The sequence below is a fragment of the Brassica napus genome, chromosome A8, assembly GCF_020379485.1.
Source record: "Brassica napus cultivar Da-Ae chromosome A8, Da-Ae, whole genome shotgun sequence".
Taxonomy (NCBI): Eukaryota; Viridiplantae; Streptophyta; class Magnoliopsida; order Brassicales; family Brassicaceae; genus Brassica; species Brassica napus.
The window spans coordinates 9,308,995-9,453,173 of NC_063441.1; the positions used below are offsets into that span (position 1 = coordinate 9,308,995).

At 32.1% G+C, this 144,179-nt stretch overlaps 10 protein-coding genes, 2 long non-coding RNA genes and 2 pseudogenes across 21 annotated transcripts; 5 read left to right on the forward strand and 9 right to left on the reverse strand.

Annotated features, from left to right (window-relative positions):
* Positions 1-3,071: 3,071 nt before the first annotated feature.
* On the reverse strand, positions 3,072-10,091 carry LOC125577291 (annotated as a pseudogene).
* Positions 10,092-12,363: 2,272 nt separating this feature from the next.
* On the forward strand, positions 12,364-13,503 carry LOC106400214 (ubiquitin-NEDD8-like protein RUB2). The gene is made up of 3 exons (XM_013840597.3): positions 12,364-12,595; positions 12,751-13,010; positions 13,206-13,503. The coding sequence occupies exons 1-3, from the start codon at positions 12,503-12,505 to the stop codon at positions 13,315-13,317; spliced, it is 465 nt and encodes a 154-aa protein (XP_013696051.1). The 5' UTR covers positions 12,364-12,502; the 3' UTR covers positions 13,318-13,503.
* A 352-nt stretch (positions 13,504-13,855) lies between these two features.
* LOC106400211 (photosystem I reaction center subunit III, chloroplastic-like) lies at positions 13,856-14,886 on the reverse strand. The gene is made up of 2 exons (XM_013840595.3): positions 14,435-14,886; positions 13,856-14,350 (listed from the first exon to the last, which is right to left on the reverse strand). Exons 1-2 carry the CDS (start codon positions 14,764-14,766, stop codon positions 14,041-14,043), a joined length of 642 nt encoding a protein of 213 aa, XP_013696049.2. The 5' UTR covers positions 14,767-14,886; the 3' UTR covers positions 13,856-14,040.
* A 6,915-nt stretch (positions 14,887-21,801) lies between these two features.
* Positions 21,802-27,046, forward strand: LOC106400209 (probable zinc transporter 10). 2 transcript variants are annotated; one of them, XM_013840593.3, is made up of 3 exons: positions 21,822-22,489; positions 26,103-26,252; positions 26,592-27,046. In XM_013840593.3, the coding sequence occupies exons 1-3, from the start codon at positions 21,872-21,874 to the stop codon at positions 26,895-26,897; spliced, it is 1,074 nt and encodes a 357-aa protein (XP_013696047.2). In that variant the 5' UTR covers positions 21,822-21,871; the 3' UTR covers positions 26,898-27,046. The 2 variants fall into 2 exon arrangements, with proteins under 2 accessions (XP_048594558.1, XP_013696047.2); XM_048738601.1 differs by lacking the exon at positions 26,103-26,252 and having other exon boundaries at positions 21,802-22,489.
* A 4,683-nt stretch (positions 27,047-31,729) lies between these two features.
* On the reverse strand, positions 31,730-34,713 carry LOC106396772 (putative RING-type E3 ubiquitin transferase C3H69). 2 transcript variants are annotated; one of them, XR_002653549.2, is made up of 7 exons: positions 34,349-34,713; positions 34,113-34,200; positions 33,324-34,024; positions 33,148-33,217; positions 32,396-32,652; positions 32,122-32,210; positions 31,730-32,027 (listed from the first exon to the last, which is right to left on the reverse strand). XR_002653549.2 is itself a non-coding variant. In XM_013837252.3 (6 exons), the coding sequence occupies exons 1-6, from the start codon at positions 34,600-34,602 to the stop codon at positions 31,994-31,996; spliced, it is 1,236 nt and encodes a 411-aa protein (XP_013692706.3). In that variant the 5' UTR covers positions 34,603-34,633; the 3' UTR covers positions 31,730-31,993. The 2 variants fall into 2 exon arrangements, 1 of the variants encoding a protein (XP_013692706.3); XM_013837252.3 differs by lacking the exon at positions 32,396-32,652 and having other exon boundaries at positions 34,349-34,633.
* Positions 34,714-36,708: 1,995 nt separating this feature from the next.
* LOC106443832 lies at positions 36,709-53,197 on the forward strand. Of its 4 annotated transcripts, none has more exons than XR_007315673.1 (7): positions 36,710-37,002; positions 37,290-37,796; positions 48,176-48,226; positions 50,577-50,639; positions 50,802-50,885; positions 52,152-52,319; positions 53,029-53,197. It is a non-coding gene; the product is annotated as an uncharacterized LOC106443832 (long non-coding RNA). The 4 variants fall into 4 exon arrangements; XR_007315674.1 differs by lacking the exon at positions 53,029-53,197 and adding an exon at positions 52,992-53,007; XR_007315672.1 differs by lacking the exon at positions 53,029-53,197 and having other exon boundaries at positions 36,709-37,002; positions 50,789-50,885; positions 52,152-52,670.
* A 1,885-nt stretch (positions 53,198-55,082) lies between these two features.
* On the reverse strand, positions 55,083-75,762 carry LOC106393106 (spermidine sinapoyl-CoA acyltransferase-like). The gene is made up of 3 exons (XM_048738602.1): positions 72,316-75,762; positions 65,812-66,057; positions 55,083-62,191 (listed from the first exon to the last, which is right to left on the reverse strand). Exons 1-3 carry the CDS (start codon positions 72,769-72,771, stop codon positions 61,547-61,549), a joined length of 1,347 nt encoding a protein of 448 aa, XP_048594559.1. The 5' UTR covers positions 72,772-75,762; the 3' UTR covers positions 55,083-61,546.
* Positions 75,763-83,591: 7,829 nt separating this feature from the next.
* LOC106390587 (alkane hydroxylase MAH1) lies at positions 83,592-86,623 on the forward strand. The gene has a single exon (XM_013831084.3). The coding sequence runs from the start codon at positions 85,036-85,038 to the stop codon at positions 86,575-86,577; it is 1,542 nt and encodes a 513-aa protein (XP_013686538.1). The 5' UTR covers positions 83,592-85,035; the 3' UTR covers positions 86,578-86,623.
* A 631-nt stretch (positions 86,624-87,254) lies between these two features.
* LOC106390588 lies at positions 87,255-97,833 on the reverse strand. 4 transcript variants are annotated; one of them, XR_007315678.1, is made up of 5 exons: positions 97,626-97,833; positions 97,107-97,222; positions 91,612-91,873; positions 89,187-90,672; positions 87,255-89,094 (listed from the first exon to the last, which is right to left on the reverse strand). It is a non-coding gene; the product is annotated as an uncharacterized LOC106390588 (long non-coding RNA). The 4 variants fall into 4 exon arrangements; XR_007315675.1 differs by having other exon boundaries at positions 89,187-90,725; XR_007315677.1 differs by having other exon boundaries at positions 89,187-90,725; positions 97,107-97,228.
* A 12,966-nt stretch (positions 97,834-110,799) lies between these two features.
* On the reverse strand, positions 110,800-111,429 carry LOC125575498. Its single transcript, XM_048737446.1, has one exon. It carries the CDS (start codon positions 111,427-111,429, stop codon positions 110,800-110,802), a length of 630 nt encoding a protein of 209 aa, XP_048593403.1.
* A 293-nt stretch (positions 111,430-111,722) lies between these two features.
* On the reverse strand, positions 111,723-115,491 carry LOC111200050 (uncharacterized protein At4g04775-like). The gene is made up of 2 exons (XM_022690729.2): positions 114,523-115,491; positions 111,723-112,420 (listed from the first exon to the last, which is right to left on the reverse strand). Exon 2 carries the CDS (start codon positions 112,415-112,417, stop codon positions 111,842-111,844), a length of 576 nt encoding a protein of 191 aa, XP_022546450.2. The 5' UTR covers positions 112,418-112,420; positions 114,523-115,491; the 3' UTR covers positions 111,723-111,841.
* Positions 112,691-113,569, reverse strand: LOC106393109 (glutathione S-transferase T3-like). The gene has a single exon (XM_013833853.2). It carries the CDS (start codon positions 113,567-113,569, stop codon positions 112,691-112,693), a length of 879 nt encoding a protein of 292 aa, XP_013689307.2.
* A 242-nt stretch (positions 115,492-115,733) lies between the features above and the next one.
* On the reverse strand, positions 115,734-116,587 carry LOC106390584 (sulfiredoxin, chloroplastic/mitochondrial). Of its 2 annotated transcripts, none has more exons than XM_013831083.3 (5): positions 116,490-116,587; positions 116,257-116,420; positions 116,149-116,182; positions 115,957-116,050; positions 115,734-115,892 (listed from the first exon to the last, which is right to left on the reverse strand). In XM_013831083.3, exons 1-5 carry the CDS (start codon positions 116,560-116,562, stop codon positions 115,877-115,879), a joined length of 381 nt encoding a protein of 126 aa, XP_013686537.1. In that variant the 5' UTR covers positions 116,563-116,587; the 3' UTR covers positions 115,734-115,876. The 2 variants fall into 2 exon arrangements, with proteins under 2 accessions (XP_013686537.1, XP_022552646.1); XM_022696925.2 differs by having other exon boundaries at positions 115,734-115,909.
* A 1,402-nt stretch (positions 116,588-117,989) lies between these two features.
* LOC106391367 lies at positions 117,990-119,379 on the forward strand (annotated as a pseudogene).
* The last annotated feature ends 24,800 nt before the right edge of the window (positions 119,380-144,179 follow it).

Here is a 144,179-nt window from a genome sequence, read left to right on the forward strand (position 1 = left end):
TGAAAATGTCTTCATCACATTTGAACTTGTTGGATAGAAAAAAACATTCATTCCCATAAAGCAAGCCTTAAGAAAAAGACTATATATAACCTTATTTTACACTTACAGGGTAACTATGAGGCATTTTGCGTCAACTAAAGACTAATTAGATTTATGATTTCCTCAGGTTTTGTATGTGCTTCAGAAGACAGAGACGATTTCAAGTGTATCATATTTTTTTGACAGGGATGTGCTTTTCAAAACTTGTTTGTTACTTAGTTGATACATTCAATTATGAAGTGAATACTAGTTACATTTGTTTAGGTATTGTTCATATCCTCATTGACGCTTGTTCAGGTATATGCTTTTCTTCACTTTTCTCTTACAATTTGATATTATTACATATGAATACAAACTAAGTAAGTGACAACGTTTCTCATTGATTTAGCATCCACTAGATTCTAAAAACTGACTGCTAACATATCCATTGATGAGCAAGTAGATTCTTTTTAAATATTGGAACATTACATTGTGTTTACAATGTTTAATCTAAGTAAGTGACAACGTTTCTCATTGATTTAGCATCCATGAGATTCTAAAAACTGACTGCTGAACTGAAAAACCCATTGATGAACAAGTAGATTCTTTTTTTTTTAATATTGGAACATTACATTGTGTTTACAATGTTTAATCTCTGTTATCTTTAATTTCGTGCTTGGACGTATGAAGTATCTAGGAGTCTCTTGTAGATCAACGTAGGTGAGAGACTCCTGTAAACTGTGGTAGTAGTTTTTCTTTGAATCTTCAATGTTTTTGATTTGTGTCACGCGTTTAACCATCAGTGGTCATTCTAAACGTGTTAGAATCTCTTTATTTTGTTGCTTGTATATGTATTATAAGGTGTCTGATTTTATGAAATCAATGTATTTTGGATTCTCTGGTAAATCAACATAGGTTAGAGATTCCATCATGTTTTTAGTATCTATTTAGTTTGATGCTTTTATGAATAAGGTCTCTCTTTAGATAAACAAATGTAACTAGTATATTTTAGAGTCTCTTGTAGATCAACAGGCGAATCATATACATTGTGTGAGTATTTAGTCCTTGAATTTTGAATGTATCCGTTTTGTGTGTATGCTCCTCTTACTCTCAGTGATCATTCTAAATTGTGTTAGTAATATGTATGTTGATTAGAACAAAAAGTTACTATTTTAAATTAGTTTGGTGTTTTTATGTATTATAATGTATCTTATTTTTAAGAGGTCACTTCTAGATCAACGTAGGTGAGAGTCTTCTGCATAATGTGGTTGTAGTGTCTTTATATTGAACGTTTCTGCTTTGTGTTATATTCTTAAGTCTTAATCCTCAGTGATCATTGTAAACATGTGAAATGACTTATTCACAACTCTGCATAGTAAGCTAACGAATATTGTGTTAGATTCTATAAATTGTATTCATTGACTTGAGTTTTTACAGTAACTGTGATTTTTATCTGTTACCAAGTCTATGAGTCTTGGCAATATTTTTGGCATCGGTCTAGTATTCGTGAGATTGTAAAAACTTATTGCTTGTTAATCCTTATAAGAAAATATTATTTAAGCATCAGAAATGTTTCTTTATAAGTCTTTTCACATAATTACTAACTATTTGTGATTAAGTATCCGTAGAATTCTAAACTGATTGGTAATATCCTTTCATGAAAAGTTATATTTTATATTGTTACTTTGTTTGGTGCTTGTATGTATGATGTATCATGCCGCTTGTGGTAATAGTTTTCTTGAATCTTGAGTGGTTAGGCTTTGTTTTATTACTCTAAACCCTTTGTGATCATTTCTAAACATGTGAAATGACAAGTTCACAATTCTCATATGCTGATGTTAATTACTTCGTTACACTCTATAATTGTTACAGCCTATCCCTTGGTCTCCTAGTCTTACTCAGTTGATGAAGCTTGAAAATCTTTTGAAATCATTGTGTGTAGTTAGAATGTGCAATTCACCTTTCTTGATTTTCTAGGATTAATGTCAAATTCAAGAAATTAGAAGTATCTAAAAACCTGTTGTAGCCATGTGGAATAGGTGCTCTGGTATTCTCTTCTATCTAAGGTTTTGTTTCGGTTAATACTTAATAGGGTGTGTTCTTTAATAGGTGGTAGATTTTGGAAGTTCTTGACTTTAGTTTATTACAAAATCCTTAAGTTTTTAGTTTGTTTCTAAGGCAAAGTAACACACTGAGTTACTATCACAGAAATGAGTGTTTCTAAGAAACGGGCATACGTAATTGCTAAACTAATAAAGAGTCATGTTATAGATTATGACTACGGTAGATAGATTCAACTGTAATGTTTAGTGCACAAAATATATTACTTCTTATAAAGGTCAAGCTCCTCAAATCACTTTCTCTTCAATGGAAAAGAATATCTTAGGACTTACTATCTCACCGATAGTATTTATCTAAAATGGACAACCTTTATCCAATCTATTCCAATACTACAAGGATCGAAAACAGTTTTATTTGCTCAACATCAAGAAGATGTCCGAAAAGATGTTGAGCATGCTTTTGGAGTCTTGCAAGCTCGCTTTGCCATTATTAAAAATCCAACATTTTTTAGGTAAAGTCAAAGTTGGAAAGATTATGAGAGCATGTATCATACTCCATAATATGATAGTAGAAGACGAACGAGATGGATACACTCAATTTGATGTTTCAGAGTTCCAACAAGGAGAAGACCACAAAAGTTCACATGTCGATCTCACGTATTATACAAATATCCCTACAAATATCGCCAATATAAGATGGATGTTCGAACAAAAATTCGTGATAGGCAAATGCATCAACAACTGAAAGATTATTTGGTTGAACATATATGGTGTAAATTTGGACGTGATGCACACAACAACTGAGTTCAGATGCTTCTTTTTAAATTATTTTCGTTTATTTTACTAATCTTTGTGTGTATGTTTTTAGTTAAAAAACTATATTTAAAATGTTATCTTTTACTATTTTTTTTTTTGACATCATTTTAAACAGACTATAAAGATTTTGCAAACCAAACTGATAACTCTACATCCATATGAACAACGAAAGATGTTTGTTTCCTGGCACTATGTGCCAAACTGTCCGCCTTTGTATTCAGCGTCCGAGTGATATGAATGATCTCTGAGTGAAAACTTTTTTGAAGGATCTTGATGCCGTCCAAATAATTCGCATATGCTGGCCAATCCTTTGGTGATGAAACCATCTTCACCAATTGGATACAATCCGTCGCAAAAGTAACATGATATTGACATAAGTCTCTCATGCTTTCCATTGTCCATATGAGGGCCTCCATCTCCGATTGTAGAGGCGAGAGACTTGCTCTTGTGTTCCTAGCACCCATCAGTCCCTCGAAACCCGGTAGAGTGCTATACCAGCCCTGTTCTGAAAACAAATCTTGCGCTTTCCATGATCCATCCGTGAAACACCAACGACCCGAGATTAAAGGTAAATTTATTGCTTCCATTTGTTGCACATTGGGTGCTACATCCTTGACGAAAGCTTGAGCCTCTGCCCATAGTAGAGAGTCAGTCTCTGCTAGTTTCAAAGTGTCGCGAGGATCAACATCAATATTACTAAAAACTTTATTATTCTGTCCCTTCCAATATACCATAAAATCCAAGCAAACTGATGATCATCCATGTACGGGGACGCCCTCCAATATAGATAATCTAGATTTGTGAACAGTGCCGGAGAAGGGAAGGTAAGTGGATTCGATGGAAATTTAGAGAGAGCCCACACTTGAACCGCCGGAGGACATTCAAAAAACACATGATTAATCGATTTCTCGCTAGATCCACATCTTGCACATTGAATATCGCCGTGCATACCCTTACTCTGCAAATTTTTCTTTACTGATATACAACCCGATACTAACTGCCAAAGAAAATGTTCATTTTTGGTGGGCAGCGTATTTTTCAAGAGTATGCTTTTAAAGAGTTAACCGTTGGTCCAATGAACGACAACGACTTCTCTCTATCTGGGTATATTCATTCTACCTGATATCCTGATTTTGCTGTATATTTTCCATTAATGGTAAAATGCCATCCATCTTGATCAACCAAACGAGACTTACTTAAAGGAATAATTTCTATGATCTTTGCATCTTCTGGTTCCACCAATGACCGAATAACCTGGGAATTCCACGTGTGTGATGTTGAATTAATGAGATAATCCACCGTGAGATGTGGGTAGAGATTTTGTTGATTACTGTTTGCTGGTCTCGGGCGAGTGGTTAGGAACCAAAGATCATTCCATGCTGAAATGGATGATCCAGTTCCCACCTTTTTGATTAGTCATTTGCTAACCAGAGATCTAACAGATACACTACTGTGCCATCCGTAGGACGGAGAGTATGAACGAATCGATTCCAGGGGTAAAGGATTCCAGAAATACCGTCATTTGAAAACTACGAGAAAATAATGATTTAGGTTTCTCAATCAAGCGCCAAAATTGTTTCCCCAACATAGCTGTATTGAAATCCGATTGATCTTTAAATCCCAAACGTCCTTCATCTTTATCAATACAAAGTTTGTCCCAAGATTTCCAATGCATGTCTCGTACACTTCCCCTTGGACTCCACCAAAATTGTGCCACTGCACTTGTCAATTTTGAAATAACTGCTTTTGGAATTCAATAGCAAGACATGACATGATTTGGGAGAGCAGTAACCACCGATTTTATTACCACCTCTCTTCCTCCTTTAGAGAAAAAAAAAATAAAAGTCCACCCATTTACTCTTTTGTGAAGACATTCCTGCACAAAACCGAACAATTGAATCTTTGATCCACCCAAATTTTCAGGCAGACCTAGATATGAGCCCATACCTCCTAGATTCTGAATACCTTATATGTCCTGAAGCTTCTGTCGAAGTGTTTCCTCAATCTTAAAACCAAATTGAATTGAAGACTTTTGAAAATTTATCATTTGACCCGATGCTGCCTCATATTCTTTCAGTATTCGGAGGATTGTTTCGCACTCCTCCTTCTTTACCTTACAAAAAAATAAACTATCATCTGCAAATAGAAAATGTGATACCGATGGACAAGCCCGTGCAACCTTCATTCTTGTTAACTGTTTCAGCCTCTCTGTCTTATTTATATTCGCAATTAGCGTCTCCGTACACATAATAAATAAATATGGAGAAAGAAGATCCCCTTGTCGTAAACCTCTCTCCGGAAAAATATTCCCTCGTGGATGTCTTTTTATCAGAATTTTGTATTGCACCGAGGAAATACATTCCATCATCAGCTGAATCCACTGGGGATCAAATCCCATTTTATGAAGTAAAGCTTGAATAAAAGCCCACTTCACCCTATCATACGCTTTGCTCATGTCCGTATTAATAGCCATAAACTTGTTCAGGCAAGATTTATTAGCCCTCAACCCGTGGAACATTTCCTGAGCAATAATAATATTATTCGATATTAGTCTCCCTGGGACAAAAGCCGATTGTGTTTCCCAAATAGGCTTCGGAAGACATCCCTTTAACCGTTGACATAAAACCTTTGAGATGATCTTATAGCCCACATTACAAAGACTAATCGGCCTCATCTCCGTCATTCTTTAAGGCCTCTCAGTTTTCAGGATCAAACAAATATTTGTAATAATTAACCTTGTGTCTAGCTTTCGAGTGAGTAAAAAATTATTAACCATATCCAGGAGATCCTTCTTGATAATGTGCCAAGAGTGTTGGTAAAAAGTGTTGTCATTCCATCTAGACCCGAGGCTTTTTCCGGATGCATCATGAAAAGAGCATGACACGCTTCCTCTTCTGTCGCCGGTTTTATCAGTCGTTGATTCATCTGTTCATCGATAGAAGTAGGGATCTCTTCTAAAAAACTATCAAAATCTGCAGGGAAAGTAGTACCAAATAGATCGTCAAAATAATCAACTGCTACCTTTTCTACTCCATTATCCTCTGTTATCCACTGCCCATTTTCGTCATATAATCCAACAATCCTATTTCTCATTCGACGCTGCTTCGTCAGTGCATGATAAAACTTCGTATTAAGGTCTCCGGCTGTATTCCACATATTCCTACTCTTTTGTTGTCAATAATCTTCCTCATCTTTATAAGCTTCCTGTAATTTCCGAGAAACCTCAACTATTTCTTCTTGAGTCCTATTATTGTCTGATTGTACCTCTTCCAAGGCCTGTTGGAGTTCACCAATCTTCTCTTTACCGTATGGTGGGTTGTCTTTTCTTCATTTAGCGATTTCGTGACGACAATTACTGATTTTTGTAACAAAATCATCTGAATTCTCACCACTCTGTTTCTCCCAGCTTCTACCAATAGATTCCATAAACCCATCTCGACCAATCCATCTTTTATCAAACCGAAATTGTCCTCTTTGTCTGAGAACTTTATCCTCCAGGAAAGCTACTACTGGTCCGTGATCCAAACTCACCATTCCCAAATATTCTGTATAAAAACATGGGAATAACGAATGTCACTCTTCGTTTGCCAGTACGCGATCCAGACGGCAACAAACCATTCATGTCTTTCTTTTTCCTTGCCAGGACATTTTGTTCCTCCGGGCCGAAAATTTCACTCCTATGTTTTATTTAATCAATAAATTTTATTTTCTAATAAAAAAATGTATAATATTTTTTTAAGAACCCTTAATTAAGATACATGCGATATAAATGTTCCGGTCTCTTAACTAAGTCACTAAACTCATAATTACTACTTAAAAGTATTAAAAAACAAATAAGAAACTCTAAGAGCACTTCTAATGGGTAGAACCCCCATTGGATATGCTCTAAAGGGGTCTTTAGGATAATGATGTCCTAAGTACTAGAAATTAACTAATAACAGAAAACAAGTGATATTCTCAATTGTGATTGTCAGTTTGTCACAGAATACTTTTATCAACCAAATTAACAAAAACAAACTCCCACAGAATTTTTTAAAACACAATTAAATTCAGAACTCTTTCCTCTCTTTCTCACTACACTACAAATAATAATTCATACCTACTTTAATCAAGCAAATATGAGGAATATTCAACAGCACGGCAGGGCTACGACAGTTCTTCCTCAAGGAGTAAGCCACATCTATCACCAACTGTTTTGCATACGTTGAGTTCCGTTTCGCCTTCACGTGACCATGCCCGACTATATAAGCCATTAGCCACCTCAACATCTTTCGTCTCAACCAAATCAAACAACTCTTCCTTCACTTGCGGCTGTGTGAACGTTGTATCCATCGGTCTGAACTGAAATCTCCTCTTCATGCTCAGCTTCGGAAGCTCTTGCTCGTACTCCGCTTTCAGTCTCTTCAGCACCGGCGACTTGCTATTCCTCACAGTCGTCTGAGACCTCGAGCTGCTGCTTCCCGCTATGTTAGCGTCTGATATGGACCGGGACAGCCTTGTTCCGAACTTGTTTGAGGTTTTCACAACCGCGAGCCGACCGTCATGTGCAGAACGGTCCCTGTTTGATCCTGAGCCTTCGGATTCCAGCTGGATAAACTCGTCTTCAAAGTCGTCTCCGTCTTTGTTCACGTCTTTGTATCCCGTTCGGATTATGCAACGGTACATCCTGTATCGTTCCTTCTGCGGTATGTAAGGGATAGGGACGGTTTTGGAGCAGATAAAGACAACCACTTGGTAGAACGCTGGTAAGTTGGTGAGGAAGTGAGTGAATGTGGCTGGGACACCGCTTGCTAGCTCGGTGTAGATTAGACCTATCCCAGGGACTTTGACGATCCCTAGGCTCGGGCCACGGGTGAGGATTGTATTCATGGGGACTTTGTTGTGTTGGTCGTATAGGTACTTTCTTGGTTTCCGTAGTGCCAGACATATGTGGTGAAAGTGAAGAGTAGAGAAAGGAGGATAGTGATCCATCCCCCGTGTGGAATCTTGGTCCAAGAAGATGCTACAAAGACGAGTTCGATGGTCCCAAATAGGATGGTGAAGAGAATAGAGAAGACGAGATGACGATTCCAAACAAAGTTTATGATTAGAGGCATCAGCCAGATCGTCACAAACGCCAGACTCATGCAAGCAAGTCCTGATGAAAACCAGTAAGACAAAATATCAGAAACTCTAGTTGTGTTCTTGTTGATGGAATATATATTTTTTTTGAGTATGGAGGAAGTTTGCGTACCAAAAGCGAAAGCTATGTGTCTAGTGTCTCGGAAACCGATGGTGACGGTGAGTGTAAGGACCATGAGGAGCCAGTTGATCTCGGGAATATAGATTTGGCCTAGGACCCATCTTGGTTTGTGAACGATCTTCACACGAGGGAAGCATCCCAGTGCATAGCATTGTTTGACAATTGAGAACGTTGCAAATATGACGGCTTGGCTAGCAACCATTGCAGCCAGCATTGCCATCATTAGAACCGGCCAGAAAAATGGATCTGGATATCAAGAGGAAGAATCATGACAAGATCATATAACATGTTACACAAGGTCAAAATGAGGCATGTATAAAATGTCGCATTATGCGCAAAGAACCTAACGCGAAAAACTTTGTCTACAAACGTAACAAGTAACACCAAAAGATACATATACTAAGTAAATGCTTAGTTGGGATGGAGGAATAGAAGCTAGTCAGTAGAGCAGAAAAGTTCTTTGATAAGAACGCAGCTTGACCCATGTACTGAAGCACCAGACATGGGTAAACAACACAGCAGAATGCAAACTGCATTAAGCCATGAGATTGCAAACATGTTACTGTTTCTTTTATTTTGTCACCAACCACACCAAAAAATCTACTAAGTGAACTGGAACAAATAAATGCATTAAGACCCGTACGTCCGTTTCATTATTATAGAATCCAAATCTTGATACTTTCTAAAATATTGGAAACGTATTTGACAGCTTATGACCATGATTACTTTTATTGTCCAAAATGTTCCGTAATTGAAATTACTACTATATAGGAACATTATTTCAAAGGTGATAGATATGACATGACAAAATTATGAACGAAGTTTTCACCGTACACATTACTAATAACCTTATGACTACAATTCGAGTAGAGTTAGGAAAAAAAATATTCATATGGGATAAAAAGGATCAAGGATTAATGAAAACAAAAAAAAAATTGTAGAGAAAAATTAATGTGTATATATACAAAAAATGTAAAAATAATAACAAAGAACTGCTATAGAAACATAAATAATAAAATCTAACAAAAATATATACACTTTGGAACAACCAAGCATCTCTGTTCAGGGAGCTGAAAAGCATAAGTAACTGGAAATATAAAATTGTTATGGTGCTAAACATTATTCCCAAAATATACAAGGATAGAAACAAATACAAATTTAAATGTTAATACATATTGATTAATAGCTCCAATTTACAAGAAATATATTTATCTCATCGTCATAGGCTACATGTTTTTACTTTGACAAGACAATAAAAATCATCAACGACTTCAAAAGAAAGATAAAAGTCAGATTAAATACATGAGTTAGAGTTACAACTCCCATCTATAGCTCAGCACAGAAGAAGTCAGAACAATGAAACACTAACGGACAACTCCCGACATCATCCAAAAAAATATATGAATCCCTCAAACAACAAAAAAAAAAATCATGTCTCCCCTCATATACTATATTTTACATAGTACATAGTTTATGTGCATATGGAAATTCTACAATATTCTATAATTAAATACAAAAATTAATTGTAACATTTTAAAAGCAATAATCCGTGCGAAGCGCGGAAGACGACCTAGTATTAATATATCAACATGTATTATCTCTGTTTCATAAAATGTTTTACTTGGTTATTTAATAGGTAAGAAATATATTTAATGTGAAAATTTATATTGAAAATATAGAATGACACTTTTTTAAAAACAAAATAAAAAGGTAGAATGACATTCTTTATGAAACAAAGGGAGTACTTTAAAAAAGAAGTTATAGATTAATATGAATTATTCCATAAATATTATATTAACTAAATATTAGTTAATATTTTATAATAGTATATTAACTACATATTATTTAACTAGATATCATAAAATAACTAGAAATAAAATATAATATTTTATTAAATCAAAGTAATATTTATATAGTTTAGTTTTACAATTAACTAAAAATAATATTTAAAATAAATTTTATTTCAGATTTAGAATTTAAATATGTTATGTAGGCATACCACCTAGTAAATAGTATATCATTTTTATTTGAATTTAAGGATCTAATCTATTAATTTAGGGTTCTATTTTTATCTACCATTATCAAATCATAGTATGACCACCTAAAGAAATACTAGTTAATATGACATATTTGATTATTTACATTAATAATAAGCCAACTATAAATTTGAATTTTATTTTTTAATTATAACAAAATCTGTTGAGAAAGAAACTAACAAAATCTTACTTAAAATTTAAATATTTTTTATAAAATAACATATTAATTAATTTCGTAATTAATAATATAATATTGTTATAAATCAATGTTAACTAAAATTTTAATATAAAAAAATAAAATAAAATTATATACTATTTTTAATAAATTATATAATTAGATTCTGTATTATCTAAAAATTGAAGTTCTATAAGAATTAAATATGATAAAATTATATTAAATAGGTAAAGTAACAAAAAAATTTTTTTAATTGTTTCATTTAAATAAATTATCACTCTTCATTAAAATGAGTTGAAATTCTTAAACTATATAATATTTTTATACGAAAATAAATTTATTAAGATATGTTAAACTTTTATATCTACAACTATATATTATATTTTATTTATTTTGAAACTCTCGACAATATATTTTTTAAAATTTTTATATACAAATATATAATATTATATAATAACCTTTAATTCATATACTATTTAAAAATATGTTATTAGAATGTTATTAGAAAACTATGAAATTTTAGTAGTTCAAATCAAATTTTAATTATATTTTTTTCTTAATTATAACAAAATCTGTTTAGAAAATTTAGAAAATATCACCAAAAATTTAAATATTTTTTATTATAAAATAATGTATTAATGTAGTAACCAAAATAAATTGAAAATGTAATCTTCCAAACTCAAATATAGTACTGTAATTTTTCAAGTTTACTTGACAAAATATAAATTTTGAAAATAAATATTCAAACTCAAAATGATAATATTTCAAATTTTACAAAATATTAAATCACAGATAATAAAGAATAATTTTTTGAAATGCACCACGGAAAAAACAAACTATATATGTTGTAAAAATTAAAGCAATCGAATATTTTGAAAATATAATAAAAAAACTTAATATCATAGCATCCAAAAAATATCTTATACCAATAAAATTTAGTAAAATAATATGATAGATGCTACTATGGGTGTGATTGGTAACTATCATAGGAACAATAGAAACGGATAGGAAATAAATGAGTAGGAATAAAATTTTAGGAATGATGGTTCCTTGTCAAAATTAGTGAGGAATTCTATAAATCTCTACGAACAAAAGAATGAAAGGGAATGAAAAGAAAAATTAAGGAATATTAAGGAATATAGTGTTCCTCCTCGTTCACTTGTCACCAGTCACACCCTATGTATAAAATTTAATAAAATAATAGGGCTATAATATTTAAACAATTTTTTTTACTTAAATTCTGTAAAATACTAAAATAGTAAATGTTAAAGTATATTTTTTTAAACAGAGCATGCAAATATAAATTATCTTGAACATATTTATTTTCTATAATATAAATTTTAAATTTTTAAAAATGTATTATAACAAAATGTATAAATTAAAGAAAACATATTTTGAAGGAGGTTTTCTACTTGATTATTTCATATTGTTATTTTATTGTATCTAACTCAAAAATATATTAGTAAGAAATAAACATTAATAACAAAGTAAAATATATTAAAAATCACTATATATGAATAATGCAGAGTAAAAAATATAAACAATAATATTATAGAGTTACATAATATATAATTCTAAAATGAAAATTTTATATTTAAAACATTTGTAATAATATCTAATGCATTTATAAAATGAAAAAATATCCGCACGAACGTGCGGGTTAAAATCTAGTTAAGTTTTAAAGTTTAGTATTTTGAAAAGTAGTTAGTGTAAAAATTTAATATTTGGAGTAATTAGTTTATTTTATCATTTAATTAGATCTATTTTTTTGTGTGCTATTTTATTTATAAATTTTTTTGCCATCTAATTCATTTTTTCCTGTATGAAAATAGTATCACACGCAATAAAAAAATTGTCCTCTTTTAGCGTAAAATCTATAACTATATAATTTTGGCTATTAAAAAAAAACTAGATTTCCAAAAGATTAAAACCTAAATCTACAAAATCTCCATCAACAAAACAATATTAATTTGTAAAAGAAGTAGCGTAGACCAAACGCTTAAAAGTCGCAAGTGGATTTATTCCAAATATTGGCGAAGTATTCCATTTTCTTATTTCCCCGAAGACTTTAGCGTATATATAAAGGCGAAAGCAGCCAGAAATATATAAAAATTCATTGATCGAAAAAAGAAAAAAAAAAGAAAGAAAAGAAAAGATGCAGATCTTCGTGAAAACCTTGACCGGCAAAACCATAACCCTAGAGGTTGAAAGCAGCGACACCATCGACAATGTCAAATCCAAAATCCAGGTCCCATAATTCGAACTCTGCTCTCCTTTGTAGATTTCTAGGGTTTCCGATTCTCGATTGATTTCGATTTGAATTGGTTGAGAATAATAATAGCTAATTGCTCGCGAGATTGAACGAAACATGATTCGAGTTAATCATAATCTTGATGTGAGCAGGACAAAGAGGGGATACCACCTGATCAACAGAGGCTCATCTTTGCTGGGAAACAACTTGAGGATGGTCGAACGCTAGCTGACTACAACATTCAGAAAGAGTCCACTCTTCACTTGGTTCTGAGGCTTAGGGGTGGGACCATGATCAAGGTCAAGACTCTCACTGGTAAAGAAATCGAAATTGATATCGAACCAACCGATACTATTGATCGGATCAAGGAACGTGTTGAGGAGAAAGAAGGCATCCCTCCTGTTCAACAAAGGTACTTTGTGTTTTGGACAAGCCTTATTATCTTTGTTGTTCTTGTCTCATTGTGATATCTGAGTCAAGAACTTGTTTTATTGTATTTGTGTGTATTGCTTATGTTTTTGTCACCAGTCGCTATGCTATACGCTGAGTGTGATCTATTGTGTTTTACGTTATAACTTGTAACACCAATTCTCATGTATATTTGCAGGCTCATCTATGCTGGGAAACAGCTAGCTGATGACAAAACGGCGAAGGACTACAACATAGAGGGAGGCTCTGTTCTTCATCTTGTCCTTGCTCTCAGGGGTGGTTCTGACTAAATAACTATTTGCTCCAGAGTTTCCTTTCAATGGCTTTGGTTGGTTGAATCCATGAGACAAAGTGAATACAATTTGGATTTCGTGCTTTGGTTACTATGATGCTATTTCAGCTGGTTTGGATCAATTTACCAATAATCTGCTCAATATTAGGATCATGCATAAAATATATTACTTGGATTTGGTTTATTTTTTGATGAATATCCTTCATTTTCAAGAGAAAGTCCGTAGAAATGGGACAAAAGCTATGGGTTGAATTGGATCAGGTCGTTTCCAATGGATTTGAGATGATCCAGACCATTATCCAATCGCATCAGCTTAGAGTCAGTCAAATCACATAAACTGAAACGTAGCGAGATAAACGTAGAGCACATTGCCGATCAAGCGCACACCCTTTTTCCACCACTTACCAGTTACCACCGTTTCTAGCATCGTAGCAAACACTGATGTCCTCTGTTAAACACCTTAACGTATAAACCTTCTTGCTCCCACAAACTAGGTAAGTTCGTTGTTAACATGTTGACAAAATGAAGCAATCATGTAAGCAGTAATTTCACTAGAATATGTGAAAAAAACTATAACTTTTGGCTTGTAGGATTCTCAACATTTAACCCAAATAACAAGTTCCCAATATAGCAGAGATATATTCTTAACTAGGGAAGAGTTAACCAGAGTTTGAATACTACATACGAAGCAAACAAAGGATCAAATATAGATTTTTGTTTCTTAGACATCCTTGGCAATGAGATCGCCATTGAGCAAGGCTCTGTAAGCAGCAACAGGCCAAATGAAGCCACGGAAGATGAGACGACTAGCCAATGGAACATCAATTATGATCTCTTTCATCGCAGGTTTCTTCTCATCACTAATCGCAATCAAGTAGCTTCTCCCCACCCACCCGATCCATCCCGCAATGTAGAGGAACAAAAGTCCAGGTGTTATGAACTCTCCCCAATGCCTCTGGTCTCCGTTCACTATCAGGTGTGGTAGCCCGTCTGCCCCGCACAGAAGCCCGTACTTTCCGTAGTTGTCGAACCTAAACAACAAACATAATCAAAAAGAGTTCAATTTCAATAGCAGATCAAAAACGGAACACAATCATTATCATCACGAGGCGTACCTTCTTTTGGTCTTCTCGATCTGAGCGTTAAGAGCAAGAGCAGGAGCACTCTCGGGAGCGTAGAGCTTGAGAGATGATTGGAGCTTCTTGATCTGCTGCTTCTCCCTCTTGGCGAACTGTTTAGACTCCTTGCAAGGGGTTAGGCCCGAGATATCAGCGGCGGCTGGCATCGGAGATGAGAGGAGGATGGAAGAGAGAGCCACCGCCGCGGAGAATGCCTTCAGGGACTTGTTGTCATCGGTGGAGCAGACGAATCTCGCGGTGGATTTAGGTAAGGATTGAGTGAGAGTCTTCTTGTTGAGGACGAGGTTCGTCGGGATCGTGAGAGACATCGCTTTCCTCTGGAGTTGGAGGAGATTGAGCTTAAGATTTCTTTAGAGTGGCAAATAAGATTAGTGGAGGAAGAGGAAGAGGAAGATAAGAAAAGACGTCTCGTTCTGATGATGTGGCGTGTTGTGAGTGGTTAGTAACTCAAACCTCGTGGATAAGAGATTTTCCCGCGTTTTTATTTTTGTAGTTTTCACTCGTGTGTTTTGATGATATGTGGAATTAACTGTACACACGACATGACTTGTCTTTATTTATTGTTTCTTTTTTTTAAACATCAAACAAACTATTATTCTATTACTAAGCTTTATGTGATCTATGAAACCAGACCAGAACATAACAACTAATGTAGTACATATCCAATTTTAGTATCTTAGCTAATGAATCAGACGATACATTTTTAGACCAAAGAATAAAAACTATCGAGAACTCAGTAAATTTACTCTTCCGCTCCATTAGCTCCTTTAATTCGGTGGAAAATTAGATCATGCTCATGGGTCTTGAATCATCGAGACTAGATCCTTGCAATCGATGGTAAAAGTCTGACATGTTGATATCTAAACATGCACTTCATCGCCATGAGGAAATTTTTCGCCGCTGGTTTCGTGCTCCCAATAGCTGAGTTACTCCTCTAGAATTTGTATTATATTATATATATATATATGAACAACAAAAATTAACAAAACATACATAAGACAAACATGTGGTGAGATTCGTATTATATACTACTAGGAAACAAATCCGCGCATTCGGACGGGCATATGGATTCTTTAATAAAAAAACTTAAATTATTTTAATAATTTTAATAATATGTCTATGCCAATATTAACTTTTTTACTTATTTTATTTATCCCGTACATTTATTAACTTTTTTAATACACAAAATTTCAGAAATATGTGTTGAAAATAAAATGCCAAATAAGTTAAAAATTTCTCAAAATAATTTTTTTAAAGAAATGTTGTTGAAAAATAAGCAAAAGAATAAGATAAAATCCCCATCTCTCTCGCTCCTTCTCTCTCAAGCGTGTCTCGTTTTTGGGTTTCTGAAACACTTTTTCTCAAGTAGGGGAGGGGGGGGGGGGGGACGGTTAGAATCTACAAAAATGTGCATCCTTCAGAAATTAAAAAATAATTGCAAAAGAGTGTGTCATTCATAAACTAAAAGAAATATGTGAAATGATGGTTCATTCAAAAAATTAAAGAGGTGTCTGAAAAGTGAATCAGAATAGGACACGACCTTTGCTAAAACAGTTTGATGATCTATCTCTCAAGCGCATCTTCATTTTTTTCCGAAACACTCTTTCTCAAGCGGGGAATTATAATTTACAAAAGAATGCCTTGTTTAGAAATTAAAAGAGACATGTGAAATTCAAAAATTAAAATAGGCGTGTAAAGGGTGTGTTAGAGAAGGACACGTCCTTTGCCAAACAATTGATGATCTCTCTCTCACCTCTCTTTAGCGCTTTTCCATTTTCTTTTTCGTTTCTGAAACACTCTTTCTCAAGCAGAAGATTAATAATCTACTAAAAGGGAGTGCTGTTAAGAAAATTAAAGAGGAGTGAGAAAGGGTGTGTTGTTCTGAAATGAAAAGAGACATGTGAGAGGGTGTATCGTCTAGAAATTAAAAGAGACGGGTGAATGGGTGCATTGTTCAGAAATTTAAAAGAGCGTGTAAAAGGGTACGTCAGAGAATGAAATGTTCTCTGCTAAAACAATTCGATGATGTCAGATCTTATAAAAAGAAGAAGATCTTGTATGTTCAATGACAAACTGTTATAAATTTAACTGTTAGATAAAACTTCTTTTTCTATAAAAATATTGATGTTAGCGGAAAACTAAAACAAGTTTGCTATTATAGTACATAGACGAAATAGCCTTTTGAGATTATGTAAATTACTTCAACAGAGAACATTTATATCCGTTAGATAATAAGCAGCCAACAAATACGGTTAATAAACGCTTCATACAATAATCAAGAAGTTAAGTGTCACAAGACAGTTAAAAAACTATCTACAATATATGCAATCAATTAAATGCAATCTCTATCTAACATGGATAACCAATCCCTTCAAAGATTTATATTAACAGAACATACAAATTATTTACTATTAACTTTTTTTAAAATGAAATTATCATAGAAATTATAAATATTCCTTCTATTCCTTGCCATTTTATCAGCGACTTAGTGAAGACATGTACCTTTTTATTTTGAGAAGTTTGATCCAGGGATCCAGTAGACCTGGAGATAATAGCCGAATCATTGAGTTTCTGAAAAAGACTATATTTTCTGATTGTAAATAACTCTATACAAAAAGTAAATTGAAAAGGAAAAATGGTAAGGGAATGCATGAAGAAACCATATATGAATTTGTTAAATATTATGAAAAGATTCAATGGTTAATCTTCTGAGAAGATACAACTTTTCTATAAAGGGTTCAGTGGTCAAGTTTTTTAAAAGATGCAACTCTTACAGTATGTAGACTTTTGCCCAAGTGAATCTACGATGTCATACTCTAAATCCTAAATGAAATAGTAGTCAGATTAGAGATTAGGAACAAATACCACCATTATTTTTTTTTATTAAAATGATGACATACTCTAATAAACAATTAATTTTAAAATAACAAATGCTGAAGGAAAGGATGAAGGGACCATATATAAATTTCTTAAGAGTTTTTAATTTCAAAGAGTCCAATGGTTAAGATTTTTGAAAAATGTAAAACTTTCTAATATTAAATGGTTCAATCAAATGCTTGTTAATGTTCGCGCGGGCCGTTAAATTATTTACTAAAAATAAATTATTTAGTATTAATAGAATGTATATATTTTTATTTAGTACTCTTTTTTTTCATTAAGTACTGAATATATTAGTCTAAAGTTACAAATATAATAACTTAAGAATGTAAGATGTATATATCAAAATTAACCAGAAATTGGCTGTTGAAATTAGAGAAAAAGAAATAATGTTTTTAATAGGAATATCGGGTTGAGACAATGGCAAAGACTGACCGAGACAAGAAGCTTAGAGCATTTTTAATGGGGTAGTTTAGGAAGGGAGTGCTTAAGAAAAATTAGTTTAATAGTCGGTGGTACCCACCCAAAAAGTAACAACCGATGCTTGATGTTTCCAGATAAGCGTCGCATTATGTGGGTTGTTTGTACTGTTCGCGGGCTCCACTGATACGTGGCGGCCCGTGATTGATGGGTTTTTTAATTTTTTTTGTTTTTTTAAATTAGAGAAAAAAAAAATAAGCACCTCAAATGGAGTGCTGGGATAAAGATGCTTTTATGTTCAATATTATTAAGCAACCTATTTTATTAGCCTTTGCGGATTCCTTAATCCGCATGACAGCTATTTCCTCATGGTGTATATTTTTTTATTCTTTTACCCATAATCAATATTTTAACACGTGCAACAATCAGACCAAAAAACTAAAATAAAGCTTGACAAAACAGAATTTCCTTAACTAATGGATGGTAGTCGGGAACTTATCCTTGACTTACTGCACAATTTCAAAATATTCCTCGCCAAATATTCAATTCGGAGTATGCTTTCATCTTTGATAAATATACATCTCTTGATTTAGGCTTCGATCCCCACTTTTCAGGCATATGCTTGAATGAGATGGAGTAGGCGTTCTTTTATATAGTTTAATAAATTATATTTTCATCCTCTGCTTTAGAGTATCTATAACCTAATTCAATATTTTACTATAAAATAGAGTTTAGAGTAAAAAAATTTCTAATCGTACTATATTTTTCATACAATAATAGAAAAAAAATATAGTTACTTCATAAATAGAGTAATTCATTGTTTTTTGTTCTTCACTATATTTTCACTATAAAATAGAGTACCATTAGAAGATAACCTAATTTTTGGAAATGGTCTTATACTATCAAATACATGTTCTTAACATAATTTTACACTTAAATAATATATCCACTGAAATATATAATGTTTCGAAAGTACATAAAATAAAGTAATAGTTCTTCAAGAATTTGAACATTTATCAAAATGATATGACAATTGGTCTAACATTGTATGTGATTCTCCAAAACAATTGTATGTAATCCTCTGAGAATTTTTTGTGATAATTGTTTCTCAATATTCACAACTTTTTATATACAAAAACAAATGTTGTATCAGTTAACCATACAAAATTGTAACCGTTGGACACCAAAAAATACAATGAACACCAAATGTTGTAATGGTTAATCTTTAAAGATTGTAATGGTTTTTATAAATAGTTGTAAATGTTTATCTAAACAATTGCAATGATTCGTTTAAATAGTTGTAACCATTAAATCTCCAATAGAAGACTATATTTTCTCACAGTTAAATTATCAACCTTTTGTTTTGTCTAAATATGAATTTGTTTTCCTTATTCCTACATATTAGCAACATTTGTTTGAAAGTAATATTTATATTTTCAATATTTAAATTATTTTGAAAATTTTATATTTTCAAATTATTAAGATATATTATAATGAATTTATATCAAAAATTTATCTGGGAGCATTTTGAAATTTGAATTTAGGAAAAATGTTGTACAATGTAATATACATAGAGTTGAATAATATTTAAAATTGCAAATTTTCAAGGGATAATTCTACTTTTACCTCAATTTTGGAACATTATTCCTGTTTACTTTCTATAGAGGGACATTTTCACAAATCCGTAAAGGATGAGGTTTTATTGAAGAAGCAAAAGACCATTAATTTATTGATATATAAATATAAATAAATAATTAAAAATTTAAAAAATATACTTTTCGAATTATTCGTTTTCAAATTTGAAATTATTTATATAATTTTTAATTTACAAATATCTAAAGTCTATCAAAGGTCTAAAAAGAACTTTTGTTAAGACTTTAGTTAGCTCCCAACAAACACACTTTTAGGACACTGTAACCAGAAAGAACAAAGTATGTAAAGCGAACAGAGTAAAGAGAAGTCACACACACTAACAGCTATACTGGCAAGGAGTTCATATACCGAATCATGCGCCAGGAAACTATTGAGAGGCACCGTAGATGTAAAATTTAAAATGATGTACGGTTGATATCGAAACCCTAAAAGCCGGCACTCTGACCTAAGCCTCCCTCTCCTAGCCTTGCTGGAACACCAAGACACAGGCGAACCCTTAGCTGACGAACCCTCATGAGCAGGCAGCCGGTGGAAAGAAACCCGCAAGGACCCAGGGCGCCGAGCATATCGGCCAGAGAGGAGGAGGAGGACCAGAGAGGAAAGGTTAAACCGAGAATAGAGGGAGGGAGGTGCCTCCGGCGTCGTCCAACCGGATGCCGGAGCTAAAGCATGTGAAGCGGGTGGTTTTTTTTGTCGTAGAGAGAGAGGAAGAAGAGGTTTCTGTTCAATACTGATGAGGCTAGAACGGAAAAGGGGGATTATTTGTGCTTTTGTTACCGCCTCAGAAGTCTTGATGATACCGCCACAAAATAAGATCCAATTCACGAGTAAAAGCGTCAACTATAAACTATGGAATTTGTTGGTTCCTCAAATTCCACTATTGATATTTGAATTGATCCAAAAACTGCTTAAGCAACTCGAAGAGAGGTTCATCGACAGACTCCACCTCTCTTTAGAAGTTAGTTTGAGCACTTTCAAAGGTCCGAGATATGCCAGATTTATAAATAAAAAAACTGCTTAAATTGCTTTGGACTCAACCATGTGTTTTTTTTTCTTAAGAATTGGCTTAGTGATGTGGTTGTTGTAACCAACTTGTATGTTGGTAGCTACTCTTAATCAATCTAATGATTTGTCTTGGCTGATAATTGATTCAAATTAGCCCATATTGCAGCATCATACAAACTCTGAAAAGCAACAACCTTTCCATATACAAAATGAGTTGACTTTTCCTTATATTATTAATTAAAATCTTCAAAGCAGCAAACTTTCCATAAAAATGTAAATTGTGATGTGCATCTAAAGGTTCCGAAACACAGATCTTTTTTGGAATATCCATCCATTTTTGTTGATTGCCTTATTTCACTTAATCACTTTATGTTGATTTCATTAAGAGAGCTAGTTAATACAATCTTAGAAAGTCTGTTTTTTATTTTTTTACTTAGATGGATGCCTGCATTTATAACTCTACCTCCTTAGCTTCATCTTCAAGATAACATATCTGAATCGGAAGATCTCTTCACCAACCCAAGGCGATAAATATCATGAATATTCAGAAAATTCTTAAACCGTGAGTAATTGCAAAAGACCAAATTTGTTTTCTCAAAAATATTAGAGCAGAGTTGGGAAAGACAGAGGTGAAGATTAACAAGATAGTGAAATAACCAGGACACTGGGAAACCATTATTCAGATTTTTTGCAGAACTTGGGAGGATGAGTTCGATGCTTTTGGTCTATTGTTGATATTAATGTTGAGACTTGACTCGCAAGCCTCAGGTTGTTTAACATATCAATAGTGTTTAAAAATCTGCAAAAACATCGATAAACAAAAATTCACTACTCAACGAAAACTAATGTAAAAGCGTTTTATAAACATATCAAACACAAATTTTATGTATGTTTAACTTTTTGAATTCAAATTGTTTAAGATGGTTGATATATTATTTGATGTTATGACAATATGTTAATTATAGATATGTGATTTGAGTTCTAAAACAAGCTTAATAATTTTCATTTTCAGTTCTTATTTACGATTCTGAACTTGTCCTAACTATACATATATAGTGTTTTCTCTTTCTGATCTTTACATTGCTTACATTTGCTATTTAGTTATTTTCGTTTCATAAAAACAAAAATAAAACCATCTTTTATGTTTTAGTTTTCTTTCATAATCTTGATTTATGTGGATCCGACTTTTAAATATTACAAGTTGTTATGTACTTCCGGTAGTTAGATAGACTTTTAAAAATCGAAAAATCATTAATCCAATCCTAAATTCTTCTTATTTACAAATATCGACAGTTGATCATTTCAACATCAACAATAATTCATTAACCAAACATGTCGACGTTAATTAGTACGAAATACCGACACTTATTTTGATTGAGATTATCTTCTTCTCTTTTATAAAACAAAACACAATCTAGTATTCTAAACTCAATAACCTCCACACAAACAACGAGAAAGATGATGCCTAAAGCTAATGTAATCTTCTCTTCCACCATTACCATCTTCCTCCTCCTCTCCATCTCCCATTTCCCTGGAGCTTTTTCTCAATCCGATAAAGAGTGCACACCCGAGTATGACAACACATGTACCGACAAAAACAAAGCATTTAATCTCAAACTCGTAGCAGTCTTTACAATTCTCATCACAAGTCTTATAGGCGTTTGCCTCCCGTTGTTCGCTCGTTCAGTTTCTGCTTTCCAACCAGAGAGATCTCTCTTTCTCATCGTCAAATCGTTCGCCTCGGGCATCATACTCGCCACTGGTTTCATACATGTTCTACCTGATTCCTTCGAAATGCTCTCTTCTCATTGTCTTAACGATAACCCCTGGCACAAGTTTCCATTCACCGGTTTTGTCGCCTTGATCTCGGCAGTGTTCACACTCATGGTTGACTCTATTACCACGAGCCTCTTCAGTAAGTCCGGTAGGAGGGACCCATGTGCTGATGTGGCATCCGCCGGGAGTCCTGACGAGGAGATGGGGCATGTGTCTCATTATGGTCATGGTCTTCATCATAGCAACGGGAAAGAACTTGGTTCTAATTTACAGCTTCTGCGATATCGTGTTATTGCCATCGTTAAGTATACTTTTACCCTCGTTTTTTAATTTACAAAAATATAACACTCTTAATTTGAATCCATCAGATACTTTTATGAAACTAAAAGTGTCTAAACGGCTATAACTATACAATCGTCCATGTCACAAAAATATCGTTCGACAAATAGAAGATAACTAGTTAATGTTTTATACAAAACGAATAACCATTTCAAAATTTTCAAGACAATTTCTTGATTTTCTTTCCATTTCTTTGTATGTGTAATTTTCATTCTATTTCGTAATGATTTCCATATTGATTAAGTCACTAAATAAAAATATATTAATTATTACATCAATAAATAAAGCAGTATACTGCATAAAATTAAGAATATTAACTACCCAAGTCATACTATTGTACTTGAGATAGATAATTAGGTTTATTTTTTATGTTATAAGTTCTACATAAACTATAAAATGAGATAATATATAAAAAAAAGTATTACCTGATTTTCTGTGCCTTTAAATCACAACAAATGGAACTTTTACATCAACATTAATAGAATAAAAAGAGAAATTGCTTGAAATACCATAAATTGGATACCACTTTCAAAAATGCATTCAATCAAAAATATCTTAACATTTGAGTTTAGGATTTAGTATTTATGGGATGAGTTTGGATTTATAAACTTTTATAAATAATTTTTAAACATTTATAAATAATTTAGGAGGGTTGGTTTAGTTTTTTCATCAAAAATTTAGAATATTTATGAAAATAGTCATCATTTTAAGAAATACTTAGAAAGTGGTATCAAAATTATTGTAAAATTAAAAATTTCCCCAAATAAAAATGGCATATGAATAAAGATATAAAAGTGTATTATAGCAAATATCATCATCATTCTTTTCAAGTTCGATTAATAATTTAAAAAAAAAACATATATATATATATATAGCTTTGTGATCAATTCACACAAAATTGAACAGAAATTGCTTAAAATACTATAAGTTGGCTACTAGTTCTCAAAAATTTCTTCGATCAATAATATTATAACATTTAGATTTAGGGCAGGAAAATTTTCACTTTTACCTTCCTTTTGGTACCATTATTTATGTTTACGTTTTTTACGGGGGCATTTTCAAAAATACCTAAGTATGAGGATTTTCATTAAGAAGGAAAAATACACTCATATCTTTGCTTTATAGATATGTAAATATAAATAATTATTAAAATATTTTTTTATATTTTTAAACTATACGTTCTTAAATTCAATTTTTTCATAATTTGTTTTTCGAATTTTCTATTTCCGAGTTTTTCTTTTCAGATTTTCTTTTTGAAATTAAAAATTTCATTTCAAAAATTTATTGATTTATTTAAATTTTCTTTCTAAACACTAAAGCTTTGATTGGTGACCACTAGATGAATGAAAAAAAAAATAAACAAAATGAAAAATAAATTTTCATTTGAGGAATTGAAAAAATAAAAAATAAAAATTTTATTCATTTTGTTCCTCATCAGAATTGCAGAGGAAAATTTTTCTTTATTAATTCATTCATTCATGAGGAATTTAGTGGAAAAGAGCGGGACATAAGTCTAGATTAATTAATCGTAGGATTATAAGTATTTATTTACCTCTTTTAAAGATAATGTGGTTAAAGTAAACATGAAAATCTGATACTAAGAATGTGGTAGTTTGTTAAAAAATTTTTTAAGACATAGTGATTATTGTTTAACGTTTAATACGCTGGTATAGTGGTATATTGATGTTTGAAGGATTCCTATATATTCCGGTTTATCAGCAAAATATGTATTTGCATTACCCAGAAAATACCGATGAACCTGTCGAATATATAACTATTATTTAATTCACTTAAATATCTTAAATCTATCTACGAAATTGTGTATTCGAATAACGAGTGTATAATTTGGTTTTCAGTTGTTTTATTTATTCGTACAATATAGAAACCAAAATATATTTGGTCCTTTTTCATAAGGTTTTGGTTTCGGTACTTCGATTTGTATGTAATCTTTTATTTAAAAATATTTTATTACTAGGTGATTTTTCCTTGCTCTTGCACGGATATAAATATATACAAATAAATATATTATCATTATTAATATTCTAATTTTAGTTTCTATATATGATTTCTTTTATATAACATTATATTATTTTAATTAAACATATAATTTGAATATATAATATCTATAATCGATGATGTGATTATTACTTTGGTATATTGAATTGTATTTAATTCTCCAAATTTAACCGTAGTATTTTTTTATGCTAATAAAGATTAATTTTTAATTTTTATATTTATATTTTGTTCTTGGACTTAAAATTATAGATTGTTTAAATTACTCATTTGTGGATAATATTAAATTACACATATTGTTTTCAATTCAAAGCACAATTACTTTTGATTCTAGTCAAACTTAATTTGATTTTACTTATTTCATTAGTTCAGATTTTTATCTTAAATATATATATATATATATATATATATATATAATTCTGTGAATTCTTTTGTATAATTTGATATTTGTAGATTTGTAAAATTTTGAAAACTCATAGTTAAAGTTTAACAAAAAGAAATTATGTAAAATTGAATAAACATCTCAATCGTATCAATTATAAAATATTTTTAGTTCATCAATGATATTTTAGTATATGTTATTTAAATTGCATTTTTTAAAATCTAAGTAAATGACTGACATAAATAAAATATTTTTATTAATTAATATATATTATGTTGTTTAATATTATGTTTTAAAGAGAGGTTATCTTTTTTAACATCAAAACGGTTTTTGTGTGAACTTTATTTTTTTATGAAATCACATTATATAAATATATCTTTTCATAAAATAACTTGTCTTTACTTTTTGCAAATAGTATTTACGTTTTTTTAATATATGAGCATTTCCTTTTTATTATATATGCTAAAAATAAAAAAGGAAACTAAAATTTAAAATGTAAATTGGAATTAACTATTTTCGTCTTTGTAAATATTATTTTTGTTTTTATTATATGAATATTTCGTTTTTATTATATATGTTATTTAACAAAATATAAAAAATGAAACTAAATTTAAATGAAATAAATTATTAAATATTTTTAATAATGGCAATTTGAAATAATAATTTAATTCATTAAGGGTACCTCTGTAAATAGCCGTTGTAAGAATTAACGTGAACGCGACACATAGGAAACTGAATTCTCAAATAATATTATAGAGATTTTATTTTGAATAGCTTATACCGGTAGTCCTGTTTACATAAATTTAGCTACATAAGATATTAATAGGCTCGATTAAAAATATATTAATAAGGTTACTTTTGGAAGAATTCTAATTTACCACAAATTTGATAAAGTTTATAAACTCAACTCCATCCCTAAATACCAAATCTTAAACAATAATAATTAAACCTTAAATCTAACTGTTAAAATATTTTTGATTGAATCTATTTTTGGAAAGTTATATCCAATTGTGGTATTCCAATTTCTCCTTACTTTTCTCGTGCTTGCGTTTCAAATCCCTTTCATTTTTCCTCTTTCTAGTTCAAAACAAATAAGTTTAATTTTACCACAAAAAAAAAAGAAGTTTAACCGAATAGGAGACCTTGATTTGAAGGCGGAAAAATGAATAAATGGAACAGGTACTGGAGCTAGGGATAGTGGTGCACTCGATAGTGATAGGACTATCAGTAGGAGCCACTAACAATACTTGCACCATCAAAGGCCTCATAGCTGCTCTTTGCTTCCACCAAATGTTTGAAGGCATGGGTCTCGGCGGCTGCATCCTCCAGGTTAATCCTTCCCTTTCAATTAATTAGCTGGGTCTGATGTAGTCGATTCCCCCTCCGGTCATCTCTACACTTTGGCTACTCCACATTTTTTGCTTCTTGAATAAATTTACTCATGCAATCATGTGATGTAATGTAATCGCGGGAATAAGTTAGTAATCCACTGATTTTATGAGTATTGGAGATAAAAGTGAGTATAGAATACGCCAATAACAAGAGAAAGAGAAAAAAGTTATAAGAACTTTTATTGTTGAAATCAACTGTCCAATAATAAATAAAATACATAACTATATTAATGAATTATGTGATGCATCATGATGAAAAACTTTAGAACACGCGCAGGCCGAGTACGGGTGGGCCAAAAAGGCGGTGATGGCCTTCTTTTTTTCAGTCACAACACCTTTCGGGGTGGTTCTAGGAATGGCCTTATCTAAAACATACAAAGAGAATGGCCCTGACTCGCTCATAACAGTTGGTCTGCTCAACGCGTCTTCTAGTGGACTACTCATCTACATGGCTTTAGTTGATCTCCTGGCCGCAGATTTTATGGGTCAGAAGATGCAACGGAGCATCAAGCTTCAGTTGAAGTCATACGCCGCAGTTTTGCTTGGGGCGGGTGGCATGGCCGTTCTAGCTAAGTGGACTTGATGATGTGCCTGTGGTACATTATCTAGTGCTGTCCTGTAAATGTGAGGAGGGTTATAGAAGCCCAAAAATGTGGACCATTAATAAATATGTTTGTAAAATTTAAAATGATTTGGAAATTTAAAGGACTCCGATTCGTTATCTTTAAACAATTTTTTTGAGCAGGATAATTGTGAATAAAAAGTTGATAAATAGATATATTATTTTGGGTTGGAAGCTCAAACTTCTGATGTTTGGTGTTAGAGCCGGCTCTGACCTTGGTTTTAATCTCTTGAAGATATATAGCTTGTGAGATAAATCTAGAAAAAAAAATCTAATCCAGTTCAATTCTGGAATGTGTTTCTTCAATTATTTGTTAACTCTATACTTAGATTATGCAAAAAGAAATAAATATGAAATCTCTCCAGTGAGGAAATCAGAAAAGATTGACAAACTAAGCTAAAAACACTCGATCATCATATATATTCCCATTTAGTGGATATTTTAATTGTACATCCTTTCCTAGGTTGACAGCATGGTCTTTTAGCTAGTATGTAGTAGTACTGTATTATGACTATGGAAGATGCTTTCTAATCTGACTAAAGTTTTTAATGATTTTTGAAGATTAATTAAATGAAATAATGCAAAGGATGCGTAACAGCGTAAGTGGTAAAAATGCTAAGGTGACAAGATCTCCAGGCGACGACTTACGAACGAGGGAAACCACCAATGATTGTTTTCCCGAGAATGGGTGCCACTGGATTCATAGTCAATACACTGCAGAACATTCCAACAACTCTCAAGAAGTGCCTTCTCCGCAGCTATAATGGGTCTGTTTAATTGTGGACAGATGTTGATGCTGTGTATAAGGCAGATCCAATAAAAGGTAGGATTTGTTCCTCAGTTTCTTTTTTTTTTTTTATTGTTATACTGACAAATATGGTTATATGCAGTTAGTTTTTGCCGTTATACCGAAGACTCTTTTTTATCAAGATGTATTTTAAATATTTTTGGTGTTTTAAGTATTGTTAAATTATTTTAAATAATTATTTTTGACTATCTGTATATATTTTCAAGTATTTTGGACAATATAAAAATATCTTATCTATTTTAGTTATTTTAGATATTAAATCGAAAGATAATTAATACATTTAACTATATAAATCTGATACGGATATATTCGGGTATCCGAAATATTTTTGCTTGGATCGGATTCGGTTCCGGTTCCGGTTTTCTAGATATCTAAATTTTAAACCCGTTCAGATATTTAATCAATTTCGGTTCAGGCTCGGTACTATTTTTTTGGATCGGATTCGGTTCGGTTCTTTGTGTTCAGATTTTTTGCCTAGTCCCAGTGATTATGATCTCACAGTCACAGGTGTAAGTCTAATTTTAACAAAAGACATTTTCAGAAAACACTGTGCCGTCAAAGTCTAATTCAACCTTATTACCTGCCCTTTTAGCATACAGAAGAACACTGCTCAGTGTGAGGAGTAATGGCACAGGCACTATAAGACGTTCGCCAGATAACCGCTAGAGAGGTGGGTCTAAGATGGACTGTGACTAAGCTGATGGTGCCAGATAAAGAAAATACCGTGTTAAAAGTCCCAAATCTGCCTCCACTTGTGCAAGAGATACAAGAGAATTTAATGTCAAGTTTTATTGAGTGTATAATCAATCTGTTATGACATGGTTAGGCGGTCAGTTAATATATAGTCTTACTCCAGGTGTTACTTCATTTTTCATCTGGAAATGGGCTCTGACCACCAAATGGTCAATCCCAGCGCCAACAATTTTCATTGTGCTTTTTTCTATCTCAATTTTGATAGAGCCAATTTCATATAAACTATCATTAATTCAAATAAACTACATGGACTATTAAATCCAAGTCAAAATAAACTTTAATAAAAATGATGTTGGTCAACTATGCTGAGTCAGACGCCATGTGTGTAGTTTCTGCTGAATCAGTTGCCACATAATTATATAGTTATTTTTTCAAACATTACCCAAAAAACTAAAAATATTACTCAAATCCGAGATATTTAAAAATTCGAGAAAACTTAAAATTATAATCCAAAAATAAAACCAAAAACCCAAAATATATTTGCAACTCTGAGAAACTATAAATACCTAAAAGTTCAAAATATATTTGAAAATCCAAAAAATCAATATACCAAAATATTTTTGAATACTCGAAAACAATAAAAATATTTAGTACCAAAAATATACCGAAACACACAAAATATACCTAAAGATTCTTGACAAACTATAAAAACCCAACATCCCAAAATATATACAAAACTCAAAATATATCTACAAATCCAAGAAACAAAAACAATTATGATACACAAAAATATAAAATAATATCTAAAAATTCTTAGGGTGCATGATTCGACCTCACATATGGCTATTTTACCGAATCAAATACCTGAATAATCTGAAAATATATGTACTGTTATTTTTAGATATCACAATATATTTTAAAATTTCTTGTTTTTTATTTTCTTGGGCTTTCTTGTATATTTTGGGGTTTGGGTAGAGGTGTCAAAATGGGTAAACCAATCCAAACCAAGTCATATCCAAATGGTTTTAAGCTTACATGAGTAATGGATTAAACGAACTCATTTGACTAATGATTTGGTTCAGTCCATAACTCATTTAAGTTAATGAGGGGTTACAAATAAAAATACTGCATAGGCTTCGGAAAAACACAGTTTTATGATTATGGTGGAAAATATAATTTTGCTATTTGGCGAGAAAAAATAATTTACGATTTTGGCGGAAAACAAAACTTTGCAGTTATTGCGAAAAAACTCAATTTTACAGTTTTGGCAAAAACCAAAATTTTACGATTTTGGTAAGAAAACACAATTTTGTTGTTTTGTCAAGAAAACTCGATTTTACGGTTATGGCGGAAAACATGATTTTACGGTTTTGGAAGGAATACACAGTTTTGGTTTTGGTGGGAAAATATGATTTTACGATTTCTTAGGACAAATTCAATTTTACGGTTAAGGCGAAAAATAGATTTTACAGTTTTCGCAGAAAATTTATTTTACAGTTATGATGGGGGAACCACAATATTGTGGTTTTTACGTAAAAAAATTGATTTTATAGTTATGGTGGGAGAACATGATTTTATGGTTTTGGCCGAAAAACATGATTTTCTGGTTTACCGGGAAAAATCGATCTTATGATTTTGGTGGAAAACTTGATTTTGCGGTTTTGGCTAGAAACACACATTTTTTTTTTGAAAAGAGAACATGATTTTGGCGGTTTTGGCGGGAAACTCGTTTTTACGGTGATAGAGGAAAAAACTCGATTTTACGATTTTGGCAAAAAAACTCGATTTTACGGCTTGGGCACAATTTTTTGGTTATAGCGAGAAACTCGATTTTGATGTCGAAAAACTCGATTCTATAGTTTTGGCGAAAAAACACAATTTTGTGTGTTTTAGCAGAAAATATGATTTTTTTTTTTGTTTTGGTGGGAAAACATGATATTGCGGTTTTGATGGAAAAAACTTTATTTTACTCTTTTGGCAGAAAACATGATTTTGCGGATTAGGCAAGAAAACATAATTTTGTGGTTTTCGCTGAAAACACGATTTTACCGTTTGGCGAGAAAATGAGATTTTGCGGTTTTATGAAAAAAATCAATTTTCAATTTTAGTAGAAAAACTTGATTTTATGATTTTGGAGAAAAATATGATTAAATTTGGCTTATTTAAAAACGACATATAATATCAATATATATGAGAAATATAATGTTGACAAAAATAATTTGAGAAATTGTGGTAGATTTAGTTTATTAAAATTGATTTAGATATATGAGAAAATAAATAAAACTTGGTGTGGTAAAACTAATTAAAATTTTGATTAGGTTATTTCTGTCTATATTTGATTTAAGTTTATGTTTGTTATAATTTTTATTGGTTTACTAATGGATAATTCATTATCCCTTAAGATTCATGGTTTGAGTTGGGTTGGATTGACCTATTAATTTTTTATCCATTTTGACAATTTTAGGTTTGGGTATATTTTGGGTATTTATAGATTTTTCGGATGAGTATATTTTTGAGTTTTTAGGTATTTATAATTTTCCTGGATATTCTGATATATTTTTTAAGTTTTTGATTCTTTTGGATTTAATTATTTTAGGGGTTTTTGGCCTTTTAGAATAACTATTAAATTTTCGGGTATACTTTTAGACTTCCAGATAATTTTGAAAAACTTTAACATGTTGCAATTGATTAGTAGAAATTAGGCATGTGGTGTTTGACTAGCAGAAACTACACATCTGGTGACTAACTGACATAGTTGACCAACATCATTTTAGTCAAACTTAAATTCGCCTTGAATTTTATAGTTCATAGAGTTTATTGGAGATAAATGTTGGGAAAGTAGCAAAGTTTGAATAAGAGAAGACACTATGAAAATTGTTGAGATTCGAATTGACAATTTTCCCCCTCAATTGTTTTGTTGGCAGATAAAAGCCAAGGTGCTAACTGGAGTTGTCCAGGTTATAAATCTGTTTTGCTCTGACATAGTCCAAGTAGATTTTATATCGATGCTTTTGTGGAAAGAGGAAAGACAAACCAATTGATCCAAATATTGACTCCTTACTCTTGTGGGTAGCCTGTGTAGGGGGGTGAAAATGCGAGATGCCTAATGAGTAATGAAGACGGTTGTCATCATGTAAGACATCAGTTTAGTTAGAAGAAACGAAGAAGCAAGGCACATCACGTAGGAATCAGAACATACAAGACTGAAAATGCAGGATTTATGGGTAAAATAGTCATATATGCATGTTTTTATCCATAAATCCTGCATTTTCAGTCAGTCATAAACTCATAATAGTACAAATGATCCAGACCAGTTTTTTTTTTCGCCCAGGGGTAAACTTGAAGTTGTAACAATTGTTAAAAATACAAAAAAATGAGTACAAATAATTCAAGTCTTATCCCAGGTCACAAAGCATTGGTATCCAAGACAAAATCTTCCAACTTAAATCAGTCAATTGTAATGAATGACCAATTGGGGGGGAGAGAGAGAGAGAGAGAGAGGTGTTCATTATAACATGTTTGCATTGTCTTTTATTGTGCTTAAGAGAGTCCTCATTCATATACGCATACCCTCAAGAAAGTCAGACAACCTATATCAGACAGAATAACACACACGCAGCGGAATTAAGAGTTAAAAGTGACTAAAACAAGAGATTTACTTGAGTGGTGGAATGCTACCAATACCTTATATCTTTTGCTATCACAGTCTGCCCATCTTCTGCATCCAGATGCCGCAGAACCACTTCCTCCAAACGACCATCATGAAACGCATGCTGCAAATCACACACACCCCACCTTTGAGTTTCAGAAGTGCATCCAAACACCATCAAATATTACATTCCAAAAGGAAAAAATAGTCAAATCATAATCCACCAAAGCGACAAAGAGGCCTATCACGGTCTATACCATACCAATAACTATATATCTATATTATGATAATATGACCTAAGACTCTCACTTTAATGGTAACTTAAATATGTGTAGCTAATCAGACTCCATATCCAGGTTCATCAGTAACATCATCATATCCGTTGTAGTCAGTTCGTCATCGTCTGAATCTTCAAATGCAAAAGGATCATACTCTCCTTCTGACATTATGCCCCCCATCATGCTAAAAAATGTATCCATGTCTGACAAGTTAGAACCAGAGGGACTTGGACGCCTTGGAGGTGGTCTGTGGTATTTCCATGCATATGACCCTGGCTTCACAGTGTGCTGGAACACAACAACATCCAATAAGGTCTAATCAAACTTTCTAAGGACTTAACTTGTTTGCAAATTCTGCAAACCCCGCCCTTCCTCAATTCAGAAAAAAACTATCACATTGTTTTATCTAAAGCCTATGATGCTTCACTAATCATTCATGCTATACTTCACTTCCTTCCATAAAGACATGTAACCTCTGTGCAAACTAATTGTGGATTCTAGGATCACTATAAAGCTTCAAGACTACGATTATTGGCAAAGGTATTAAATGCCCCTAGATTTGGAACATTTAGCAATAAGATAGACAACATAAATGCAAATATAAAATAACAAATGATGTATACTCCCTGAGTTTTCAAGAGGCCGTCAATTATAGTTGATTCAAACAGACACCAGAGAATGTTTGTCAATGAAATCACTCTTAATAGTATAATAAACAAAACTGATCCAATATAGCATATCCCATATAACTAGAGTTTAAACACTGACTGCATTATAAAATACCTTGTAGAAGCAACTTGTTCCGAAAGGACAATTCCCATCTCCGAAATTGAAGTGCTTACAATCAATTGACCTGGTAGACATAAAAAAAAGAGTACAGCATTCACATAAACGAAGAGCCAATCATTAAATAGACTTTGTATATATATAAGCATACAAATATTTCTTATATATGTTACCTGAGTTTGTCCCTGTAGTTGTCCATGATTTCCTTCTTCTCCTCAGGAGCTGAGAACCAGATGACACTAGGGACAACAAAATACGACAACTTGCGGCAAATGGGGCAAGCCCTCAGCGTGCTGTTGACATCCATACCGGTGGAAGGAGAACTGCTACGCCAATTCCTGATGCAACCTATGCAGAAAGCATGATCACACTCAGTGAGCAGCCCAAACTTGCGTTCAGCTGGAGTTGGCTTAGAGAGTACACGTTCCAAACAGACGCAGCACTCCACCTCCTGGCTAAGTTTCAGCGCTTCGAGCTGTTTTTGCTTTTTCTCACATGATCTCTTGTGCTCCTCCCTCTCCTCGGGTCTGAAAGGATGCAAGCAACGTTTCCCACAAGTTGGGCAAAGGTCTCCGTGGATGTGAGGGCATTGATCCCCACGCGGGCAGTCACCAGCTGCGGCGTATGAGCAAATGGGTTGGTCTTGTGGTTTGGATGAAGAAGTAGAAGAGCTGAAGGTGTTGTCTGAGGAATCCAAAGTCCACGCTGGTGATGATGATGATGAGGGAAGTGGGCTCAAATCCTTTTCTGAAGCAGATGATCGAGGCAGAGCGGAGGAAGATGAGGCAGGAGATGGATGAGGTTTGAGTTTGACGTGTTCGTATCTGCATCGGCTTCCGTAAGAGCAGAGACCTCTCTGGTAGAAGGTGCAAACCTGTTGATACAAACCAAGTTTAAGTTAGTTAATGAATGAATAAATGGTGGTTCGTTCTCTCTATAAGAAAATAAAAAAGAGAGGTTACATTATTTGTGGGATCCTTCCAGTCATGTGAGAATTCGCAGTTGTCACCTTTTAAGCAAGCGCCGTGAGCAAAGAACTTACAAAGGATCCTAAGAGACAAACATAATGAAGTGACAAGACACGTTCAAACCATTCCAAAAATCATTACTTTTGTATCAAAAAAAAAAAGAAAAAAGAAAACAAGTTTATCCAGGAGTTTCAGCATAGAGAGGCATCGAAAATGGATAAAGCAATCACCTTTTCGACATCGGGGAGATGGAGGGAGTCCTTGGGGGAACAACGGTCCCTGAGATCGGTTTGCCCAGGAATTGAGCTCCGAGGAAGCGGTTTAATCCTGTGATTACAAGGCGGCGTAGCAGCTCTGCGTTTTTTTCTTCTTCCAAGCTTGGACAAAGGAGGAGATTGTGTAGACGAATCCCCCACCGTACGCTAATACGACGTCGTACTTGCGTTCGGATCTGATTATCATTAAATGCCCTAATGGATATCATCTTAATACGCTTAATGGATGAAGAAGCCTCCTTTCCTTTAATCGGAAATATTCTGCACTTTATATGTCCAAGGCCCACTAGGCCCACATTATTCATATACACCTCCCCTTCTTGTTTTTTTTTTTTTTTTTTTTTTTAAAACACATTATGTACGTTGTTTTTTTTTTTTTTTGTTCTCTAAAAGCTTATTTTCGGTATGAACTCTTCAAACTTGTAAAAACAGTGTTGAAAACAGCAACTCTACCGGCCAGGATTTGGATCCAATCTATTTAACAAATTTGAAATAAGTGTAGTCTTATCTTTTATTTGCTAAAAAAAAAATAAGCATTCTCTTTAAACAAGACAATCGTTCGGAAGATCTCTAAAGTCCCCCGAACAATAGCATATCACGATTACCAAAAAAAACAATAGCATATCACTTTTCTATTGTTTTTTTTTTTCTTTTGAAAAAAGGGCAAACTCTTTTCTATTGTTGTTCACTTGTTCTTACTTCATAGTCCATAACAATATAACATGTGGTTGTTACGACTTATTCAACGTAAAATATTTGTGAATCCTTAGTTATTGTCGAGGTTCTTTAAGAGAAAGTGGTTACCCATGTGACTACTTACATGCGGTGGTATCTCCGATGTATTTTCCTATTTTTTTCTTTAAAATAAAAAAAATTTATAATAGAGATGGATTTGTCTCCAATCTATTTCTTTATTTCTTCCTCTAAAAAAAATATTTTTGATATATTATTTTCTAATTTTACAAATAGTATATTTTATTTGTAAAAGTTGAAAACCAGCCCAATTTATTATAACATTCATAAAATTATGATATTATTTACACTGAATATTTTTATAGAAACTATTATGTAAATAAAGAGTATAATTATATGTTTATATAAACAGTACATTTTCACTAAAAAAATTATTTTGGTTATAATTTTTAAAGTAAAAAGTTAAGGGATCATTTCGTGAATAAAAAAATATGCATCTATTATAGAGGAATACTATTTATTTCTCTAAATATAGAGGTGAAAATATCAATCTTTATTTTAGAGAAAAAAATAGAATACAGTTTGAATGATTTTACCTCTAAATATTATTATAGAGACAAATATAGACGTGAGTTGGAAATGCTTTAAGATACTAGTTCTCACTTCTCGTACATCTGTTTTGTTGTTTAACGCTATATAAAATGTGAATATTTAGTATAAAAGAGGTACAATATTCTCCCGCATTATTGTTGCAAACCTTGATAAACAAACACCATTTTCCATAATAAGTGGATCGGTCCACAATTTGTTTTGGAGATCAGATACGGAGATACGGAAACTATATTTTATACAGATCCTTAAGTAGTTAGTATTAAGGGAAAACTAGATTTTGACCCGCGCGCCCGCGCGGGTTTTTATTTTTTTTTAATATATTTTAAACTATTTAACGATATTTTTAGAAGTATAATTTATTTACATGTTTTGGGTTTTTACAATCTTTGACGGACATAGGATAGTCTGACTCTTTCCCATTCTAGAAATTTATAATATCTTAATAGTACTAAAGCCCTAAAAACATAATATCCAAAAAGACGGATCGTATTGTAACGGGTATTCTGATGTACTTGTCGATCTGATTTTGTAAGCAAAATATTATTTTTGGCACAAATGAAACATTATTATTAGATTATTCTTATTACTTTTTATAACTTGTGCAGTTTGTTTTCAAAATTGTGTAACTTGTGCAATTTTTGTTTTATATGAATTTGGACTAACAATATATGTACCACTTGTTTTGTTATGATTTTTTTCTAAATTTTAAAACATATTGTAAATTTTAATTCAAAAATAAATTATATGAAATGTTATTAATAATAAATTTGTTTTCTGATAATTATATTCTCTAACTATTTATATGGGACTAAACTAATTAAGATAATAATATATATACAAAATAGTGTTTTTTAATATTTAAAATTACAGTTACGGAGTTTTAATTTTTTTCACAAAAAAACAACAACCATAAGATGCTATATAAAATATAGTATTCATTAACTTTCTTTATATAAAAAATGTAAATGTCAATTATTTGCAAAATTGGGCCATAAACATAAACTTCCTTAATTATTTACACATTACATTAAATCTGGCCCATATAAAAATTGTAATGAATGTCCATTAGCCCAGCTAATTATTCCGGGAAAGGGTTTGTTATGTAACGTTCTAATAAAAAACTAAAACAATTTTTTTTTTGCTTCTTCTTATCTCGATCTGTCGCTGCCTCTCTCTCTCTCTCTTTCTTAACTCTTCGTGTTCTTCAATCCTTCAAACACCCAACTCAAAACAGAATCTGAACTACTTTGATTTCATGTTCACTCTCAATCCGGATTAAATACAATCGATCTATTGTATTACAGGTTAGACTCATCATCATTTGTTTGCTCTAATTTTATTGCAAGGGTTTGTCAGATTTTATATTGTTAAATACCATCGATCTATTGTATTATGGGTTTCGTGTTTTTTAATTTGTTTGATCTATTGTATTTGGAATGAGGTCTCCGACAAAACATCAAAAGGTTTTAGATTGTTAAATTAGTTTGATCGTGTTTTTTAATTTGTTTGATCTATTGTATTTGGAATGATGGTTACAATTTAGAATTGTAATGGAACTGTAACGAAAGCTTTAACATGAAAACTTTTACAGGTTGATGCAACATATAAAATGGAGCTTTCTTTGAGACATCATCTCCACCATGATTCATCTCCGCCATGTAATTGATTCAGACAAAAAGCAGATAAGTAAAAAAATTTTATGTTTGTTTGTTCTGTAAAATCTCATTTATTATCCTTCAGTCTCAATTCATTGTGTTTGTTTGTTCTGTAAAATGTTTGAGAATAATTTATATGTTTTATTTGATTCAATCCTTAATACAATATCTTGTAAATAATTTAATAACTCAAGATATATGAACCAACTCTTACCAATAAGGATGTTCTCATCAGGTTTGCCACTAAGTATGGTTTCGAAATCAACCAAATCAAGAAAATTATTCTCAATCCGTAGAGTTGACTCTGAGATGTCTGTCTTGTGAATAAAATTCATCTTCAAAGGATTGTTTGTTGTGCGATAGGTACGTCCAACACCAGTCAAACTGAAGTTGTCAATGTTGATCCACTCTCCAACAGGAACCTTGCTAGCCAATTCATCCATGTAAGTCTTTTTACACGATGCTTGTATTTTAGTACCCTAAAATAATATAACCAAGCCAAAATTTAATATACTTTAAACAATGGATCAAAAAAATTAAACATAACCACAAATATATAAACAACACTACAATTACATGTGCATCCGAAAGAAATAATTCCAATGAATGACCAGCAATTTTATTCCATTGTCTCCAAGAGTGGAGAACCTTGACTTGTACACGCCATGCAGTCTTTTTCGGTTTGACATCTTTCAAGAAGGTGATTTGCATGAATAAAATGTTAATTTAGTTGAGAAATCTTAGGTAAAGTGTATTCTAATAGTATATTCTAAATAATTATTCAATAATTATATAATTATTCATTCTTTTTGTTAGATCGACTTAGGATATTCTAAGAGTATCGAATATTTATTTTAGTTGAGAAATCTTAGGTAAAGTGTTAATTTGGCTTTAGTAAGATTTTAGACGGTGTACAATTTAACACGGTTAAATTATGAAATAAAAAACAAAAGATTTTACTCAGAATCAAATAAGGTAGAACCTCCCCACTTTAATAATATTCCACGATTATGTAGAAATGTATCTATGCACGCATCAATACTATTAAAATGCACAAGACAAACACAGGCTTCGAATCAATCAATACTATTCCGCACATCCAAATTTGACACTTTCTGATTAAGATTTTCTAAAAGATATATTACTGCTAACATCAATATATAAATCAACCTGGTGTTACTCGTTTAGTAGTTTTAAAACATATCATTTCGACACATGCAAGAATCAAAATATTCAAATGAATAAAACAAACAATAACTAATTTTGCACATATCAAGAAGCATGCAAAAAAGCAAAGAATAATCGATTACTATCAGACCATTTTCCAAGTTCTGTTTTGAAATGACAACACCTTTGAACCACAGCCTTTTTTTGCTTTGCATGTGACCTCAATAATCGATTACTATCAGACCATTTTCCAAGTTCTCGCTTTATAAATCCCATCCTCAAACTTCCAACATTACCTTCATAGCTGAGTTATCTTAGATTGAGAGTAAAAACCAGAAAAAAAAAACAGAGCATCCAACTTTTCGTCAAGTGAAGATGGCTTCCGAAAATTCTGTCAACAATTACATTTCATTAAGTGATTCCTCTGACACCGACGACTACCCCAACTCAGATCCCACCAGCTATTTCAGAAACCTCAGCCTAGAATATTTTGTTGCGCAACCAAATGAAATGCTCACTAAGCATGCTGAGTTGAAGAATCTGTGCTTGGAGAATGGCAATCCTGAGGCACACTATATTGAGGGCTTACTTCAATACTTCGTACACAAAGAAAAACATAAAGGACTCTTTCATCTACGCCAATCAGCCACTCTAAACAATACAAATGGTATGTATCTTTACGGTTTGTTAATGCTTGCCTTAGGTCACTATCCAAAAGGTAAAAAATATTTGGATAAACTCCAATGGAAAGAAAATCTATCAACCTCCGATCATTGCTGGGAAAGAGTCAAGATCTCACTAAGTTCAATTCCGGATATAGTTTTCCAAGACCGGTACTATGTAAACATGGTCAACCTTAAGCCAGGGAGAAAGTGCGATCCCAATAACATGGCTAAAGTATGCAAGAAATGTTACTACTCCAAAAGGCTGAGACAGTTTGTTGAGTTTGCTCTGTTTAATAACTAAAAAAAGGCGTGTCTGTGCATGCATGTAAAAATAAACATGATTTTTCATGTTTAGTTATCCTTATGTCCTAAATTTTAATTTCCTACTTTGCATGTCTTGCAATCTTTTTCTTGGTTATTTGTGTAATGTTAAGTGTTTTTTGTAAGTATAAGTGTTGATTTCTCGGAAAACACATATCGTGCTCTTAGTTTGCTCTACCAAACTCGGTTCCTAATTATATTGTGTTTGCTAACACAGTTGCTCTATAAATGTGTTCATAAGTAAATAGGAAAAAAGAAACTTACACGTTTTTTAAAATGATACTTTGCAATATTCTAAATGTAGTTGGCAATATAATTAGTTTAACAGCTTATTCGGATATAAAACTTGAACAAAAGAACAAATGTATTTTAATAATTAGACATTCAATATACTAAATTACCAAACTTTTTGGATTTTTGTACATTGAGTACAATTAGATAATTTTTTTGTCAGAAATATTGTGAAGATGTGTTTTGGCTGGATATCTTTCATCCCATGTGTTATGAAAATATATTGATTGTCGAGTGTTATATGGTTGGTTTATATATATATATATATATATTGAATTACATATAAAATATTATAAACAGAAATGTGTAATGTTTAAGTCACATAATTGGGCCGTAGATGTAAACATTTTAAAATATACTAAAGACTAAGCCCAATTAATGTTAAAACTGATTAGTCCGGGAAACAAATTAACAAACAAACCTAACCAGTTATTTTTCTTGACTTCACTTCCTTTCTGTCGGTGAATAAAGAAAAAAGACTGTTCATCTTTTTTGTTCATCTCTCTGCCAGCGTCATGTCTTAGCCCAGTGATCAAATCCCTGGAGCGATGTTTGTGAGGAAAAGGAAGATTCAATCATTGATTTTCTGTGTCTCAGCTAACCTTCTAATGCGCTAGTGATTCAAAGGTTAGACTCTACATATATTTCCCTTCCGGTTATGCGATTTGGTTTCTAAGATATATTTTTTTTTGTCTGTTTCATATTTATATATACTAAATATGAGAGATCGTGTAGATTGGAGACTAATGGGTAGCTTTAAACTTGCGACCAGCAATGAAAGCAGAGGATGATGAATAAGTGATGATGAGTGAAATCACGTGATGATGCAAGTGAATCAGAATTGAGGATCTGTCAGGTAAGTATTTACTTATAAAATGATTAACAATACTCTTCTGCTTAAATTAGATAGATTTACAAAATTAACCAAATTTTGCAAATTAAATAACATTGCAGAGATCAAAGGAGGAAAGGATGAATATTTTCATTAGGCAAATGATACAAAGAGATAAAGTTCTCAAATGTTATTATGGTATGTACGCATAGGAGGTAAGAAATATGGTGTCATGTATTATCCTTCACTTGACAATTCATTGTGTTTGGTGTTCTATATAATGCTTGGGAATAATTTATGTTTTTTTTGATTTGCATGATTTCAAGAGTTTTGGGGAAGAAAGAATAAACTCCCGATTAAAAATCTAGACAACACCTTTGTAGACCAGACTCTGCATTACAGAACACGGTTAGTAAATCCCACTTCTGATGTTAGCTATTAGGTGAATGAATTATGCCTTGGCTTTTTTAATTAGACGAAAGCAACTGGGGACTCTCTAGGATATCGGCAAGTTATTCTGTTGGTTTCACTGATTGTTGTTGGTAGCTTTTAAGTTGTTTGATTGAAGAATATATTTGTTATTGTGAATGATTGTGTAAGAAATAGTAGAAAAATAATTAACACTGAAGTGTTTGAAAATAACAAAATAAATAGACTTTGTCTTGTCTAAAACTCTAGGTAACCCAAATCTCATAAGAAGAACATGCGCAGCATCTAGGATATAGGATGACAGCAACACCAAATCTCTTCCTGAACCATCACATAAAACCAATAACGCAGACGTCTAAAACCTGCATTCAATAACAGAATCAATTTTTAATTTCTGTCACTTACAAAACGTGTATACTGTTAAGTCTATCATTCAGAATAGTACCTTATCACTCATGCTCTTCAAGATTGTTGAAAATCTCTTTGAAAACTACATTCATAGTTTTTTTTTTAGGTTTACCATCTTTGTCTACAATCAGAACTTTCAATCCTTTCTTAGAAGTGACCCTAGACACAGCCACATATAGTTGTCCATGGGAAAACACAGGCCTTGGTAGAAAGAGACCAACTTCAGATAGTGATTGCCCTTGACTTTTGTTAATAGTTATTGCAAAAGCAACAGCCAAAGGCAATTGCCTCCTGCGCATCTTAAAAGGTAATCTTGTGTCTGATGGTGTGATTAACAACCTAGGAATATATACAATATTCCCAACCTTTTCTCCAGTAATAATCCTAGCTTGAACCATAAAATCCATCAGTTGAGTGATCTGTACTCTTGTTCCATTCATTAACCCAGCAGTAGGATTGATGTTTCTTAGAACCATAACAGGACAACCAATCTTGAGTCTAAGGCTATGGTTTGGCAAACCAGACACCTTTATTTTGTTGAGAAAGTCAGGTCCAAGTGCTTCATCATTCATTGACAATTTATCAATTGGATCAATACTGTCTGCACTTGTATAAATCTTTTCTTCACCTAAAAGCACACCAAAACATTTCGTTAGTACAATAATTAATCATCTAAGAGATTTAAATCAATGAATAACTATATAAAATTACCCTCAAGCTGATCCAACATATACTCATTAATTGTATTGACATCCTCATTAGTAGGACACAAAATAGCTCTTTCTTGGAAAAATTTTGGCTCCTTGTTCTCTTGTAAAGCCACGAAATCACCATACACTGCTTTGCAGATAGCTTCTATTGGATCTTCAAAATTAGTAATCAAAAACTCAGAAGGAATTTCGATCTCAGCCTCACCGTCGTTAGGCTCTGCAAGTTTACCTTCACCAACTTTTAATATCCATTCAGAGAAGTCCTTAAGATCTTTTGCCTCTTCAGCTGTTAAACAGCCTGACAACAACCTCATGTTCTTTGTGAGTTTCAAAACTTTACAGTGCTCCCAAAGATACGAAGAATTCAATGCTGCCAATACAATCTCTGCTCTTCCAGCTCCATTAATCACAGGTAGAACCTGCCTAAAATCGCCTCCAAAAACAACAACTTTTCCTCCAAAGGGTTTGTTCCTGTGCTTCCCCACAATATCAGATAAGCTTCTATCCAAAGCTTCAAAACAATGCTTGTTCATCATGGGTGCTTCATCCCATATAATGAGTGATGCCGCTTTTACTAAATTAGCTTGATCTGTTCCGTGAGCCATAGTACATGTTGAGAACTCATCAGGACTAAGAGGTATACCGAATCTTGAATGAGCAGTTCTACCCCCTTGTAACAACAAAGATGCAATTCCACTTGATGCAACATTAAGAACAATATCGCCTCTAGATCTAATAGCTGCTGATAGTAATTTCCAAAGGAAAGTTTTACCAGTCCCACCAAAACCATAGACAAAAAAAGTCCCTCCTCTTCCTTCTGTGACAGCATCAATAATCTCATCAAATATTTTCCTTTGCTCATCGGTCATCTTTGGAGAATCTCTTTCAAGAGTTTCTAACAATGCTTCACGAGGATAACTGCGCTCATCTAATATAAGGACATTTGAATCATTTTCACTTGATTCTGAGACCTGCGGCATCTTGGTAAATCTCTCTAGCGAATCTCCATTCCTCCTCAAAAGTTTTTCAATCTCTTGTAAAGCATACTTCTTTTTCTCTTCATCACTTAACACAAGTCCTACAAAAACAAACAACAGGTTAAGGATAGATTTTATAATAGTATATTGAGTTAAGACAAACCTGGTCTATTGAAATATTTTCTCCGGTTATGCTCAATATCTTCAGACAAACACTCCCAAGTATGTTCCCATACATTCTCTGGCGCTTCTAAGCTGTCATTAAGAAGCATCATAGAAAACACCTGACGTAGATCACTCGCTAAGCAATCATAACTTCTCCGCAACAGGTCATCAATATACTCGTGATCATCATCTAACAACCCACGAGCAGAACATGCTTTTTTGTAGCCATCATGAACAACGCCTTCAAATGTTTGTATGTCCATGTAACTGGTAGCACCTTTCACAACGTTCAACAACACGCGAAGATAATAAGAATCATGTTGTTTACGGGGAGCATAATTAATCCTACCAATGCTGAATCCCTTTTTTCTTCTTTTGAATTTCTTCTTACTTTTATCGAAAGTAAAAAAATTGGGTATCTGAGCATACGTGATGGTTTTTGCAAGTGAATCAACTTTGCACAACTCAAACCATGCCAAGAACATAGTATTCTCAATGAGCTTACGACTCACCACCGCTTCCATCTTATCTTTACCTCTGAAAATAACATGTTGTTTTCCAGGTAGATGGAAAGTAAGCTTCTCAACTGATGTAGATCGATAGTGAATTGAGAACATAAAGGTTCGCCATGATGCCTCACATGAAGAAACATATCTACAATAAAACGAACAAAAAGTAAATAAAATATGCAAATGCTTCACGTATACAACCAAGCGATTGTTTTTTCAAATTAATTAACAAATCGAAAACTTTTTATTACCTACAATCGAAGAAATCTTTGAACTCATTAATTTTCTTCTTCTCCACACTTCCCTCAACGTTTTCCAGCTGTTTTGCGACCACATGTTCAGGAGGTTCCACGGCCACAGTCACACGATCTTGTCCTTTATTAATATACTTAAATAAGTATTTAATTGACCCAGCTTGGTTGCACCATTCGACATTAATGTGAGCTCTGTAGCGAAGAGATAGTTTCTTGTTGTATGGAATAACCCACTGGTTATCACATTTCATCCCATTCTTCTCAACATAACATTCTGATTGCTCGCGTCTTCTATAAACTGGAAAACCATCTTTACTAATTGTAGTAGACGCAGAATATGGTTTAGGATATAATTTCGAGCACAATCCATTCTCCATACATGGAGAATTCATATTTGCAGCTCCACATGGTCCATGCATCATCATATCTTTAACCACATCGTAAAGTTCAGGCTCTGAGGATTTATTAGGAACTTCCGCGCAAATAATCTTGTCTATGTCGTCTGTTGTGGGAAACTTGTTACTGGGATGCATGAATAAAAGAATATGCGCATGAGGTAGACCACGTTTCTGAAACTCTATTGTATACATTGCTGAAAACCACAAAAAAAAAAGTTAGTATGAATCATCTATCTTACACACTGTAAAACATATTCTTATAAAAAATCAGATTTTGTAACAACTCACATGAAACAGTCTTGCCCAGAAGACTTTTTTTGGTCAAATCATCCATCAGTGACTCGAGCTTCATCTTAAAGATCCTACAAAGAATCTCTGGTCTATCGTTTGCGGTCAAATTTCTCTCTTTAATATATCTGGTGATCTCTGGCCACCTAGGATTACATGTAAAAGTGATGAAAAGATCTGGAAATCCAAAATGCTTACAAATGGCCATAGCATCCAAATAATTGTTCTTCATGTATCTAGGACCACCAGTGAAAGAAGCAGGCAACACAAATTCTGTTCCTTGTTCATGCATATCGATCTTGCCAGCAGTCTCTGATTCTTTGAGCGAGTCATAACTATCAGAACGCAAAGTACACTGATTGAACTTCAGATAGCGCAAACGATTAGACTCTATAGTGGTATAGGAATCCACCAAAAATTGCTGAAATAGTCGCCTAGAATGTAGGAGATGTCGTGACTCATTCTTACGTTCGAACAGACGAAATACATAGAACTGCCTCATACTAATTGTAGCTTTCTTCTGCTTTTTCGTAGCTTCAGTAACACCTTTCTTAATTCCAAGTCTGAAACCATCTTCTCCATAAGGGAATAATAGAGGATACTGTAGTGCTAGATAAGCAGCATGAATTTCATTAATCCTCATAAGTTTTCCTGAATGCTGCTGAAGCACTATATCCCTTTTATCCATATCAAGATTAAAATCTCCAGGAATTAATGCAGCAACCTCAGAAGCTGTGGGTGTGTTGTAAGTCCTTCCGTCTTTGAGTCGATCACTAATAATCCTCATATGAAATGCATCTTCTGGATTAGTATCAAATCGATCTTTTGCTGATCTAAATTGTTGAACATACGGATTAACATCATCTAACATCTTCATCAAAGCCTGGATGATTTCTTTCTTCAAAGTATCTTTTGCTTTTACTTTCCCACTCGTGTTACCATTGCTGTCAAATTCACAAAGTAAATTTGTAATAAATGTTAGACAATGTTACCTTTAATCACGAGATCTCAAACCATATTAAACATGTACAAACTATTTGCTTAACAACTTAGGACGCAGTTGACATAAATTCTCAAAAGATACTTTATAAACTTTCAGTTACCTAAGACATTTGGCCCTGTTTTCCACCTCATTTTCTGTGTCCGCAATATAGAGCTGTCCAAATTTGGCATTAGTACCATCTTTTGGTCTCAAACTTCCTGCTAGATGGTAGTTTTCTCCATGCAACTGAAACATATCCGGACCTAATCCTTTTCTCACTGATCTCTCAACTTTGCCACCAAGAGAAGTAAATGAGAAAACCATATTGTAAGGTCTCAAATTTTTTTGGAAATGTTTGCTTAGTTTATCATCCCCTTCCAGCAATCTTTTCAGCACATCTGGAGGATCCTTTAATAGTGGCAATTTGACTTGACCTTGCATACAGCACAGAGTGAAAGTAGGAGTTCGTGCATTCCTGCGTTTGTTAATCCGTTCTCCGTACCACATAATAGCGCCACAGTGGATACATGAGTATGTTGGATCACCCTCGTCAATATACACTGTCAATGTTAACAAATTTAATCAATTTACTTTAAGAAAATAGTTTAAATAAAAATTGTTGATATAGGTTCAAAGTAACCATTTCTTATTAATATACCTAGATCTTTTGATCCCCTACTCTTTGTAAAAGAGTTTTCACATACAGTCTCTTTGGCAAAGGTTGCCTTTCTCTTGCTTCTCGGAGTCTTACAATGTGTTTTTTCCCCAACAGAATAATCTACACTCTCTTCATTATTCTCAGAATCAGAACTTTCTTGGGAGGAACAGTCAAACTCTAAATTACCATCGAGCTCTTCAATTATTCCTATAAAAAAAAATATTCCAACTTAGGACAATTTGCAGCAGATGAAAGTAGCATTTTAAGAATCATATTATGCACTCAAACCTCCAAAATCATCATCACAATCATCAATTGCTTCGTCATCATCAGGAACCACTTCTTCTTCTCTCTCATTGATAGTATTCGAAGGTGTATCTTCAATTACATTTACACTCGAATTCTGTATATTGGTAACATCATCAAGAAGTCCACATTTATTTTTTTGCTGCTTCTTTTTGATTGGTCTCTGAGTAGTTTTTGTTTCAGAATCCTTGGTAACTTTAGCTATATAGAAGTCATTAAATAATGTTAACATACAAAATTAGCTAAAAAGATGGCTCAGATAATGTTTATCTTAAATACTCGATTTTTTTCACTTACACTTCAATGAGGTCAAACAACTACTCTGGTATGGAGTGTTATTATCTTGGTTTGAATCCAAGGAAACACCTGAGACAATTTTTATAAGACGACATAATGAGCTCAGAATCATTAGGCATGCTATCAATTACAATCACATAAGAGTCGAATTAGAACTCTTACTTTGAACACATCTGCGTTTGTTACGCATTGTTTTTGGTGTGCTTGTATTCAGACCTTCATCTCTAGCAATATTGGTAATATCATTAAGAGCAATACGTTTATACTTTTTCTGGTTTGGTCTCGGGGTAGTATATAAGTCTGCTGAGTTGCTAACTTGAGCTACATAACAAACGCAATGGAAAGATAAATCCACAAAATGGAGGTTTGGTTTGGATTATGTTATGAAGTAAAAATGTATTAAGATAAACTTACACTTCAATGACGTTAAACAACTTCTCTGGTCAGGAGTCTTATTACATTGGTCTTGATCCAAGGAAATACCTAAATTAATACATTGAAAAGACAAAATTAGTTTGAATAAAATCGAAATAAGTATATTTTCTGAAATATAAGGTCTTTTCAGAACTATTACCGAGAACACATCTGTGTCTGTTATTTGGTGTTTTTGGTGTGATTGTACTCTGTGCTTTAACAGCATTTTTGATGTTCAACTGAGTATTCTCAAAACCACCAAATAACCTTTTAAAAACAGCCCTGATGTCAACAGTAGAATGAACATCATCCCGGGCTTTGTTCTCCATTCTTGAGTTTGATAGACTTGACTGGCATTCATTCTGATTACTGATGTTATTCTCTTTACGCAAAGATGATCTATCATTCTCCTTGTTCAAACTGGAAAGCTCTCTTTTTCGTTTCATACTGTCTTCTCATATAGGAGAACAAAATATATTGTATTGATATGTTTGCAATACTATGTAATGTCGGTAGAGAAAAAATGGGTGGAAAGAAAAATCTAACCTAATTGTAAGTCAGGATTCGATTTTAATGGTACTGTAACCAGTGATATTTTCTGCTCAGTAAATTTAACCAAATTTTAATTAAATTCTATATTACTTTATGGCAACAGAATATCATAACAATCCCATTCTTAAATAGATACTGATTTTATTTTTTTAATATATTGATTCAAAGCTTAAAATTCGTGTTTTTATTATACTTGCAGATATAGGTCAAAAAATATACCAATATTGGCTGCACTCTCGATTCATTGAAGGTACATTCACAACTCTTATAGTAATATAGTTCTTCTCATGAATTTCTTAAGTTTTAATAAGATAGATGCTCTTGGAACACTTATTCACTTGTTGTTAAGTTGTTTGTTAGAAGAAGTGAATTGTCAAATAATATTAGGTTGCTTGTGGAAAGACCAGATATAAAAATTTGCAACAGGTAGAAGTCTAGCCATAATCTTCACGTGATTGAATAAGTAGAGAAGCAAACTTGAACCAATAAATTGATGAGGGAATTTCAAATGTAACAAAAAAACATACGGAAAAAAAAAACCAAAACTCCAAAGTCATAAAACACCAAAATAAAAAACAAAGCAAAATAACATTTTATAGGGTTAAGCACTCATCACTAATCAGTCCTTTTCTTTCTCCTTCTTTACGATCTTAGTGCATAACTTCTTAGAAGTAGATGTCATGTCCATTTGATCACACTCATCTTCCTTACGTTTGTTACTTGGGGTGGAAAAATCTTCAGATGAGTTCTCATTGATATGATCAATCCCAGGAAGCTAGGAAACAAAGAAAAAACGATTTAGTTTACTTTGAAGCTTTTCAAATTCACGTGACACGGACTAACATGATAAAGTAGTTAAATATGATAAGACCACTTACCTCTCCACCAGATAGAGTTGACGAAATGGTTTCAATTAATGAAACTGGTTCTGAGAGTGACTCGATTCTTTGAATATAATCTCCAGACCAGACCTCAGAGACCTTAAATGTGTCTGAACCGTTTGTTACATTGTCACTGGTTATGGCTAAACCAAAACAAAAAGATTTCCCAACCAAATCTCGAATAGGCTGAGGCAGTATTTCTGGGTCTTCAATCTGTTACACATACAAAGCAATTTCAAACAATGTAATATGCCAATGGTATTAACCAATAAATTATTAGGCTAAAAAAATAACCTCGTCAAATGAACCATCCCAAAGTTCAACAGCTTTGCTACCAATAATCGTTCTTCCAACAGTATCAAGAAGCATTAATCTGCATGTCTCAGTGTCATCTTTGACAATCAAATGAAGCTTGAACCTGTCAAATATACACATTGTGAAATCTAGACACGTTTAATATGTTTATAGACAATGTCATTGTTTGTTACTTACTTCGGTTCGTAATTGTTACACGGACCACGACACACATCACAATAAAATTGTGGCTTTTCAGACTGAATCATATTACCAGAAGATTTCCTTCCAATCTTAGTAAGACGTCGATTGTGTCTAGTACACCCAAAATAGAACCAACCCCAATCCGTGTCAATGGATTCAATTGAACAAATGATCTTGCAACTGTCAACCTATATGGTTATAGGCACCAGGCGTTAGAACTATTGTAATAAGAAACCAAAGTAAATTTTGTTACCAGATTGTATTATTACCTCAAAACTTTGCAAAATCTCAGAAATACATCTCACGTCTACATCATCCCAATTGGCCGTAACCTTGGTGATTATCTTCTTTTCATTACTTTGATCACAAATAGCTAAGGCCCGAGAATCACTCGACATCCTGAAAAAAACCAAACCGGAGTGCGATTAACAAAATTTGTTAAATTACTTCAGATGACAAACCAAGAAATATATTTTTTTATACTTACTTCTGTCTAAAATCAATAGCTTCCTCCATTGTTGGGTTGAGACACACAAGTGAAGCATCAAACGCGTTGGTGATTTGCTTATCTCCTATATTGTAAAAATAAGTGTTAATGCATATTTTGAAATTGAACTATGGATCATGGATACCTTTGTAGCAGATAAAACTTATAATATAATACTCTTAAGTGAGTACCTCTGAACTCGCTGATTTTTGCAAATCTTATCAAGCATATAAAAGTTTCATCATTAGCATCTTCCATGTGTGTTTCAATCTGCTCGGCATATTTTCCCCATAAGCAACACGACACCTCTTGACCACTGAAAGAACATTTATAATGATCTTATTAAATGTAAGATATTGTTTAGTCCATAAAAAAGTAAATAACAGATATCAATAAAATCAATAAAACTACCTTAAATCACGTAAACGGAAATGAACTCTTTTTGTGTCATTCCCCTTAGCTTGGACGGTAGCTACTGCTCCAAGATCAGTTACTTGTCCCATGATATCTGATTCAATAACAAACTTTATAAATGTACAATGATATAGGAGTAAGACCGCATAGAAAAAGTAATAATCTAGTTGTATACATACCAATAAGGAAATTGGGTTTTAGCTTTCCATTAACAATATCCTCGTAGTTAGCGAGATCAAGGAATTGATTATCATTACGATAATCAGAAGGGGTTATTGATGTGTCTCCTAAGATCGTCATCTTGTATTGTTGCTTTGTAGGTCGATATTGACCTCCTGCCCCAGTTATTTTGACGGTGTCAACGACCTTCCATTCACCAACAGGTAGGTAACGTTGTACACGATTCATTTGCGATCTCTTGCATGATGCTTGGATTTTAGCTCCCTTTTCAAAAAACAAAGTATAATATGATTCAGTATTAGTTGAGAATTAATATATTTATATTTAAAGTCAGCGCAAACATATCTTACAGTTTGATCTACCAGGACGCACTCAAGAGTATCACCAGAAAAACTGGTGCTTTGTTTCCACGAATGAAGAAGTTTGAGGGTTAGGCGCCATTCATCTCGGTAAGGTTTTAGATCCTTAATAAGACACATTTTTCGATCGTTTGACATATTTTGCTATTTTGCTATGAGATTTCGATGGGTGGTGTTATATTATAGTAGAGGTATATATATATGGGTGTAGATATTTAATTTAAGCCTAATTTATGGTTAGGATAGATACTGAACCGAGATTTGCTCATTTCTGTTTTCAACGAAATCGTATATATGAAAATATATCTTATTCAATATTAGATATTATTAGATATTATTAAAATGGTTTGCGCTAAACATGGTAACAAATTAGTACAGAATGTTTTTTTGATATATTCGTTTTCTCGATCTGTTAGATCTATTAAGATATTCTCTTCCTCCCAAATTTTTGGTAACTGAATTATTTGGTCGTTAAGGAAAATCTTTTCTTAAAGATGCTCACATACACTTACGTGGAGAGAAAGAATGTTCAAAACAGGAAGCAAGATTCGATTTTTTAGAAAATGGGCTTAAGTATCAGAATTTTTAAATGGGCCAGCGTATGATTTCAATTCGATTGACTTACATTGGTGGGAAAGCAAGATATTTATAAAAAATGTTATTTACGATATTTTGTTATGATTTATATCTTGATATTTAAAAAATAATCTCTTTTTTTTATGACTCACATCCAATAAAGACGATGGCACCAATGTAAATGATTTACATTGGTGCTAGATAGGTGAAATTTGAGAAGTTTAGTGAATAGTCCTATTATTATAGTCCTATTATAGATGTAAGTTTAGGAGTTGTTATACTATCGTAGCCAGTGTGTATCATGTTAAGTTGAATTAATGTAATTTTCTATTAAGAATTTTTAGGTAATTTTCTATTAGATGAATTTTACAACCTAATTGCGCGCAGGTTAACTGGTAGTCATTTGTTAAATAGATATGAACTTTATTGATTTAAAATAGGATTAAAGAAAAGGTAATCTAAAACAAAGGGATATTCGTAAACAAACGGAAAATTCCAGATCAAAATTAAAACAAAACCAAAACAACAAACTCAATTAATCTTCTTTTTTCTTCTCCATGTTTCTCCTCTATCCACATAGCTTCTTGGATGTAGAATTCATGTCATTAAGATCAGTATCTCCTTCCTTACTTTTAGATCCAGATGTTGGTAGATCTTCAGATGAACTCTCTTTGTTATGATCAATCGAAGGAACCTAAGGATTGATCAAACGTTTAGGTCAAAAATATGTTGTACATTTGTTTAAGCTATTATATGGTAACAAACTTATGTACCTCGCAGGTTGTCAGACTGGAGTTAGTGACTATGGAACATTGTGTGATGGAAATCTTGAAATTATGGCCCGAAAGTCTGTACATCCCAATTGCCGGGTAAACAGAAAAATTCTCGAGGAACGTCCATTGACCGACTTGCAAATTCTTAACACGAGCAAGGAAGATCTTCTTACAGGTACAATACATCTCGGTTCCCTACAATAACAAATAGTCATATGTTGGTTTAGTCGTTGGATTCTGAAAATTATAGAAAACAAATAGATTAAAAGAAAGAAATACCATCCTATCTTCAAGTAAGAATTCGAAAGTGTCTTCTCCAGAATAGTTTGATTGTTGCAACCACGAACGAAGAACTTTTACTTCAACCTTCCAAGTATTCTTATATGGTTTGAGATTGTTCAACATAGTGATTTCGCTGTTTGTAACCATAGCCATAATTTCTTTTTTTTCGGCCGCTCGGTGGAATAAGATAGGTTATAAACTGAAGTGTATGATCTAGGTTATAAGGAGTGATTGCTTGTGGAGATATTCTTGTGAATATTTTTTGGATTTAAATCTAGATTTTTGGTAACAACTCCTACGTTTTTGGTAACGAATTATAGACGATTTTTAAGGACCAGTTACCATATATTTTGTGTGCATAAAGATAGGATGGGAAGCAAGATTCGATTTTTTAAAAATTGGGCTTACGTATCAGAATTTTTAAATGGGCCATCGTATGTATTGAATTCGATTGCAAAGGGTTTTTTTTTTAAATTACTAAAGTGGATCTAATTAAACCTGTGTCCAAACTGATTTCATTAAGATTACTAATCAAGTTTCCAAACAAACCCATTTTGTACTTCAGTTTTAATAAGATAGATAACTAAAAGAAGTTATTACAGATTGAAGAGGATCGTCACGGCAATTCAAAGGTTGGAATTTGTCTAGCATTATAACGCATATCTAATTTTGGTTAATAACTTAATTGAATGTAGTGCTAATTATGACTATTAAGAAATATATTGTTGTGTTATTTTACATATTTTATAGTATATTATATCTACAGTTCTAGATAAAATCGCATGTTCATATGTAGTATATAGTATATATGTACCAGTCAATCTTACTTTTGGTAATATCCCTTGTATTTTGTTCTACAAAAAACCTCCTATATATGTATTGATCTCTGATCTCTCAATACAATAATGTAGAAGAAAGGCAAGAGATAAGGAATAGTAAGCCTTTTTTACAAAAAAAAAAGAAGATAAGGAGTAGTAGGCTTGTGACTTTTGTAAATCTATGCCAAAATGACTAGGATCCACATGTTGAGTCTAATTAAGTTTCTTTGATTAACTTTCACATGCACTCTTCACAACCCTTTAATTTATCATATAAGTGGGTACACATTAATACTAAAAGTCATACATATGCTTCTCTTTTTGTGCACAAGCATACATATACTTTATAAGAAACCTGTAGACGAAAATGAATATCACTTTTTTCAAAATTATTAAAACGATAAAATAATAGTACAACTTAATTGATAAATAGGATACATTCTAAAGATATTTAGAAAATAAGCCACATAAAAATCATTTTAATTGTGTCTTTCAATCATTGGGTCACTGTTTGGTGGACAAATGCCAGTGTACACCTGGCGGAGCCACCTTGTTAGTGTTAGGAGAGCATGTGAGTTAGTTGACCTATGTGAATTTATGAATAATTTCTTTTTTACTTGTATATTTTGAAATAATGTCACATTTAGTTTTTTTTTTTTGCTAAAATTTAGCTGTCACATTTAGTTAATTTCCCTTATAATATATACTCCCTCCGTTTTTAATATAAGTCATTTTAAAGCTATGCACATAGATTAAGAAAATCATTAATTTCTTATATTTTCGAAACAAAAACATCATTAATTATTTACCTAACCACAATTCAACCAATAAAAAAATAGAAGATATATTATCATTGGTCAGGTAACATTAATTATTAATAAATATTATATAGAAAACTGAAAACGACATATAATTTGGAACAAAAAAATTTATCTACAACGACTTATATTGAAAAACGGAGGGAGTATTAATAAAAAACTGATTTCGTTGACAAATTTTCCCAGCTCTGCCACTGTACACAGAGCCGTGCACAAATTGTATACATAAGCGATAAACAAAATTTATGCCCTCATTCAGAAAAAAATATCTTAGAAATATCATTGTTACAAAAAGAGCTAGAACTAAAAATATTCTTTTTAACATTTTCATCATTTCTTCTCTACAAACTTATTGACTAGATTTTAAAAATCAATGTTTCTTAAAATTAATTTTAATAAATACGATAGCCAAATAACTTACTTTTTTTTTGTGACATATTCGAATGACTATAAATTTTTTTATCAGTTTAGTTTTGAAAAAGAAACTCTTTTCGACAAATGTACCAAACCTGACATTTTTTCTAGCAACATTTAAGATTATGATAACTATTCCGATTTGACAAACCATATAAAACTATTCAAGCAAATAAAAGTAAATAACAAATTAACTGGAAAGAAGAAGAATATTAACTTAATTATAATGATTTGTGAAAAAGTCAGATGAAAAGCTTTGTCAATAGAAAATATTCAATTTCTGGAGGTGATCATAGCAGAAGAAGATGTTAAGTCGACAATCGGATTGCTGCCATAATTTTTATTAAGACTTAACAAATTTTACAAAACATTGTTAAGTATCTTAGAGCTTGATTGGCAGAGAATTAGCATAAACATAATGCTCTATATTATCCAATCATCAAATTTTTAAAAAGCATTTAAATGATGCAAATGCTCTCGTAATAGCTCATACGGACAATCTGTTCAAAATTGTGAGATTTTAAACTACCATAACTAGATTTTGACCCGCCCTTTAAAAGGGCGGGTATATTTTTGTTTTAATTTTTATATTTGTGTTATTTTTTGTAATTATATTTGTGTTTTTTTTTGTAATCATATTTGTGTATAAATCTTAATTAAAATAAATTTTATAAAGTAACAGAAATTTAAAAGTTGATCCGGCATCGCTCAGTTTTTTGTAATCATATGTCCGTATACCCGTTTTTTTAAAATTATATTTGTCTGTTTTAGATCTTGATCCGCATGTATAGTATTGGTTTGTAATTTTTTGGTTTTTTATGTTACTGTAAATATGTAACATTTTCTGTAATTTTTTCTTATATGTTAAAGAAATTTAATATATATACTGTTATATAACGTAGGATTATCTTAACGTAGTGGTTACTGTATATTTTTTGTTAATTTGTAAGGATTTTATCTATTTAAAATATTTTGTATTTAAATTAGCGGTTTTAAATCCAATTTGGACTCGCGGTCGAACTGGTAAACCCAATGATTTAGGCTTTAAGAAATATGAATTAATTAAAAACTTGATAAAACCCGCAAAAACGCTAAAACGAAAGGCTAAATATTAAACCAATGAGTAATCGATATGTCATATAATTTTATTTAAATTTTTACTTTAAAATTTTCAATGTTTAAATTCGATATTTAGATAATTATTAATTTTAATATTATTGTATTTTTTGTTATATGCTGTAACTCCAACTTGTTATAAAAATTGTTTAAATTATATTTTACGTGAAATGAAAAAAAACTTTATTATATTTTTAAACATGGATTTTTATTTTATTTTAATATCAATATATTTATAATTATATTAAAATTAATTAAACTACTAACCATAGTTCTCCACGGTCAATCCAATAACTCATTGACCGAAAAGTAGTCCGGTTCAAAGTAAAATTATGTTTAAAAAGTTAATTAAATTACTGACCATATATTGTTCATTTCCATTAATTTGTAGTGAAAATAATATTATTGAAAGTATAGTATCAATATTATTGTTTTCAAACGACATAATTTCTATTTAGTGGACTTCGCACGTTTTGTAACTAAAGGCAAAAGTAGTCGACAGTTTTTTATATATTGAAAGTAGTGGATTCCTAATATTTTGGAATTAAAGGGTGACGTTACAAAATATGCATACAGCTTAGAAGTAGTTTTTCTTTAGTTACGGTTATGAAATTTGATTTATTTTAAAATAGGTCCAGTGACTCCTTAAAAAAAAAGATAAAATAGATGGACTAAACTATATATCAATAGGTCATGTTCTTAATTTAATAGTATTGATTATTGTGTTTAACGTAAAAAAATCTAAAAGATGCTTGGCTTGATGATAGTAGTAATATGTGAGAGCAAATCATTATGAAAGGTTATCAACATTTTCTCTGTTGTTTGATCGTGAATACAAGAATCTAGGATGTGTATTAGAATATGCTTTTTAGCTTAGATTCTTTCATATTCTGATATATGTGTATTTGTCTTTAAGACTGTAACCTTTATCCTAGTAAAATAAGAGAAAAGTACAAAATAGCATTCAGCTCTATTGTAATATATCACACGGAAGCAAATAAACGAAACTGTTTAGACCAAACACGTCTAGGATAAAGAACATGATTGTTTATCTTTTGCTCTTTAGTCAATCTGTCTAAAACACATGGGGGCATGTGCAGGATAGAACGTTATATGTGGAGTTGGAATACTTTAATTTGTTTGAAGCTGCCAAAGAAGGAGGATGGTTGGGACACTACTGTTTATATATGGTTTACTTTCTTTCTACACCGGAATACTCCTGCGTTACTGCCTCGACAATGAGACTGACCTCAAGACCTATCCTGACAATGTCCAAGATGCGTTTGATACCATCAGACGTATATTTTTCGGTCTGGAGCTATATCTTTCAAAAAATTATGAATCTACCTTCATAGTGAAGGTTATAAAAGTTAAGAACCATAGAAGAGAAATATGATTTGGTATTTGGCTTTGAACAAATGGAACAACTGAAAAGCTAAGGATATCAAGTAGATCAGTCAGTCAATCTCTCACAAATCATTCCCTTATTGCTATAAGAAGTCAATGGTCAAATATATGAGTTACACTATGTTCCATCAAATATAGCAATTGACTATTACAAGTTACAACTATGTGTTTAGTGGAGAAACTACTCTCCTTTGTAGTGAAATTATATTATAGTTACAAATGAAAGAGATACTATTCTAAAATGATTAACCCAGTTTATTTTAAAATAAATGTTAAGATGACATTCGAGCCTCTCTTTCAGATATCTAAAAATATATGTTCATTTGAGATTTACTTGCTAAATTCTATCTGTACAAATTACTTAGTACAATGTTTTTTTACCTTTAGGTGGTTTAGAAAAATGTTATGCAAGAAGGTACAAATTTTCATGTTGAAAATATGGTTCTCATACTAACCGGTTGTGTTTAAGTTACCAAATGGTTCTAGCAAAACTAATAATAAAAAGACAAGAAGGATGTAGAAGTTGAAGGCAGAGATGAAATCCTATTCAGTAAAGAAGATTATTCTAGATTGAGAATAAAATGAAGTATGGATCGTGGAAGAATCTTAGTCTAATGGTTAAAGTTTAAAAGTTTCTACATCTAGATTTAGGGTTCAAATCCCATACTATGCAATTTCTTGACTATTATAAGATGCATGCTTTTAGGGGTTTCATAGTACTTTAAGTAGAGCCGTTCGTTGTGGTCGTCTGCTGCGGAGGGAGGAAGTCTTTCCATCGAGGATGTCGTACATGCAAAACCGTCCTTCTAAATGTTTTGGAAAGAACTTCATTATAGAATCATTATCCGTGGAGCTGTTCATCAGTATTATATATATTGCAGATAGTTGATCATCATATTGTAATAAAGTTAGAGATTATATATGATGATGTAATAATGGGTGCTATCCAGTGATAAAAATGAAGTAAGATAGGACATTCAAAATAAGAAAGAAACGGGCTAGAAATATTTAATATGACTTAAATTGGTTGTCTATATTGTTTTTTTTTTCTTAGAAAAAGCCTTGGTTGCATATCATGCATTATCATGTGTAATCCAAAGACAACTATATAAGTTTTAAAGCACTTAACGTAATTTGTTATACTTTGTCAATAATCTATTTTGCTTAACAGCCAATTAAGAGAAAATAACAGTATTTTCATATTGTAATTTCAAATAATGGTGTTTGTTTAGTTTTAAAATACTTTTAATATTATAATATTTTATATTTTATTTTTTCAGTATGAAAAAATTAAAATAATTCTTAATAATATTGTTTTACTTGGTTTAAAAAAAATAATTTATATCTTGACATTTAATAAACAGCTATAATTGTTTTTTTTGTTAAAATACATTCAAGTAATAAAAATTAATTTACTAATTAAGTCAGCGAATCGAATAACATTCGCTGAACGAACATAGGACCAAAATCCATTTTATATAATTTCTCTATATTTTCTTAAGCCTCAACAGTTTAATCTTTTGAGAGAGTAGGAGAAGAGAAACTTCAACAATGGCGAACATGGCAAAATCAAGGCTTTTTCGCTCAGAATTCTTACAAACACTAGTTCCCGGCTTTCACACTCGCCTCGTAACCATCTCTCTTACTCTCTCTCGAACAGCTTATTCACAATATATCCATCCTTTCGTTGTTTGTTTGTAAATGATTTCAGAAGACCTCTTCTCCAAGTAAATTGAGTAAGGAATAAGCGTGGCATGCGGACCTGAAATCCTACGCTTCAGATAAAACATGGAGAGTGAAAATGACTGGTCGGAGACTTAGTGAAGGGTGGAGAGAGTTCGCCATTACTAATAATCTTTGATTCGGCAGCGTTGTTCTTGTTAGATACAAAGGAGATATGGTCTTCCATGTTTCGAATTTAAGTCAAAATTGCTGTGAGATTCAAGACATTTCGCCTTGTGTAATCTGGTTGAACCATGGAAAACGCAAATACTCAAGTAAACACACCATATAATAAGATTTTAATGAATTTGTGGAATTGATTTGAATTTGACAAGTATGAGTAGTTAATTGATGAAAAATGTAAGTTAGGGAGGTTTTGTGAAGTGCTTACTAGTCTAGGAGGATTTAGTGTGTATGTATAGTTGAGGGAGACTAAATGATGTAACCATGGCTGAGCCAGCTGATTATCCAACAAAGGACAAACCATGATGGATGAAAAGCGAGCATACTGAGCTGAAACCAGCTAAGGAGACTGAAGTTGAGATGAAACCAGCTAAGGTTACTAAGGATAAGCCGAATGAGATAAGTGACACTTACCTGGAAATGGATGAGCTGAATTAGCTAAGTGACACTGAAGAAGGAGCTTGTTTAGATGCTGGGCCAAATTGGCCTTTTCAGCGCAAAGAGAAATTCAAAGTATTACTTATTCTGGTCAAAAGTCAAGTCTTATGTCCTAGTTCTTATCAAAGTCTTTCCTAGTTTTTATCTAAGTCTTTGTCTAGTTTTCTACAAAGTCTAAGTGTGTTTAATGTCTGTATTTCTATATAAACTCATTTGAGTCTTATTAAAAAACATTCACCTTTTTTTGTTAAAAACTTTCTAAAATTTGTGTATCATTTGTTCATCTTTGAACATCGACATCTAAGAGTTCATTCTCTGCAAGCATACTCATCCTTGATCACTGTTTGTGGGAACACCTCCCACGATCAAGGACACATCTACACAAGTGTTGATCAGTTCACAGATCCTCACTAAAGACCATCTACCACAATTCCATCACCACCAGTTTGAAACAGATCTATTCTCCTTCAAACAATCAAATCAACCTTCAAAGTATCAAAGACAAAGTAATCTCGACATAAAGGACTCATCACTAAAGAATTCATCCCTTAATTATAATCTTCTACACAAAATTTTAAAGTGGAATTCTTCTAATATCCATCTATTAGGAAAGGGAATCCTAGATAAGGATTACCTTTCTAAACCGTCATTAGCTTATATTATATTTCCTATTTACTCCTAGGTTTATGTTTTAAGTCGGTTTATAATTTTGTATATATATACTCAAGTCCGTCGTTGATATCAATATAAGTTTAGAGTTTACAATATCATCTCCAGTTTACATGGATCAGAGCAATAAAAGTTTTGTGACCCGATTTTTTCTTCTAGATCAGATCTTTGTTCTTGGTAAGAACAAAAAATTTGCAGTTATGGTCGAGACTGATATCTCTTCCGCAAGTAAGGATACACCGACAAGAAAGTTTCAGGTTGAGAAAAACGCCGCTAATGCATCCGCCCCGTACTCCTTTCTTGTGTCCAATAATCCAAGAGCTTTGATAACATCGGTGATGTTTACGGGTGAGAATTATAATGAATGGTCTTCGGAGCTGGTCAACGCCCTTAAAGCTAAATGAAGGGTTTATTGATGGTTCAATACCGAAACCTGCCATCGATGATCCTCACTTCGAGCTCCGGTCTTCTGTCAATTCAATGATTGTTGGGTGGATTTGTTCTTCTATAGAAGCTCATGTTCGTTCAACAGTTACGCTTATATCAGATTCTCACAAGTTGTGGGAGAATTTAAAGTAACGTTTCTCAGTGGGAAACAAAGTTTGTATCCATCATCTCAAAGAACAACTCGCATCGTGCAAGCAAGAGGGTCAGACTCGTACATCTCCAGGAGTTGTCTACTTTCGTACTGTGGTTGATGATTTTTCCGGAGCAGTCAGGACTTATTTACTTCTCGAGAAATCTGAGGTTCGCACAGTCCTATCCAATTTCTGAAAATTGGCTGCAGAACAATTCTCTAAAGAGGTCAAGATTGTTCGAAGCGACAACAGAGCTGAGTTTATGTGCTTAGCAAGCTTCTTTCGCGAGAATGGTATCATCTATCAGACTTCATGTACTCTTCAACATAACGGGAAGAGTTGAAAAAACAAAAATCATCTTATCCTCAATGTTGCTCGAGCCTTGTTATTTCAAAGCAACTTACCTATCAAAAATTGGGGTGAGGCGATCATGATTGTCGCATACTTAATCAACCGCACGCCTTCTGCAGTTCTTGATCAAGTTTACACCATCTATTGCTCGACCAATTCAAAGATTCAAAACTCACTGAGAACAGCTTATCACCAGCAGTCAATTCAGTGGACACCGACTTATTTTCATAATTAGAGTTAGGAAAGAATCAATAGAATAGGTAGTAGCATAAAAAGAGATCCAAGTAAAGTATAAAGGAAATTAACCTCATCATGAAATACAAAACAATGGTTGACACCGAAACAATTCTTGTGTTTCTCTCAGGTTGATAAGAATACCCTGGAGAGGCCTCAATGAAAACTGCAAATGGAAGAAGTTGCCATGGTTGTATTTATTTTGTTTTGATGAGCGTTTATAGATTTCTGAAGGCGGAACCAAAAAGATGTTCTCACCAAGAAATAATTTGAATGCATTATCACTTTTTGTAAAAGGTAATCACTTTTTGTGTAAAGATTATTACTTATTTATATTAATTTATTGAGATTCCCATATCAAAGAAAGAAGTTTCAGTTTACAGAATTCATCTCTTCTTTAAACTTAACCATTGCAGCTCTTGGCAACGTAATCATGACTTGAACCCCTCCTACCATCGAAGGTTCTAACCTCGACGCTGGCATGACGATACCAAGAATTCTGGCTATCTCTGGTGGGACCACCGGGACAATATTCACCGGCTCACCCCACCCGAAATCCATCGATCCAAAAATCCCAATGTTCCTCCAGTCCGTCAAACAAAATCTACCTTTGATCGTTAAATTCATACTGATGATACTTTCAGTGTTGGCAAGCTCTTCTTGGAGATAATCTTTATCGTGAGCCTTTCTTTTTGCTTGTTTTAAGAGCTTCACGATGTCAGAGATGGTAAACTCTTCTACTTCTTTAACGGTTAATGATACATACATGTCTATGTATGCATTACCATAGTATCCGTCGGGCAAAGGTGGATTCACTGCGTTTCGGATTCCTACAGCTAAACCCAAAGATGTGACTCCATCGCGATCCAAACTCAGAGCTTTAACTCTTGACTTCCACAAATAAGCTCCTATAACTTCGAAAGTAGTGAGTGCCTCATTAGAGAAGTCATACTCTTTCAGTGTAGCTTCTTTCAGTCTTCTTATACTCTCAGCTCTGATACTTATTTTCTCACTTACCTGATTACACATATAAAAAATAAGCAAAGTAAGAAATAATAATTTAAGAATATAAAATAAGAATAAATAAGCTAGCCAAACTTTTTCTTTTAATTTTTTTTTAAATGATCATAATCATAATAGTTTTCCGAGAGAAAACATTATTTTGAGCTTTCTTTAACCATAACATTTTAATTTTATTATACGTGAAGTGAAAATAATATATATATATATATATATATATATATATATATATATATATATATATATATATATATATATATATATATATATATATATTATCAGTTTTGTTTCACAAAAGTTTGGGACTGAGAGAACTCCTATTGGATTTTTTTTTTAATTTTGAGTATCTACCAGAAAAGTAAAAATAAATATTTCACGCAATGGATCTGATATTCTTAGAAAAGTTTTGTTTCATTTTTTTACTAAAAATTAATTAAAAAATCATGCAAGAAATATTTTTGTATAGTGCGTAATTAATGAATCATTTCCAACATTTAATTCTGCTAGATTTGTTTTTCAGATACAGTGAAACCTCTATAAATTAATAATGTTGGGACTACACCAAAACTATAATTTTTTTATTAATTTATAGAGATATTAATTTATCGATATACTAATTGAACCAAAAACTCAATTCGGGACTATAAAATTATATTATTTTATAGAGATTTTTAGTGTATATTAATTTATAGAGTATTAATTTAAAGAGGTTATATTGTATATTGCTTTTCTTTTCATTTTTTTCTAATAACCTTTTTACACTCGACTAAGACTATCTAATGGGATTTCATTTTTTTTATTTCTCTCTTTATATTGAAGAATTTTTTTTTCCCATGGTACTTCATTTTTTCTTCATTTCTTCAAATTTTAAAAACTGAACAATATTTCTTCAAATTTGAATTTAAGCTTTTGAATTATAAACTAATCCTTAGATTTAACATGATTTTATTTTTACTTAAATGTATAATAAGTGCGATCTAACCTAATTAATTTGAAAAAATTATTATTGTTTTCATCTATTAGATGAAAAAGTAAAGAACATGAAAATATTCAGTTCCAGTTATTCCAGGTTCGATTTAAAAAAAGAAAGAAGGATAAAATAAGCTCATTTCTCACTTCAGATCACTTTAGTTAGTCATTTTAGGACAAATATATAGATTTATTCTTTTTTATAAAATATAATGTTCTTTACTTATTTTTATTTTTTTGAACAATTTATTTACTTATTTATTTCTATTATGTGTAATGATCGTATTATATGATGACATTTAAGTTATAATAAATAGTACTCGTGTTGGAGAAATATTTAGATAAATTTAGTAAGCTTGAAAAAGTACAATGTTTTATTATAATCATGTTTAAAATGGTCATATAATATATTTGAAATATATAAAAGATAAAATAAAGTAGACCACTGAAAATATATTACTTGATTTTTTTAAAAGAGTTATTTTTTCTTAAGAATGAAGTAAATCATTGGAAATGCTCCGATATCTGTAGGTGAAAGTAGTTGTGAGAGGCCTAATCACTAAGTTTTCTAATAGATCTAAAGTGTGACACCGTTTTGATTTGTAAAAATGGTTAAAGCATTTCAGTTGAAGACATCTCATTGAATATTTCAAGGAAAAAGAAAAAAAATGAAAAAGTTTCATTTAAAACTTTCAGATATTTATAAAATATTTGTATTTTTATGAATTATAAACATTCTGAATTAAATATATTGTAAATTTAGAAAAAAAAATCGAAAGTAAGAGTCGCAATGCAAGGAGAATATATTCCTAGCCGAAACTTGCAGGACAACAAAACCTATCATTGACTAATATATCCTATTATATATTAATTCAAAAGTCACTTAAGTGTCATTCATATGTAAAGTTTAAAATCAATTTTCTTAATTTGATGAGTTCTTGGTATTTGAATTTTCATTTATTAAATTAAAACTTAAAAAAAAAAACTAATTCTAGAACTACCTAATCTAATATATATTACAATACAAACAATTAAAAAATTTAAAGATATAAAAATTAACATTAATTTGTTTATAAAAACAATTAAATATCATATACTACATTATAAAAATTTAGAATATACATATAAATACATATGATATGATAGAAATAATTCTATAAACAATTTTAAACATATCCCCTTATTATTCGAGGATCACTCTTAAAAATAAACCTTACCCTCATGTGTGATTGACAAAAATTTCATTACTTAAGTATTATCACCATAATCCTTCTCGCACCTTTTATTGAAAAGTCCTTTTTTGCCTAAATTAATTACATGTAATGTCATTGCCTATGTTCCATATAATATAATCACGAATTGATTGTCGCTTACGGTCATTACCTATACCGAAAGAACCATTTACGGTTGATTTTCCCAATTATTAAACCACAACTAACCAGAATATTATTTTGACTTTCCGAATCATATTATTTGTTTTATATATTATATTATGTCAACATATAGTGGTTGTGGAGCTGGAAATGTATTTTGTTCTCGCACAAACATATTTTCAGTCTTAGAATATCCGTAGTTCTCGCACAAACATATTTTCAGTCTTAGAATATCCGTAGTATTAACAATTAGTGTCATGTATCTCTGTTAATATGGTTTGTCTATTTGTTCCAATAATTATTGGATAAAATATTTAACCTAAAGGTAAGAGGGTTTTCTTATTTTGAAAAGTTATATGAAATTTACTTTGAACTAAAATCATAATATATTATCTAATATATATGGTCTTTTCTAAAACAATGATACAAAACATTTTTTCTAGGGACTGGAAAATATAAACGGTTCATATATTTATGTAATTTTCTATAACTTTGATACATGATTGTCCATTTAAATTATGTATTTATTTACACAACTAAAATTCTTAAATTTTATAAATATGACAAAATGAGAATAGAATATGAGAGTCAAAAAGAGATTTTTTAACATTTAAAAAAAAAAATAGAATTTAAAGAAGACCAATTAAATAGTAAAAGGTAAACATTCATTTTTAAATATTAAAAGTTAATAACAATTTAAAAGACATTAGTTATATGCTAATTTATTTAAAACAGAGTTTTAAAATTGAACCGGGCCACCGTTTTGAGCCAGTTTCATCGGTTTTTTTTTCTCAAGTCCGGGTTTTAAAGCGAACCAGATTCAGCTTCTTTAACGAGTCACGGTCAGACTGGTTCGACCGACCGGTCCGATCCAGTTTTCAAAACATTGTTTATGAGAGTAACCATTGCTTTTAAATATTTATGGTCAAATATCATGGTGATTATTGTTTTCTATAATTAGTATAAGTAATTCCTACTAAATGAAAATTATAAACTAATTTAGTCTATTCGTTCTGCACAAGACGCGGTCACCACCTAGTTACAACTTAAAATACGGTTTTTTCTTGTTTTTATCAAAGGTTCATAAACTCGAATGAAAGGGTCCGGAAATCTTTTGCAGGAAAGATTCTTATCTAAGCTTTATTAAAACATTCCTAAAGAAAAGAGTATTTATAATACTTTAAGATTCTCCAGGGATCTCCAGTTTCTTTTTCCTCGCATTACCAAGTCTAATGAAATTTTCAAAACTAAGTGATCTTTGTCTTGTACACATACCCAATCATCAGTCGGTAGGTAGGGTGAAGTAGCCGTATCGCCTTCGGGAACAAAGGGAACTTGATCGTTGTCTTTAGGCCTTCCCACGAGTCTCTCTCTTTCCCAAACCGGTGTCACCGTCGGCATATTCTTTCCGCCGGCCAACTCTGTCAAGGCGCACATGATATGTCCCTCTCCAAATCCATCGCACATTGAATGCGGCAGAGCAACCCCCAAGATGAATCCTCCACATTTAAAGTTGGTCACCTGTCAACATCATTGGTATTTCACTTCGTAAATTAAGCCAGCCAACAAGAGAAGTTTTAAGGTATTAGGGACGACCTTTTCAAATTTTTTCACTAAAGGGTTTTACTTTGTAGTTTACTGTTTCACGAAAAGATTATTATTTTCTTCCACGATTATTTACTAAAAATCGATCTATGGGAAAATACTTCATATCTCTATAATATTGTTTGGAAAATAAGTTTAATACGCGTAGATCTAGATCTCACGTTAGTCCAAACAACGGTTAATTACAAAAGTCAATTAATTTAAAATATAAAAAATATTATATCTAATGTCAATATTAAAATTTCTATTTATTTTTCATTTTTAATAGTTTTCGGTCAGATTTTAAGTTTAACTAGTTGATCCTGCACCTTGTACGGATTAATATATCTATGTTCCTAAATTTTTTTAATTATAATATTTATTTTTATAAAAATAATAATTAAATTTGATAAAAATTTAAATTATTATAAACTATATAACTTCAATATTTATATTGGTTACCAATGTATTAAATTATGTTCTTTTGTTTCATAGTTTTATTTATGTGATGTAGATTTTGGATCAAAATCTTTTCTATAGTAATAATTAAATTAGGAAAGTTGTATTTGAAACTAAACACATATCGTATGCGGACTGAAAACAAATAATGTGGCACTGAAATGATTAAATAAAATCACAACTATAAAACATCAAAAAATAACGATTGTCTAGGAGCGTTCAATCCGGTAAAGCAGAGCCATTTAAAACTGAACCAAACCAAAATAGAGAAAATAGTACCGAATCAACCGACGGATGTTATATAGATATGGTTCAGTATATTAAACGATCAAACTGAACAAACCAAAGACACCGATTAATTCAAATATCTTAGTATACTTATATATAAATTTTATAATAACTAGGTCCGTGTCCGCGCTACGCGCGGATATTGTGTGAAGTTAAAATTTGTGTATGACCATAGTTGTGGCTGTTTATGGTTGTTGTTGCAATAGATTTAAAGTAATTTTAAGAAGGAATATATGAAATTAAGTATTTTAAGAAGGAATATATGAAATTAAGGGTGCAACTGGTTATTCCTAATTGGAATGTTAGGAATAAAAGGAATGATTTTTTATGGAATAGAAAAAATTGGAATGATGTTAAAAATGGAATAAAAACTGAAATTATAAATGGAATAAAGATTCCACACATTCCATTCATTCACAGAGGTTTAGAATCATGAATAAAAGGAATGACTTTTACAAAGGATTTATTTTTTTGTTCCATTCCAAAAATGGAATAAGTGGAATTGATTTTGGAAAACATTCATAATAACTGGTAACTAATTCATGGAATCCCATGGAATGATCCATTCCAAATGATTTTATTCCAAAAAATGTCATTCCAGTTGCAGCCTAAGTATTTTAAGATTTATTGTTCATTTTTTTATGCAGATGAAGTGGGAAGTGAATCGATAGAAATGTAAAAGTAGAGGGGAGTTTCTGTTTTTGGTTGTGTATAGTGGCTTTCTGTAGTAATGGAAATTAAATTAACGTGTGTGAAAATTAGAAATACAGTAAAACATCTATAAATTAATAATCTCTATAAATTATTATATTTTTCCAATCTCAACTTAGGTCAGTTTAAACTTTAACACAAATCAATAAAATAATAAGATAATAGTTTTTCTTTAGAAAATTCTATGCAAATATATGGTCCCTTTAAAATTAGGGTAATTCTCCTAAGTAGACTATTTTCAAATTTTTGTCATAAAAATAGACCACAAAGAAAAAAGTGACCAATTTTTTCATTTAATAGATAAAATGACTCTAATACTCTTATATTTAAAAAAAATTAATTTTTTTTTTGTAGTTTTAGATTATATGTTTTCAAATTTGAACTTTTTATAAAGTTTTTTTTGAATTTGTTTTTATTTGTTTTCCAAATTTCCTTTTTGTAATTCAAAAATACTTTTTAAAACTATTTTTTAATTTTTATTTTAATTTTTTTAATATTTATTTTAAATTTATAAATTTTAAAACTCAATCCTAAATCCTCACCCCTTAACTCAAAACCGTAAGGATTGAATTAATTAACCCTAGGGGTATAAATATTTATTTACCCCTTTAATGATATATTTTGGTCATTTTGATCTTTAAAGTTTGTATTTGTGATAAAAACCTTTTTAGTGCTATCATAGGGTATTTCTCTTAAAACTATAAATTAATAATTTATCTGTATACATGTTTTATATAAATAAGAACGTATTATTATATTGTTTGTTTTATATATTTTTGATGAGATTTAGTATATATGTTTTTTTATCTATATACATGTTTTATTATTATCTGTATATATGTTTGTTTATTATATTTAAAACCGCATTTAAGTTTTATGCAATACATACATCAAATAATATAATAAAATTAATATAAATTCAATTTTTTTAAAATAACAATTAATGTATATACACTAAAATCAGATATTTTCTTATCTTAATATTTATATCTTAAAATATGAAATCTAAATAAGGAAATTTTTGTAAATTAATATCTCTATAAATTAATAAAATTTCAAATTCTCAACATTATTAATTGAAATATTGTTCAGCATTATGGTGTTTTGAATTTGGAAATAATCTTTTAAAAGTGTGTTTAGGCTTCCATTAATAAAATTATTGGAAATTAAGTAATATTTGCACTAACTAATAAAACATATAATGATAATTTGAAATTTTGCATTATGATTTTTTTAGATATTATTATATTAATTTATTTTGTTATTCATGGTTTGCATATTTGCATGGATGTCCATGCCAAAAGATGAATAATTCTATTTCAATGATTAGTGATAGTATATATTTTAATTATTTTTAATAAAATATATGGTTTCTAAATATATGTAATTTTTTGTAACTTTTATTATTATTTTTATGTTTTACTCTTTATTTCCTTTTTTATATTAAAGATTATCAACTCAGACCGAATATGATCCCTTAGAAAATCTGTATTGTATGGATTTTTTTTCTTGAAAAAATCGTATGGAAAAGTTGATGTAAATATTTTTTATAAAGTTAATAAGATTATGTATACATGTACATATATATAATATATTTCACTAAAGACTATAACATATAAAGTGTATATTGTCATGTTTAGAAATTTAGTTAAATTTGTTTTGTAGTATCTAATTTTGTATGCCATGAAATATTTAAAACCAAAATTTTGCCATGTTGTGTTTTATTTCAAAGTTATAATAGGGCTGATTGGTTGGGATGTAATAAGAGACTTTAGCTTTAATTTTTACTTATAACCACAAAAAATTACCAATCTTGTTTTATCTAGTCTTTGAAGATAAAGTAAAAAAAAAATGGTTGTAACAACCTATCTAAAATATTATTTTGTAAGCTCTAGAGAAAAAAATACTGTTGTAAGAATATATTTCCATTTTTATTATTTTCATTTAATTATTACAGCTACATTAGATACAACTACATTAAATGCACCTACATCAAAAGAATCATACAAACAAATTTTATAGTAAAAAATAAACAATACTGAAAGCTAAAATATAATATTTGCATTCGTTATTTTTATTTTTTATATTGAAATTGTAATTTTAATTATGTAAGAGGATAAAAGTTAAATTTTGAAAAATGGAATATAAGGTTAGCTTATAAAATTGTTGATTGCACTATCTTTCAGTACATTTTTATTTTGGTTATTTAACCTAATTAACCCTATAAAGATTGGATTATTTTTGTTTGATGTTTCTCATTATGCTTGGTTCGCACGCATTTTAACAAAATAATGATATCCTAACTAATATGCACAATGCATCGTAAATACAGATCTCGGTGTTTAGAAAAAAACATGGAATTAACCAATATAAAAATTCAGCTTAATGAGAGTGAAACGACTCTTCAGTTCCCAATTCTCAATGGCACGTGTGACTGCAAGGACCCTTTGAGGTAGCCGTCCTCAAAGTATCCTCTTCGATCCTTTATCCGCCTATGTTCTTGTTCATATGTTGATCTGTGATTGAACGACAGACCATTATATTAACAGAACAAACAGAAAAATCTCACAGCTAAGTCAACATAACAGATCACGAACAAAACTCTGTTTTGAGGCAAGCTGTTTAACAGCAGATGGAAATTATTGGCTGACCAAATCTAAGGTTGTAAGTTTGCAGTTCACTAATAGTAGAAAATACTTATATGCAAGGGATGAACCTCATATCTTCATTATACTTTCTAAGTTCATTAAAATTAACCATAGATTAGGAAATTAATTAGAAGCTCTGAATTAACCATGCGATCATAAAGTCACTGTTATGCTCCATTGTGATGAATGTCACATGCCAGCCAAATACATGTACATATTGAACTTTGGACCATCACGTTTCTTGAAACAGCTGTTCATAACTTCACATTCCTCAGAGAAATGATGGTAAAATATTTTAAAACAAACCTTAAAGGCTTAAAATATTCAAAATCTAACAAACCATGAGTTGGTTACCTTTTGACTTCTCACTAACTAAAGCTGTTAACTATACCAGTGCTTACATGAACGTAGATACCATTAAACTTCATCTCTCGTCTCCGATCTAAAACGGTCAAATCACAAACACATAAGTAAAACAAATATCAGAAATGCAGAGCCTAGATTCAAAGCTCGCTGTGTCGTTGGAGGATGAATTTAGTGTCTCGTACCTCAATCTCAGTTGTAGGGCTTTAGTTTAAGAAGAATTATAATCTGGAAAATTACAAATAAGATCGAGTATATTTTTTAACCCGACAAACATTCTTCTACCTAGCAAAATGTAAGATTGGTAGATGTTAATAAAATAGGTCTGGCCCCCATCAAATCAGCAGAATCAATCAAGATAATAAGTCAAGCCAAAGAGTCAGTTTTACGAAGCAACCACAAACTGAATTAAAGAAAGCTGAAAAAAATTTCATGTTACCATGAGATATTGACCGAATATATACATGATTACATCAACAGGAGGATTTAAATACGAAGGATTCACCAGGGTAAAGACGGTCCATCATGAAGACTGTTGACGAAACAGTGAACGCCACTATAGGGATTGGAAGGATTTGTCCAATGGATACAGCAACTTTCTCTGCGTAACCTCTACACAACTGAGACAAAGAAGGCATCAGAAATTTAAGACTTTAGTTATTATCAACAGCTAAACATATGAAAACGGATTACAACCAGAAACGTCTCCTACACTAACTCACTCAAATGTCCTGTTACTGAATACTAAGTCACTAAGAATATGAGTGTGAGAATCGAGCAGTATATTCACACTAAGCTTATAATCAATTTCACATATATCAGTGGAACTTGACACAAACTGAGTATTATTATCCCTTACCACAATCTTGTAAACTAAGTAATATCTACCTGGTCACCTATTTCAAGCTAGAGTTGACTTGTCGATGGATTTGATGGATATGAATCACTCGAGAGCGGGTATGGCTAGAGAGTAAAGACCACGTCTCTGGAGAGTATCAGAGTGATTCAGAGCAGCGGCATAAATGAGCTTCGACGAAGTTGTTTATATAGGAGTAACAAAAGGAGGTGGAACGATTACAATTTTATGAAGAAAGAAGAAAATAACAGAAATGAATGAGTATGATGGGTCGACATAATTACACAGTAATGGCGAGTTGGATAGACGGTTGGATTTTCCGAAGGTGAACGATGACGGCGAGGGAGAGAGTCGAAGATCAATAATCAATTGGAAACATTGATTTTTTCTAAATGGGCCATTTCCTTTTATTTCAGCCCAGTCGAGTTGGTCCTTTTCTAGTTTTTGTGCGTAAACAAAGTGATGATGTGGCAGATTCAAATCTCCTGATAGGTGGATTATTTTTGAGGACGTGGAGGCTCTCTCCTTTTAGTATATTCAACTTTTAGTATAGTATAGATCTATATTTGAACAATATTTTCAATAATAATTAGAGAAACTGGCTATAGTCATTAAAATCATAAAATAAATATAAGATAAAAAGTAATGATGATATTCTCATTAGATATTGTTAATATCAATTGTTAATATCTATTTATTAATTAATAGTCCTAAATATCATGATAATTGTATATTAAAATATATTTTAAAAAATAAAAGTATATATATCAATATAATATGTTAATATTTATGTTTTTTATAAAATATTTAGTTGTAGCTATTTTAATGCATGTAATGGTCGTCCCTATATGAAACATATCGCTTATGTACCTGCAACGCAAAAGGTGGATAACCATCCTTATCCACTTGAACCTCTGGCAAAAACTTCAAGGCCATATCTGAGTCAATGTTCTCTAGATACTTCAAAGAAGAAAGCTCTACGTTAGCAGTAGCCACCGTGAACGCCACACCGCCCCCGTCGCTGCCACAACTCAGCTGAAGCTTCCGATCAGTGTCCCTCCGCTTCAAAGTCCCTGAAAGTGGGTAGTAGTAGCCAAGAAGAACAGACAAAGCCTCCCTAACCAAATAATCCGGCTGGTTATCATCATAACCGACGTTCCTGGGTTTGAAAACGTAACACATCTTGTACATAACTTCGTTGTAAGGAGCATTGTCAAGTGTTGAAAGGGAAAGAGTATGTGAAGGTATGAGTTTCGGGGGTTTCACCATTTCGGTGAGTTTTTTCTTGACCATTAAAGGGATCGATGAGCTTTTTTGAGTCGGCATTGTTTTTTTTTTTTTGTTTTCTAGTTGTTTGACGAATAAAACTCTTAAGAACCCTTTCGTCTTTTATAGAGAGGGGAATCTAAATTTGTAGATTAGTCATGACAGTTTTTTTTTAATTCACATTTGTTTTATAAAATAAAATGGTAGGCAAGTTGGCGCCGAACATTACAATATCTCTTGGCCACGTTAACCTCAAACACTTTAATAACATTCATGTAATGTCGTCTTTCATGTTAGAGATGGATTGCATCCACAATGCCTGTTGAATATAGAACTCGGCTCATGAAATAGGCTCAACTCAGTGCTGCGAACTCAGCCAACGACTGCTCGGCGGCTAGAGATACAACTCGAAGACTCGGCCCAGATGCTCGTTCCATTAAGCTGGCTCATTAGGTTAAACCGACTTAATTAGGGTAAAATGATGAAGAGGTTTATACATAAAAGGAGGATAAGAGAGACCAGCAAGATTATTCAGACTTGGATACAAGGACTAGAGACTGACGACTGGAATTAGGGTTTTACTAGTCTTAGATCTTTTTTTGCCACTCCGCCGAGTACTGGTTCATTTCTCTATTGTTCGCATGCATATCATAATTTTTATTTCATCATATCAATAAAAAGTTAAAAAACGCCTTTGAAATTACCCACAATCGAGGTTTGTCCTTCTTATTCTCAAGAGTCGGTTTCGTGTAGAGAATTCCATCCGATCTACCGTCTCTTGAATTGCTGGTTTTATGTCCCGACACTCTCACACTTTAAAATAATGGTCAACTGCAACACAAGAATTGAAGGTTTGGATTTCGAGTTTCCTAAAATCAAGTTTACAAAATGAAAACTTTCATTAAATATAAAGTTTTCTTAAATGGAAATTTCGTTAAATGAAACAATTCATAAGTTATCTTAAAACATAAACTTCTGATATGGAAAGTTTTTAAATAAGAACTTTCCCAAAATAAAATTATGGTTTCCTAACTAAAACGGCCATCACTTTCTAACATACGTTTGTCGATCATAAAGATGATACGAAAAGCTGACTCTGAGATCTTTCCAGTGATACCTAGATTACCTTTTGGTCATTTCTAGATTGACGGGAAATCACTCTTCAAGTTGACTGCTCATAAATTCATCTGCAGAGAAAACAACTATAACTAAAAAAAATTCTAAATGATGACCTACTCCGTGCTACTATGAGTGGAGAGCTTACCCTAACAGTTAAGATTCGAAATTCATTGTTTCGGTAATTCGTTTCCATGTTCTCCCAAAACGTGTCTGCGTACTTTATTTTCTCATTTCTGTAGATTTGATGACTGGTGGCGATTAATAGCTGCTCTGTTGACATTCGACAGTGATTCACTATTTCACCATTCTAAAAGACTGTCAAAAACCGCAATAATTTTTATTTGAATAGAAAAAGATAAATGTTTTAATGGAGATAGGCTTTAGTTACTGAGCGAGGTTAATAAGTAATTACAAAGTTAGTGAGTACACAATCATTTACTAAGATGTTAATTGACATTTTTCGTCAAAAAAAAAAAAGATGTTAATTGACATTTGTTTTCTTACGATAAAATCGTTGGCAACGTTACCGTGGGACATTTTAATAATAACTCTTGGCCCGTTAATTATTGTCAAAGAAAACTGGCCACGTTAACCTCAAATCCTTTAACAACTGTCATCTACTATATAATGGTAAAGTATTTCCTGACGTTGTCTTGTACGTACGGAAAATATTTTTTAAGGAAATTAGATGAGATAACCAACAAAAACTATAATTCACTCACTAACTAAAATTACATTTTTCCTCCTCTTTTTTTTTTATTTCTATGAAATTAACTTTCATTTTTTTTTCACAAATAAGTCCTATTTTATACTCTTGTTTTTTCTTGTCAATATATATTCTTATTTTATAAAGTCTTATAATATTATTTAAAAAGTTAGTTCATACGTATAAAATTCACGTTAATTCACATGATAGTAAATTACTTTAATAAAATAGATGTGTTACAATTATTATGTAATTTTCATTATCAATATTTATATTTTAATTTTTCATTAGTTTTTTGTTTTATTTTATTTTTTCAAAATAACAAAACGGAACATATCTATAAATTTTTTTTAAAGCTATTTGGATTTTTATTTTGTAAACCATACTTAAATTTCTTTTTCAAAAGTCAATAATATATGTATACTTGATTATTAAGAATTATTTTAACAGTTAATTACTTCAATTACAACATTATATTCCTTTAAATTTATAATAATATTACAAATGTCTGCTGACCATGGAAATAATCTTGGATCGTTTATGGTCTATTGCGACCACAAAACATTTCAAAGAACCCACTACATCACTCAAGGTCCAAAAACATTGATATGGAACTAGTTTAAGAACAACATGTAGTAGTTAAAAAAAGTCTCACTGAATTAAAAATATCTGATTTATTCAGAAAACCACTTGAAACTTAATCGTTTTATTACTCTTCGCAACTAAATTCAAGTTTGTAAACATAATCAAGAACATCTTTCTTCTGGATAAGTGTTACTGATTATACATACATCTTCCTCTACCTCTGCGTCTTTCTCTGGCTATATCTCTTCTTCATCTTCCAAGCGATTCTTCATTTTCTAACCATTTATACATAAATTGTCTTCTACCTCTGCCTCTTCTTCTTCGACGAGATTTGCCAATTGATAGAAATTTTGTTTGTTCCGGTTTTTCTTTTTTCGTTTGAAAAAAAGACGAAAGATTTTTAGTAATTGTGTAGTAGTGATGATCAGAATCATGAACAATCACAATAAGTTATCAGCCATTTATATATCTCTTAGTATATCCCTAAACATATTCTGTGAAATAATTTGCTTATGTGTTATCACCATATCCATATTTAACACCTAGTATATATATATTCCGTGTAGAACTATAATTTTCTTTAATTAACAAAGTAAGACAGAAATAACAAAATAAACAAAAATACAAAAAAGTAAACTACAAAGTCTTTAAAATTATATATTAACAATATATTTATTGTTTTATAATTTCTATAAAATTTTTAATCCAATCCTAAATATAAATATCAAAATAAAAAGATTAATTTTTTTTTTTGTCACAAGTTTAAATTGGAAGGTTTAAACCAAAAACAAATTTACCCTTTTTATGATAATTGATTTTTGAAATATTATTTAAGTAATTTTCTTTAATATTTTAATATTTATAAATAAATATTAAAATACAATCGAAATTAAAAAAAAAACAGATCTAAAATGAGATATTTTTTTACTAATTCTGAACTTACGTTAAATATACATGTAACACCTTCTTTTAGTAATATAATATTTTGATAAAATAATTATGTGAATAATATTAAATTTTCACAATATTTTTATGTCAGACTCAGAATATTTAGATTTAAATATAAATTTATAATATTATATTATATTATATTGTATTATACATTTAACTACTAAGATATCTTTTCGTTACAATATTTATCAATAATATAATGAACAAGAAAAAATATATTTCATAAAATATTAGAAAAGGACAATATAAATTGATTTCTGTATTATATAATTTAATGCTATTATATGACATAAATATTAATAATAAAAAAGATCACATAAAATATGAAAAATAAAATATAAATAACAATAATTTATTATAGGAAATGGAATTTATAAATATTTTATTTTTATTTTTTTAGTTTATTGATAGTTAATTTTTTTGTTAAAGCAATATAACATTTTAAATTATTAAATGAATTTAAAATTTAAATATAAAACTAAATAAGAAACTGTTACAAAAATGAGGAAATGGAAAGGAAAAAAAAAACAAAAAGTGATATAGAACAAAAATGACCCAAAGATATTGTTGTCACAGTGGGGTCCGCCGCAGGAGAAATAGAAAATAAAAAAAATAAGAAAAAGAAAAAGAAAAGGAAATGGGAGCATTTGAAAGTAAATTATATAAAGGGTAGTGAGAATAAGTAAAGGGTAAAGAGAATGATTTTTTTGCCAAAAGGGCATATTGAGTAAAGGTTCCTTTTTATGATTCGATCTAGTTTTTTTTTGTCTATTTTTATATCATTTGATCTTGGAGGATCACAAGTTAGCTCACAAGGTTTTTCACAAAGTGGATCACAAGTTGGCTCACAAGGTTGATGATCATGGGATGAATATGTTACTTATTGTGATATTCTTATTCAGCCGATTCTACTTTTTGTTGTGGACTGGGTCACTTAGAATGCATCCGTTGTTGTCGTACGATAGTGTAGGATGCATTTTGTTTGTAACTTATGTGAGATAAGCTGTCAATGTACTTTTGTTAGTGTATAATACGTCTTTGGCATGGTCAATGTCAAAGATACAAGAGCTCAAACATAAACATAGATTACACATGAAACAAAGATGCAAAAGTTTAACAGAAATAGTTTTACAAAAGAGACTAAGAAGAGGTTAACAGAAACATTCTGAACAGTCTTGAGACATAGATACAAGAGCTTAAGATATGAGATAGACAATTGCGATTACAACTAACATCAAACAAAAGATTATTCTTATCTCAAACTTTGTCCAAATAACAGCCTCTATTAAGTCATCAATCACCTTCTTCAAGCAATCAACCTCGATATTCATATTGTAAATCTCAGATAGAATGTTCTCAAGCTTTGGAAGTGGATCTTAAACACTGCTCTTCAAGCTTTCCAAAATATTGTTTCCCAAAGGAATCAAACTCATCTCTTTCTCTCAGTTTTGGCTTGCAATAGTTATGTAGGAGAAGAGTATTCTAAGAAGAAGAAGTGAAATCAAATTACAGAGAAGACAAGAAGATATGAAATCGAGTTGCAGATAAGAGACGGAGAGTTGAAATTGTATCACCCCGGGAACTGATTTGATCATATTCTCTGTCATATGACTGGCATAATATTGTATCAACTAGATCTCTGGTTAGCAAAGAACTAATCAAAAGGGTGGGATCAGGATCATCTATATCAGTATGGAACGATTAATGGCTCCCAACCACTCGCCCGAGGCTAGCAAATAAAAACCAACATAACATTTACCATGACCTTACAGTGAACTCTCTCAATGATTTAGCTTCGCGAACTTGGAACTTGCAAGTAATTCAGGTTTTGGTGGATCCCCAAAATGCAAAAATCATAGAAAGCATACCACTAAGCAAGACCCAAATGGTGGTTAGGGATGATGACATTTCACAAAAAATGGGAAATATACGGTCAAATCAGGATACCAAGTAGAACAGGTTTACCAAGACAAGGAAAAATCACCAGTGGTGTTTGGACCCACAATTGATACACTGAAAGTGTTCTGCTGGAAAGTACGGTGCCCACCGAAAATAAAGCATTTTTTATGACAACTGGTGTCAGGGTGTATAACAGTTAAGAAAAATCTGCGAGCGAGAGGGATACAAGGGGATATATGTTGTGCCGGATGCGGAGCTCCGGAGGAATCGATAAACCATGTGTTTTTTGAATGCCCTCCAGCATTTCAGGTTTGGGTGCTCTCCAACCATTTTTTAAAATAGTTATCTCTTCACAAATATGGATCATCTCTTTTAGAGAGTTCTCCCACATATGGATGATCACCAGTTTGCATGGATGCTGTGTACATCTGGAAATGAAGGAATAACAAAGTCTTTAGTAATTTAGACATCGTTCCTAGAAAAACGCTTAAATTAGCAGAAACAGAATCCACACTTTGGGCTGAGGCAAAAGTGTTGAACATACAAAGGACAGCACACCATGTAGAGGATACAACCCTACCATCAATTCAAGGGCAGTGGTGTTTTATAGATGGTTATTGGAAGGAAAATGATAGTTTTTTTCAAAACAAGGTTGGTATAGTACTCTAGAGGCTTTTGAATGTCTGATGGGGGCAAGAAATGTCAGGGCTAGTCTTTTTCCTCTTCATGTGGAGGTGGAAGCACTACTTTGGGAAATGAAGTGCATGAGGAACTTGCGTTAGTTTCAGGTCATATTTGCAACGGATTGTTCTCAGTTGGTGAAGATGGTTTCAGAACCAGAAAAATAGCCAGATTTGGTAAATTATTTAGAAAATATCAAGACCCTGAAAGAAAGCTTCTTCAGCTTAGAGATCATTCATGTACCAAGAACACATAATTCAAAGGCGAATAGTCTAGCAGACAATGCAAGGAAACCCCCGTCTTATGTCGTTCACATGGATGCGGAATTGTCGATTTGGTTTACAGAGTGAGCATGAGTATGTTTAAGTTGATGAAAAAAAAAGTAAAGGATACAAAATAATAAAGTTTAGTATACTGAATACTAATGTACTAATAAAACAACTGTTTTATAAAAAAAATACATATTTTCCAATATTCGTTTTTAAAATATGTTTCCATAATTTTCATAAACTTTTAAAAATATAATTAGTAATTGTTTTATAAAAAAATACACTTTATTATAGAATTTCAAAATTTAAAATAATTTTAGAGTTTTATTCAAATGGTTTTAAATTTGTCTAGACAAAAAAAAAAGGCCAATAATAGGAGAGATAAATGAGCATCTCTAATAAATTTTAAAATTGAATAAGTCTAAACTATTTTGAGCTTTTCGGGTTTTGGTTTATCCATGTTGGGGTGTTTATGACCCATTTAGGAACCAAATTTTTTTTGATCGGATCAGTTCAGGTAATGTCCGGTTTGAATTGTTTTTTATTTATTTATGAAACTGAAACATAACCGAATTAGAAATGGTTTGCATTTACAGTCCAAATCTGAAAACCTAAGTTAAACCCGAAAAGATTAGTTTAATTCAGGGTTTGGATAATTTTAATATTTAAAACATATATAATTAAAATAATTAATATTTTAGTTTATTTCAAATATCCAGGCATTCATTTGGTTCTAGTTAAGTTTTGGTTTTTCGGGTTTAGAAAAATAAGAACCATTTGATTTTTTGAAAATTTTGATTCAGTTTTGATTTTTTCGGTTTGTTTTCCGAGTTTCGGATAATTTTCTCAATACTAATTATGCTTCTTCACAAATCACGATCATATAGTTATTTTTTTAAAACCAATTTACATAAGAAAAAATCATGTGATTTTAAAGCGCGGGTTAAAATCTAGTTAACTAGTTATTAAATACAAATGTTATTAGTTTAAGACCCATCTCTTGCGTGGGATAAACATTTTATATACAGATAATTTTTACATATTTTTATTTGTTTATTGTTTGTTACTTATTATGAAACAAATTAATAAATATACACTGAATAATTGAAAAAATATTTAATGTTAAGTATATAATTAAATTGACACAACTACATAAATTAAAGAAATATTTTTATTTATTTACAATCATTTTGTGGTAAAGAAATTTAAACAATTATTTTCTCTAACTTGAATTGTAGGTAGTTAAATTTAAATAATATTAATATAGATATATATTATATTTTTAATATAACTATGAGTATCTATTGAATAAAACTGAAAGGATCATGGAAGAATCATGAACCCTTCTCGGGACAAGGGTGGTATAGTACACCATAAGATTTTGACGGTTTAATGGGAGTGAGGAATAGAAGAGCGAGTCAGTCGCCACTTCATTCGAAGATAGATGCTCTTATTTGGCAATATATTGTATGAGGAATCTATGGTAGTTTAATGTTACTTTTGCAACAGATTGTTCTCAGTTGCTGAAGATGGTTTCGGAACCAGAAAAATTACCAGCCCTTGCAAATGGTTTGGAAGACAGAAAGTTCTTGACGAGGAGTTTCAACAGTTCAGAGCTCATTCATATACCATAGATGCAAAACACAAAGACAAATAGTCTCGCATGCAGTGCAAAGAAGCAATCGTCTTATATTGTTCATATGGATGCAGAACTACTAGTTTGGTTTGGAGAGTCTACATGAGTCTGTTTAAGAGGCTCACAAAAAAATCTATTAAATGAAACTTTTAATAATATGAAATTATGATTATTTGTACTTTTAACGAAACTTTTAAGCCCAATTAGACGTAATATGAGGTGTGACAATTATTGTCCAAGATGTGGAGAAGTGGACGAGACCATCACACATGCAATCTTTGAATGCCCACCAGCTCTTCAAGTGTGGTCTTTATCAGCAACTCCGACATGCCCAAATATTTTCCCGGTTTCGAGGGTCTACATGAATATGGATTATCTATCATGGAGGAAAAATAGTATCATTGGGCCAGAGCAAGATAGGGATCCTTATCCCTGGATAATATGGTACATTTGGAAGGCCAAGAATGAAAAACTCTTCAGGAGAATAGATAGAGATCCTTTGGAACTAGTTAGACATGCATAGAGTGAATGCCAAGCCTGGTTTGATGCTAATGAAGTGGTACAAGCGGTGGCACAAGATAATATAAATGAAGAACCCTAAGTCGTAAGTTTGGGAAATATTTGCTTGTTAGATGGATCTTGGACGTCTTCTGCCGTATTTAGTGGGAGCAGATGGGCATGGATGGATGGTTCTGGGAACGCTCAGCTTATGGGGACAAGAAACTTCCCCGACGCGAATCAGCCTTACACTTGGAAGTTGAAGCACTGCGGTGGGCGATGGAGAATATGCTGCGACATTCGACCTGCCAGAGCTTTGGGACAGACTGTAAGGAGTTAATTGCAATGGTAAAGGATCCTCAGGCGTGGCCAAGCTTTTCGACGGAATTGGAGAGGATAGAGACGTTACAGATATGCTTCCCGGCATTCAACATCACTCATGTTCCACGTGCGCACAATCAGATTGCTGATTTTTTGGCTAAGACTGCTAGATCTTTCCATAGGGAGTTACATTTTGTTGGTTGTTCTATTCCGATTTGGTTACCCAGACCACCTCAAGTTGGGCCTTTTAATAATTTTAATAATTTATAATCTTTCTTGAAAATTTTATACAAATTTCAAATAAAAATATTAAGTTGTCGATACTTGTTCAATGTAATTTTTCAAATTAAAATATTTATGTATTTTCATTTTGAAAATATATGTGATTTTTATTTTTAAATTATATTCACATTAAAATATTTATGTATTTTTGTGTCACAAAAATATATATATTCATCTGATTATTTATTAAATGTGATTTTTACACATATGATTTTATGATCACTTGTATCTTATTATAACAAATATTTTAAACAATTGATCACAAATTTTTTAATGTGAGACTTTTCACATTTTTTGTATTTTGTAGTCATTTTAAGAAATTCAAAAAACAACATATACGAAAATATTAAGTTTTTATTATATGGTTAATATGAATTTTAATTTATTTTAATAATATAAAATTAAAGAAAAATAATGGAAGATATGTTAATTGTTATCAAATTTTTATTATTAAAATTATTAATTGTCAAATATATATTTTATTCATTTTTCATAATTCCGTATATTTTATTTAAGGAAATAATGATAATTATTAACAGTAATGTTAATTAATATTATGGTTAGTTTAATGAAAATATATAATATATGCTTAATGAACTAACATATTTCTTTAAGGAGTTTAACAAGCATCTCATCACTAAAATGTTGTAATGTTTCTCTTTTAATATATACTAGAGATTGAGCCACACACTCGCGAATGTATTGTTTTTTTTTTTACATTTTTATACATTGATATTTTTTTTCATAATTAATGTTATATATTTTAGATGTGTCCTAATATAACTAACTGTATTCAAAAGACTTGGACCAAATCAGGTAACATGGTTATTTTTGGTACAAATATCCTAACTCATCCAAACGCAAAAGGACCCAATTCAAAACCCACACATAAATTTATAATATTCAAGCGGGGCCTAACTTAAAAGAAAACGATAACCGAAAGAACAATCTGTATCCAAATGGATAGTCAATATTCATGTCCAACTTATTTTAAAAATTAATAAAAAGACTATTTTTGTGTTTGGCTAAATTAAGTGAAATTGAAACAGTTTTTTATTTAGTAAAAAGTTATATGGAGTGAAAACTTAAGTGACAATAAATGTTATACATTTTTTTAATTTTGATTTAAGTTATTATTTTATTCACAAAACATGTCTTTGAATTATTTTTTGTCTATGTAATTTTTCACCGATTGAAACTAAAATTTTAAAAAGTTTTAGTAAAACAAACTAAACCAAACGTTTAACCACATGCAAAACTCCATTATTTTACATTTTTATTTTATAATTGGCACACAATTAATTTTAATTAAATAATAAGTAAAATTCTGTACTATTATTATGGTAATATAAATAATGAAATTGTTAAACTGACTGAAATATGAAAAGAAAATTAATGTAATTATATTAATAAAATTACTAAAGATATAATATACTTCTTTTTATACGGTTATCCATGTTTACAAATAATTCTCATTTATATTGTTATCCATGTTTCCAAACAGTACCAAAAGGTACTTCAATTTTAATAATATACTAGATCTTGATCCTCACCCCCGCGCGGATGTTGGATTTAACTTGCGTTCAATATAAATTTTTAAACTATTGATTTTATAAAATGTCCATTTATATTTTATGTTTTTTTTTTAAATATATTTAGTGTAGAGTATATTATATTATAATATAGATGTTTGATAATAATTTTTTATCTTTACGTAATATTATATTTAAATTTTATAACTTGAAGCAATTTGATGTAATTGTAATATTCATATATTAACCTATTGATTTTTTGTTTATTTATTTAAAAATGATTTAATTTTTTACAATAGGTTTTTTGAATTATTATTAATTTTATGATATTTGGTTTTCTTGAAAATTGTATTGTAGCAGATTAATATATACTATATATTACATTTGTGTTTTTATTTTGAACAAAAGAAATAACAATTCATTGTAATTAATTAATTAAAATTTTTGATTTTAAGTGAAGTGGCAGATTTGTCAATAAAAAAAATGCAAGGGATAAATGTGAAAATAAAAAGAAATATTTAATCTCATATCCGTGTTTCCAAATAATTCTCATTTAATCTGTTATCCAAGTTTCCAAACAACAAAATTTGTAAATGAGAAAGAAATACAGTGACTAAATCGTAACTGCCCCCTCCCATTAATGTCAGCTTCATTAGAGCAATTTCTGGAAAAAAACAAGAAACGCTAAGTGTCACAGAATAGAGTTCTGCTTCCTCCCCAAATACACTAACAGAAAAAAATGTTACAATTTCCCAGATTATAGAAGAGCTCTATGATTCTCTTAAAAGGCTATTATTACATTCTGTTATCTCACAATCCCTTAAAACAAAAATCAATACTCCCTCTCTTTTAATTCAACAGGTGGTGCAGCAAGTTAGAATTTGATTCCGGAGTTAACTAGAAAAGCAGAAATCGACTGTTTTCAGCAAACGTGTTCTGATTTTTGCTCTTTCTTGGCTTGACCACTCCACTCACTTACGGCCAGCTTCTCTCACTCTTGTTCACTCAAGACTGTTTTGTTCTCACTCACTCTATCTGTTTTTACACTTGTGTTACAATGTCATAACACAAGCACTCTCTCTTTACTCTCTCTCACGTTTGTCTTTGTTCGTGTAGAGAGAGAAGAGAGTTTATCTTGTATGTCTACATTGTTATTTCTCCAACTCATTTTTTATTAGAATTGGATATATTTCTCACAACAACACTAAACATACTTATAGTAGTTTTCATTAACTACTACACATGCACTTGAACAACTACAACTTACAGCTTAGCTTTTATTCAACACTTCACGCTTCCTTGCTAGCTTGGCCAACTAATATATTTTCTTCTCAACTTGATTATTTGTAACTAAATTCACATCTCAACTTCTCGTTGGACTTCTTCTTTTAGTTGGCTTTTGCTTCTTTTTCTTTTCCTTGGATGGTAAGCAATCTCTTGCTTCCACTTCTTCTACGTGACTCCTTGGTCACTTCTTCTTATTCGTTTCTTGTGTGGCAAGCTTCCTTGCTTCCACTTCTTCTCTTGGAGGATTTAATCAAGGTTCAATCTCAACAAAACGACAAAAGTTGAGGAATCGCATAGTCGATAATTGAGGTCCGTCTGATTTTGTAAAGTCAACTAGCACTTCAAAATTTTAATTGTATAGTGAGTAGTTGAGGAATAAAAATGTTAATTAAAAGTAGCAAACTACAAAAGTAAGGAATTAAAATAGCAAACGACAAGGTTTTATATTATTTTCTGATCCAAACACGACGGAGACACATGACCACTTTCAACGGCGCACTGACATTTTAATATCCGTGTGTGTATCTTGAAAATCTTGAACTCTTAAGTTTCTCTCTAATGGCTATGATAAGCTTACTTGAAATCACAGTTTCTTTCCTTTGTTTCTCCTTCTTCTTTGGATATTTCTTTATTATGAAGAAACCTCACCGTTCGTTTCCCACGAACTGGCCATTCCTCGGTATGCTTCCGGGCCTACTTGTAGAGATCCCTCGTGTGTACGACTATATAACCGAGTTTCTCGAAGCCTCAAACTTAACTTTTCTTTTCAAAGGCCCATGTTTCGTTGGCGTCAACATGTTGTTCACTGTAGATCCGGCTAATATTCATCATATCATGAGCTCAAACTTCACAAACTACCCAAAAGGATCCGAGTTCAAGAAGATATTCGATGTTTTGGGAGATGGGATTTTCAACGCGGATTTCGATCTATGGATGGATCTGAGGAAGTCAGCTCAAAGCATGATGAGTCGCCCGGAGTTTCAAAGGTTTACACTAAGAACAAACATGAGAAAGCTAGAGAAAGGGCTTGTCCCAATTCTTGATCACTTTGCTGAGAAGAAACTAGTCCTTGATTTACAGGATGTGTTCCAAAGATTCACCTTCGACACTACCTTTGTTTTAGCGACCGGGATTGATCCGGGTTGTCTCTCGATTGAAATGCCAGAAATCGAGTTTGCTAGAGCTTTAGATGAAGCAATGGAAGTGATATTTTTCAGACATATCAAGCCGGAGATTGTTTGCAAGATACAAAGGTTGCTTGGGTTTGGAGATGAGTTGAAGATGAAAATTGCTCACTCGACTTTAGATCGAATTTGCTCTAAGTGCATAGCTTCAAAGAGAGATGAAATAACACGTGGCGTTACTAGCATCGACTCTTCTTCTAAAGATTTGTTGATGTCTTACATGGATGTAGACACCACCAAGTACAAGTCGTTGAATCCAGATGATGACAAGTTCCTCAGAGACATGATTCTAAGCTTCATGATAGCAGGTAGGGACACCACAGGCTCTGCTCTCACTTGGTTCTTCTGGCTTCTCACCAAGAATCCGGAAGTAACGACCAAGATTCGTCAAGAAATCAACACAAAAATATCTCCAAGAACCAATAATGATTCTGATCATTTCTCTTCACAAGAACTAAACAAGTTGGTGTATCTACATGGCGCCTTGTGTGAAGCCCTCAGGCTATATCCACCGGTTCCATTTCAGCACAAGTCTCCTACAAAACCCGACGTTCTTCCAAGCGGACACAAAGTCGAGCCAAGTACGAAGATTGTGTTTTGTCTCTACTCACTAGGGAGAATGAAATCGGTATGGGGAGAAGATGCATCAGACTTTAAACCAGAGAGATGGAATTCGGAAACTGGAAGTTCGATACATGTGCCATCTTTTAAGTTCTTATCGTTCAATGCCGGTCCACGAACTTGTTTGGGGAAAGAAGTGGCTATGACGCAGATGAAGACAGTGGCTGTGAAAATCATACAAAACTATGAGATAAAGATCGTTGAAGGACACACGATTGAGCCAGTTCCTTCTGTTATTCTTCGCATGAAACAAGGCCTTAAAGTCATGGTCACTAAGAGATCTAATTTGGTCTAAATGTTATCCAATACTTTTGTGGTATACTAAGTGTTTTCCTCCGGCATGTTCAGTCATATAAATTTTAAATTTAAATTTTATTTTTTAAAAAAATGTTATTATTTTAAATTTTATTATTTTCTTATCAATATTTAATCTAAGTTTTAATTTAATTAAACGCAAAATTAAGAAAATTGTATAATTATCAAAAAATAAAACTAAATAATTTTTCTAAAATTTGTAGATATATAAAGGAAACTAATGATATTATGATTAAAAATTAATAAGTCTCTTAAAAAGTATAGAATATTTTAAAATTTTAGTGATAAAGTTGGATAATTATAAAAAAAATTAAATAATATTTTGAAATTTTGTAAAATGTTTTTATATTTTAGTATTATATAATTTAATATCATGTTTGAATATATATACTTTAATGATATGTATGAGTTATTACTATTTTCTAAAAAGTTTACCGAAAATATAAATCAACATTAAATGTAACTGTCAATGTTATATTTAGCCGTAAGCTATGTCATGTCACAATTTTTACTGAAAGGATTGTACAAAGGACACATATGCAAAGTGTATGAAATCATTTGGCAAATAATGTCTAGATGATAGTATGACAATAATGATCAAAGTTATATATAACAGCGTGATTCGTTATTAAAAATGAACTATTGTGAGATATATTCTATTTTAGTTAGATAAATTATATATAATAAATTTTGTTTAGAAATATTTTTTAAAAAATTAAGTATATTTTCTTATCAAATTTTTTTTTCTTGTAAATATATTGACTAGATTTATTAAGGCTAATTTATTAACTTGTTTATTATTATTTGTGAAATATTTTTTGCCTATAAGCTTTCACGTTAAAGGTTATACTGGCAAAAGTTGTTATTATCTTTAATGAATAATTATATCTATTTATTTGATTAAATTATTCAATATTAATTAATATAATAAAATTACCAAAATTAAAAAAACAAAATTTAATATATTGGATAATGGATTAAAACTAATATAATAAAACTTTCTCAAAATTAAATAAATTAATAAGATAAGAAGATAATCCTTATATACATTGTCTTATTATCTGAAAAAATATCTTTCAATTATAAAAAGTTCAAATTTAAGAAATAAAAAAAGAAATCACTTAATTAAATATTAATAAAATAAATATATTAATTTTATTTAAACGAAAAATAATATTGACTGATTTATAAACTTATTTATTAATAATAAAGGTAGTGTATAAATAAATTTTAAAAAATCTCTAACACATGATAGTTTTTGAAGAAATTAATGCAATAACAATTTTTTTTTGATGAAATGTGCATTGAGAGTTTTAAATTGGTTGTTCATGGTGGTTTGTGTATTGATGACAATGACAATGTTGTAAATAAAAGAAGAAGATGATTGAGTAATATATGCATTTTCAAAAAAAAATGATTTTTTCGTGAATAATTTGAACTTATGTGGTGAATACAGCAAATGAATGTTCTAAAAAATCATGGGTTAATTTTGCATTTGGCATTTTGTGAGTAAATTTTGAAAAACACATTATTGTTTATGCATTACTAATTTAAAAATTATCATGATAAGTTATTGTTTATGTTCTCAAAAATTTTAACTCAATATCAAAAAGTTTTTATTTCAAATTTTATAACCTCATTAGAGTTACTCAATTTCATGATTTATGGTCAAGAACGAGTGAGTAACTATCATTAAGAAGATATGTGTGCCTGAGAATATCAAACATGAAGAAGAATTCTTTTGAAATATGTTTTTTTTCTGATATGTTTCACGAAGAAGAATTCTTTTGAAATATCCTCGGTAGAGAAGACTTCTCTTGAAGTCTTCTGGTCAATGTATAATTTAGTTTCGTAATTGACTTTTTGTTTGTGTTTTTAGAGAAAACTTTTCTGGAAGTCTTCCAACTTTTCTTTGTTAACAAAAAAAAAACGAGTAGACTTCCGCGAAAGTCTTCTAGGATAAACACATGTTAGTTTTGCAATTAACCGAACTGTGTCCAAAATATGACTTTTTATTGAAGATTTCCAAGAAAGACTTCTCTGGTATTTTCAAAAAAAATTCAAATACCAAAGTAAGCCAATACTTACAAAGGAAGACTTCTAGAGAAGTCTGCTGCATAGCAGATTTCTTTAGAAGTCTTCTTTTGTAAATTTGCAATTGCAAAAATGACATAAATGGTAGACTTCCTAGAAGTCTTCTACCAGAAGACTTTCGTAGAAGTCTTATAGGACAATGTTTAATAAATTTTCATTTTTTCTATAATTAAAATGATTGCTTAATATTTTCTTATTAATTTATATACATTAGTCAATATTAGGAGTCTTGAATACTTGAGAAGACTTCTTGGAATACTTCAAAAGACTTCGCATGCATGAGGTGGAAGACTTCCTGAAATACTTCAGAAGAATTCGCATGCATGAGGTGGAAGACTTCCTGGAATACTTCAGAAGAATTCGCATGCATGAAGCAGAAGTTTTCCATGAAATCTTCAAAAACCTGAAATATGAAACTTCTTTCAGCTTTAACACACTCAGATTTGTTTACTAGATGAAGAAAAAGACAAGAGATTTAAGCAACAAGACGGTTACCAGGTGAACAAAATTTATACATGGAGAGTTACAAAAAACGCTCATATTTGTTTTGGCTCCACCATCAACTTCAACCTACGAGATCTCATCCGCTACTTTGACACCTCCAGCAGCAACCTCTGAGGCCTCTTCCTCCATCTCGGACAGCTCCTCCACTTTGACAGCTCCAGATCTAAAACTAAATCAAAGACTCAGACATAGTTTGAGAGAGAGGTAAGAGCTTTAATCAACAAGAGATTACCAAATGAAGAAAAATCAGACATGTAGACTAACCAAAATGCTCAGGTCTGTTATGAAATAAGAGACATGAGAGAAGACTTTTTGGGAAGTATTCTAGTGCATTATATGCTAGAAGACTTCTAAGAAGAAAACACTTCCTAAAAGTCTAACTCGGAACTGAAAAACATACATATACAAAACCATTCAAATGGCTTCAAAATAGAGAATAACTTTAAAATAAGTTTTTAATACTTAAATAATAAATAAAACAGTCACGTTAGGTTGAATATATAAATTTTTAGAATCAAACACAAAATTTATAAATATAACATAAAAAGGGTGGAAGATGAAAACCATGTAATAAAAAATCTGCAAAAACAAGATAAATCAGTGAGAGACATGAAACAAAAAATTGAGAAATTGATATAAAGTTTGGTGTTTTCAAATTTAAAGAGATTAGAGAGAGGTTTGAGAGTTTTAGAATGAGAAACATTACATTTTTGTTGTTGCCATTTGAGAGAGAGGGAGTGAGAAAATGTGTAACTTTTCTTTATATAAGGAGACAAAAATTCTAATAAGATTGGATATTTTCGATTCGGAAGACTTTCATATAATGCTTTATTTGTTAAAATTAAAGTCACCTAAACCCTAAAATCAAATAACTAAACTAAACAAAAACAAACACTTCATTAAACTTAAAATCAACCTTTAAAGTGTTTAATATACACAAAACTAAACACATATAAGTCAAATTTAATTTTTCAAAACAAAAGTTAGGATTCCAAAATCTAACCCTAAAATACAATCAATAATATAACATTTGTTACCAAACCCTAAACCAAATAATATCATGACTCATTCTAAATCAACTCATCTATGTTGAAAACAATTAAATTTTATTAGATCTTAATTATATCATTTACAAATATTTATAATTACATGATTTCAATTTTTCTCGCATAAAAATATTTTTGTAAATTTATATATTATTTTTAAGAACTACTATATGAAAAGACTTTCACGATTTAATAAAAAATTTCTCCCAAGTTGAAGTCGAAGTGCCAACATAGTACATAGCTGAAGGAGAGGTTCTGCACCTCATGCAAGTTTATCCGCCATAATACTTTTTTGCTCTAGAAATATGCTGGAGTGAGAAATGAGGAAAGAACGTCTTACATCGTTGTACTTCCTCGAAGAGGGGTGCGAAAGCTAGCCATTCTGTCGGTGCAGACACCATCTTTACCAATTGAGCTTAGTCCGTAGCAAACTTCACTTCCATAAAATATAGGATCTTCATGCATTTCATTTGCGAAATAAAGGCTTCACGTTCAACATGTAAAGGTGATAAGCTAATTCTATAGTTTGATCAACTATTATTAATATGATAATTATGTGTCTTGTCAATAAACTACACCTTTTGTCAATATATTATATTAAAATTAATTATAAATTTAAGTACATCTGAGTAAATTATCTGGATCCAAAGATCCGAACCGGATCCAATCCAAATTTTAAGACACCAAACTGAACCCGATCTGATATAGATATCCGAACGCTACATGATTTCCTATACTCGAAGAAACGAATCTGAAACTGAACCGAATTAAAAATTCGCTGGTATCCGAAAATATCTGAAGTACAAATATATACATTAGAAAATTTATAAATTAATAAACACGGTAAATTAGTAAAAAACATTTGTCCCAAGTTGGACATGTTCAAAATATGAAATAAATCGATAAAATAATAAGATAATAGTTTTTTAGAAAATCTTACGTAAATGTATAGTCCCACTAAAATTATAAACTAATAATTTATATATAGCTATATAAGGTTTATATAAGTACAAACAACACATTGTATTATTTGTTTTATATTCACAATAAAATTTATCTTTATTTTTTTAACAATTTTATCTATTTTGATAATATTTAGTAAAGTTATATCTAAAATTACATTTAAATGATATGAAACATATTTTATAAAAATTTATATTTTAAAATAGAGAGATTTTTTTTTGAAAATAAACTTTTTATAAATTAATAACTCTATAAATTAAGAAAATTTCACAGTCTCGATATTATTAATTTAAATATGTTTATTGTATCTACAAATATTAGTTATTTTCATACATATAATAATTTCAATATTAAAAATTATGATATTAGTTATAATGGAAGGAGGGGGGAAATTTATTGGGACAAACCTGATACAGTACTTTGCAGGGTTTTGATGGTCTAGTGGGAGCAATGAACACGAGTGCAGCGCTTTCCCTTCTCCACTCAAATATTGAGGTACTCATATTGGCAATATAATGCATGAAGAATTTACGTCAATTTCAGGTGACTTTTGCTATATATTATTTTCAGCTGATGAAGATAGTATCCAAACCCCTGCTTTTGCATCATATTTGGAAGACATATGGCTCCTCAAGGAGGGCTTCAGCATTACATTGATTGTTTATGTTCCTTGCAGAATATAAGGCAATTTATGTCATTCACATGGATTCAGATTATCCAGTTTGGTTTGAAGAGTCCTAATTAAGTTTTTTTTTAAATTGCTGCAAAAAGAGATTTATAATAATTTTTGAAAATAATTAGTTATTTTTAGATAATTTAGATACTATAGATATTTTTGGTTACTTTTGGATATTTTTAGACATGTTTGGATATAAAAAAAACCAGGTTCGAACCAAATATTTGAGATAAAATCGGTTATTTTTATATACATTTGGATCATAACAAATCATTCCAAACCGGAACTCGATTTTTTCGGTTAATTCGGATATACCCAAAAATACCTAAGCCTGACAAGTAGCAAACTGAATCTAATCCGAAATTTAAAATTGCCCTATTGGTATCAATTTTTCCATATTAGAAACATCTGATATCCGAACCTGATATGATACTCGAATACCCAGGCCTAAATCTGATAGAATATGCCAAACGATCTCCTATATTCTAGGATCTAAAGCTAGTATAGAGGAACTGACTAACGAACTTGTTGTATTTAAAGATCACGTATTGTACATTGTTGAGTAAGGGAAATACACAAGTTTACATGGTATCAGAGCAGATAGCTCTTGAGACCTTATCTTCTTCTCTTCTAAATTTCTTCTTCTCTTCTAAATCTCTTCCTCTCTTCTAAAGTTTCTCTTCTCAACTCTTTCAATGGCCGCTCCTCAAAATCCCACAGAGCGTGCCTTTGGCGTCACAAACATCAAAAATCACATACCACTCATCCTTGATTTTGAAGAACACAACTATGACGCTTGGCGTGAGTTGTTTCTCACTCACTGTCTCGCTTTTGATGTACTAGGTCACATCGAGGGCACTGCTCTACCTGAGAACGACAATGACATGCCGTGGAAGAAGAAAGACGGGCTGGTGAAGCTCTGGCTTTACGGAACACTGACACAGCCTCTGTTTAAAAGCACGTTCCAAACCGGTGGCTCCGCACGCGAGATCTGGCTTCGTATTGAAAATCAGTTCAGGAACAATAAAGAAGTCCGTGCACTCCAGCTCGATCATGACTTGCGCACCACGGAGATTGGAGATCGAACCGTACAAGAGTACTGTCAAACTCTGAAATCAATCTCCGATCTACTGTCCAATCTCGACGCTCCAGTTCCAGACCGTACGCTTGTCATGTATCTCATCAATGGCTTGAACGAGAAGTTCGACAACATCATCAACGTCATCAAACACAAGGGCTCAATACCAGCCGACGACAGACTTTGCTCATGCTTTCAATACCATGACACTAGCGGATCCTGGTGCAGCAAACTGGTACATGGATTCAGGTGCAACAGCCCACTTAGCCTCGACGTCAGGTATATTAAATTCTGTTCTTAATAACTGCACCGGAACTACGGTCATGGTCGGTAACGGTTCTCGTATTCCTATTTCTTCCACTGGCTCTGCTCTTTTATCCTCTTCATCTCGTCCTCTGTCTTTACAAAATGTGCTTGTTGCTCCTAAAATCATCAAGAATCTTATTTCAGTTCGTCGGTTTACAAATGATAATTGGTGTTCTGTTGAATTTGACCCCTTTGGTTTCTCCATTAAGGATCTCAACACCAAGAAGACTCTGCTCCGCAGTGACAGCTCGGGAGAGCTATACTCGGTGCCTTGCCAACTCAATAAACCGACAACCTCTCATCAAGCTCTCGTTGTTGACACTCCTTATCTATGGCATAAAAGACTCGCTCATGTCAACAATGCCTCTCTTCGCACTTTGATTTCTGAAAACTCTATTTCTTGTAATAAAGACAAGCTTCCTCTTTGTTGCGAGGCTTGTCAACTGGGTAAACACTTAAAACTTCCATTTCTTGATTCGAATAAAACTGTTTCTTCTCCATTTGAATTAGTTCATTCAGATCTTTGGACTTCACCAATCTTAAGCAACAGTGGCATTCGATATTATGTGCTTTTCTTGGATCACTTTTCTCATTTTTTGTGGGTATATCCTTTAAAAAGAAAATCTGAAGTGTTTTCCAAATTCACTCACTTCTCTGCTTTTGTCAAAACGCAGTTTCAGACCACAATCCAATCTTTTCAATGTGATAACGGTGGTGAGTACAACAACACCGCGTTTCACAACTTCTTCTCTTCCAATGGCATTGTGGTCCGCTTTTCATGTCCCCATACTTCTCAACAGAACGGACGTTCTGAGAGAATGATACGAACAATCAATAACAGTATCAGGACTCTTCTCTTTCAAGCTCGTCTATCACCAACGTATTGGGTGGAGGCTCTTCACACTGCCGTTCACCTTCTCAATATTCTTCCTTCGTCTTCAATCCAAAACCAAGTGCCCTACACCCTTCTCTACCACAAAAAGCCTTCTTACCATCACCTCAAAACATTTGGCTGCCTCTGCTTTCCAAACTTAAACCATTCACATCTTCACAAACTTGCAGCCAGATCAACACCTTGTCTTTTCCTTGGCTACCCTACCAATCACAAAGGCTACCGCTGCCTTGATCTGAAAACCAGAAAGATCATCTTGTCACGACATGTGATATTTGATGAATCCATATTCCCTTTAGCCCAAACACAAACCACTCAAAAGTCTACGTCGTATGGATTCCTTGAACCCAATCCGGAGCCATCTCCAATGTTTCGGAGTATCTTGGAGACACCAATGGCTTTGGCTCCTCCTCTCCAAACGGCTTCAGCTGTTCCTGTTCCTGCTCCTCTCATCTTACCTCCTTCTGCTCCTCCACCACGTCATCCAATGACAACGAGAAGCAGAGATGGAACGATAAAACAGAGAACAGTACTAAACCTAAACACTTCCACTGTCTCTCCAATTCCAAACAGCCATCTAAAAGCTCTTAGGGATCCTAACTGGAACCCCTCTATGACTGTTGAGTACGATGCTTTGATTAAGAATAAGACATTTAATCTTGTACGTCGTCCTCCTGATGCTAACATTGTTCGATCTATGTGGCTATACAAGCATAAACATGACGCAGATGGGAATGTTCGACGTCACAAATCTCGCCTTGTAGCCAACGGCAAGTCACAAGAACATGGGCTCGACTACGATGAAACGTTCAGTCCCGTCGTGAAGCCAGTAACAATTCGAACGGTTCTTCACTTAGCTCTGCAGAGATCGTGGGAGGTCCATCACTTGGACGTCAAAAACGCATTCCTTCATGGAAGGCTTGATAAACCTGTCTACATGCATCAACCACCAGGAATGATTGATGAGTCTAAACCGAACCACGTCTGCAAATTAGAAAAGGCTATATACGGCTTGAAGCAAGCCCCTAGGGCCTGGAATGCACGATTTACATCCTTCGTCGAACGCCTTGGCTTCAGAAAGAGTGCTAGTGACACGTCTCTCTTCACCTACAACAACGGATCAGACGAAGCATTTATTCTACTATACGTAGACGACATCCTTCTCACTACTTCCTCGCCACGGCTTCGTCAAGTTCTTACATCACTGCTGAAAAAGGAGTTTGAGATGTCAGACGAAGGCAAGCTAAACTACTTCTTGGGTGTTAAAGTGGATTACAACGACAAAGGTATGCTCCTAACGCAGACAGCTTACGCAAAAGAAATATTGCAGCGTGCAGGTATGCAGGATTGCAAACCAATCAGCACTCCAGTCGACGTAAAATCCAAGCTTTCTCAAGAAGGAGGTGACAAATTAGATGACCCAACACTCTACCGCAGTCTAGCCGGAGCCCTACAATACCTCACCTTGACCAGACCAGACATCCAGTATGCTGTCCACCAGCTCTGTTTGTTCATGCATGATCCACGGGCTTCTCACCTAACGGCACTCAAACGAGTCTTACGTTATCTTCAGGGTACTCTGTCACACGGCTTACACCTATATAAATCAACCTCAAACGTCCTAACAGCCTACACTGACGCAGACTGGACAGGGTGCCCAGACACAAGGCGCTCGACATCTGGCTACTGCATTTATCTCGGAGACAACCTCATATCCTGGTCCTCAAAGCGCCAGCCAACGGTTTCGAGATCAAGTTCAGAAGCAGAATACAAAGGCGTAGCAAATGTGGTTGCAGAAACTTGCTGGATAAGGAACCTTCTCCTAGAACTAAAATGTCCAATTACAACTGCAACACTTGTCTACTGCGATAACATCAGCGCTGTATATCTCTCAACCAACCCTGTCAAACATCAAAGAACGAAACATGTGGAGATTGATATACACTTTGTTCGTGAGAAGGTTAATATGGGTCAAGTTCGAGTTCTTCACGTCCCTTCCTCTTCGCAATATGCGGATATCTTCACAAAGGCGTTACCTACAACTCTCTTCAATGATTTCAAATCCAGTCTATCCGTTCGGGCGCCAAACGATTAGACTGTGGGGGAGTGATAGAATATGCCAAACGATCTCCTATATTCTAGGATCTAAAGCTAGTATAGAGGAACTGACTAACGAACTTGTTGTATTTAAAGATCACGTATTGTACATTGTTGAGTAAGGGAAATACACAAGTTTACAAAATCTAAGCATAGGTCTAGACCCTATTCCAAAACTCGGCCAGATGCCGTAAAATCGCTGGTTATACGCTTCACGGTGGAGCTCCATGGCAATTAGAACCAAATCGGTGAAAACCATTAATAATTTTTTTTGTTCAAAATTTTTATGATTAAGGTTAGATTTAATGTTTAAATGATAAACCCAATAAAAACGAGACTATAGAGGTATAAGAACATATTTGTCCTTTTCAGCTTATTAAAGAAAATACAGATATGGCAAAACACATCATATATGATTCAAACCTGGGTTGCCCAATGGATTTAATATATCACAAACCAGTAGACTAAGCTGTACTTAAGTTTGTGTTCCACATATCTAATATTTATACGTATTAAAGAGAGAAAAAATCATAAGTATTCCCCGATTTATTCTTAATTTTTTATGACTAGGCTGGGGTTGCCATACGGATAATGTGCAGCGAGTTTCCGAACAAGAGGTCTAAACAAAGAAACATATAGTCACTTGTAAACACGTTTCCACCAATAAACATGAGCTTGTGTGGACATGGTCATATTATACACAGTAACTAAATCATATGTCTCTGTTTGTACCATGGTATATATGTAAGTATATCTAGTTAACTAGGTATACGTATATGGGTATATTTTAGAGAATGGCGAACATATTGGATACGAAATAAACAAAAAAAAAGATAAGTAAATGTATTGTTACCTCGAGTGATGATAGAGGCTAGTCGCAAAAGTCAAACGGGAATCGCTTTTCTCATGAAATTTAAGTTCATTGTTTTGCCGTTGTTGGTGATTGAGTGAATGAAGCCGCAGGATGATCTGGTACTACCATATACTCACTTAATCACTTACACATACATATATATATATATATATATATATGCACATATCACACACACACACACATATACGTGACAACATGAACAATGAAATCATCTATATACTGTTTTGAAATGCCATTTCTTTTTCTTTTTACAATATGGTTAAAATAAATTGGTGTATTAAGTTATGATCTACACACATGCATGGATCCATAAACACATATTCTAAAAAAAAATATAAGAGAGAATCATCACGAATTATGAAAAAGAAAGGGGGGAAATGCTGTTTTGGTGAGAAAAAACAACTTTGATGTGTGGAAGTAAATTAGCATGAGTATGTGTCTGGCATATAACATAATTGTATGTATTGTAATAGCGGTGTGTGTATGTCGTATGATTACCAGATCATGCTGGCAGCTTCAGCCTCTCAAAACCAGCACAGAAATAGATCCATGTAGATATGCAAACCTTACATCAACCCTAGCTATAATCAAAAATTTATTAATTAGAAAAGAAAATTGCCTTCTCTTGAAGTTTTTAAAGGAGGCAAGAGGAAAACATTATCAAGATGAGAAGAGATGAGAAAAATGTCTCAACTTGTAATCGTAATCAAGCTTCTTCTCACACGCACAAACATATATATATAACCCTTATATATTAAAAGAGAAGCACTACAACATATTTTTTGTAGCCACATGTCATCATCACAATCATTTTTAGAATCCTTAGAAAAATATGTTGGTCCATATAAATATATAACAAGCTTTTTATTAAGCTAACCATAAATTAATTATAAATGTTCTTCATTGTTTCCTTAAATAAAAATCACGGAATTACCTAATGTGACTAAAACATATATGACAATTAATGATTTTGAATAATAAATATTTGATAAAATGAGTCTATTCTCTATCATTTTTAATTTATTTTAAAATAAATTAAACAACCACAGTAACTATATAATAAAAATTTAGATTTTTTCATATATGTTATATTTTAAATTTTAAAAACGAATATAAATGACTAAAGTTGTTAAAAATCTCACATTGAAATTTTTGTGATCCATGGTTTAAAATTTATGTTATAACAAGATACAAATGATTACAAAATTACATAAGTAGGAAGTCTCATTTAATAAATATTATATATATGCATATTAATATTTTTTAAATAAATTAAATACCAGATAAAACACATAAGTATTTTAATTTCGAATTTGATTTGAAATTTTTTGATAAAAGTTTTGAACAATTATTGACAACTTAATATTTAGATTTTAAACTTTGCATTGAATGTTTTTAAAATTATAAATTACTAAAACTATTAAACATCCCATAAAGTTTTTATTGTTAACATTGATTTAAAATTTTTGTAATAAAAAAATACAAACGATCAAAAATAATATGAGTATAAAATGTTTTTTAACAGATGTCAATATTAAAAATGTAGTATATATCTATGTTAATATCATTTAAATTTAATTTTATAACATATAAAATAGAAAAATGTATTTGTCTAGATAAATAAAATTTATTTAAGTATTTGTACCAATTTAATTATATACGTAATAGTTACTAAATTGTTAACATTATTTTATTTTATAATACATAATAATTTATATATAATATATAATATATAAAAAAAATTTAATACTTAAAAAATTTAACCTAGTTTTTATATTAAATACTAATACACTGATGATGCTTGTTTGGATAAATGGACCACAAATTATTATTACCAACAAAATAAAATGGACCAAAAATATGTAATTTATTTTCTTGAAACACATGTATCTAATATTGTTATAACGCCATAACCATGTGCACAAATGGCAGAAATGATTAAACCTGTGTGATTGAAGCGATAAAATTTCAGTTGAAACTGTAACAATTATTTGGTAGAAATCATTTCTAATTAAGTTTAGCGGTATACACGTCTAGATGATTCCCTAATATTTAACCGTTTTGAACATATCTATTCTATTAAAAGAGAAGCAGTCTTGAAAAATCTACTTATACAAGGTTGTTTGGACTATGTTTTAAAAGTTAATAATTTCATGGTGCTACTTAAATTTCTCCTAACAATATATTTTCATAAATTTCTCTGATTTTCTTTAGATATTATAAGGGTGCAACTCCTATATTTATGGTAACTACTATATGACCTTCTATCAATCTCATCCATTGATTATAAATTTCTCTATTTAGTTATTGATATCCTATATACGATTTACTAACCAACATTGTTTTGATGCAATAATATATAAACTCGTGGGTCCATAGACTAATCTATTATGTATGTGACCATATATATATTATATACTCCCTCCGTTTTTTATTATAAGTCGTTTTAGAGAAACTTTTTTGTTCTAAATTATATGTCGTTTTCGGTTTTCTATGTAAAATTTATTAATAATTAATGTTGTATAACCAATGGTAATATATCTTATATTTTTCTATTGGTTGAATTGTGGTTAGGTAAATAATTAATGATGTTTTTGTTTAGAAAATATAAGAAATTAATGGTTTTCTTAATCTACGTGCATAGCTGTAAAACGACTTATATTAAAAAACGGAGGGAGTAATGTTTATTTTAATTCTTAAATTCATATCTATATAAAACGAATGGTATGGTGCATGTCACCATTAAATAATACATGCCATTTGAATTAAAATAGTCTGGTAAGTAATACATGTATTTTTAAAAAATGAGTTAATGAAGTATGATAAATAATTATCACAAAATCATGTTTTACTATAGAACCGATCAAACTTAGTAGTATATTATATTATTTTCAGTTCATAAAAAATGATATTAACATATAAGTACTCAACAAATTTGAAAAAATGCATATGAAGTTAGTTAAAAATTATCCTCGGGCCAACTTATTTAATTGAGTTTTTACTATAATTCAGATACAACCACTAAACTATATTATGGAAAATTAAAAAATACAAATAATTTAGAAAATATTGCTCCATATTCTCTCTTTTTTTTTACAAAAAAATAAGTTGACTTGATTTTTACTTATGAAGCACAATTACTAAAATCCAAAATAATGATTAGTATTTTTTTTTTTGGGCAACAAATAATGTTTAGTATAAAAGATGCTCAAATACAAGACCACTTCTGTAATTCAATTTAAATAACAAAATAAATTTACAAATATAATTAGGTCCAAAATTAATATTTATATTACTTGAGTTTCAAGCTTGCAGGTTTCCGCGGGTTATTCAATCATATATTATATACTAAACACATTGAGATTAGTATAAACTCTTCACTAGGTTTGGAATACCTAAGTTAAACAAGATTTTTCTCTTTTGAAAAAGTATTAAACCCGTGCTTCAAAGCTTGATTAAAAAGTTTGAATTGAGTTTTGAAAAAATATCATCCAATTTATATGGGATTTTATCGGGTCAACCAATATTGGATAGCGGGTTAATGATAGTTTTTACATTTTTACCGACTTTTATCAGATTTTTATATATAAGGTTTTAACAAAATTCAGACCAGATTTATATGAATCACCTGATTTACTTCTGAGACTGTAGGTTTGGTTCGGGTATGAAAACACTGCTAAAACTATTAAAAATTCTACAATATATATACTATTAGATTAGCCCAAAATCTGCCAAGTAAATTTTTTGTCTCATCAACTCAACAAATATAACTCTTACAAAATACACAAAATGCAACGATGACGGTGTAACATAAGAATACACATATAAAATGTAAAATAAACTATTTGATAAATTATATAATTTTAAACTAAAATTCTTTTACTTTTTCGATATAATAACACTTTATAACTTAATAATATACTTCAAAACATCAAAACCAAAATAATAATTCATATCAAACAATATTCTTAATCGGAAAAAAACCCGCGTTTTTAAAGCGCGGGTCAAAATCTAGTAACACCTTAACATTAACATTGTAAAATACGACTGGATGGCTTGAACAATATTGAAAATCAGACCATTTTTTATAATTGAAATATTTTCAGTTGGATTCATATACATATAATTTAAACCAAAACTTGTCAATATCTTAACTAGAATAATTATTTTATTATTGGATCTAGAGAAAGAAAACATTGTTATAATAACATATTTCTTATACAAAGATTACAAATAAATTTTTATATGATGTACATGGGCTTGATCCGGGATATCTCCTAATTAAAACCAAATGTGCCTATACAAATAGAAAAAATATAGTGGGCACATCTAATAGAAGTATAATGCTCAGAATTTCCGTTTGACCGAAAATAATTTGGATTTAGATCTTCAAATGTTTTATTAACAAAAATGTAAAGGAAATAGCGTGATCATACGTCCATACATAAAACGATTGAATTTTTATGTAGTTTATATTCAAGTAGCGAAAAGGATGGATGAGGAAGAGAAGATAGGGTTTTGGGAATTAATGGCTGAGACAAATGAAAAGGATACGACCGAATCCGAAATCTCCGGCTGTTGCACGCGTTTTCTGTCTTATTACTTCTATTCTTTCTTTGTCCTCATCAGTCCTCGCCATTTATCCAACACATTACAAACAAATAACTCTATACATTTATCATGGTAATAACTTTCATTCAATATCTCGCACTAATACTCAAATTGAAACGTACAAAATGAAATTAACGTGAAAATTCTAGTTGTGACTATATAGTTTTTACATAAAACCCAGACGTTATTGATATATTTATTTTTTACAACAACAAAATATTCCGAAAGAATTGCGTGTTTGGTTTCCTATCCAAAATAAACTTTTATGCGAAGTTCAAGATTTTGGAGATGCACATGTTTCTGGATCAAAACTATAATAGATTCATTATATTAATTCACTAACACTCCTATTTTATCGGCTTATCGATTTATTAGTCCATCGGGTCCGCTTAGTTGTTTGAAAATTTTGATGCTAGAGTGATTCATGCAATTCGGCTTGGATTATGGGCTCTGCATGGCGCATGATAAGATAAAGCAGAGAGCTTGCAACTAAGCCTTAAGGCCAATTCTCCCCTTCACACTCACTATGGCTAGATACTCTTTTTGTGTTGTCTTGAACTCCAAAGAGACTTGAAATCAGTGAAACGGTCCCGCGGTTCTCCTTCATGACTTCACTGATCCACTGGCTAGCTAGTGATTCAGAATCGTTAGCTACTCGTGATCGTCTCATTAAATAGGACATACATGTTCCAGCAGCTTGTGTCGTATGTTCGACAAGATTGGAATCACACAAACACCCTTTTTGAATGTGGATATATTTCTGCCTACAATAACTAAATTCGAATGTAGATTTACTTCAGCTATTCTAAGTAATAATATTGTTTCTTTCTTTATCAAAAAATCTAACTAATAATATTATCAATGTTTTTAATCACAAATCTTTCAGTCAAAAAAAAAATTAATCACAAATCTGACCATGTTCATGTGCAATATAATAATATAATTCTAATCAATAAAATACAAGTGAATTAATTGGATGCGCTAGAAACTAGTGTTATATAGACGTTGGTGTGACAAGATTGGTTGGAAGATGGAGTTGTCTTGAGCTAACGTGTTGTCATTAGTCATCCCCGGTGTCTTTCTGTTTTCCTTACAAACTGAACATTTCTAGTTGTATATTAAATTTATACAGTTTCCCAAATTTTTGCTTGACACAAGCATTTGTCTTAGAAAAGAAAAAAAAAATGTAAAAAAGTCTACATTAATCTGACATAGTAAAGATCTGTAACTTTTTTTTTTAATCTTTAATAAAAAGCATCAACAGAACCATCATAAATATGTTCATCACTTGTCTTCACAATAACTATAAGAAACAAAAAATATGTATAATGCTACGAGTATTTGATACCTTCATTAATTGTAAACAATTTAATAATTGGGTCCACAGAACGTGATTATGTTTTAATGTCTCCCATGATTGAAATCAGAAGAGATAATCAGACTGTATTCGTTTATGAACAGAATTCGTTTTTTTAAGAGAAAAGTAAAAAAAAAAGTAAAAAAAAAAAGACAAACCATAATAAAGAAGATGGTGGTAGCACTCATAACCTTTTCCTTCTGGTTCTTCTTCCTCTCTCTCTCTCTCTTTACTTTCTCTTTAATCACACTCATTCTTGAATCTTTTATGTTCAAAAAAAAAAAGTAAAAAAAAAAAGACAAACCAAATCAAGACGTGATTATATCCCAACAATGAAATTATTATAGAGATGAAACTGGAATGTGTAATTGCTGTGTAGTAGATGCTGATTGACTGACCCGAATAATAACATCTTGATTTTTTTTCTATAATAATTTATTATTAACAATTTCAATGTTGGTATATAAAAAAAAACATGATAAATCTTTTGTTTGATTGTCTAAGAGTATATTAACTTGATACTTATTCAATGGCAGATTTTCCGTGGTCGAATATGCTGCCGTTTAGGTGAAGTTTTTTTTTTTTTTTGATAAACAGGATTTAGGTGAAGTTTCTTTATAGATTTTTCATTTTTGTTTGAAATGGCTTTAATTATGGTTTATTTTTTTGGGTTGTCCGGATTCCGACTCTGGTATGCGTCCGGCTTTTGGCTCGGATGATATTTTGTATTAGTGGGTTTATGAAGTCTTTGTATGTGTTTTTCCGTTGTTTTTTTTGTTCAATTTCAATTTTCATTGACCAATTTATGGATACAAGATTTCAATCTCAAGAGATTTTAATCCCACATACGATGCCAATATCTAGTATCACTTAAGAACAATAAGAAGGATCCTAAGCTACAAAATCAAATACGACATTGTATTTTTTACCACGATAAAAATAAATTCATCCCACGACTCAGAATGAATTGTCTCTTAGACCACCTAATTAAACCACTAAATGCAAGAATACAAAGCTACTTCTAACCATTCAGTCAGCCCTGACTTAAGAATTTTTTTTACTGCCCATAACGGTTGGAGCCAAAATATCTGAGTGTTGTGCTTGTCCAACCATAACGACACCACGTTGGTGTATTTTCTCAGCTAGAGAGCTCTAAATGATGAGAAGCCACATCAATTGATTCTTGCAAAGGAAGGATGATCATACCTTATGGAGGCACTGAGACAGGAGTCTCATATATTCTCTTAAGCCTCCACACCATTCTTCAAGAAACATGGGTTGAGGATTTAGCATCCGTCGCGCTCCATCTTATGTCTGCAAACCAGAAAGAAGGGACATGTCTACCGGACCGAGCCTTCCTATTCTATTTGGTATTGTGAATGACCTTTTCCAACACATGAGCGTCACCGAGACATAGTTGCTCTTGTTGACCAACCGAAGAGTGAACTAGCCTCTCCATGTGCCACCACCGAGAACCAATGGATAGCTTTCTTGCAGCTTGCCTTCACATCGATGGTGAGATCCGGAAAGTCCAAAGTAAAGCATCCTCCACCCCAGCTCCAGACAAAGCCATAGACGACCCATTACGGAGGCTTGGAGGTTCAAACACACATGAAACAAGAGCCTGACGAGCCAATACCCATTAGCATTTCTGATCTGTTCACACCCTTGAAAAAATTGACCTTCAAGTTTCACTTGGCCGAGATTGAGAATAGTCAGAACCACACTGACGCCGTGCTTCTCCGACACCAGAACACAACGACCCTCTTCCTGCAGATCTCATCAGAACGGACCACTAATCTCGCGAACCACCAGATATGCAACATGCATAACACTCCGCGATCCCATGCGTCCTCCTCCATGGAAAGGTCCGACAGATCTAAGGGAAAACGATTGTCGGAATACTCCAAACCCAAAAGTCCGACCCATCATAGTGATTCTGCCTCCCGTAGCTCACTAAAACTCCATGGAACCTCAGTAACCAGCTGATTCTTCCCCGCCACAGACAGAGTTGACCCAAGAAGTTTCATCAGACTACAAAGCACCGAGCATATCACTATAGTGGTTGGGATTCACCGAGAGAGAAAAAAAAAGACAAGGAAGAGATGGAGATACCAAAGACTCCAGAAAAAAGACACAGGACGTCGGGGGAAAGCGACGGCGGCACTAGGGTTTGTTTGTTTGCGAGAGAGAGTGGGTTTCTTGTAATAATCTTGTTTTGAAACTGAACAATGATCTATTCAGATGACAAAAAAGAAGAAAAGCTTATAGTCAAACAAAAATGGTATTTCAAGTTCTAATATAAAATATGAAGACATCAAATGGATATTTAACTTTGGTAAGAAATCTACTTGAAGGCAACCATATATTTATGTACAATCTTAAATTTTTGATGAATGGATTATATGTTTTGGTAATAAAAGGATTTGGAGCTTCATATGGACAAACCATACTTCAAAAAATCATGTCAACGAACCCTTTTTGTGCAATTGCACCAACACGTTAAGCTTCACATGTCCAAGGATCGCAACCTAGCTCTGATACCAAATAAAATGTATGTAGCTAGTGAAATCAATAAGAACATAAGGGATTCAAGACAAACTTCTCTTTTTATTAAGAATTTCTTACAGATTTGTTTAATCCGAATTACTCAACGCCACAAATGGCTTGACACAGCTCAATTCTTAATCTACCCTTTGAGTGAACCAACCAATGTTGATTCATATCACTCAAATTATCCTAATGAGTGATTTTTACTCTCTCAAATAAGAGGTTCAGCTGTAGTACTTAGGGATCAAATACACAAGGAGCTAGGACACACAATAGATCCTAATCAGTTTATGATTAAGTTAGGCAAACATAGTAAATCAATAAACAGCAGAGGCGAACAAGGTAGTTGTTCAGTTGATTGATTGATTGAGGTTGTAAATAGTTATGAGAAAACAGCTAAATTTAGGGTTTTAGGTAATCATGATTATGATGATATAAAATGCTTAAGTTGTCAATCCTAGAACTCGAACTCTAATGAGAAAATATTTCAGCTTTCGTATGTGAATCAATCCTATTGACTAAGTCCAATATCTCTGCTTCCACTTGTTGATACAGATCAAACGTTGATCAATGCTATGATATTAGCGTCGATTGATGCTTCCTTAGGCAAGCATTAGCGAGTTGATCGATAGGTTCACTAGTCTTAACTAAATCAGATGCGCTTGTTTCTATCAATCCTATCTGAAGGGAATCTATTTTGGTGCAGAACCTACCGTCGTAGTTGTCCACAATCTTAAAATCAGAGTTCTAGTTAGCTACTGTAGAACACAAGCATTACAACCAATTCTTTGAAGGATGCCAATCACCTTAACAATTCTATAGTTTGGGCTAATCTCTCATAACTTTACTAATACTCTAAATCTATCAAGTGAAATTACTCAGACATAGCAAAGTAAAGCATAGCAATAATCTGAATAAGATGCATAAATATAATATAGTAGAAAAACTAGAGTTCCAATACAAAGCTCTGAACGAGTCTTGGATCTTCTCTACAAACTATTAAAAACCCTAAATATGTTTGTTGTGAAAATATGAAAGTATGAAAAACGTGGGTTGCCAAAAAAAAAGACAGAATACATAAATATTAGATTAAAATCGATCAAGAGTATTTCTGTAATTGTTGTGGAACTTGGAATATAAGTCGGCTGGAAACCAAGTCAAGGCTTGTGCGCTTCGCTGACGATCGATGACACGGGATGTTTGTCGATCGACGTTTGACGCTGAATGTCGACTCTAGACTGGTTCGACGGACAGCTACGAGTTTCTTCTAACTTTATCTCTAAGATGCTCCAAAATCACCACATTGCTCCAAAATACTTCTTGACCTAAAAATACTCTAAAAAAACTTCAAACATAATAAATAGGTTATAAAAAACTTATATACCATGGCTAAAAACTGGTAAAATATATGGTATATCATTGGTCACCTCTACAAATCACTCACTTCTTGAAACCCCAAAACTCCTTTTGTGTTTCTGTGAGAATACAACGTTAAAATCTTAACCTAATCTTAAGTCTAAGCTATCCTATATATAGCCAATAATTTTTTCCAATTGTGCAATATATATTTTCTTAAAAAATAGCATCACCAAATCTTTTAATTTGTGATCCGAGGATGTTCTCGTTTGTGAAGCATGTCCAAACAAGATCAGCTAATGAAAACTCTCAACATTACCATGCTTTTAGTTCTTCATTACATGTAGACGTTCTATAAACTATCGTCCATGCGTAACACAATTGCAACACTGCCAGACTCCGACATCCTTGAATATGTACGAGTTATACTCAACAGAATCATGTTATCGAACACTTTATTTATGTCATTGCACCAATACATCAAGCTCCAAGTCCTTAAACTTCAAAAAATTTACTTAAAGACACCAGACAATGGGCATCTAAGTTTGAAAGAACAAGTTTTTTTCATGTTAAACAGAATTTTAATGAAGCTGTTAATATTGTGGCAAAGAGATGACCACCAAATAAACTGTTCTACTCTAGATGTATATATATTCCAACCTTGTAAATGCTCGATTAGTATAAGTTATTCTTTTTAAAAAATCATAAAATCTTGATTACAAACACTCACTAGAGAGTTATGTTCTTATATATAAGTACAAACTACAAATTACAAGACATGTTGAAAATCTTATTATAAGAAAAAAATTTACATTAAAATATTATGAAAAGCAACGTCTAACCTATTTGTTTGATTTATTGCTTTTCAATTATGAACAATTGGTTTTCACTCTTTGTCACAGAGTTTTTGCTTATGTTGGTTGTAATCAGAATTCAATATAATAAAGTTCTTACAAAATAAAAGAGCAAAAAAAATGTAAATGCTTTTCTCAAAAAAAAAACAAAAATATGTAAATGCTCAACACTAATTTCCAGCTATATTTTAAAGCTTGAATGTAAACACTAAACAGTAAACCTCAATATTGAAATTGGATGTGTCCGAGATGTAGCCCCAAAATAAATTTATTATTGGTTCGACCTGTCAAAAATTTGAGTTCGGCTTCTATCAAGTTGGATTGACATCTTGGCAAAATTCTCTTAACTAATTTTTGGAAACATTTGCAACAACAGTTTCTATTTAGTTATATATTTTTAGTTATCAGTTAATAGAATTATTATCTCCTTAGATTTTTACTGTATGAAACTACTTTATGTTCTACCTCATTCATGTTGTTATCCCCGTGGTTCTAGCCTTAAAGACAACAGGACGCAGAGGGACGGACCCATCCCAAATTAATGGGAGTCACAAAATTACCCAGATTGTTGAAAACTGATTTAAGTTTATAAAGTTTTCAGAAGAAGTATGAATGAAAATTTTACTTAAATTTGAATGAAACTAAAACAGTATTTCAAAGTTTTAACACCAACTTTGAAAACCCCTTTTTATAGCTTACACAAAATTATACTAAAAATTCTCATAAATTTATAATTATTTAAAAAATTTACTAATTTCCACTTTTAATAACAGTGTTTAAAAAAACTCAGCCAGTCTAAATATATAACTAATATTTAAAATAATGGTTAACAGTGAAGTGGGTATGATGATAGAAAATTAGCTCACTAGTAGATTAAAAAAGATATAATACCGCTCGGGCCTTTAAAGTCATAGCCACACATATAAACTCGTCTTTCCCTAATATACTTCTACAGATTCATTTCTGGCCTTCATAAAGAGTGACTGATTTTTTTAAACATCTGATTCACTCACTAATTTCAATTTAATGCATCCATATTACATAAATAATACGCAAATCAAATACGCATCCAAAAATTTAAAACCAAACACTAATATTACCGATTAAGTAGCGTATTCCAGGATGTTTACCGGGAAAACGGCCAATTCTACCACGAACTTAACGTCTCCATTGTTTTCATACACAAACTATTGAATCAAGCCAAAAATACCACAAACTAATTTTTATTTTGAATTTCCAGCATGAATTTTTCAATATGGTCAATTACTACATAACCAGAATCAATTTCGGTTTAATTGTTGATGTGGTTCTTACGTGGATGTCATGTAGGAAATTGGTTTGATTCTGTTTCACATCTGTCCAATTCTTTTTTTTTAAATCGAATAGTACAAAACGGTGTCGCCGTTTTGATATTTAAAAATATACATTGTCAAAGAGAGTCGAACCCTATACCTAGAGTTCTTCACAGAAGCACACAACCACTAGATTAATTAAACTTTCAACATTTATATACCATTACTATAATACTTGAGCTAAATATTTCCGACAACCAGATTCGCAAGAGCTATGTTTCTCGTCGTCTTTTCCTTCGCCGTCACTAGGCTTCTCAATATGCGTTTCTTGGAATCCAATTCGGAATCCAACACACATTATATATATATATATATAATAATAATAATTTAAGAAAATGTAAAAATTATATGGAAATAGAAATAACTAGATAATGATAGTTTTGTGTTGTTAAAGTTATAAATAAAATAGAATAAAAATATTGTATTTATTAAAGTAAATAAATATATAACAAATTTATTTATTGGATAAGAAAAGAAGAAAACGGATTAACCACACTAATTGTTTAGCGGTTGAGATCTGCATGCAGATCTTCCGCTTTTTTTCAGAAAAATAAAACAAAAAATTGAACTACACGTTGATTTCTCGCTTTCTACAATTTGCCAGCTTGTACTTTGGCGCTATAGTGTCTCTTACACAAATTTGTGTATGTTTGGCTAAAAACAATGTAAAAAGATGCTTTTCCCTTAGAGCAAGTGCATCAATAGGACTTTTAGAATGGTCCTTAGAGTATTTAATTAGTTTATGTAGTTTAGGACTTTGGTTAAGGACTTTTGTTAAAATGTTGATTATGGGTGGGACTTTTGATAGGTCCTTAGGTTTATAAATTTTTTTTTAAACTAGTTTTTAAAATTACAAACATTTTATTAGTGGAAAAAAATACAAAGTTCAGAAATTAAAACACACACAATTTATTCATAAAAACTTAAAATTACATATTATTCGGAAGATGTCCAAATTTAGCTTATATATTTTCAATCAAATCGTCTTTTAAGTTTTCATGGATTTGTCTATTCCGAAGCCTTGTTCGACGATCCATTGTAGTGCCGACATTTTCACTGATATTCGAAGGCATGTTGACGGTAAATGTATCCGGAATTTCTCTTGGTTGAAACTCAAATTTGTTATACTGAGTGAATGATGCCCGTTCATCTTCGACAATCATATTATGGAGTATGATACATGCTCTCATAACATTTCCTATTTTCTCTTTATCCCATAACTTTGACGGATTTTTGACAACGGCAAATCTAGCCTGAAGGACTCCGAAGGCACGCTCGACATCTTTTCGAACTGATTCTTGGGTTTGAGCAAATAATGAATGCTTCTGATTTTGTGGTAGTCAGATAAATTGAATAAAAGCCGCCCATTTCGGATAAATACCATCAGTGAGATAATATCCGAAATGGTACTGATTATCATTAACATAGAAGTTCACTCGTGGCGCGATGCCATTAATAATGTCGTCAAAAACAGGTGATCGATCAAGAATATTTAGATCGTTCATAGTACCTGGTGCTCCAAAAAACGCGTGCCATATCCAGAGGTCATACGAAGCTACCGCCTCCAACACAATTGTCGGTTTTCCGGTTCCTCATGAGTACATTCCTTTCCAAGCCGTGGGGCAATTCTTCCACTCCCAATGCATACAGTCGATGCTTCCAAGCATCCCCGGAAATCCACGTTGTTCTCCGATATGTAGTAGTCTTTGCAGATCCTCCTGTGTTGGACGTCGTAGATATTCTTCGCCAAACAAGGTTATTATTCCGGCGGTAAATTTGTGCAAACATTTTTGAGCTGTTGATTCGCCTAGACGGATATATTCGTCCACCGAGTCCGCCGCAGCACCGTATGCCAATTGTCGAATTGCTGCAGTACATTTTTGTAGAGGTGTGAGACTTGTCCGTCCGGTACAATCTTCTGATAGTCGAAAATACGGAATCTCTGTTGAGAAACGATTCACAATACGCAGGAACAAACTTTTGTTCATTCGAAACCGTCGGCGGAAAAGAGCGGGAGAGTAAGTTGGATTGTCGGCAAAATAATCATTCCAAAGCAAGGTGTGGCCTTCTTCCCGGTGTCTCTCATGAACATTACGGCGTTGTCTATCTTCTGGTTCTTGTACGAGAGCACAATTGTTATAAAATTCTTCATAAGGAGTATCAAGATCGATCTCATCATCATCATCATCTTTATGATAATGATAATGGGATGAAGAAGCCATTATAAATTATTGAGAAGTGGTTGTGATTGTTTTAGAAGTGAATCGACAATGAAAAGTTGTGACTCTGTAATTGAAAGACATGTTATATTTATAGCTATAAAGTTACAACTAATTTTAGTTATTTGAATAGCTATATGTAAAAACACGTTTTCTCAATATTACAACTACTTTGTAGTTGGGAGAGTAGGTACATGATCAAACACGTTTTTCTTTTAGTTGGTATATGCAAAAACAAAATTTTTTAAAAAAATAAAATTTTTGAATGAAGTAAGAGTTTTGATAAAAATAATCAATCAAGACTTTGAAACAAGATTTAATCCGAGTTAGATAGGGTTACATAATCCGAGTTGAACAAGATTTAACAAAACACAAGAATAATCATACATTTTCGATAAACACAAGACATATAAACCTACATACGAGCAGCTACTCCTATGGCTATTATCACTAACACAACAACCAGAACACCTACAACTAGTTCAAACCCATAACCAAATCTAGATTTCTTTCTACCTAAGTCACATACAATGCTCTCCAACCTAACCAATTTCTGCTCCATATCAAATTGAACTTCCTTTAACTCCCGCAGCTCGGTCTCCTCGTAACCGACGAATGAAAGCAAATCTACCTTATCAGTGAGGAGGGTCACTTGTGCACCAAGTGCTTTGATCTCCTCTGTAGCCGCGACGTCCCACCACTTGTAGACATGGCAGTCTCCGTCCTGTTTGTTCTTGCAGGTGTAGAACCTTCTCCCCGGGTCAGTTCTTGTGTAAGAAGTGGCTACAAGTGGCTCTCCACCACAGTAGCACTCCTTGGGGAAGCCAAACTCCACTTCAGGCTGCGGAGGGTACTGATGGCGCGCGGCTTCGATCTGAGCTTGGTCCAGCTGGATATACATCTCTGTAGAGCTGTTTCCACTGTCTGCTGAACCTCTTAAACCGTAATCCTCCGACTCAGACGGCTGCGTGTACGAATAATCCAATCCCATTGCCTGAGAATAATCAAAACAGAACACATTAGACAGAGAATATAATTTGTAAACAGAACATAGAACACAGGTCACAACACACATTCTCTCATGAAAATAATTCTTATAATTAAACACAAATCACACATTGAAAGACCAACAATCATAATTTAAAAACAGAACATAGACTCTTAGGATTTCAAATCACACATAGTCACAGCTTCTCCTCCGACACTAGACGCATGACACAAACATAATAGATATTACACAACATAGACTCATAGGGTTTAAAAACTAGAAAAATTCGGCCAACAGCATGTTCTTCACATTTTCTTCCCTCTCGGCTGGCTCCTTCTTAGCAAGGAGAGTGTCTAAAATGGCCAGCTTCGAGAGCCTCTCATTCTTCGCCAAATCCTCCATCTTGAGCTCATGGACGCTCTTAAAGTCCTCGACAGCCATCCCCTTCCTAGAATTCCTTCTTGCTTTCGCAGCTTTGATACCTTCAGGACGGGGTTCTTCCTCACCAACGTTACTGCTTGATGGTTGGGAACCATCCTCACCAGTCTTTCTCTTCTCACCGCCAGACTTTGGAGTGTTCAGGCTCAGCCACTTCTGTTCGTACCTCAGAAGACACCATGCATGGTCCAAGGTGAACTTAGAGCCGTGATCCGCAAAGTATATCTCATGAGCTTTCTTCACTAAGTCGTTGTCATTCTGACCGCTACTTTGAAGCCTCTCCGCAGCTGCGTATGCTGCACAATACTTGTTTGTATCCCCATTGATTTTATGCCATCTCTGCTTACAATGCTCGCCATCTCTCTTCTCATGATGAGCTGCTGAAAAGTAATGTCCTACGCGTTTCCAGAAATTCCGGCACTTCTGTTCAGTGCCGACAACAGCATCTTTTGATGTGTTTAGCCAGACACTGATCAGGACCTCGTCATCAACAGGATTCCATTTCTTTCTCACCAACCGCTCCACTGGTATCTCCACTGGTGGGTTATCAGGCTGGGATGGAGCTTCAGTCTGTTGTGAACTGAAAGGGGGAATTTGAGAGGCTCCAATGTTGAGACTATAAGGAAAACTTTCATAAGGAAAGTTTCCCTGAGCATTATTTCCTGAAACGCTATGAAGGAAATCTACATAACCAGGGTACTGGCTACCTGGCTTCATGGCAACAAGGACAGAGAAGAGACTGATACTCCCACAAAAAAAGAAAGAAGATTTGGAGATACTAAAGCTCTACCATATTCTATCTGATTAAATAGGACAAATATAAGCAGGTAATAACTCCATAACACCTAACCATTATCTACCTAAGTCTAATCAACACTTATTATAAAACTACAAGTACATAGCAATTAACTCTAGTTCGGGGGTTAAATAGACAAGTACAACCTATCAAGTTTGATGAGAAGCAACAAGAGTAAGCAATAAACTACGAAGGTCTAATCAGTAGTTATTGCACACTACACAACTAAAAAGAAAAGCGAATTGAACAAACAACTTCATTAAATTGAAAAGAGGATTTGGTTTCAAACAGAGTACAATGATATCCACAAATTGATCCTATAATTCTCACCAATGCAACAAGACAGGACACTGATACTATAACTAAGTCTCACTATTCATATTTGGTTGAGAACAAACTTAACTTAACTCCTATAACAGTTATGAATTTGCTTTCCGCGAACAGGTTACATACTTAATGCAATCGATTTATGAGTTTCAAATGTCTATGTCAATGCCCTGTAATAAACTTAACTTAGCTTCTCGTGAATACTAATCAGATACTCATCAATATCTTTCTAAAACGAGTTAATGATATGAGTTTCAAATCCATGCTTTTCTAATCGAATAAGTTTCATATCGAAAGAGTTTCTTGTTATGAACACACAAACATCAAGTACTCGTTTTAATCACAAAGTTAGAAAACAAAACAACAAGAGTATTTAATTCACAAACAAAGGATTCTCAGACATGGCATTCAATCACAAACACCAACTATTCAATCACAAACACAATGCATACAATCAAATCGTCACAACAAACTCAGATACACACGAGATAGATCCACAAGTTGATACACTAAATCCGAAAGCGACGGACAGAGGATTCAGCGATACCTGGTAAAGATTCGAATCGGCGGAGAGATCTGGGAAGGTTTCGAGGGAGAGAGCGACGGAGACAGCTACGCCAAGAGATGGACGGAGAGATACACGGAGGGAATAGACGGCGAGATGGACGGGAGATCCACGGAGAGATCGAGGGAGACAGCGACGGAGAGATCCTCGGAGATATCGAGGGAGACAGCAACGGAGACAGCGACGGAGACAGCTACGCCGAGAGGTGTTTGATTGGGTTGAAATCGCCGTCGAGAGAGAGAGAAAGGAGAGGATGAGAATGACTTCGAGACGGTTTATTTTGCTTTCCCAACCCTAATCTGTGCTTCCCCTCCCACGATGACACGTGGTCTTAAGGACGCGAAATCAAAACTTCTTAATTAACATACGTTTGCTTCGGTTTTATGTTATTTTGATTTATTTTTAATGTTTTAATTTGTAACGACTTTGGTTAAGGACTGCGATGTTGATGCCCTTAATGATGTGCCTTTAGGTTCGTTTTGAATATTTCAAATGTCCGAATTTAAAAGTATAGAAACATTCCAATATTTTACATCGTCAGTCTGATTCAGCTCAGATTTTCTCAGATTCTCAGATTCGAATACCTATTCAGGTTTAATTTTCTTTTTGGATTTTTAAATATTTTAAAATTTTCATGTCAATTTGAATTTTTTCTTGAAATATACTTAAATTTACCTAAACTCAAAACTAAAAAATTAACATTTTAGGATCAAAACAAAAACAAAAACGAGTTTATGAGTTGTTTTGAATATTCGTTTCATATATTTGTTAAATTTTTGATTATTTATTCGGGTTCAGATTCATAAAATTCTTAAAAGAATCTGATTCTCATGTATTTCTGTATACATGTTCGAATACGGTTTAGATAATACTTGATACCTGAACAACAGTCCATCCCAATACTTTTACGTATAAAGTTTGGATTCAAGTATTTTGGATGGGCTCGGAACTGAATTTTAGGATTTTATTCCCAGCCCTACTTTTTATTCCCCAGCCCAGCCCTACTTTTGGCTCATCATGGAATGATAAACAAAACCTTTTATACGTTTTTGAGTTTTCAACACAGCCTGAGGTTGTCTGGTATTTGTATCATCGAAGTAGTATGCTGCTCAACTGATATTAATTGATATAGTAAGACTTGTTTCATATGATCGACCTATTTGGACTGTTTCCGGTACTTGATACTGAGCATATAGATAGTAGATTCTCCTAATCCTCTTTCTCCGACCAGTCGGAGAATATCAGCGATGATACAAAGTTTTTATTTAAATTATTTTATACAGACAAATACACAGATTCCAACACGTACGCATTTCATAAAATAAAGTGAATACTCTCAGCGAAGGTGATGCCTGTGAAACGAAATAAGCTTAATGTAAGCAAATAAGTAAATTCTTTGAACACATATATACATACCTTAGCGTTTCCTTTGTTCCTTTGCGGATTTTGCAGCGTATAGTTGGGAGACCTAGCTTCTGATGTGCCTCGTACCTGTGACAACCCGAGAAGCCTACAACAAGGAAGGATTTATCATCATCATCATCATCATCATCATCTTTCAAGAAACATAAGACAAGAAACTAATCAAGAGTAATATAGAAAAAGCACCATAGTAAGCTCCATCAACTTCAATCACATCGATCTGTCACACAAACCAATATTAGATTATTCAATTTTGAAACTGGATAGTAGTAAGAGAGCGGGTTAAAGCTTAACCGGGACTTGAAGACCGATCTGGCGAATGCTGTCCATGAGCTCCTTCACTTTGTTCTGATCGTTGGATCTTGTTCGCATCAACGGTCTCCTTATCTTCTCCAGCGGCAATTCCACGATCATCGTCCCTACACCGCCGCTAGATCCTCCGATCACCGGCGGCGAACCTGTAAATCAAAATCAGCTTCAGCCTCGGATTAATTTTAAAGGATATGAGAGCTTGTGAGCAAAGTTACCGTTCGATGAAGAAGCGGAAACGGAGAAGCTCCTCAAGCTACTTGGAAACCTCAGCATCATCAAATTCGCCATTGTTGTCGCCGTCTTCTCTCTCTCTGTGATAAAATATCTTTAAATAATTTTGTGAACGAAATATAAAGACTTGTTACGACGTCGTTTAACCTGAAAGTGTCAAAAGAAAAAGATTGAAACGGTTCTTGACGTAGAGCTTCTTCAGTGGGTGTCACGTCCTCCTCCTAGATGCTGCTTCGGTAAAACTCTCTAAACTGCAGTAAAACTATGTTTAGAGTTTAGTGTTGTATTGTTAATAATGGCATCGAGTTATCTTTCTTGTTTTAGATTCGACAAGATCATAGGAAAAAGAGATTCCATTAGACATAGTCTATGAGGATCGTTTTGGCATACAACCCACAGGCTCTTGTTCATGTTTTGGTCCTCCTCAAGTTTAGAGATGGCTTGACCTCGCTTGGGAAGGTAAAGTACATGTAACATCTAATCTTGTTCTGCTATATAAAGATTATGAAGTCTACTATTAAGAGAGATACTATGTGGTATTGTGTTTCTATAACAATCAAATAGCATTTACACATTCTTGGGACTTCTTTTTAGCCTGTTCTATATCACATCTTGTGGCCAATATTATGGCGTTCTGTTAATGAGTAACGGTTAGCATTATGCCAGTGTTTCTGATCAATTCAGTGTTTCTAAATGCCGTTTTATCTTCTTGCGCCTATGTGACAGATAATTAGAGGAAAAAAGTCATGTGAAAATGAAGATTTATGGTGGAACAGATTAAGTATCCTACTCCTGAGCATTGTCTTCCTTCAAAACACTTTTGCAGGCTGAACCAAAACACGTAGAGGTTCTTGGCCAGCTTCTATACGTATCAAAGATTGTTTGCTGAGAAAGAAGGTAGCCTCCGTGTGGTCATAAACAGGTGTAACTTGTAAGTTCTATATTCCTTACTTGAAGCTATAAGTTCTCCATTCGAGTTATAAAAGTTGGGTCCATCCATAGTCCTTGGTTTTAGTGGAAGAGAATCATTAGAGTATCTCCAACCCCATTCCATAATTTACTGTAAAATAGAGTGAGAAATAGAGTGATGAACAAATAAAAAATCTATTACTCTGAAGTTTTTTGTTTGTTCATCACTCAATTTTCCATTTTATTTTACAGTAAATTATGGAGTAGGGTTGGAAATGCTATAAATCCGCATTAGTTTATATTTTTCTATATATGTAAGCTTTTTTTTTGTGCAACCTATAAAAGTAAACCTATAAATTACGTTTGTAGACTTGTAGAATCATCATAAACCTGTAACATAAATACTATAAACTAATCATAGATTTATTAACTTTCTCTAGTAAAGTCGTATTAAAGGACTTAATAAACATAATTATTTGAATTTTCTATTTACGTCTCATAGAAGCTAGATCCTAGTTGATTTCAAGCGTTAGATTAATAACATGAAGACACATATATCAAAATGTAACACAAACAAAAAAGAATTAGTACTCTGACGGGTCAAAAACATAAACGTGTGTTGAGGTTTTCTCAAGAAGCTTCCAACATAGTCTTTGTTGTCAATTTTCATCTTCTTGGCCTTCATCGAAAAATCTCATCTTCATCTCAGATTTCGATATTTACCCCTTCGGTGTTAATCTCTCGTCAGAAAATCCTCAGGCGACAAGAACCAGCCATGGATCTCCAGCCAGAAGAGCTCCAGTTCTTGACGATTCCTCAACTACTTCAAGAATCCATCTCAATCAAGAAACGATCTCCAAGAACCTTCTACCTCATAACCCTCTCCCTAATCTTCCCTCTCTCCTTCGCCATCCTTGCCCATTCTCTCTTCACTCAGCCCATTCTCGCCAAGCTCGACTCCTCCGACCCACCAAACTCCGACCGTTCCCGGCACGACTGGACCGTGCTCCTTACCTTCCAGTTCAGCTACCTCATCTTCCTCTTCTCCTTCTCTCTCCTCTCAACCGCCGCTGTAGTCTTCACAGTCGCTTCTCTCTACACCGGCAAACCTGTCTCCTTCTCTTCCACCATCACTGCCATGCCATCCCCAAAGTCTTCAAACGCCTCATGATCACTTTCCTTTGGGTTGCTCTCTTGATGTTCGCTTACAACTCAGTCTTCCTCGTGTTCCTTGCGATCCTTATCCTAGCTCTATATTTGAACAGTGTAGGCTTAGCGATCATCGCCGGAGTTATAGTCTCTGTTCTTTACTTCGGTGTTCATGTCTACTTCACTGCCTTATGGCATCTAGGTAGTGTGGTTTCCGTTCTTGAGCCCGTTTATGGACTCGCTGCCATGAGAAAAGCTTATGAGCTTCTCAAAGGGAAGACTAGGATGGCTATGGTGTTGGTCTTTGTTTACCTTTTGCTTTGTGCGGTGATTGGTGGTGCTTTTGGAGGGATTGTGGTTCATGGTGGGGGAAAGTTTGGGACTTTGACTAGGACTCTTGTTGGTGGGTTGCTTGTTGGTTTGCTTGTGATGGTGAATCTTGTGGGTTTGTTGGTTCAGAGTGTGTTTTATTACGTTTGCAAGAGTTATCATCATCAGACGATTGATAAGACGGTTTTGTATGATCATCTTGGTGGGTATCTTGGAGAGTATGTGCCTCTTAAGAGCAATATTCAGTTGGAGAATTTAGAGTTTTGAATATTGGTTTTGAGGAGAAGAAGCTCATGAGATTCTGGTACTGTTTCTTCACTATCTTTCCCTCTCTCTATAATATGTTGAAGTACGTAAGATTGGAGAAGATGTGGAAATGTGGAATCTGAATAATAGCTGCCATGTAATGTGTATGTATAGACTCACACTCTTTGTTGTTGTTTTGACTTGACTAATCCATTATTTGAAGTATTTTGAGTTTGATTATTCTACTGTTTCTGAATTAGTTATATCTACATTAATTCGTGTTAAAATCAATATTCATCAAATCAAATTGGTAAATCAGGTGATCTATATGTAGTCCGGTTTGGATTCAGTGAAAAATTCTTTGATTAAAAACCCTTTAAATTCGATACAGATTCAAAAGTCCATTATTAACATGTCATCTGATACTAGTTACTTGGATCACATTTTTAAAAAAGGTGATAACATTTTTAAAATGATTAAACTTTTGATATACTTACAATAGTATATAAAATTAAATAGGCGACTTGATCTGATGCAGTATTAGTTTATTTTCGTTATTGAAAATATATTATAAGTGCATTTTCATTTATTTTGAATTTAAAAATTAACTTTAAAATAATTTGATTTATTTATTTTTATTTTAATATTTAGCTAAAATTTTATTTTGATATAAAAATAATCAAAAACCACTAGTAAAAAACTTCCGCATAGACACGGTAGTGCCACTACAAGACTGTGACTAATTTCAAAAAGCCACGATTTAGCCGTACTTTTAAAAAATAGCTATGGTGACAGTAAAGACGTAGCTAAGTCGTGACTAAAATAGCTACGAATTAGCCAGAAAATAAACGTGGTTATTTTTAGCCACGGTTTAGCCATAAAACAATAGTGACTAAACATATGTAGCAAAACCGTGACTCAATTAGCCACAAAAGTATAGTGGAAAAACCGTGGCTATTAGCCACAAATAGCCACATGTATTTTTAACCACGAGGCTATAGCCACGATTTTTTTTACCCAGAAGCGTGGTTATTTTTGTATAGCCACGATTTTCAGCTGTATAGCCATTGTTTTGTCGTGGCTATGCGACAGATTTTTACTAGTGAACTTTTATAGCAAGTGATTTGGAATAAAAAATTCAATTTTTTAAATAAAATATGAATTTGATATTATTTTATGTTTTAAATTTTTGATAATATTACGTTATTTTATAATTATATATTAAATTCCATTAAAGCTAATGACAACGATTTAACCATGGTCGTTCCAATTAGGAGAATATACAATTACTTGTTACATGCTCCGTACTCGCTACTTTGTCAGTATTTGACTAGTAAAAAATAGGAACTTGGTTTGATTAGGTCGACTGGTCAAGTATCAAATATCACCTGTATATTAATTGAGGAACATTTGAAAAGATGTAACCTCAATTTTGTAATAATTAAAAAAAACTACTTACTTATGTTTCAATCAATTTGCTAGTTAACTAGTCTTACGTGTCAGCTTTACATTGAAATTGAAAAATTTGTTGGTCCAATTCGATTTTTATATCTCACTAGAAACATTTAATACCAACTATATGATATCATATGATATTAACTAAAGAAAAATAGCTATTTATTATTTATTATATATTATTTCCTTAAATAAAATCTACGGAATTACCTATGTGATTATGATATATATAGTAATTAATGATTTTAAATAATGAAGATTTTCTAATAATTTTTATGCTTTCTATCATTTTTTTAATTCTTTAGTATTAAAATAAATTACACAATTACATTAATCATATATTAAAATTTTAGATTTTTTTGTATATGTTGTATTTTGGATTTTTCAAAACGAGTATAAATTACTAAATTATTAAAAGTCTCACATACTTTTGTGATCAATGTTTAAATTATTTTCTATAATAAGATACAATGATAATAAAATCATATAAATAAATAATTTTATTTTAATAGGCGTTTATGTTAATATATATATATATATATATACTTCATATTGTTTAAAATTAATTATATATCATATACGATAGATACGATTGATTGTTTTGATTTATTTATTACAAAATGATTGCGAATAAACAAGAGCAGTCATTTGATTTATATGTGCAAGCCAATTTATTACATAATAGTAACTGATTTCTAAGTTATTTAATATATAATTATTATTTTATTATTTCATAATATGCAGAAAAATATAAAATAAGTATTTATTCTGCACAAGACGCAGATCTTAACCTAAGTATGTATCTCTTTAACAATTTTGAATCTTAAACATTTTCTAAATCTCAGGCCAAAATAAAAGAAAGAAATAAGAATAAACTCAAAAATCAATATTTATACCGAGCAATAACCAAAATGACGCAAAAAGGAAAAAACTATCGAAGATAGATAGGATTGGCACGTGAACGTAAATTTTTCATAACCATAATTAGCTTTTAATTTGTTAAATCATGATATAAAACCAAGCTCGCATAGTTTCATTGTAACCAAATAGTAGACATGAGATTTTTTGGCATAGACGTTAGGTTTTTATGCGATAAATAATTTTTTGACCTAAAATATTTTTAAAAATGAGATCAGTTCATTAGTAAGCAAATTATGTAATTAACAAAAAAGGTTTTAAAAAATTGTTCAAGAGTCAAATATATTAATTCGATCAATAATATAAAATATTTTCCATACGATATTTTTTAAATAATTTTCATATGAATTTATCATGCGTAATTGCGCATGTTTTATCCTAGTTCTAATTAAATTACTTGCAAGCATAAGACAAATATAAAATATTAAAAATAAAAATAGCTATTTGGCGTTGTTTGGCTTGTAACCAGGGGCGAAGCCAGACATATTTATTACTGGGTACACATAAATTAAATAACTACATATAAAGATATATATAAGTTAAAATAGGTGTATCAAACTCAGGTTCTTCAAAAGTTACGGGTGCACCTTGACCGATTAAGCCATTTTCCCTTTTATCTCTAATGTAAAAATTTCAAAACATAAATAATAGTGGGTGCATGTGAAGTCCTAGTCTATGACGTAGCTTCGCCCCTGCTTGTAACAATATACATTTTCTTAAACCATAGTAAAATAACTCATTTATACATTCATTTCCATAAATGAATCAACCATAAATTATATATTTATATAAACATATAGAAATTTCTTTTTATATATATTATTTTTCAAAATGGCTAAAACATAACTTGTAAAACTTTATTTTAGGATTGCAGTTTTTTTTCAACATGGCTGACTTGTCTTTATACGTCGAAAATTATTTTGAACGTTAGATATATGAAGGATAAGAGAACCTAATATATTAAAATAGAGTCCATTTAAAAAAATATGGTGTACAAAATTATTATAGTTAGACCAATTCATGAGTAACTTAACAAATAAAACTAAATATATATTTAGACATATATTTGATATTTTTATTTTCCAAGACATTATTTAGTATCCCGATCTTATGGTACATCAACAATTGTTTATACCAATACAATATAGATTTTTTTTTTCAAAGTGTTTATTCCAGTTATATAAATTCATTCCGGTTTATGTCATTGACTTAATTAATCAACTCAGTTTCTCTCAGAAACAAATGTGTAGTTATGTCAAATATTTATATCAATCCTTGATAGTTTTTCATAGGTTGTAGCACATCGCTTTGTGTGTCTCATGTATAACATGTTTGTATACCTCTTTATTGGTTATTTGAAACCGGTTTACGCTATTTTAGTTTTATTCATAGTTTAAAAATCAACTATATCTTAACCTGCACAACCGTGCGGATAATTATTTCAATTTTTATAAACATGCATACATATTTGTTTTATATGATGAGTGTGATATAAAAATTTGTAGTTCACATGTAGTAGTTTGATTTATTTTCTTAAATTGTCAATGGTATTTTTCTTATTAAGTTTAAGTTATATTTACGGAAAATGATACTTTTTTTTTTTTTTTTTTTTTTTTTAATGAAATTATATTAATCAAACCGAATAATCGGCAATCAGATACGGTTACAACCTCGTTTTGAACAAAAGCATCAAAGTCTAACTATTACAAGTCTAGCTTCGCCCACCCACTAAACCCGGCACGTTCCGCTAGTTTGCTTTTCGAAATTCTTTGATATCGGTTACCGTTCTCAATCTTCAACGTGACTCTCGGGAAAGTGAGGTTCTCCTCGTTGCCTCGGATGCCGGGATTTCCTTTGACGTCTCCGGAGTAGCTAGTTCCCGATGAACTCCACAAGCTTATAACTTTCTCTGTCAATGAAGCGCAAGACGACCATAGGGGACGAATTCAAATACTTACCAAAAAGCCTTGCGGTTGTCACCAAAGCCGGTGTGTATGTAACGCCACACGACGCCCGAACCCAGTCCCAACTCGAGCAAACGCTCGCTACTGCCGCCTAGTAACCTGCAGAAAAACAGACAGGAAGAATCGCCACTCTCATCCTAACCCGTCTCAACACCCAAATGGATAGTCTAGCGCACCACCACAAAAGCTCCATGAGCTAAAGTGGTCCTGGGAAGTGGACAAAACCAAAAGGAGACACCGAGGCGGGAATGACATCCCGAGCACCGCCTCGCCTTCTGAAGCCTTTGAGAACCAAAGAGCAATATCCAAACTGTGAGTACCCGTCTCCGGTGTCATTGGAGAGAGGCCTAGCGTTGAAACACGAGACAAGACCAAGCTTAAGCATTCGCCTAAGCTAGACAAAGCTAGAATGGGAGCCGTGAAGAAGGTATCCGAAGTGAAGGTCTAATCAAGCTGTCCACAAGCAGCCATAGACGACTGGCTTGATACAGACACCAAAATCATTCACACGGGCCAGAGCTGAGACAGAGCACCATCTCCTACTGCGTACATCTGCCTCAAGACCCGCCTCCAATCTGAAGAAGCACCGGAGCACACTTGACTACGGGAAGAGAGTGTTGGACCACGCCGACGCCGGAGAGATCCAAGGAACCAACCACCATAACCGAACGAAATCACCTAATAAGCCCCGAACAAGCCGGAGATTGTAGAGGCAAGACCGACCATAACCAACTGCAGCGACGATGACTTCCGGGGGAGGTCTAAAAGGTAAAACCGATCTACCCCACAGTGCCCTAAAAGCCGACCACCCGCCGCGATAACCGTCTCATAACCTCGCCGTGAAACCATCAGAAGGAGAAACGTCGCCGGATATGAAGACCTCGCGCGCGACTTCGCACCGGAACGTAACCCGACAACAGGACCACGAGCATATTGGAGAGAGCACGACAGATCCGACGAATATCAAAGAGGAAAAGAAGAGCAAAGAGAGAAGGAGGTCCTCCGGCGGCCGCACGCGCGAGGACGCGCCGGACTCGCCGGAGACAATCAAACGTTTAGTTTTCTGTGGTCGAGAGAGATGGAGGAGAGGATAGAGGAGAGAGAATATCTCTTTTTCGGAAAATGATACTTTATTTAACACTAACTTAGATATTTCATTGAGAGTATACTTGTATTTTAGATTTTGGTCATACATCTATGTTAACCTATATGTAGGTTTTGGCCATACATATATGTTATATTGAATTATTTGTATGATTTAAATATTTGACTCAATAACCTATACTACATAAAACGGCTGTTTCATTTAAATTATTGAACCAAAAATGGTAGTGTATCGTCTTTGTCATTGTCATTTTAAGTCTGCATTTATCTACATTATATTTGTTTTATTGAAATTTATTATGTTGTTTATTGGTGATACATCACGTTATACAATTAACATTTATACATGCCATTACTTTTTATGATGAACGGATTGGAAATAAACATATTCATATGAAATATTTTTTTTAATCATTTGTCAGTCATTTAAGTTAATGAAATAAATTAGTACAATACATATTGCATTTTTAAAACTGAACAAGATAAAGTAGTACAAAATAATGGCATTAATGAATAATATATAAACTTAGTTTATATAGAAATAAGAATGATTACATTAATGTTCACAAATTATTCATATACTCCTATTATTAAAATATAAATTAAACCGATCACTATATTTAATAACACAAATCGATTGTACTATCAAAATAGCATTTGTAAACCGATTGTTGATATTGATAGAACATTTTTAATCATGTGATACAAATTTTTAAATTGAAAATCATATATGTTAGGGATCCAAGATTAAATTGAAAAATGTTATATTAAATTAATATCGGAAATTTAATACAAAATTATACATGATTTTAATTAGGTAAAATTTGGATAAATGCACTTCAATAAGAATATAATTTGAAAAATACACCCTTATTTAAGGTTTTTTGAAAAAAACACTTATTTATATATAAATTTACCAAATTACCCAATCTTATGTATTTCAAATCCTAAATAGGGTATTTTGCAAATTATCTAATTATAGTTACAAAAGTATTTAGATATTTAAAAGGTTTTTTTTAGTGAAAAATGAAAGATATTTTTTTTTATTTTAAACAAATATGAAATATATTAAATATTTTAAAGGTTTGTTTTAGTGAAAAATGAAAAATATATTTTTATTTTAAATAAATACGAAATTAATTAAATAATTAAAATAAAAGGTTTGTTTTAGTGAAAATAATAAATTTATATTGTAAAAAAACATATAAAAGATTTTGTTCTAATGCAAATTTAGAGAAAATAAAGAAATATCTCTTTCCTATGGGTTATCTTTTTGCTAACATGGACCATCTATTTTTGAGAGTTAACCCAAAAATAAAAGACCATCAGTTTGCGTGGATATTATGGTACATCTGGAATGGCCGGAATAATAAAGTTTTCAGTAACCTTGATATTGATCCGAGGGAAACACTCAACTTAGCATAATTGGAATCAAGACTTTGGGCTGAGGCACATGTTATTAATAATCCTAGGTTGGTCCAAGATGTTCAGATAAGACCTAATTCTATGACTACAGGAAGATGGTGTTTTACAAACGGTTCCTGGAAAGATAAGGATTTATTTTCAGGGCAATGTTTATTCAACACACTACTGGGGTTTGACGGGCTGTTGGGGGCAAGGAACGTAAGGACATGTCTCTCCCCTCTTCATGTTGAGATGGAGGCATTAATTTGGGCAATGGAATGCATGAAGAATTTAAGACAGTTTCGGGTGACGTTTGCAACGGATTGTTCTCAATTGGTGAAAGATGATTTCAGAACCAGAAGAATGGTCAGCATTTAAAAGTTACCTGGAAGACATTATGCTTTTGAGAAGAAGCTTCACTAACTCAGATATCGTTCATGTAATTAGGACGAAAACATAAAGGCGGATCGTTTGGCACGCAGTGCTCGGAACTAGCCGTCTTTCGTCGTACACATGGATGCCGAATTACCGCCTTAGTTTACAGAGTTTACATGAGTCTGTGAATGTTTGATGTCAAAAACAAATTCTATTTGATTAGTTGGTTTTAAAATAATTCAAATATTTATACAAAAAATTATTTAAGAATCTTTCTAAGGGGTGTTCCAAATAAAAAATCACACATGAAATAAGTCATAACTTCTATTTTAATAGATAAGATTTATAGTTGGTGAGCATCATTCCAATATATTTATGGTGGAAAATTAGATCATATAACCAAAAAAAAACTATAATTCACTAAATAACCAAAACCCCACCTTTTCTCCTCCTTTTTCTTCCTATCTCTCCCTAACATCTTACTACAAAACTATTTTTTTCCATTTGTTTCTGGTTATTTCTCAAATAAGCCCTACTTATGGTTTACCATTTTTAGATTTTTGTTTAGGTTTCCGATACCAGTTAAAAATTATATTTTTTGTTTGCAATCTTGAAAAGTAGTTATGTAAGTATATTTTGTTTGCCAAAATTTATATATATTTAAAAATCAAAATGAATATTATTATTTTAAATTATATACAAAACCGATATGCTAGTTTCTAAATCATACCAAATCCGAATTTGAGTTTCAAAATCAAAATACAAAGGGTTACAAGTTTGTGTTGTAAATATTATTTAGTTTATAAATCTTAACTACAAAATATTTGGATTTTAAACAATATCAAATCATGGCCATCTTTTTTTCTTAACAATCCTAACTATTTTTAAGTACATAATATTTAGTCCGATATCATAACTATGAATTATTAATTTTAGAAAATGTATCCAACCTAAAGATTATTTAATTAAAGAATATTTATCACATTATAAATATATTTTCATCAAAAATCAAATCAATAATATTTTCATCAAAAATATCATGTACACAGCACGAGTTCAACTCTAGATTAGTTTTAAATGAATACTAGATCTTGACATGCACAACCGTGTGGGTGTTATTTTCAATTTTATATGTATATATATTTATTTTAGATCATTAGTGGTATACATTTTTAATTTTAATCATATATTTAAATATTTATATAACTATTTCAAATATAATAATTTATAGTTTATATGTTGTAAATAATCAATAGTTTAAAACCATCACATATATTTGTTGCTTTATTATATATTTTTCTTATTGTATTTGTATTTAGTTATTAAAAAATTAGTATGTGCATGAAAAAACATATCTGAAAATTATTTTTTATTTAATTATGTTAAATTCTTACCTGCCCTTTAAAACTGGATTTCATTTTAGTAATATCTTTATGTTTATTCATTTTACATAATATATTATTGTACATACAAAAATCTAAGATATGTTAATTCTTTATACATGTATTGTTGTCTTTCATCATATTATATTTTTTAATATAAATTTTTATATTTATGAAAATAAGATTTATAAATCTATATTTTTAATATAATTTTATCATATGTAGTTCAATATAATATTTTTATTTTAACATAATTTATTATGATTATAAAATAGATAGAAGTATGATACAATTTATAGGCAATAAATATTAATGCATAATAATATTTCATTGATAATTACGAAATTAATGAAAATATTTACATAAGCTTTTTGAAAATTAAAACATTGTTAAAATATTTAGATCAACATAATATTTTTTAATATGATTGATTGTGATTATATAATTGATAAAATAGGATATAATATTTATTTTTTATTTAATAAACGATAACTGAATATATAAGTGTTTAATAATATTTCAAAACTAATTACGAAATTGGTGAAAATATTTACATATAATTTTTTTAAATTAAGATCTTGTTAAAATATTTTTAACCAGATTTTTCAAAAAAAATAATATATATATATATATTATAAATAAAAAGATATTAAAAGATATTATGATTGAAGTAGTTCAAAGATTCTATATATTATTAGTCTTATTAAAATACATTTAATAAAAAAATTTAAAGGTAGTCCAACTTAAAAATCACACATGAAATGAGGTTGTGACTTCTATTTTAATAGAATAGATGTTAAATATGACTGTAGATTAGTTTAAATCCAAATGTTAAATATGAAAGATGTGGCTTCGTGTTCCAAAAAATAAAGATGCGGCTTGAAAATTGTTAAATAATGTACTTAGGACTGTTCAATATGGTAAAACCGAACCGTATCGAACCGAACCGAATCGAAATAGACAATATGGTTTTGTTTTGGTATATACCATATAAACCGAATAGATATAATTTTATAAAAACCGTAGAATTTGGATATGGTTTGGTATATAACCGATTAAACCGAATAAACCGAACAAAACCGATTAAAAGTAGAAACATGTATCTATTTTATAACAATACATGAAAATCTATTTGTTACATAAGTTAAATTTGTGTTAATAATTACTACCATAATTTTATAGTAATAAAGAACCTTAATTTGTAAAACACTTGAACTATAATTAAATAACAATACATCGCAATTCAGACATCTTATTTTCTAAGTCTTCTTTTGATCTTTTTGCTTTATTTTAGTCTTCACTAAATTAATATGAAGATTATTTTGATAGACAATAATTAATAGAAAATTTTCACAACTTTTTTTTAATCTGTAAATAAACAAAGTTTCATGTTCAATTGAAAAAACATGACTTTAATAAACGCTAAATATGGAAGAGTGGAAAAACTTTTCTTTCATGTTTCTGTTTTGTTTCATATTTTTATTTTCAAAATTTTAAGATTTCATTTTAGTTATAGATTTGATTATTTTATTTGATGGTAGAAGCATTTTTACTTTTTTGTTCATTTATTTGAACATGTAATATATTTTTAATAAATGATTGTGTTGACATTATGACTCTAAAATTTATATAATATGATCTCAAACTAAATAATTATGTTTTTTTAGTATAAAACCGAATAAACCGAAAATCGACGGTATATAAACCGAACCGAACCGAAGTAAATATAGATTTAGAATTATAGTTATATTTTACTAACCAAAATACCGAAAACCAAAAAAAACCGAACCTAAACCGAATTGATATCCGGATTGAACACCCTTATGTACTCTTATAGATTCTCTATGAAATTGTGGAAATAGAATTCAAATGCGTGTGGGTCAAGCCCACCACATGGGCTAAGATTTGTTGGTAGCGTATGTATCTCTCTTTCTCTTTTGTTGACTATGGCCATATATTTGTGTATTTGCTACAACCATCCCGTGACTATGCTTTTGTTGACCAGAAAAACATCAAATCAAGACATTGTATGATCATTGATCAAAACAACACTAGTTTTTTTTTTGGTAATCCAAAACAACACTAGTTTATATCCCAAACAAACTTTTTTTAGAAAACCATGACATTAAACTATAACTATACCAATATAATTAGCAATGCAAATAAATATATATTATTCGCAATACAGGAAAACAGATCCGAAGTTATAATATTGTTTAGTAACCCATGTCTTTAAGCTGAAAGATAACGTTGTTGTTAAATGTCACTTTAATCTAACCTAGGTGAGTCAAATAATAATCGGAACATGATCCAGATTATGTTTCAACTTCTGCACCAAAAAGTTATAATACGAAAATAGAAGCACGTGCCTGCAGCCCTATAGTACGGCGATAGCCGATTGAAGACAACTACAAAGAACCCAAGGTAGATTTGATTGCTATATTGATTATTTTATAACTACAATATTACCACATTATCGTGATGTGGCATGAGAAGCTTATGAGAATTCAACAGCAAAGTTGAAGTTAGGTTTCGGTCACTTCGATTATGTAATGCATTTTATCTAGAAGAAGAATAATGTAAGAGCAACATTATCAATGAAAACCCCAAAAGGCTTCTTAAATAAAAATATTGATATTTTAATGAATTATAATTATATAATTAAAGTTAATTGTAAAATAAAATTCAGTTAATTTATAGCTTCCAAAAGTCAAATGAAGTTTCAGTGACGTTCTACAAAGTTTTCATATGAGAACTTTCCTTTACTTACTCTTCTTTTTTTTTTATTCTAACAAATCCACATGAGAACCTTTTGATGAAAGTGCTATAATATTCTTAAAGCCAACAATTAATATTTTCAAGATACAAAAATGGAAAATATATAGTATACGTTGACAAATGGTAACTAACATTTGTCTAGTTTCCAACATGGTCTAGTTTCCAACTCCAAAGATTATACGCCAAAGGCATTACCAAAATAAATAAAAACAAGTAGCAAATAAATAGATTGAACTGAACAAAATCCATCTAATGAAATTGGTGGTATACGTTTTTCTGTTGTGCAAATTTAATTGGGGTATACGTGCAACACCCGCCCCTCCTCATTTCCAATCGGGGTTCCAGGGCGCGGGGTTTAGGACACACATGTCTATTTTCCCGACATCTCCGTGTGTCCCGTGTCTGGTCCCATGAGTTTCAGTTGCATTTCCTTCCTTACCGTTGACATTTCCACTTATAGTTCTGCAAAAAGGGAGAGGGAAAAGAGGGGTGAGTACTAATACTCAGTGAGGCGATTCTAGACCAGTCTCCCCCATGAACCTCTATACGGCTCAATGCGAAACGAGAACCGTCTAGTCACTACACTCGGTCGATGCAACCTATCAGCTAGTTATTAAGTTTCATTTCACAATCAAGCACTGTAATGAACTCAGTCATCACTCAATCATAGAATACGGTTTATTATTTAAGACCTCCGATCATCCTAGGACTTTAGGACCTACACAGCTCAAGCGGACCATTCCTCCCCTTTTCTTGCTGCTTCCTGTGAAGTCGCCTGCCCTGGTAGGCCCGCCGCCCAGTTCCTCGGGTTCGGACCGCCTTTGCAGTGTATTACGACCCCTTCCCGCCAAGACTCGGCGTGACTCAATCTTACCGGCGCCTCTATTCTTACCCTGCCATTTTTATCTGATGCTATGGCCCCGCATCTCCGCCGTTTTTGAACGCTACGGCCGCCGCGTTTCCTTTCTTTCCACCCTTCCCCGGGTAATTTATTCCACCCTTCTTGGGTAATTTATCCCACCCTTCCCGGGTACTTTTCTAATCATTCATTTCCTTTCCCTTTTTCTTATCATTTCCTTTTCTTTATTCATTTCCTTTTTCTTTAGACTCTTTCCTTTATTTCCTTTCTAGACGCCACCCGTTCTCGGTGTCACATTCAATTCAATAAACAACCATTTCACGGATGTCCTATCATTCATCTAATCAACCGGTTAGCGTTTGCTATTAACCTACTTTTAATTCCTTCTAAGCATCCTAGCTTTCAACCACAATCAAGAATAGTTCATCAACCAATCACTCATTCATCATTCAATCAACACAAACAATCCGTTTACTGTCCCTAATCAGAACGAGCGTTATTATGCAGTATGATCTATCAACCTAACATCAATCAGGATCTAAACCATCCTAATTCCTCATTCAACGGTATAAAAGAACATGAACAAGATCTGGAATAGAACACCTCACCTTAGCCTAGTTCTGGATCTGGATCTGAGAATAGGAGGTAAGAGAAACGGGATCTGAGATCTATGACACCACGCGGCCACCACCACCTCACGCGGTTGCTCACGGCGAGGAGAGAGAGACGCGACCGGGAGAGAGGGAGAGGAGAGAAGGAATCGCGGCGAAGAGAGAGAGAGAAGAGAGACGCGGTGAAAAGAGAGAAAGAGGAGAGAGACGGCGCGGGAGAGAGAGAAGGAGTCGACGGCTAGGGCATCCAGTCTCCGGGAATTCTCTGCAGGGCTTCGCTTCTAGATTTCTGATGAGAGAAAAAGAAGTGGGGGCTTGCTTTTATAGGGGAAGAGGTAGGAAAAACCCTAGGGTTTTCTAATTGGGCTGCAGAGAACCTATTAGCATTTAAAATTTTTAAATGGGCTGGTTTTGGGGTGTTACAATTCTCCTCCTCTTATTCGGAATTCGTCCCGAATTCCAAATCTTCAGTTCGAACTTAACATCCCAAAACTGGGGTGAGTTTCCAAACACAAACAAGGGAAGCACGAAATGACATCCTACTTGCTCAAGATCATTTAAAACCAACAATGAATTTAATAAATGAAATGGAGTAGGACTACAACGAATAAATAGGTCTCAAGGTATCGCCAAAATCCGCGAATAACCTTACAACAAGAAATGAAAAGCTAAAACCAATACGGAAGGAAGAAAAACCGTGTCCTACTCCTACTAGCTGACTCAGAAATCACATCTAGCCACTTCGTACTGGAGACTTCTGCTCCCCTTCCGGCTTAGGACCAGCCGCGCGGCCACTCCCTGTCGACGACGCCAGCTCCTCTTCCCACTCTGAGTCCTCCGATGGATCCTCCTCCACCTCTACGTCCTCTTCAGAGCTCGAGATGGCGACGACCCGACGAGTAAGTGTCCGTTCAGCCTCCATTGCCTGACTGGCCATCCGGTTCACCAAGGCGAATTCCCATGGTTCCAACACACCAATCAGCTTGCCCCGAATCTCCTCGCGGAGTCCTGCCTTATACCACCGGCACCAATCCTCCGCTGTCTTGGGCTTGCATCTTTTGGCTGACTCCAGGAATTCCTCTGTGTACTCCCGGACTGAGCGCGGTCCTTGCCTGGCCTGCGTCAATGTTCCACACCGACATATTCCAGTTATGCTCCTCAGACTCTCTGCATCAATGCTCGAAATCTTTCTTGGGCGTCCACGTTTCCTCGTTGGTACACTGTCCTCCATCCTGATCGGTCCCGGACCTGCCCTGGTCGGCCCCGTCTTCTTGGGGCGCCCTCGGCCCCTTGTGGGCGGCGTCGTGTCAACTTCAGGTGCAAACTGGAAAGTACCCTGACCCTGGTACAATCGCCTGTACTCGACTGCCCGCTGGAAATGGGGCATCAAAATCCGACGCCTCACGGTTGTCTCCTGGATGGGGGCGTTCGGCGGCTCTGCGAACTCCATTTTCTCTTCGTCTGGGAAGAGTGCAGGTACCACATCGCCCCAAGCGTCACGGTAGGGCTTGCGGGCGTAAGCCCTTGTCCCTTTTGGTCCATAGCGCATGCGTCTTTCTCCGAGCTCGTGATGCACTGGTGAAGACATCCTGCAGCGTAAAAACAAAGACCTGATCAGAACATAATAGTAGTCGTGCATAGATGGCAGTTTTCAATCAATTCTCAAACTAGAGCTGCTTTAACAGACAATATCCCCAGTGTGGTTCTTATCATCCCTTTTTGCCCCAAGATGATCCTTTTTACAGTCAACCCTTTTTTCCTAAGAAGATTTCATATCCTTATTAGCATTTTGCATTCTGCTCCAAGATGACTCTCCATCATCCTTTTTACCCCAAGATGATCCTCCATCATCCTTTTTACCCCAAGATGATCCTCCATCGTCCTTTTTACCCCAAGATGATCCTTAGCTTAGTTACCCTAATCTGGAATCAGTTTTCTCCTACTGTGCATCCGACCGTCCCTTGGCCGCCCCGGTGTTGCTCCTTCCTCGTCGGCGGCCCACGCCCTGGTGGTGGGGCCCACGCCCATGTTTCTTTTTTTTTTTTTTTTTTTTTTTACTGGGAACAAGCTTCACTGTGATATCTGAATGCCAGAAGTCCATTTCTTTGCAGGGTTTAATCCCTCCGTGAAGCTGCGCACGCCTCGGCCTTGCGTCCGTCTCTCCTTCCCCGGCCTCCCCGGCCCGGTGTGGGGCGGTCTCATCCGCGAGACGCTTCCTTCCAGCTCGAATGTCCGGCCTTCCATTACCCCTTTGACTTGACGTGCTAGGCAACTAATCCCTCTGTATACTTGTCTTACAACTCCTTGTTACCCATTTCTGAACCTCTGAACTCCACTACACCGCAGTACGAAGACTTTTTGTTAACCCGATCTCGGCCGGAAACTCTGAGCTGTTCGAATTCTCCTTCAACATTAGCTAAGACGGTCGAACAGAACCATAAGGGAAATGGCAATGGTGAGAAATGCTGATCCCTTAAGTTAGTATTAAGGGACCTTAACCTGGCTCTGATACCAATTGCAACACCTTATGTGACAACCCATCCTCTCACTAGGAACCTAGGTTCACAGCGCTGCAGCGCACCGACCCCAACCCCTCCATTATGAGTCTTCTCTGACTTAATAATTAGGTTGTTGGTGAGACTCGAACCCAGGTCCTCACCCTTTAACAACACTCCTCCAGGATGAGTTGTCACCAATTGACCTGCAGATCAATTGGTGACAACTCATCCTGGAAGAGTGTTGTTAAAGGGTGAGGACCTGGGTTCGAGTCTCACCAACAACCTAATTATTAAGTCAGAGAAGACTCATAATGGAGGGGTTGGGGTCGGTGCGCTGCAGCGCTGTGAACCTAGGTTCCTAGTGAGAGGATGGGTTGTCACAATACGTATTGTTTTGCTAAAACATCAACTAATCACGTCAACAGTTGAGATATACTTGATACTTCCCTTGACGTATATAAGACTGACCGCGAACTTGAGGCATATGTGAAATTTTTACTGATACTTTGTCAAGTTCTGACTTTCTGTTTTAAGACTTAGTTAATCTTGCCATTCTATTTTGTGTATCTCAGTTAAAAGTATAAGTTTCTTTTTAATTTCTTCGCAAGCAAAAAAAATATTTTATACACAATTTTCACCCAATGTAATTCTCAGTAAAATTGATAAATACGACAACTTATTTCATGTAGTGCTAAAAAACGTTTATAACCTCAAACTAAAAAAAAACGTTTATAACCTCAAATTTCTACATAACAAGAATGGTATGGACCAGGGCACATATGCATACAGGATTTTTATTGAGACACACACAGCTCACCTTCGTCTGTCTTCCACATTGTAAACGAAATACCACAGAACGGCCTTAAAGGCACGTTTCTTTCTTTGTTTATTGTTGGCGTCCATAAAAGAGAAGGTTAAGTTGATATATTTGGTCGTTTGCTTTGTTCTTCTGCAGCTCTGGTTTGCTTTTCAAGCATAATACTTTTAGGAAAAGTTTTCCCTTTCAGTTTAAAACACAAACGTTACACATGATGTACAAAATATCTTTCTTTGAATAAATGTAACACAATATTCAAAAAAAAAAATATATATATATATATATATATATATATTTTGTCGTTTGGTTTCAGAGTATTTGTAGTATTTTATTGTTCTCCGTTTGTGCGTTTCCTTCATGGTTGACACGTGATACACGTGTGACGTCTGAGTACCAACCACTAATACAGTAACACGTCATTTTAGTTTGTAACTTGGTAGACTACGTTGTTAATAGACTATATGATAGATTCATAAGATTAATCAGGAAAATTCGTCAATCCATATAATAATGTAATATTCAAAGTTGTCAAAATAAGTAGATATAAAATCTCATATTTCTTTAGCAATTATATGCTAGGTGATCTAGAATTTCTACTCCCTTCCTTTGCCAAATCTGACAAACTTGCATGCTAGTTCGTTGTTATATTATCGTCCAAATTAAGAAAAGGGTCATTTATGTTCAAACTATAACCCTCGGTTTAGGATTTGGATTTTTTATCTTAAATTTTGATGTCAAACGAGAAATAAAAATCAACTTTTTAGACCAAAAAAAAATCAATCCAACAAAAACTAAAGAAATCAGCATAAGCGGACAAAAAGACCAAATGACGGAGAAATCATCGTAGCAGTATTATTACAAGCTTGCAACATGAGAAACAAAAAAAAAAAAGATGAAATTGTGAAAACATAGAATAATGTGGAACGTGAAAACATAGTGGAGAAATCTCTTATTTTTTTATTAAAAAAAACAAATCTCTTATTTTTTTCTATAAAAAGAAAATTGGAGATATCACTACAAAACAGTCATTTCCCAACATATCACAATATATTCAATTCATACTTGACTTATATGATTTTGCAAAAACATATATGTACTTAGAATAAACAACATATATGTTATTTGCACAGTCTTATAAGCCGAGTCTGAATTGAACATATCACGATATGTTAGGTATATATGAAATGACCGTTTTTCCCCATTTTATTATTATTAATTTTTTTTGTTTTTGTTTTCACAACTAACAAAAAAGTATTATATTTTAAATTACTTTAGAATGATGAGAAAGGTTTTTTAAGAAACTATTCTACATGTACTTTACGCTAACTTTAATACTTAAAAGTCTTTTGTATTTTAAAATGTAACAAACTGTAAAATATGTGGTATTTTAATTAAATACAGTAAAGTACTCCATCCGTTTCAAAATGTTATATATTTGAGATTTTTACACATTTTAATAAACACATTGAATGTGCATAATTTTTTGTGATTATATTTTTCTATAATTTTAAGCCAATAAAAATCCAATAAGTACAATTAAGTTTTTTTGAAATTTTCAATTGGTTAATAAAACATGTATTGAAGATGCAAAAATAGATCTTTTTGAAATAATATTTTTTCTAGAATATGTAACTTTATGAAATGGAAGGAGTAATTTGTAATTGTTTTAATTTTAATACAAATTTTAGAATATTGAAATAACTTTTATGTTAGTTTCTTATTTTATTCTGACCAAGTAGTAAAATAATATAATTTATTCTACTTTCTCCTTTTATTCAAAATTTTGTTTGAAAATCCAGAAGACACTCATAAATTGAAGTATAAATAACATTGTTAATTTGACGATTGCATGAGTTTTCTCGGTCGCACACCCATCAAATTAGACTACCAAAATCTATTCAGACTTTTCTTTAGAAAAAAAAAATGTTCAGACATATCTAATTATAAATGTCACATGCATATCATCTTTACCAAAATAGTTAGTTTTATAGTAACTGGAGGGTCTAAATGTTAAGTACAGAGTCGATAAGAAATGGACCAGCTTTGTTTTTTTTGTTCATTTTTGGGCAAGGACCACTTGTTGGTACCGTATCAGTTGTCCGATACTTATATTAACCATACAAGCACATGGGTGTACATATCGTATTATTAAGTTAACCATCTCCATTGAATAATTATTTTCTTTTAAAATAAAAAAAATAAATAGTATGAATTTTGTTTCAATTATATTCTATTTTAAAGTAAAAATAAAAATGCATATTCTATATTTTGGAATATACCAGTTCATACTCTATTTTAAAGTAAACAATAACTGAAGTAGCTTTTCTACAAAATAGAATTTGTACTTAAAAATAAAGAGAAATTGTCAAATATGACCAAAAACTTGATTTTAAACACAAAGGTATACCCTAACTTGAATCAAATGTAAAACTAACCCAAAAAACTAGTATAATTGCAAGTAGCCAATTTTGAACAAAAAAAAAACAGAATGTATTTTTACTAATATATTCTTGGAAGTCTTCTGAGGGTTTTTTAAGTCTATTGAAAGTTTTTTAAGAGAAGATTTCCAGAAAGTTTTCTCATATTGTAGATTTTAAAAATAATTTATAATTTTTTGAAAAATATTTTGATGGAAGAAAAATTAAAATCATGTAATTATAAACATTTGCAAATGATATAAATTAAGATATAGTAAATTTGAAAAGTTTTCAACGCAGATGAGTGAATGTAATGAGTCATTGTATTCTTTGGTTTTGGATTTGGTAACATATGTTGTAGTATTGTTTGTATTTTTAGGGTTAGATTTTGGAAGCTAAACTTTTTTTTTGGAAAATTAAAATTTGACCTCTATGTTTTTAGTGTTGTGTATATTAAACACTTTTAAGGTCTATTTTAAACTTAGTTAAGTGTTTTTTTTTCTATTTAGTTAGTTATTTGAGTTTAAAGTATAAATTTAGGTCCTAGAAGACTAGAAGTCTTCTGTGCGAGTAGTATATTTAGAGGTAGAAGACTTCTAGGAAGTGATCTAATAGAAGACTTCCTAAAAAGTCGTCTAATAGAAAGACTTTCCTGAAAGTCTTCTGAATCAAAAATATTTAACACAAATAGAAATTTTGTCTCTATATATATAAAAAATGTATACATTTTCTATCTTCCTCTCAAATGTCTGCAACATCAAATTTTATATGAATTTTTCATTTTTTTGTTGTCTCATCTCACTAATTTATCTTGCTTTTACCGATTTTTATCACATGGTTCTCATATTCCACTCTTTTTGTGTTCTATAAAGGTAGATATACTAATCTTCCACTCATTTCTCTTTTTACAGTTACTCATTTCTCTTTTTACAGTTATTTGACGTTTTTGGATTTGCATATTTTTCAGATCTGGGTTTGGATATGCAAAATTTTCATATCTGGATCAAACTCTGAAAGACTTCTCGGAAGTCTTCTCAAAAGTCTTCTAAAATATTATGTGCAAAAAAACTTTTTGGAAGTCTTCTCACAGAGTTTTCTTCCATGTCTCCTCTTTCATAATTCCCTATAAGACTTCTAATAAGTCTTCTGACGGAGTCTTCTCTCGTGTCAAGTAGAGTCCAACCTTATCTTTATGGAAGAATAATTTCTAACTCCATATGCAATAGTTTTATTTATGGTATGTTTTGTGATTTATGTGTGTACTCTTTTAGTTGTGAATTCTTTTGTAAATTTGAATAAAAATTAATAAATGTTTTAGTAAATATATTCATGCTTACAATATTATCTTGCCAAAAATACTTGAGTTTATTGAAGTTATTGATACAACTTCAATAGCAAAACAAAATAAAACAAAATTTTTAATCAAATTTACTAAAACTAAGAGAGAAGACTTCTAAGAAAACTTAGTCAAATTCACAAAATATCAAACATTACATAAGTTCAAACATATAACACTTTAACTAGAAGTCTTATGGGAAGTCTTCTGGGAAATTTTCGGAAGTCTTCTGGGAAGTCTTTCGGAAAGTCTTCCAAGAAGTCTTACATGAAGTCTTCTCAGAAGACTTAAATTTTAAGCGGGAAAATGAAATATAAGCGGGAAAATAAAATTTAGGCGGGAAACTTATATTATAAGTGAAAATTTAAATTTTAAATCTCATAAAAATTAAAAAGTATATCTTATGATTTAAGAAGACATATTAAACCATATAACCTGATAATCTTGAAGTAACTTAACACTTTTGAAAGTTAAAAAAATATCTTAAAGTTACTTAACAAGTTTACAAAAACTAACGTAGAAGACTTATGTGGAAGTCCTCACTCGAATTAGCTAGAAACATTAATAAACATGAATGTTGTTAACATCATAATTAAAATCAATTAATTTATGAATTTCATTCGGGAGCCCCAATATCGCTGAATATACATGAATTAACAAGAAATGTTTATAAGCATTTATAGTTTTAGAGAAAATGAAAGTTTATTAAATATTGATGTAGAGACTTCGTCGAAGTCGCCTACCATAAGATTTTCAGGAAGTCTTCCATTTAGGTCGTTTTTGCAATTAAAATTTTACAAAGGAAGACTTCCATAGAAGTCTACTCTACAGCAGACTTCTTTGGAAGTCTTCCTTTGCAAATATCGGCTTACTCTTGTTTTTGAAAAAATCTTGAAAATACTAGAGAAGACTTAGACTTACCGGTAAGTCTTCTAGGATAAACATGTTTGTTTTGTAATTGACCAAAATATGTTAGAAATTTGACTTTTTCTAGAAGACTTATATGGAAGTCTTCCACCAGAAAAATAAAACTTAAATATTACATTTAATTAGACGACTTCCATGTAAGTCGTCTAAGGTTACATTTTCAATTGAAAAATAAAATCAATTATTTAATTTTAATTAGACGACTTCCATATAAGTCTTCCGATAGAAGACTTACACGAAAGTATTATGTGACAACCAATGTTTGACCAGAGTCTTAGAATAAAATTCTAGAAGACTTCCGTGTAAGTCGTCTTCCGGAAGACTTACATGGAAGTCGTCTAATTAAAATTAAATATTTAGTTTTTATTTTTCAATTGCAAATGTATCCTGGAATGACTTTCACCGACGGTGAGAAGACTTGCACCGAGAGTTCAGAAGACTTACACCGGAAGACTTCCGTGTAAGTCATCTAAAGAAAGTCAAACTTCTGACACAATCCGGTCAATTGCAAAACTAACTTGTGTATCCTAGACGACTGACCAGGAAGTCTTCTCTGGTATTTTCGAGATTTTTTTGTTAACAAAGAAAAGTCGGAAGACTTTCAGAGAAACCGTCTCTAAAATACACACATAAAGTCAATTGAAAAACTAACCTTTGTATTGACTAGAAGACCTCCGTATAAGTCTTATACGACCAGAAGACTTGTGTGTAAGTCTTCTGACGAATAGATTTGGAAAAAATCAATTTCATACTTTCAACCAATGAGATAACTTGATTAGCGTCTCCTATCACATAAAACTTCACCATGAAACAAATCCACTTGTTAATGAACAAGAATCATGAGTTTGAACCTTACAAAGTTTAGAATCAAAATTTTGAGTTTCTTTTTGATGAATATAGAGAGAAAGTGAAAGAGATGTAGTTTGTGTGTATAAGTAATGAGATATGAAGAGTAAAAATCGAAACTTTGGTGCACTAAGACCTTCAAATGGGTTGTTCATGGTGAGTTGGTGTATTGATGGCAAAGACAATATTGTAAATACTTGATGAAGATGAGGATGATAGAGTAAAACACTCATTTACAAAAAAAAAAGAAAAAAATAATGGCATTTTCGTGAATAATCTGAACTTCTGGGGTGAATAGAGCAAATGAAATTTCAAAAAAAAATCATAGATTAGTTTTGCATTTGAATTTTTCTTTTGAGTCATATTTAAAAAAATCCCTAAAAATAAAATGTGTTCGGAAATATTTCTAGTTAAGATATAAATTCATAATATACAACTCTAAGATAAACATACTGGCATTGTACTTAAAAATAAAATGTCTTCGGCTATTTTAACTATTATTCTCTAATTCAAAATACTAACTTTAGTAAAATTACATACATCCATTAAATTGCAAAATATTAATATATCTAATGTTCAATTATTTTTATATCTTTTAGTTTTATATTTTTATTAATCTCTATACTATACTAAAAGGGAGATATAAACCCCTCTTAGAGTGTCCACATCAGCATATATAATCATCCAATCAGAGAGCCCGAAGTTGCCACGTCATCTCATTTATTTTTTCGTAAAAAATGAAAAAAAAATGCAAAGGACAGGATCGAACCCGGGTTAGTATGACATAAATATAGAGCATATACCGCTAAGCCATTGAAACTTTCTTGAACACATATACAAGAATCACTAAATATCTAATCACAAACTCTTATGTACATTTACAATAATATGGATTCAACTTTCAAGACTTCGATATTTTGTTTTGTAAAAAAAATAAGAAAGTGACTAAGCTAATATATTCTTTGAAAGTGTGAGAACATTGACAAATATGAAAAAGCATAGATTTTTGTTTTCGTGACAAAGTTAAGACTTTTGTAAAAGTACGTTTACATAAGCTTGCTTTCCCCGATTCTATATACACAAGATTCTATATACACAAATAAATATAATATAACAACATAAGCTTGCTTTCCCCGATTCATATGAAAACTTTTTAAGTTATCCACCAAAGCAAATTAATTAAATCAATCAAATTGTTAGAATACAACAAATTAATATATAATTTTATTTTAAATTAAATTATTTAAAAGTGTATTTTCATTAAAAATAAAATAATAAAAAAGTAAAACTGATTTGATGGTAATTTTTATGACATATATATATATATATATTATGTGAAAGAAATATAAGCTTAATATGGAAAAAAATCTTAAATACAAAAAATCCTAAAATTAACAAAAAAAACTAATAAAAATTAAACTATGATATCAATTGAAAGCTTCTTAGACAATATTAATAAAATATTTAAACGATAATTAGACAAATTTAATTTTTTTTGCCAGCCAAAAGTGTATTATTAATTAGCATCAGTTATTTCAAGATGTTTAAGAAAGGATGGACTTAAATGATATATGAACTATGAATAGTAGTACTTTGTAAAGCTGACTTAGATAACACATCTGCACATCATTTCCAACCTTTTTGATGCCTAAATTCAATTTCTTCAGAGCAGTTATTCCACAAAAAGATCGTATGAGATATTGTTTTGATATTCAGATTTGTTTCTTGAATGTTAAGAAGATTGATAACTGTAAAAATGTCTCCTTCGAATATTATATGTCTATAACCGAATCTCCAACATGAGACAACTTTGTTTAAAAAGTAAATAATTTTATTTTTCTTATATTATATAATAAATATATATTATTTACTGATAATAAAAATATAATTATTCATCTATCACAAATATCTATGCAAATATGTGAATCAAGTACTACAATCAAACAACATAATGATTTCCACAAAGAAAATTTAAAAAATATATTTATGTTATGTAGTCTTATTTTATATTCTTTAAATAATGTAATAAAATATTATACATTATTTTTTTAGAATTGAGAAATACATATATATCAGTTAGACAAATTAAGCAATAATTAGACAATTTTGACTCTTTTTTTGCCATCCAAAAGTTTATTATTAATTAGCATCAGTTATTTCAAGATGTTTAAGAAAATATGGACAAAAAATAGGATGGACATAAATGATATATGAATTATAAATAGTACTTTGTAAAACTGACTTAGATAACACATATGCACATCCATTTTCAGTCCTTTTTGATGCCTAAATTCAATTTCTTCAGAGCAGTTATTCCACAAAGAGATCGTATGAGATATTGTTTTGATATTCAGATTTGTTTCTTGACTGTTAAGAAGATTGATAACTGTAAAATGTCTCATTTGAATATGATATGTCTATAACCGAGTCCCTACATCAGACAAGTTTGTTTTAAAAAAATATAATTTTATTTTTCTTATATTATATAATAAATATATATTATTTACTGATAATAAAAATATAGTTATTCATCTATCACAAATAACTATGCAAATATGTGAATCAAGTACAACAATCAAACAACATAATGATTTCCACAAAGAAAATTTAAAAAATATATTTATGTTATGTAGTCTTATTTTATATTCTTTAAATAATGTAATACAGTATTATACATTATATTTTTTTAGAATTGAGAAATACATATAATATCTTATCCGCGCGTAGCGCGGTTAAAAAATCTAGTATTTTTAAAAGTGGATCAGATCGGTCGGTCACATCGTGACTTATTCCTCTATCAAATTACGAGTTGTATTAAAAATCGTTTTGAGTTAAGATAAAAATTGGTTACAACTGGTCAGACTCGTTAAAATCGATAACCTAATTAATTCAATATGAGAACTTGTGTTTTCAAATTTGAATTAAAAATATAAATAATTTGAAATTTACAGTATTAAAAATATTTACATTGTTTTAATAATATATATATATATAAAGTTAGCTTCTTCTCTTCTCATGACAAGTGGCATGAGGCTTTTGCGACACATGTCCTCCCTTGAAAATTCTAAAATTTTTAATCTATGATAAATTATCGATGGATATTGAATAATCAAAAACTAATTACAATTATTAAAAAATAGCATATCCGAATCTAATAGATTGAAAGTCGTAGAATTACAATTTACGGAAAAATGTACGGAAAAATCACTCTTAAAAAAAACACAAATTTAATATTTTCTAAACGTTACAAACGCTTGATATGAATGGCAATAGTAAATACATTAAATAAAAAATATTCTCACCATAAAAACAAAACAATAATGTACACTACAAATGAATATAAATTAAA

Bases quoted from the DNA above. Each gene is read 5' to 3' on its own strand.
- LOC106393109 (XM_013833853.2), bottom strand. From the start codon at position 113,569: ATGAAGCCAGGTAGCCAGTACCCTGGTTATGTAGATTTCCTTCATAGC.
- LOC106390584 (XM_022696925.2), bottom strand. From the start codon at position 116,562: ATGGCGAATTTGATGATGCTGAGGTTTCCAAGTAGCTTGAGGAGCTTC. The intron at 116,421-116,489 runs GTAACTTTGCTC...TTTGATTTACAG, and splicing joins TTCCGCTTCTTCATCGAACG to GTTCGCCGCCGGTGATCGGA. The intron at 115,910-115,956 runs GTATGTATATAT...GCTTACATTAAG, and splicing joins GGAACAAAGGAAACGCTAAG to CTTATTTCGTTTCACAGGCA.
- LOC111200050 (XM_022690729.2), bottom strand. From the start codon at position 112,417: ATGGGATTGGATTATTCGTACACGCAGCCGTCTGAGTCGGAGGATTAC.
- LOC106396772 (XM_013837252.3), bottom strand. From the start codon at position 34,602: ATGATATCCATTAGGGCATTTAATGATAATCAGATCCGAACGCAAGTA. The intron at 34,025-34,112 runs GTAACCTCTCTT...TTGTATCAACAG, and splicing joins GGAAGGATCCCACAAATAAT to GTTTGCACCTTCTACCAGAG. The intron at 32,028-32,121 runs GTATTGGTAGCA...TGTCTGATATAG, and splicing joins GTGATAGCAAAAGATATAAG to GTTGTCTGACTTTCTTGAGG.
- LOC106400214 (XM_013840597.3), top strand. From the start codon at position 12,503: ATGCAGATCTTCGTGAAAACCTTGACCGGCAAAACCATAACCCTAGAG. The intron at 12,596-12,750 runs GTCCCATAATTC...TGATGTGAGCAG, and splicing joins ATGTCAAATCCAAAATCCAG to GACAAAGAGGGGATACCACC. The intron at 13,011-13,205 runs GTACTTTGTGTT...GTATATTTGCAG, and splicing joins ATCCCTCCTGTTCAACAAAG to GCTCATCTATGCTGGGAAAC.
- LOC106400209 (XM_013840593.3), top strand. From the start codon at position 21,872: ATGATGCCTAAAGCTAATGTAATCTTCTCTTCCACCATTACCATCTTC. The intron at 22,490-26,102 runs GTTAAGTATACT...TAAATGGAACAG, and splicing joins GATATCGTGTTATTGCCATC to GTACTGGAGCTAGGGATAGT. The intron at 26,253-26,591 runs GTTAATCCTTCC...GAACACGCGCAG, and splicing joins TCGGCGGCTGCATCCTCCAG to GCCGAGTACGGGTGGGCCAA.
- LOC106390587 (XM_013831084.3), top strand. From the start codon at position 85,036: ATGGCTATGATAAGCTTACTTGAAATCACAGTTTCTTTCCTTTGTTTC.
- LOC106400211 (XM_013840595.3), bottom strand. From the start codon at position 14,766: ATGTCTCTCACGATCCCGACGAACCTCGTCCTCAACAAGAAGACTCTC. The intron at 14,351-14,434 runs GTACGCCTCGTG...TTTGTTGTTTAG, and splicing joins ATCGAGAAGACCAAAAGAAG to GTTCGACAACTACGGAAAGT.
- LOC125575498 (XM_048737446.1), bottom strand. From the start codon at position 111,429: ATGGCTTCTTCATCCCATTATCATTATCATAAAGATGATGATGATGAT.
- LOC106393106 (XM_048738602.1), bottom strand. From the start codon at position 72,771: ATGCCGACTCAAAAAAGCTCATCGATCCCTTTAATGGTCAAGAAAAAA. The intron at 66,058-72,315 runs GTACATAAGCGA...TGATGTTGACAG, and splicing joins ATCCACCTTTTGCGTTGCAG to GTGACCAACTTTAAATGTGG. The intron at 62,192-65,811 runs GTATGTGTACAA...ATGTGTAATCAG, and splicing joins ACCTACCGACTGATGATTGG to GTAAGTGAGAAAATAAGTAT.